Below are 108,261 nucleotides of genomic sequence, written 5' to 3' on the forward strand. Positions count from 1 at the left end.
TGTGCTGTCCATTTTTGAGTTTTTGTATCTAGTCCTGTTGCACAGTCTGTATCCCTTCAGCTTCAATTACCCATTGTCTTACCCTGTTTCTAACTCCTGCTGAACTCTGTTACCAATGACATATTTCAAGTTTATTCTCGAATGTCCGTTCACATCAGTGGGACCATACAGTATTTGTCCTTTAGTTTTTGGCTGGATTCACTCAGCATAATATTCTCTAGGTCCATCCATGTTATTACATGGTTCATAAGTTTATCTTGTCTTAAAGCTGCATAATATTCCATCGTATGTATATACCACAGTTTGTTTAGCCACTCTTCTGTTGATGGAGATTTTGGCTGTTTCCATCTCTTTGCAATTGTAAATAATGCTGCTATAAACATTGGTGTGCAAATGTCCGTTTGTGTCTTTGCCCTTAAGTCCTTTGAGTAGATACCTAGCAATGGTATTGCTGGGTCGTATGGCAATTCTATATTCAGCTTTTTGAGGAACCGCCAAACTGCCTTCCACAGTGGTTGCACCCTTTGACATTCCCACCAACAGTGGATAAGTGTGCCTCTTTCTCCGCATCCTCTCCAGCACTTGTCATTTTCTGTTTTGTTGATAATGGCCATTCTGGTGGGTGTGAGATGATATCTCATTGTGGTTTTGATTTGCATTTCTCTAATGGCCAGGGACATTGAGCATCTCTTCATGTGCCTCTTGGCCATCCGTATTTCCTCTTCTGAGAGGTGTCTGTTCAAGTCTTTTTCCCATTTTGTAATTGGGTTGGCTGTCTTTTTGTTGTTGAGATGAACAATCTCTTTATAAATTCTGGATACTAGACCTTTATCTGATATATCATTTCCAAATATTGTCTCCCATTGTGAAGGCTGTCTTTCTACTTTCTTGATGAAGTTCTTTGATGCACAAAAGTGTTTAATTTTGAGGAGTTCCCATTTATTTATTTCCTTCTTCAGTGCTCTTGCTTTAGGTTTAAGGTCCATAAAACCGCCTCCAGTTGTAAGATCCATAAGATATCTCCCAACATTTTCCTCTAACTGTTTTATGGTCCTAGACCTAATGTTTAGATCTTTGATCCATTTTGAGTTAACTTTTGTATAGGGTGTGAGAGATGGGTCTTCTTTCATTCTTTTGCATATGGATATCCAGTTCTCTAGGCACCATTTATTGAAGAGACTGCTCTGTCCCAGGTGAGTTGGCTTGACTGCCTTATCAAAGATCAAATGTCCATAGATGAGAGGGTCTATATCTGAGCACTCTATTCGATTCCATTGGTCGATATATCTATCTTTATGCCAATACCATGCTGTTTTGACCACTGTGGCTTCATAATATGCCTTAAAGTCAGGCAGCGCAAGACCTCCAGCTTCGTTTTTTTTCCTCAAGATGTTTTTAGTAATTCGGGGCACCCTGCCCTTCCAGATAAATTTGCTTATTGGTTTTTCTATTTCTGAAAAATAAGTTGTTGGGATTTTGATTGGTATTGCATTGAATCTGTAAATCAATTTAGGTAGGATTGACATCTTAACTATATTTAGTCTTCCAATCCATGAACACGGTATGCCCTTCCATCTATTTAGGTCTTCTGTGATTTCTTTTAGCAGTTTTTTGTAGTTTTCTTTATATAGGTTTTTTGTCTCTTTAGTTAAATTTATTCCTAGGTATTTTATTCTTTTAGTTGCAATTGTGAATGGGATTCGTTTCTTGATTTCCCCCTCAGCTTGTTCCTTACTAGTGTATAGAAATGCTACAGATTTTTGAATGTTGATCTTGTAACCTGCTACTTTGCTGTACTCATTTATTAGCTCTAGTAGTTTTGTTGTGGATTTTTCCGGGTTTTCGACGTATAGTATCATATCGTCTGCAAACAGTGATAGTTTTACTTCTTCCTTTCCAATTTTGATGCCTTGTATTTCTTTTTCTTGTCTAATTGCTCTGGCTAGAACCTCCAACACAATGTTGAATAATAGTGGTGATAGTGGACATCCTTGTCTTGTTCCTGATCTTAGGGGGAAAGTTTTCAATTTTTCCCCATTGAGGATGATATTAGCTGTGGGTTTTTCATATATTCCCTCTATCATTTTAAGGAAGTTCCCTTGTATTCCTATCTTTTGAAGTGTTTTCAACAGGAAAGGATGTTGAATCTTGTCGAACGCCTTCTCTGCATCAATTGAGATGATCATGTGATTTTTCTGCTTTGATTTGTTGATATGGTGTATTACATTAATTGATTTTCTTATGTTGAACCATCCTTGCATACCTGGGATGAATCCTACTTGGTCATGATGTATAATTCTTTTAATGTGTTGTTGGATACGATTTGCTAGAATTTTATTGAGGATTTTTGCATCTGTATTCATTAGAGAGATTGGTCTGTAGTTTTCTTTTTTTGTAATATCTTTGCCTGGTTTTGGTATGAGGGTGATGTTGGCTTCATAGAATGAATTAGGTAGTTTTCCCTCCACTTCGATTTTTTTGAAGAGTTTGAAGAGAATTGGTACTAATTCTTTCTGGAACGTTTGGTAGAATTCACATGTGAAGCCATCTGGTCCTGGACTTTTCTTTTTAGGAAGCTTTTGAATGACTAATTCAATTTCTTTACCTGTGATTGGTTTGTTGAGGTCATCTATGTCTTCTTGAGTCAAAGTTGGTTGTTCATGTCTTTCCAGGAACCCGTCCATTTCCTCTAAATTGTTGTATTTATTAGCGTAAAGTTGTTCATAGTATCCTGTTATTACCTCCTTTATTTCTGTGAGGTCAGTAGTTATGTCTCCTCTTCCATTTCTGATCTTATTTATTTGCATCCTCTCTCTTCTTCTTTTTGTCAATCTTGCTAAGGGCCCATCAATCTTATTGATTTTCTCATAGAACCAACTTCTGGCCTTATTGATTTTCTCTATTGTTTTCATGTTTTCAATTTCATTTATTTGTGCTCTGATCTTTGTTATTTCTTTCCTTTTGCTTGCTTTGGGGTTAGCTTGCTGTTCTTTCTCCAGTTCTTCCAAATGGATAGTTAATTCCTGAATTTTTGCCTTTTCTTCTTTTCTGATATAGGCATTTAGAGCAATAAATTTCCCTCTTAGCACTGCCTTTGCTGCGTCCCATAAGTTTTGATATGTTGTGTTTTCATTTTCATTCGCCTCGAGGTATTTGCTAATTTCTCTTGCAATTTCTTCTTTGACCCAGTCGTTGTTTAGGAGTGTGTTGTTGAGCCTCCACGTATTTGTGAATTTTCTGGCACTCTGCCTATTATTGATTTCCAACATCATTCCTTTATGGTCCGAGAAAGTGTTGTGTAAGATTTCAATCTTTTTAAATTTGTTAAGACTTGCTTTGTGACCCAGCATATGGTCTATCTTTGAGAATGATCCATGAGCACTTGAGAAAAAGGTGTATCCTGCTGTTGTGGGATGTAATGTCCTATAAATATCTATTAAGTCTAGTTCATTTATAGTAATATTCAGATTCTCTATTTCTTTGTTGATCCTCTGTCTAGATGTTCTGTCCCTTGATGAGAGTGGTGAGTTGAAGTCTCCAACTATTATGGTATATGAGTCTATTTCCCTTTTCAGTGTTTGCAGTATATTCCTCACGTATTTTGGGGCATTCTGATTCGGTGCGTAAATATTTATGATTGTTATGTCTTCTTGTTTTATTGTTCCTTTTATTAGTATATAGTGTCCTTCTTTGTCTCTTTTAACTGTTTTACATTTGAAGTCTAATTTGTTGGATATTAGTATAGCCACTCCTGCTCTTTTCTGGTTGTTATTTGCATGAAATATCTTTTCCCAACCTTTCACTTTCAACCTATGTTTATCTTTGGGTCTAAGATGTGTTTCCTGTAGACAGCATATCGAAGGATCCTGTTTTTTAATCCATTCTGCCAATCTATGTCTTTTGATTGGGGAATTCAGTCCATTGACATTTAGTGTTATTACTGTTTGGATAATATTTTCCTCTAACATTTTGCCTTTTGTATTATATATATCATATCTGATTTTCCTTCTTTCTACACTCTTTTCCATATCTCTCTCTTCTGTCTTTTTGTATCTGACTCTAGTGCTCCCTTTAGTATTTCTTGCAGAGCTGGTCTCTTGGTCACAAATTCTTTCAGTGACTTTTTGTCTGAGAATGTTTTAATTTCTCCCTCATTTTTGAAGGATAATTTTGCTGGATATAGGAGTCTTGGTTGGCAGTTTTTCTCTTTTAGTATTTTAAATATATCATCCCACTGTCTTCTAGCTTCCATGGTTTCTGCTGAGAAATCTACACAAAGTCTTATTGGGTTTCCCTTGTATGTGATGGATTGTTTTTCTCTTGCTGCTTTCAAGATCTTCTCTTTCTCTTTGACCTCTGACATTCTAACTAGTAAGTGTCTTGGAGAACGCCTATTTGGGTCTAATCTCTTTGGGGTGCGCTGCACTTCTTGGATCTGTAATTTTAGGTCTTTCATAAGAGTTTGGAAATTTTCAGTGAAAATTTCTTCCATTAGTTTTTCTCCTCCTTTTCCCTTCTCTTCTCCTTCTGGGACACCCACAACACGTATATTTGTGCGGTTCATATTGTCCTTGAGTTCCCTGATACCCTGTTCAAATTTTTCCATTCTTTTCCCGATAGTTTCTGTTTCTTTTTGGGATTCAGATGTTCCATCCTCCAAATCACTAATTCTATCTTCTGTCTCTTTAAATCTATCATTGTAGCTATCCATTATTTTTTCTATGTTTGCTACTTTATCCTTCACTTCCATAAGTTCTGCGATTTGTTTTTTCAGTTTTTCTATTTCTTCTTTATGTTCAGCCCATGTCCTCTTCATGTCCTCCCTCAATTTATCGATTTCATTTTTGAAGAGGTTTTCCATTTCTGTTCGTATATTCAGGATTAGTTGTCTCAGCTCTTGTGTCTCATTTGAGCTATTGGTTTGTTCCTTTGACTGGGCCATATTCTCAATCTTTTGAGCGTGGACAGTTATCTTCTGCTGCTGGCGTCTGGGCATTTATTCAGATTTCTCTTGGTGTTGGACCCAGCAAGGTTGTAATATTTTTCTGTGAAATCTCTGGGTTCTGTTTTTCTTATCCTGCCCAGTAGGTGGCGCTCGTGGCACACGTTTGTCTGCGGGTCCCACCAGTAAAAGGTGCTGTGGGACCTTAAACTTTGGAAAACTCTCGCCGTCCGGGGGGGGTTCGCTAGCCGAAACGGCTTGAGCCGGCCCGGGGTCCGAACGCAGGGAGGGTTGCTGGTCGCCGCAGCCAGGGAAAGAGCCCGTCCGAATTTCCTAGTCGGCCCTGGGCAACAAGCGTGGCGGGAGGGCGCCAGCGGCAGCGGCCCGCCCGAGAGAGTGCACGTTCCCCGGGAGTCACGGGTTTGGAAGGGGCCTCCCCCACCCGTCACCGTTCTCCGCGGCCTGGGGCTTTCCGATCCAATTCTCTCAGTTGGTCCGGGGGCTGCGCGTGGTGTGGGCGCCAGCCGTCTTTGTTTCAGGGGACCGCCTCTCCAATTCTCCCAGCCGGCCCGGGAAGGGGGAAGGGAGTAACTCCGGCCGCTTGCCACCCCGCCCGGTAAGGCCCGCGCGCCTCGGTGATCTCACCCGAGCTGCTTCTCTCAGCCAGCCAGCCGTTCCAGGATGGGGTACGCTGTCTTTTTTATCTCTGTTGTGGCTTTGGGCGCTTTCTGTATCGTTTCTACTCCCCTAGTAGGTGTCCTGGAGAAGAAACTAAGATCCGCGCGTCTTACTAAGCCGCCATCTTCCAGGAAGTGAGAGGTGCACATTTTAAAACTTGTACTGATGGTTGACTGGGATGGGAAACCTTGCAAGGGAAAGCACTGGCAAGGGCAATATTTCAGGCATTTGACAGATGTAGGGGAAATAGGATGCATAAAGACCAAGGAATTTAATGGTTGTGGCTGGGAACTATTTAAATATTGGAAAAAGACAATGAAAATCTGAGAGTGATTAATCAACACAGGGCTTTCTTGGCAGCACACAAAGAGACTGTTATCTCCTGCAGCCAGAGGGCAGAAGAAGTGGTTGATTAGGTCCTGGACTTATTTATAAAGGTAGCATAGCTCCAGAGTGGGTTGAATTCTTTATTTATTTTATTATTATTTTTTTTAAATACCAAAAAAACCAAATAAATGCATACATTCCTATTTTGATCATTCCGTTCTACATATGTAAACAGTAATTCACAACATCATCACATAGTTGCATATTCATCATCATGATCATTTCTTGGAACATTTGCATCTATTCAGAAAAAGCAATAAAATGAAAACAAAAAAAAAAATTATACATACCATACCCCTTACCCCTCTCTTTCATTGATCACTAGCATTTGAAACTAAATTTATTTTAACATTTGTTCCCCCTATTATTTATTTTTATTCCATATGTTCTACTTGTATGTTGACAAGGTAGATAAAAGGAGTGTCCGATACAAGGTTTTCACAATCACACAGTCACATTGCGAAAGCTGTATCATTATACAATCATCTTCAAGAAACGTGGCTACTGGATCACAGCTCCACATTTTCAGGCAGTTCCCTCCAGTCTCTCTATTACATCTTGGATAACAAGGTGATATCTATTTAATGCGTAAGAATAACCTCCAGGATAACCTCTCGACTCTGTTTGGAATCTCTCAGTCATTGACACTTTGTCTCATTTCTCTCTTCCCCGATTTGGTCGAGAGTGGGTTGAATTCTTAATCTCTGCAAGCGTGCTACATCGAGGTCAGACCCTGACTGTAAAGAAGGGGGACGCTGAGACTAGGGGCTTCTGAATCAGTGCATTTGAGAATATTTAATCACAAGATTCCCCTGAACCCTCTGGGCTTGCACACGTGGTCCGTTCCTCCCTGTTTAGTTTGTACTGTCTTTGCTTAAAGAAGACTCAGAGGTCTCTGCCTTGCAACACAGCACATAACATAGTCTGCAGGGACCTGGATCAACCAGCTATTCTTCGGAACATCCCATTGGCACGCTGTATCAATGACATCTTAATTGGACTGAATGAGTAATAAGTGGCAAGTCCTTGGAGACCTTGTTAAGATACCTGTGCTGCAGAAGGTGGAAAAGAATCCCTGCAAATATTCAGTGAAATTTTAAAGATCCCAGTAACCTGGGGCATGCTAAAGCATTCCCTCCCAAATAAAGGACAAATTGTAGTGTACCTACCTCACATGACTAAGAAGAAAGCAAAACCCCTGTTAGATGTTTTGGAGTATTGCTTTGACCAATTTAATGATTAATACGGAAGGTTTCCAGAACTGATTGGCGGCCAGAGAAGGGAAGGGATCTATAGTAGATTTGAGCCCTGCTGCCTGGGCAACATGATCAAGCAGACTGGAGTATTAAAGGTATCTGCAGTGGGAGAAGATATGATGTAGAATAAATAGTAAGCTCCAATAGAAAAATCACAGCATAGATCTTTATGGTTCTGGCTTAATGCCATATCCTTTGCAGCAGAGAACTGTTCACCATTCACAAATTAGCTCCTGTTGTGCTGCTAGGCCCTGGTAGGGCTGGAACATCTGGTGGCCTTGTGTCCAGAGGTGGGTTTTGTCAGAGCCACCAAATCATAATGTCAGGTAGGCCCAGCAGCTACCCATCTGTAAGATGGAAGTGGTACATCTGGGGTAGGCACAGGCGAGAAGGCACAGGGAAGCTGCAGGAGCGGGTGGCCAGACCTCAATGTCACATTCTGGTGTGCACCGGCCCCCCTTCCTCACAGTGCTGGTGAACAAAGCTGCTGCAGAGCCTGGCCTTCTGGCCTTTGGGTTGGATGCCTCCAAGAGGCCACCTGTCCCCATAAGATTGTGTTAGAGTTTAACTTCTTCCTCGGCCCAATCCTGCTTCCCTCATTCCTTTAGATCTGTTTCCCCTGAGATCACACCCCAGTAAATCTGTGCACAAATCCCCATCTCGGAGTATTTCCCAGAGAACCCCACCTAAGACGCTAGGCCACTCATTCTGTAGAATGTCCCCTGCTCTGGACTTGGCTGACCGCTTCCCTGAGAGTGGTTTCACCTGTCTTTCTATCTCCTTGTTTCCTGTGAAGTGGTAGTTACATCCAGAGACTCTATTAGATTTAAGTGGTTCTGTGTACTTTCCTAATTGCATCACACTCTAAGACACATAATGCTAAAATATAGCTCACTTCATAATGCTCACTTCTTAAAATATTTCATTTATTAAACAAACCAACATACAAACACTAACATTCTTACCATATGATCATTCCATTCTACATATATAATCGGTAATTCACAATATCATCACAGAGCTGTACATTCATCATCATGATAATTTCTTAGAACATTTGCATCAATTCAGAAAAAGAAATGAAAAGAAAACAGAAAAAAATTTATATACCATACCCCTTACCCTTCCCTTTCATTGATCACTAGCATTTCAATCTACTAAATTTATTTTAACATTTGTTCCCCTTATTATTTATTTTTAATCCATATGCTTTACTCATCTGTTGGTAAGGTAGATAAAAGGAGCATCAGACACAAGGTTTTCACAATCACACAGTCATATTGCAAAAGCTACATCATTATACAATCATCTTCAAGAGACATGGCTACTGGAACCCACATTTTCAGGCAGTTCCCTCCACCCTCTCCATTACCTCTTAACTAAAAAGGTGATATCTATATTATGCGTAAGAATAACCTCCAGGATAAACTCTCAACCATTGGAATCTCTCAGCCATTGACACTTTATTTTGTCTCATTTTGCTCTTCCCCTTTTTGGTCAAGAAGGTTTTCTCAATCCCTTGATGCTGAGTCTCAGCTCATTCTAAGATTTCTGTCCCACATTGCCAGGAAGGTCCACACCCCTGGGAGTCATGTCCCACGTAGACGGGGGAGGGCGGTGAGTTTGTTTGTCATGTTGGCTGAGAGAGAGAGGCCACAGCTGAGCAACAAAAGAGGTTCTTTTGGGGGTGTAGATGCCTCACTTTCTTTTTTCTTTTTTTTATTAATTAACGGAAAAAAAGAAAAAAAGAAATTAACCCAACATTTAGAAATCATACCATTCTACATATGCAATCAGTAATTCTTAACATCATCACATAGATGCATGATCATCGTTTCTTAGTACATTTGCATCGGTTTAGAAGAACTAGCAACACAACAGAAAAAGATATAGAATGTTAATATAGAGAAAAAAAATAAAAGTAATAACAATAGTAAAAAAAAAAAGACAAACAAACAACCAGACAGACAAAAACAAAAAAAACAAAAAAACAAAAACAAACAAACAAACAAACAAAAAACCCCAAAAACCTATAGCTCAGATGCAGCTTCATTCAGTGTTTTAACATGATTACTTTACAATTAGGTATTATTGTGCTGTCCATTTTTGAGTTTTTGTATCTAGTCCTGTTGCACAGTCTGTATCCCTTCAGCTCCAATTACCCATTATCTTACCCTGTTTCTAACTCCTGCTGCACTCTGTTACCAATGACATATTCCAAGTTTATTTTCAAATGTCCGTTCACATCAGTGGGACCATACAGTATTTGTCTTTTAGTTTTTGGCTGGACTCACTCAGCATAATATTCTCTAGGTCCATCCATGTTATTACATGCTTCATAAGTTTATCCTGTCTTAAAGTTGCATAATATTCCATCATATGTATATACCACAGTTTGTTTAGCCACTCGTCTGTTGATGGACATTTTGGCTGTTTCCATCTCTTTGCAATTGTAAATAACGCTGCTATAAACATTGGTGTGCAAATGTCCGTTTGTGTCTTTGCCCTTAAGTCCTTTGAGTAGATACCTAGCAATGGTATTGCTGGGTCGTATGACACCTCACTTTCAATGATGGTAAGATTAAGCAGGAGGTTCAGATGCTGTCAGCTTGATCCCTCCAATATGAATGTCTTTAGCAAATCCCTTCATTTTCTTTTCCTCCTTTTCTATTATTCCTTTTCTTTCATTTCTTTTTTCCTTTCATTTCTATTTTTCCCCTCCTCTAGTTTATATATCTCAGATCACCAATGGTACCCGTGGATGTTGCTGTGGGGGAACTCAGGGCCCTAGTAATTATGACAACAAACTGGACCTCTTGAGAAAGAGGAAGGGTAACTGGCCAGAGAAAAAGCAAAGGATAGTTTTCATGTTCTAGTCCTTTGTGCTGGTTTGAAAGGATGTATGGACCCTAGAAAAGCCATGTTTTAATCCTAATCCCATTTTGTAAAGTTACCATTTCTTCCAATCCTATTCAGTATTGTATGCTTGAAACTGTAATTAGATCATCTCCCTGGAGATGTGACTTAGGGAGTCACATCTTGATGTGATCATGATGTGATCTTGAGTGATCAAGAGTGGTTGTTAAAATGGATTAGTTGGAGACATGTCTCCACCCATTCAGGTGGGTCTTGATTAGTTTACTGGATTCCTATAAAAGAGGAAACATTTTGAAGAAAGAGAGATTTCTGAGAGAGCAGAGAATGACATAGCCACGAGAAGCAGAGAGTCTACCAGCCAGCGACCTTTGGAGATGAAGTAGGAAAACACCTCCCAGGGAGCTTCATGAACCAGGAAGCCAGGAGAGAAAGCTAGCAGATGATGCCGTATTCACCATGTGCCCTTCCAGCCAAGACAGAAGCCCTGACTGTGTTTGCCATGTGCCTTCTCACTTGAGGGAGAAACCCTGAACTTCATTGGCCTTCTTGAACCAAGTTGTCTTTCTCTGGATACCTTTGATTGGACATTTCTATAGACTTACTTTAATTGGAACGTTATCTCGGCCTTAGAACTGCAAACTAGCAATTTATTAAATTTCCTTTTTAAAAGCCATTCCGTTTCTGGTATATTGCATTCCGGCAGCTAGCAAACTAGAACATCCTTGAATACCTTTTCTTCAACTCCATGAAAATGAGTTTTAGTTTGGCCTAACATTGAATTAGAAGAGTGAGTTTGAACTGGATATGTTAAACAATTTCATACTCTACTCTTCCATCACAAAACATCCCTTCACCTTTGTTCTAGTTTGCTAGCTACTGGAATGCAATATATCAGAAATGGAATGGCTTTTAACAAGGGGAATTTAGTGAGTTGCTAGTTTACAGTTCTAAGGCCGAGAAAATGTCCCAATTAAAACAAGTCTAAAGAAATGTCCAATCAAAGGCATCCAGGGAAAGACACCTTGGTTCAAGAAGGCCGATGAAGTTCAGGGTTTCTCTCTCAAGTGAGAAGGCACATGGCAAACACAGTCAGGGCTTCTGTCTTGGCTGGGAGGGCACATGGCGAATACGGCATCATCTGCTAGCTTTCTCTCCTGGCTTCTGATTTCATGAAGCTCCCCGGGAGGCATTTTCCTTCTTCATCTCCAAAGGTCGCTGGCTGGTGGACTCTCTGCTGCGTGGTGCTGCAGCATTCTCTGCTCTCTCTGAATCTCTCATTCCCCAAAATATTTCCTATTTTATGGGACTCCCATAAACCAATCAAGACCCACCCAAATGGGTGGAGACATGTCGTCCCCTAATCCAGTTTAACAACCATTCTTGACTAAATCATATCATCCAGGGAGATGATCTCATTACGGTTTCAAACATACAGTATTGAATAGAGATTATTCTACCTTTATGAAATGGGATTTATACCAAAACATGGCTTTTCTTAGGGGGCATACTTCTTTTCAAACCAGCACAACCTTTCTACTACCTAACTCTTCAAGGAATAATTATTGGCATGGCTCCATCTCTCCTCTTTTACTGAAATTTGATGGCACTTTGCTATATTGATAAATTATTCTGTTATGTCAAATGAGAGAAGGCTAGAGGAAAGGTCTAGAGTTCTCCTTCTGGAGTCCCTCTTCCCCTGGATAGTAATATACAACTAGCATCTGAACATAATTCTTCCATCTCATCCCATTAGGGAAATAACTGCAGGGATGGAAATTCATAGTTAGAAAGAAGGAGAAGCATGTTGGCAAGCCAGGATGGCAGCTTTTTGGTAGGCAACCATCAATCAACTCTGTGGGCTGCAATTGTATTTCATTTACACATAGGCCTGGCCAGAAGGCTCAAGTCCAAGTGCATTAAGAAATTTTGTTCACCTGAATAGAAATAAATTGCTTGACAATGAAATCTGATCTTTCTTACACACTGGGTTATAGTCAGTTTGTTGTTATAGTGTTCATTAAAGTTTTTTTTGATTGCTCTAACAGAAATGAGCTGGTAATGGCTGAGCCAAAAAGGGAAGGCAAGAAGCAAAGTAGTGCAGGAAATCCAGGGATACCTTGAGCATGAAATTAGATCAGAAAAGAGAAGAGTCTGAAGTTAGAAAAGTGTCAGAAACCAGGCCACTATTCTCATTTGTAGTATCTCTTGACCCATGTTCATAAGAGAAACATCATGCATGGCTATCTTGAGTCAGGTGTCCACCTCCAGTCTAATCAGCTGTGGTCAAGGGGACACTAACGTTTACACGAACATTGAAAAGAGCCTAAAGGTCAGTAATTGGAAACTTCATGAAGGCCAAGGTCCTTGCTGTCTTGTCTACTTCCATATGACCAGAACCTAGAAGTCTGCCAGACTCATAGCAGCAACTTAGGGAATATTGGTTGAATTTAAGAATCTTCATAAACATGATAAGAATAAAGAAATACTATTATTAAAAATGGGACAATCAGCCCTGTGAGCTTGCTGATCAGACACAAATTGAAGTACACAATGCTACCTATAAAATATTCTTGGCAAAAATGTTGAACCTGAATCTAATTAAGGTTTTAGAACTAACTTCCAGTTTACAGGAAATAGAGGGAGAGAGGGACAAGTTAAATGATACCTTAAGGAAGCAAACATAAATCTATAGGACACTGTGTAGGACAATTGTCTTGTTTTTTGCAACATGGGGGGAGAAAAGAGAGAAATTTAAGAGACTTAAAAACTAAATGTAATGTGTGGACCTTAACTGGATTCTGATTCAAACATGCCAACCATAAAAAAAAAAAGATTTTTTTGAAACAATCATGGAAATTTGAGTTTAGACTGGATATTAGGTGATACTAAAGAACTACTGCTGATTTTGTTATATATGAAAATGGCTTTGTTACCTAAGAAATTATCCATATTTTGTAGGGATATATATTGAAGCATGTAAGGGTGAAATGACATGTCGTCTTAAATTTTATTTAAAATGCTTAGGAGAAGAAAGCAAAATGGAAAAATATAAATGATATAAATGTGGCAAAATGTGGATAATTCTTGCGTGTGGGTGATGTGTGTACAGATGCTTATTGCCTATTCTGTTTTGGGGGTTTGAAATTTTTCATAATAAATAAACAAACAAAAAAGAATTTTAATAGAGCATATTTTCTGCTTTTTCTAAAATGCTGTCTTAAGTATGTTCAAGATTTGTCATTTAGGGTCCATATTTACTCGGAGATACCATTCTCTTGGGACAAGGTGAAATGGTGAAAGCGCATCGCCTTAGAAGCCAGACAAAGGTGCTGTGAATCCAGGCTACACTCTGAGGTGAGAGGAGGGAGGCACCTGACTGGAAGCAGACGGCAAAGGCAGAGCTGAGGCTGGTTTCTAATGTCTGGCAGGAGGAGGGTTTGCATTTGAGGCAGGTCCTGTCAAGTTTGAAGCCAGCACATGCTTTCTCCGTCTCATGGTCTAGTTCCCGTGTTATTCCAATGTTACTTCATCACACTCGTTATGACTGTCTCGCCAACAAATTAAAAAGAAAAGTGTTGAAAACATGGTGATTTGGAGATGACACTCTGGGAGTGTGTCTACTGTCACTCCCCTCCCCCCAGCGAGCAGGAGTAGGATGGAAACAGAATCTGCAAAGGGAGGCAGGGGCCAGACCATGCGCGACCCTGGAGGCTACTCTAAAGAGTTTTGTTCTGATCTCAAGAGCAAAGGGACGTCATCTAAGGGTTTGCAGAAGGATATCTGTGTAACATGGATTAGTTTTGCATTCTGAAACGATGACTCTGGCTAAAGGGTGGAAAACAGATCGGAAGCGTGAACATACTTAGTTTTGTCCGGAGGCCAATGCCTTGGTCAAATGAGAGAAGTGGGCTAGGATGGTAGTGGGGCTGGAGAGTCGATGATTTGAGAGACATGGAGGGGGTCAAAAGGACAAGACTTGGTGAGATGTTGAACATGGTATAGTGAGAAGGAGGTGTCAAACGTGACTGACGTTTCTAATTTGTAGAACTGGCTAGATGGTGGATCGATTCACTCAGGGATCCCTGGAAGAGGACCAAGTGTTGAGGAGTGAAACAAATGATGATTTTGGTTTGGGGCCAGTGAAGTTTGAAGTGTCTTTGAGATATACAGGGAATGACATCAAGAATGCAGTTCAGGGGCCGCGAGGGGAGTTCAGTGGTAGAATTCTCCCTGGCCACGCAGGAAACCTGGGTTGGATTTCTAGCCCATACGCTTCCCAAACACACAAAGAAACCAAGAAAAACAAACAAACAAACAAACAAATTCAACAAAAGGTGCTGCAATAATGAGATATGCACATGGAAAAAGAATGAAATGTGACCCCGCCATACAGCATACAAAAAAAAAAAAAAGAATTCAGTTCAATATAAAAATCTGAGGTTCGGAGAGGGGAACAGTGTAGGTCTATCAGTTTGATAGAAAAGGAAAATTATCCTTTGGGTTTTTCTGTGTAATTGCGTTACTGCTACAGCATATGCAAATATTTTGCAGCTAAAATAACTGAGAATCAAGGATTCATGGAAGCTTGATTTTATTTCTTTCATAGATGAGCAGGTTCATTTTTATAAGAAAGTAGTCCCCTTTTTCTGCTTTTTGTATTTTATTTTGCAAATGTGGAGGGATTGTGACAATAGCTGAGACTTATTTTTTCCTGCCAAATTTCCCTTCATTTCCTCTTATCGTTAGTTTCTTTTTTTTCATGATGTGTATTTGCCGGTTACCAGTTAGATCAAATTTGCATTGAAGGAAATTGCTCTGGAATTGCAATCTAGCAACTTCTAAGCAGGAACGTCCCTCTCTACCCCATTAGAGACAGCCACTAGAGAACTGTTAAAGCTATCTTAAGAGTGAGATTCCATGCACGTTCTCAGTACAGAACAGACTGAAGTAGCTAGGATGGCATGGTGGAGGCAGGGGATGTTATTATAAAGGCATACAATGTTGCTCGTATAAGTGATTTGGTTTCTTAAAGGGCGCTTTCAGAGCCTTTGGGAAATGATACATCCCATGATTATTTGTCCAATTTCGGTGTAATTTTACCCAACCTGCTGGAGAACCAAAATAATGTTATATTATGAAGTGGGAAAGAAAGACAAATTAATGAACTAGTTGCTCATTTGATGGTACTTTGAGAGTTTATCATCCTTTCTTTGCTGCACCTATTTATTAACTTCTAGGTTTTCCTAAATGTTTCTTAATTTTATAGACCAGTCTATTGTTCAGTCAGTAGATGAAAACTTTTGAGATAATGCCTTTGCTTTACCTAATTTCTATCCCCTGCAGCCCTCTGCATGATTTCCTATGTTTGATTTCACTGGAATTTATACAATATTTCTGTCAGTGAGTTAAGAAGGGGCAGGGGTTATTATTCCCACATTCTGACAGGCTAAAAAGAGGCTCACAGAGTTAGTGAATATCAGAACCTGGCCAGACCACAGGCATTTTGGTTTTTATCCTAACAAGATGAAAGAAAGATGGAGGATAAAAGAGGGGATATGAGAAAGGGCAGCAAAGAGAAAACAAAATGGGTTTGTTCATTTATTACCTCAAAAAGTGTTTTTTAAAGCACTTTCAATGTTCCCATCCTTGAGACTGCAAAGATAAATGATGCATGATTACATGCCAGGAGCTAAAACTCCAGTGGGAGAGATAAAACCATAAATATTACAATCCAATAGAAGAATTAAATTTGCATTACAGAAGAAATTTCCGAAAAATAAATTATAACGCAATGTGATTTTTGTCAATGGTCTCAGTTTCTCAATTCCAAATAGCTAATACTTTCTCATTTCTTTGTCTTGAAGTAAACACAATGTACTATCTGGCATTCTTTTTCATTCAGGCACTTTAGTATCTCAATACTATTCTACCCACATTTTGGCATAAGATTCCTTGATTTTTTTCAAATGTATATTCTCAAAAGCAGTGAGGACAACTGTTCTAGTTTGCTAGCTGCTGGAATGCAATATACCAGGAGCAGAATGACTTTTTAAAAGGGGAATTTAATAAGTTGCTAGTTTACAGTTATAAGGCTGAGAAACTGTCCCAATTAAAATAAGTCTATAGAAATGTCCAATCTAAGGCATCCAGGGAAAGATAACTTGGTTCAAGAAGGCCGAGAAAGCTCAGGGTTTCTCTCTCAAGTGAGAAGGCACATGGCGAACATGGAGTCATCTGCTAGCTTTCTCTCCTGGCTTCCTGTTTCATGAAGCTCCCCAGGAGGCATTTTCCTTCTTCATCTCCAAAGATTGCTGGCTGATGAACTCTCTGCTTCGTGGTGCTGCAGCATTTTCTGCTCTCTCTGAATCTCCTGGTTTTCTCTCTTTTTATTCTCTTTTATAAGATTCTAGTTAACTAATCAAACTCACCTGAATGGGTGGAGACATGCCTCCACCTAATCTGGTTTAACGACCACTCTTGATTGAGTCACACCTCCAGGGAGATGATCTAATTACATTTCAAGCATACAGGACTGAATAGGGATTAGAAGAAACAGCTGCCTTTACAAAATGGGATTAGGATTAAAACATGACTTTTCTAGGGTACAATCATCCTTTCAGACTGGCACAGTCTCCAAATATGTTCCATTTTCTCCATTACATCCTAGTCAGTCAAGTGATAACCAGACACCACCCACCCTGCTTACCTATCGCAGGTTTTTTTTTTTAAACATTATTTCAGAAGCCCTTGTTATTGGGTTAAAAAATAGAACTGGTTGGGTTTGAGTGAGGATAAGGTACAGTAATTAATGTGACTTCTTCACTAAAATGTAATTAATGAACCCTTTTCATCTTTTGTGTCACTTTACTTTGTGTGGATTATCAAGAAAGAAATCACTTCTACTTCTTTACACTTGAGATGTAGTATCTGATCTATCCTTTTTTTAATGGAATTTTATTGGTATATATTATATATTCCCAGGTAATATAGTCATCCAAAGTGTGCAATCAATGGCTCACAACGTCATCATATAACTGTGCATTCATCATCACAATAAGTCTTTGAACATTTTCATTACTCCAAAAAAAAAGGAATAAAAATTAAAGTTAAAAAACAACAACACCCGGAACCTTCCATACTCCCCACCCCCCATTATTTATTCATTTGTTGTCTGTATGTTCTTACTCATCTGTCCATACAGTGGATAAAGGGAGTGTTAGTCACAAGGTTTTCACAATCATATGGCCACACCTTAAAAGCTATGTAGTTATACAATCATCCTTACGATTCAGGTTTTTTTTTTTTTTTAATCTGTTCTTGTGGCCAATTTTGAATAGGGAAGTTTGCGTACATATATACTCATTCAACAAACATTTATTGAGTACTGTTTTAGTTTCTCAGCTGTTGAAACACATACTATGTACATAGTAATAAGTTGGCTTAACAATTGGAATGTTTTGGTTCACACTTTCAGAGGCTAGAAGACTTGCTTCCTTCTGGGGTCAGTGTCTTCTGGCTGGCCAGCAATCTTTGAGATTCCTTGACTTTTCCACCACACGGCAATGCACTAGGTGATGTCTTCTCTTTTCTCTTTAAGTTTCCATTAACATTTCCAGCTTACATTTGTTCCCCATGGCTTCTCCTTCCATGTCCAATTTCTTTTGGTTTTAAGGAGTTTATCCATATTGGATTAAGACCCACACTCGTTCAGTTTGGGCACACCTCAACGAATATAATCTTCAAGGTCTTATTTGCAATTGGATTCACATCCACAGGACCAGGGGTTGGGACTTAAACATGCCTTGTGTGGGGGACATGGTCCAATCCCCAACAAGTACTTGATATATACAAGATACCATTAGGTACATGGGAGATAGAGAGAAGCTGGGGTCTCAGGGCGGTGGTGAGATTCAAATGAATTAATAAGGTAATTTGTTTATGTGAAAAGTGCTTTATAAATTACGATGTCCTAGGCTGTATTGCGTTTTTGGCACAGACGTGAAATCACACCAGCAGCCTTCTGCATCTTTGCAAGCCCTGAGTGTACAAAACAGTGGTAAGTCTGCTTTAGATTTGGTTCACACTCTTAGCTCTCAATAGCTGTGGGGACGATGATTGTGATAAAGCACTCATCTTGCCCTCTGTAAACCCAAAGACGTGCAATCTTCACTCCAATTTGGGGATCAAAGGAAGCTGAGATTAGTTTTCTGTCTGAATCATGCAAACATTGTAAGTCAGACACTGAGGGATGTGGATTTCCGTCCTCATTGATTTCTTTTGCAAAATGCCCTGGCGTGTCCGGTGTGGGCAGAGAAACCACGGCTGGGCTCCCTTCTCTTGCAAAGCAAAGTTGTGTTTTACTGTAACTAACAAATGTGAGTTTTCATAAATGCCCAGGTGCATAAACAAATGTCCTGGGACTGTCTGGGTCTTGCTCAACACAGTAATTTGCATGTTTTCTATGTTTGAAGTATTTTGTCTTTTTCCCTAAATTCTTTTATCTGACCTACCTGGAAAGATGATTACTCTCAAAATATAGAAAAAAGAAAAAATAAGGCTCCACATATGGAAATGAGTAACAACTTACCCGATTGAACTGTGTTTACAATATGGGAATTGTGTATTTTTTTTTATTAATTAGGAAAAATTACAAGAAACAAACACAAAATTCTTAACATATGCTCATTCCATTCCACATGTATGATCAATAATTCACAATGTCATCACATAGTTACATATTCATCATCATGATCATCTCTTAGAACATTTGCATCAATTCAGAAAAAGACAAACAGAAAAATAAAACAAAAACAGAAAAAAAATTATACATACCATACCCCTTACACCTTCCTTTCATTGATCACTAGGATTTCAAACTAAATTTATTTTAACATTTGTTCCCCCTATTATTTATTTTTATTCCATATGTTCTACTCGTCTCTTGACAAGGTAGATAAAAGGGGCATCAGACACAAGGTTTTCACAATCACATAGTCACATTGTGAAAGCTATATCATTATACAATTATCATCAAGAAACATGGCTACTGGAACACAGCTCTACGTTTTCAGGCAGTTCCCTCCAGCCTCTCCATTACATCTTGGATAACAAGGCGCTATCTATTTGATGCATAAGAACTTCCTCCAGGATAACCTCTCGACTCTGTTTGGAATCTCTCAGCCATAGACACTTTGTCTCATTTCACTCTTCCCCATTTTGGTCGAGAAGGTTTTCTCAGTCCTTTGATGCTGAGTCTCAGCTCATTCTAGGATTTCTGTCCCACGTTGCCAGGAAGATCCACACCCCTGGGAGTCACGTCCCATGTAGCAGGGAGAGGGAAGTGAGTTTGCTCATTATGTTGGCTGGGGAATTGCGTATCTTCGTTACGGTCTATTAGCTGCTCTGAAATCTGTATTTGACAGTGAAAACAGCAGAAAGTAACACACATTTTATTCAGTGGAGGAGTTCCAGCTGGTGCTGAAATGCAGCGACCTGACTTTTAAACAGTGTTCATTGCAAGGGTCGCCTTACATCACTGCCCAACTGTTCAAGGTTAATTGCCAATTTGCTTTTAAATATTATGCAAGAGCATTGGCTTAGTTGTAGGAAACTTAGTTTGGAGAATCTGAGTCTTTTAGGGATGAATAATTATATCCTGTGAAGTCACATGTGTGAAACAGAATTCTAAAGTTCACCATGTCCATTCTTAATACTTTTCCTAAATGTAACTTATTTTCAAAAATTTCTGGGAAACCACTCTGTGTTAAAAAATAAACAAAAATTTACAAGTGAACATCTGAGAAAGTATTTTCAGCAAATTATGCTAGATAAAAGATTGTTTCTTTTGCTATGTAAAGAACTTTATATAAATTGATAAGAAAGTCATTTAAAATATTTTAGGTAAATGAAGAAGAGGCATTATTAATTGTACAAAGGGAGTCCAATTAATAAACTTGATAAATTGGTCAGTTTTATAAATGATGCAAGCATATGAAAACATATATATTTATATATTTACTGATCAAATTAACACAGACTTGAAAAGATTATGATACTGATGAAAGTCGGATGAAATTGACACTATCTTACATTATTTGTTGTTGCATAAATTGATAAGATTCTTTTGCGAAGCAAATTGGAAAAACATACCAAGAATCTTCAAAATAATCATGCAGTTTGTTTTCAGTAATTCCACTTTTAGAACTCTATTCTAAGGGTTTAATGTTACATAAAAAGTACAGTGCATAAATGTGCTAATCTAATGGCAGAAAATTGGAACCACTACTAACATGTTCAACAATGGAAAATGAGTAAATAAATTACGGTTATTTAATACCGTACCATTATTAAATATTATAATGTTGTCATTCTTTGTAATAGCACTAAGAATTCTTGTTATGTGATTTTAGTTTTAAAAAGTAGTATATTGTGAAAAAAAAGACAAAAAAAAGTAGTATATCCTGGTGTGCACGGGTGGTTCAGTGGTAGAATGCTTGCTTGCCGTACAGGAGACCCAGATTCAATTCCCAGCCCATGCATGCCCCCCCAAAATAAAGAGTAGGTTACACAATGTTATATAATGTGTAATGATGAGAAAATGCATTAACTCTTTCAAAGGAAAAAATAGTAGGAGTAAAAAAATTTATTCTAAAATAGTAATAGTAATTTTTATTAGCAAATGGGTCTATGGGCAAGCTCTGCCTTTTCCAATTTCTCTATGTTTTCTAAGTGCTCTCTAAAAAGCATGTGTTGAATTAACTATGGGTGCATAAATTTGTAATTTTAAAAATAAATGATTAACCAGGACCATTCCAGCCAATCCTAAAGAACACCTAGGGCCGTATATAAGATTCCACAAGGGTTCCATGTACTAGAGTAGCTTTCCAGAAACCTACAACCTCCAGATGGGTCCCTGGTCCAGATAAGTCCTGAAACCTAGCCCAGCCTCTCCAGAACATCAGATAGTTCCATCTCCCTACCCCAAATTAGTGACAGACCCTTCCAATATCAAAAATTTAGAATTGCCATAGCCCAAACAGTCTTAAAGAGAGGGATGGAAAGATCAAAGGTGATGGTGGAGTTATACAGAGAAGAAAGGATTTAACAAATGAATATGAATGCTGAACCATTAAATTTATATCTCTTTTAGTCTCCAGTATTTTAGAGCAGCTAGAAGTAAAAATTTAAAATTGTGAAATTGTAACCCATGTCAAACTCTGAAATCTGTTCTACAACTAATTGTGGTGCTGTACTTTGAAATTTATAGCTTTTTTTGTATAAATGTTATTTTTCACAAAAAAAGAAGGAAAAAAGTAGAATGTGGTGATAAAAAAATTATTCAAGCCCTCTAGCCTCCTGTATTCTGGAGCAGCTAGAAGGAAAAATCTGAGAGGATCATATGGTAGCCCATGACAAACTCTGGGATCTGTCCTGTAACTACTTGTTGAGTAGTGCTTTGAAAATTATTGCTTTTTTATTCCTTTGTTTTGTATACATGTTATACTATACAGTAAAAAAAGTTAAAAAAAAAATGAATGAGAGTTCCAGTTGAAGATGGCTATGTGAGCACCTGCATTTTACATCTGCTCCCTCCTGTCACTCCCATAAAACAAATAATTCAGGGTTTAATAAAAGGCACAAACTCTTCTAGGCAAAGAGAACAGGAGAGCAACAAAAGCAGGTGGACAACGGAGACTGACCTGAGCAAACCTGGGGAAGCTGAATCCTGAATCAGCAATGAAAAAAGGCAAGAAATGCCCCTAAAAGGCTTAGGGATGCCATGAAGTAGTTATCTCTGGAGAAGGGCGTAAAGATGAGGCTTGAATACGGGAAGGTTGGTTGAAAATTTATTTAAGAAGCAGTTCCCAGTTTTAGCCGTAGGGAAATAATCTGACAAATCCAGATTAAGGGACATTCTGGAAACAATAGGTTTGGACTCTTTAAAAAAAGTCACCGTCATTTTAGAGCAATTAGAAATAAAAACCTAAAATCATGGAACTGTAACCCATGCCAAACTCTGTAATATGTTCTACAACATATTGTGCTGCTGTACTTTGAAATGTATTGCTTTTTGTGTATATGTTATTTTTCACAAATAAGAAAAAAAATTGATGGTGATCATAAATATTTATCCCTTCTAGCTCCCAAAGTTCTGGAGCAGCTAGAAGGAAAGAACTGAAAGGATGGTATGGTAGCCCATGACAAACTCTGGGATCTGTCCTGTAACTACTTGTTGAAGAGTGCTTTGAAAACTATTGCTTTTTTTCTTTCTTTGCTTTGTATATTTATTAGACAATAAAAAAAAATTTTTTTAAGTCGCTGTTATATGAATATAGAAGGTAGGGTAACAGTCTAGACTAAGAGGGATTTGACTAACAAGACCTGGTAACCAAATGCAATGCATGACCCTTGATTGCATCTGGGATTTAAAAAGAAATGGCTGTAAAGCACACTAGATGGACAATTGGGGAAATTTGAATATGGACTGTATATTAGATAATAGTTTGATATTTTACATTATGGTTATGTAGGAGGATGTCTTTGTTTCAGGAGATACTTGCTGAAATATTTAGAGGAGAAATTACAAAACACATTCTCAAATGGTTCAGCAAAACAAAAAATGTAACAGAATATAAAATAAGTATATATATATTTATAATAAATGAATAAATAAATGTATATATATCCCATGAAATATACATGTATTTCCTCCCAAGAATCCTTTCTCATAAATTAACTATAGGTTGTCCTAAAAAAACACAGTAAAGTAAAAAAGAGAAACACATGGAATCTGGGAAATGGAATCCAACACAGGAAAGAGGGAAGAGAATCCCAGGAATGTGGTGAAGGGTGCTCCAGAAGTGACAGACATACAACAGGTCTAGAAAGCAATCAACCCAAGTGAGAAGAATCTCAGGGAGATTTCTTCCAAAAGAAAAAATTGATAAGAAAGATGACATATTTGAATATATTGAGAGATTATTTACACAGTAAGGGGAGAGTTTCAGATTACATTAGTGATAAGTACCTAAAAACTCAAGGAAACAAAAAGCAAGACACATTAACAAAACAAAAAGTTGTGTGATAAAGGAAAAGCAACAGTGTATCATAGGACTTGGAATTTAATAGTCTTTCCACAGTTCTACTTATAAAATTATGGAATACTTTCCTATCCAAGTTAGAATGTAAGTTTATTAGGAAGTTTATTAGGAAGAGGGAGGAAGAAGAAATATGTGTGTCTGTGTGTGTGTGTGCTGAGGATGGGACCATCGAAAGGAAAGCTACTACATTACATTTACAAAATAAAAGAGAGAAAGCAATATAAGCATGATATATAGAGATATTGAGGTAAAGTTCATAAAAATCAGCAAAAAGAGTTGTAAGAAGCTGCCTGTGGCAAGTGGGAAATGGGAGAATGACAGTGGGTTTCTCTTTGTTGAATCAAATCTTGTAGAACTATTTGACTCATTAAACCATGTGCATATGTAACACTGAGAAAAACGAAATGAATTGAAAACCAAGGAGAATGCATTATGAAGTGAAACAGTCATCTAGAAACAGATGATTTGATGTATAATCTTGCTTCTACCAAAGCCTGATAGCCTGTGAACAAGTCCTTTGCATTTTCTGGAAGTATATGTCTTTATTTTATAAGGTGAATTTAATAATGTTTAAGATCTTTGCCAAGTAAAATCATTACCCTCCCCACTCCATGGGGCATAACATCCAGGGCTCAGAGTCTCCCTGGCAACATGGGACATGACTCCCAGGGATGAGCCTGGCCTTGGCATCGTGGGATCAACAATGCCTTCCTGACTAAAACGGGGAAAATGAATGTAACAAAATAAGGGATCAGTGGTGAAGAATAAGAGTCAAAAGGCTACTCTTACATGAGCTTCAGCTAGATATTGCTAATTACCATAGTTTGCCAAACCCCATCCAAAATCATTCCTGTTAACCCAAAGAACATCTAGGGCTCTATTTGAGATTCCCCCAAAATTTCATGTACAAAGATTACTTTCCAGAATCCTACAACCTCCAGATTGTTCCTAGGCCAGATAAGCCCTGAAACCCAGAGGTGCCAGTCTCTCCAAGAATATCAACTGGTTCCATCCTTCTAGTTCATATTATTGACACCTCTTTTCAACATGAAAAAAGTTAGAATGGGCATAACCCCAATATCTCTAAAGCTTGGGAGAAGGATCAAAGAAGAAGTTAGAAAGTTAGGATTTAACAAGAGAGTACGGCTACTGAATCATTATATTGGTATTTCTTTTTAGCCTTCAGTATCTTGGAGCAGCTAGAAGGAAAAACTTAAAATTGTGGAACTGTAACCCATACCAAACTTTGGAAACTGTTCTATAACTAGTTGCTAAATTGTACTTAGAAATGTATGGCTTTTTTGTACATATATTGTATTTAACAATAAAAATGCTTAAAAAGATCCTTGCTAGCTCCAAATCAGATAATTTATTAAATATATAAATACATATAGATATTTTAAGCAAAAAATTAAATAGTTTATATTAAGCTTTTTTTGATGCGTTATGTATTTTTAAAGTATGTTTGCATTATGTTTAATATATTATATTTTGAAAATTGTTCTTTTATTTTTTGGCATGAGCAGGCACCGGAAATCGAACCTGGATCTTGGGCATGGTAGGTGAAAATTCTGCCACTAAGCCACTGTCACACCACACTAAAATAGTTTTTATTGAGATTTATTTTAATGAATACAATTATCTTCTAATAAAATGGAGTTTTAATTTTGATTTTCCTCAAAATATTGGGTGCCAGGTCCAATAAGATCTCTAATATAACCTAATATACTCTAACAAAAAAGTCAATATTAAGAAATATTAATTTAAAAATTGACTATATAATTCTAAAGAACTTTTTTTTTTTACTTTTGCTGTCACTAGTTTATTGGGTAAATACAAAATAGAGGCTTTTGTATTTTTAAAAAGCAAAACCAAAGAGATTAGAAAGGAAGCACATGCGGCGGGCCGCGGTGGCTCAGCGGGCAAAGCGCTTGCCGGCTATGCCGGAGGACCTCGGTTCGATTCCCTGCCCCAGCCCATGTAACAAAAAACGGAAAAACAAAATACAATAAAACAAGAAAATGTTTAAAGATGTTTCCCTTTCTTCCTTCCTTCCTTCCTTCCTTCTCTCTGTCTTTCCTTTAAAAAAAAAAAAAAAGGAAGCACATGTCTTCGCTAGAATATAAACATAAATTAGATTTCACTAACAATTAGGCACTTAAAATGTAAATGTAAAACGTTGAAATTTTAGAAGTATAAACTATAAGTAATACTGCTAAATTTCTCCTGGAATAAATTTACAAACACAAGCTTGGAAAAATATATTTCTAAACAAAGATAATTTCCTCTTTTTTTTAAAAAAAAAGCTGGAATTCAAATACCATATGATTGATCAATGATTAAGTTACTGGCAGCTGGGAGAAAAGACGTTCTGAAGTAAATGTATTTGATTAAAAGGTAAGCATTTAATAAATCTATTATAGTAGCATACAGTATATCATAAAGTATGTGCCAGAAATTAATGAATTCCGGACTTAAAAATTTACTTTACAAGAAGACACTTCACACTGAAATAGTACAGGACTAAAAAAGATTTTTGAAATCCATGTCTCAGAGTTAATTTTTAAATTGTAACATTCTTAAAACGTAAGAAACTATTTAAATACTTTGTGTAAATATTCTTCTTGAATGGAGAATTTTACCCGTAAGTGGAAAAATAAATTAATTGATTTTAGCATTGTCTCATTTTTAAGTTAAAATTTAAATTCTAATGCATGGATTTTTTTGTTGAGAATAATAAATCACACTGAAACAATTTTAACATTAAAATGTCTCCTACTCAAAAAGAATTAAAAGGAAATAATAAATGTAAAACAGTTAATAGACACAAAGAAGGACACTATGTATTTTTTATTAATTAAAAAATTAACAACAAAACATTAAGATATCATTCTATTCTGCAAATACAATCAGCAATTCTTAATATCATCACATAGTTGCACATTCATCATTTCTTAGAGCATTTGTATTGATTTAGAAAAAGAAATAAAAAGACAACAGAAAAAGAAGTAAAATGATAACAGAGAAAAAAAAGATTATACATACCATACCCCTTACACCTTCCTTTCATTGATCACTAGGATTTCAAACTAAATTTATTTTAACATTTGTTCCCCCTATTATTTATTTTTATTCCATATGTTCTACTCGTCTTTTGAGAAGGTAGATAAAAGGAGCATCAGACATAAGGTTTTCACATTCACAGAGTCTCATTGTGAAAGCTATATCATTGTTCAATCATCATCAAGAAACATGGCTACTGGAACACAGCACTACATTTTCAGGCAATTCCCTCCAGCCTCTCCATTACATCTTGAACAACAAGGTGATATCTACTTAATGCGTAAGAATAACCTCCAGGATAACCTCTCAACTCTGTTTGGAATCTCTCAGCCATTGACACTTAGTCTCATTTCACTCTTCCCCCTTTTGGTCGAGAAGGTTCTCTCAATCCCTTGATGTTAATTCTCAGCTTATTCTAGGGTTTTTCTCAGTCCCTTGATGCTGAGTCTCAGCTCATTCCAGGATCTCAGTCCCACGTTGCCAGGAAGGTCCACACTCCTGGGAGTCATGTCCTACGTGGAGAGGGGGAGGGTAGTGAGACTGCTCGTCATGTTGGCTGGGGAAAGAGGCCACATCTGAGCAACAAAAGAAGCTCTCTTGGGGGTGACTCTTGGGCCTAAATTTTAAGTAGACTTGACCTATCCTTTGTGGGATTAAGTTTCATATGACCAAACCCCAAGACTGGGGGCTGAGCCTATAGCTTTGGTTGTCCACACTGCTTGTGAGAATATCAAGAATTCAACTTGGGGCAGTTGAATTTCTCCCCGTTCTCACCATTCCCCGAAGGGGGCTTTGCAGATACTTTTTCATTCACTGATCAAATCACTCTGGGATTCATCGGGGCATCACTCTGGACAAACCAACAAAATCTCATGTCCTACCTGAGATTCCAAGTACTTATGACGTTCAATCAAACTATCTACATAAGCTATATTAGGAAATACTATAGTCAAAATATAAATTTTGTAACAAATAAACTTTTTTTGCTTTAGTCACACGTAAGGTGACATTTCAAAATATTAATTACCATCTATTTTCGGCACCCTGCAATAATGACATTCCTTTGTTCTACCTCATGCAAAAACATTTTTAAAATTTGTACATTGTACATTTCACTATTATTACACACTCTAAGCATTCCTAGATTATACCATCTCGATCTTTAACATCTATCTTTCTTTCTGATTTCATTTATGTCCCCAACCCTCCTCCCTCTATCATTCTCACATGCAGCCTCATTCAGTGTTTTAACATAATTATACTACAGTTAGGTAGTATTGTGCTGTCCATTTCTGAGTTTTTGTATCCAGTCCTGTTGCATAGTCTGTATCCCTTCAGCTCAAATTATCCAATATCTTACCCTATTTCCATCTCCTGATGGTCTCTGTTACCAACGACATATTCCAAGTTTATTCACTAATGTCAGTTCATATCAGTGAGACCATACAGTATTTGTCCTTTAGTTTTTGGCTAGTCTCACTCAGCATAATGTTCTCAAGGTTCATCCATGTTGTTACATACTTTATAAGTTTATTCTGTCTTAAAGATGCATAATATTCCATTGTATTTATGTATCACAGTTTGTTTAGCCACTCGTCTGTTGATGGACATTTGGTTGTTTCCATCTCTTGGCAATTGTAAATAATGTTGCTATAAACATTGGTGTGCAAATGTCCATTTGTGTCTTTGCCCTTAAGTCCTCTGAGTAGATACCTAGCAGTGGTATTGCTGGGTCATATGGCAATTCTATATTCAGCTTTTTGAGGAACTGCCAAACTGCCTTCCACAGTGGTTGCACCATTGGACATTCCCACCAACAGTGAATAAGTGTGCCTCTTTTTCCACATACTCTCCAGCACTTGTCATTTTCTGTTTTGTTGATAATGGCCATTCTGATTGGTGTGAGAGGATATCTCATTGTGGTTTTTTTGATTTTCATTCCTCTAATGGCCAGGGACGTTGAGCATCTCTTCATGTGCCTTTTGGCCATTTGTATTTCCTCTTCTGAGAGGTGTCTGTTCAAGTCTTTTTCCCATTTTGTAATTGGATTGGCTGTCTTTTTGTTATTGAGTTGAACAATCTCTTTATAAATTCTGGATACTAGACCTTTATCTGATATGTCATTTCCAAAAATTGTCTCCCATTGCATAGGCTGTCTTTTTACTTTCTTGATGAAGTTCTTTGATGCACAAAATTGTTTAATTTTGAGGAGTTCCCATTTCTTTCTTTCTTTCTTTCTTCTGTGCTCTTGCTTTAGGTGTAAGGTCTATAAAACCACCTCTAATTATAAGATTTATAAGATATGTCCCTACATTTTCCTCTAACTGTTTTATGGTCTTAGACTTGATGTTTAGATCTTTGATCCATTTTGAGTTAACTTTTGTATAGGGTGTGAGATACGGGTCCTCTTTCATTCTTTTGCATATGGATATCCAGTTCTCTAGGCACCATTTATTGAAGAGACTGTTCTGTCCCAGGTGAGTTGGCTTGACTGCCTTATCAAAGATCAAATGTCCATAGATGAGAGGGTCTATATCTGAACACTCTATTTGATTCCATTGGTCAATATATCTATCTTTATGCCAATACCATGCTGTTTTGACCACTGTGGCTTCATAATATGCCTTAAAGTCCGGCAGCGCGAGATCTCCAGCTTTGTTTTTTTTCCTCAAGATACTTTTAGCAATTTGGGGCACCCTGCCCTTCCAGATAAATTTGCTTATTGGTTTTTCTACTTCTGAAAAGTAAGTTGTTGGGATTTTGATTGGTATTGAGTTGAATCTGTAAATCAATTTAGGTAGAATTAACATCTTAACTATATTTAGTCTTCCAATCCATGAACATGGTATGCCCTTCCATCTATTTAGGTCTTCTGTGATTTCTTGTACAGTTTCTTGTAGTTTTCTTTGTAAAGGTCTTTTGTTTCTTTAATTAAATTTATTCCTAAGTATTTTATTGTTTTAGTTGCAATTGTAAATGGAATTTGTTTCTTGATTTCCCCCTCATATTGTTCATTACTAGTGTATAGAAACACTACAGATTTTTGAATGTTGATCTTGTACCCTGAACTTTGCTGTACTTGTTTGTTAGCTCTAGTAGTTTTGCTGTGGATTTTTCAGGGTTTTTGACATATAGTATCATATCATCTGTGAACAGTGATAGTTTTACTTCTTCCTTTCCAATTTTGATGCCTTGTATTTCTTTTTCTTGTCTAATTGCTCTGGCTAGAACTTCCAACACAATATTGAATAACAGTGGTGATAGTGGACATCCTTGTCTTGTTCCTGATCTTAGGGGGAAAGTTTTCAGTTTTTCCCCATTGAGGACGATATTAGCTGTGGGTTTTTCATATATTCCCTCTATCATTTTAAGGAAGTTCCCTTGTATTCCTATCCTTTGAAATGTTTTCAACAGGAAAGGATGTTGAGTCTTGTCAAATGCCTTCTCTGCATCAATTGAGATGACCATGTGATTTTTCTGCTTTGATTTGTTGATATGGTGTATTACATCAATTGATTTTCTTATGTTGAACCATCCTTGCATACCTGGGATGAATCCTACTTGGTCATGATGTATAATTCTTTTAATATGTTGCTGGATTCGATTTGCTAGAATTTGGTTGAGGATTTTTGCATCTAGATTCATTAGAGAGATTGGTCTGTAGTTTTCTTTTTTTGTAATATCTTTTCCTGGTTTTGGTATGAGGGTGATGTTGGCTTCATAGAATGAATTAGGTAGCTTTCCCTCCACTTCAATTTTTTTGAAGAGTTTGAGCAGGATTGGTACTAATTCTTTCTGTAATGTTTGGTAGAATTCACATGTGAAGCCGTCTGGTCCTGGACTTTTGTTTTTGGGAAGCTTTTTAATGACTGATTCAATTTCTTTACTTGTGATTGGTTTGTTGAGGTCATCTATTTCTTCTTGAGTCAAAGTTGGTTGTTCATGCCCTTCTAGAAAGTTGTGCATTTCATCTACATTGTTGAATTTATTAGCATAAAGTTGTTCATAATATCCTGTAATTACCTCCTTTATTTCTGTGGGGTCAGTGGTTATGTCTCCTCTTCCATTTCTGATCTTATTTATATGCATCCTCTCTCTTCTTCTTTTTGTCAATCTTGCTAAGGGCCCATCAATCTTATTGATTTTCTCATAGAACCAACTTCTGGTTTTATTGATTTTCTCAATTGTTTTCATCTTCTCAATTTCATTTATTTCTTCTCTAATCTTTGTTATTTCTTTCCTTTTGCTTGCTTTGGGGTTAGTTTGCTGTTTTTCCTCCAGTTCTTCCAAGTGGACAGTTAATTCCTGTATTTTTGCCCTTTCTTCTTTTTTGATATAGGCATTTGGGGCAATAAATTTCCCTCTTAGCACTGCCTTTGCTGCATCCCATAAGTTTTGATATGTTGTGTTTTCATTTTCATTTGCCTCGAGATATTTACTGATTTCTCTTGTAATTTCTTCCTTGACCCACTCATTGTTTAAGAGTGTGTTGTTGAGCCTCCACATATTTTTGTATGTTCTGGCGCTTTGCCTATTATTGATTTCCAACTTCATTCCTTTATGATCCGAGAAAGTGTTGTGTATGATTTCAATCTTTTAAAATTTGTTGAGACTTGCTTTGTGACCCAGCATATGGTCTGCCTTTGAGAATGATCCATGACCACTTGAGAAAAATGTGTATCCTGCTGTTGTGGGGTGTAATGTCCTATAAATGTCTGTTAGGTCTAGCTCATTTATTGTAATATTCAAATTCTCTGTGTGTTTATTGATCCTCTGTCTAGATGTTCTGTCCGTTGATGAGAGTGGGGAATTGAAGTCTCCAACTATTATGGTAGATGTGTCTATTTCTCTTTTCAGTGTTTGCAGTGTTTGCCTCACGTATTTTCGGGCATTCTGGTTCAGTGTATAAATATTTATGACTGTTATGTATTCAGGTTGAATTGTTCCTTTTATTAGTGCATAGTATCCTTCTTTGTCTCTTTTAACTGTTTTACATTTGAAGTCTAATTTGTTGAATATTAGTATAGCTACTCCTGCTCTTTTCTGGTTGTTATTTGCATGAAATATCTTTTCCCAACCTTTCACTTTCAACTTATGTTTATCTTTGGGTCTAAGATGTGTTTCCTGTAGACAGCATATAGAAGGATCCTGTTTTTCAATCCATTCTGCCAGTCTATGTCTTTTGATTGGGGAGTTCAATCCATTAACATTTAGTGTTATTACTGTTTGGGTAGTACTTTCCTCTACCATTTTGCCTTTTGTATTTTGTTTGTCATATCTAATTTTCCTTCTTTCTACACTCTTCTCCACACCTCTCTCTTCTGTCTTTTTGTATCTGTCTCTAGTGCTTCCTTTAGTATTACTTGCAGAGCTGGTCTCTTGGTCACAAATTCTCTCAGTGATTTTTTTTTGTCTGAAAATGTTTTAATTTCTCCCTCATTTTTGAAGGACAATTTTGCTGGGTATAGAATTATTGGTTGGCAGTTTTTCTCTTTTAGTAATTTAAATATATCATCCCACTGTCTTCTCGCCTCCATGGTTTCTGCTGAGAAATCTACACATAGTCTTATTGGGTTTCCCTTGTATGTGATGGATTGCTTTTCTCTTGCTGCTTTCAAGATCCTCTCTTTCTCTTTGACCTCTGACATTCTGACTAGTATGTGTCTTGGAGAACATCTATTTGGATCTATTCTCTTTGAGGTATGCTGCACTTCTTGGATCTGTAATTTTAGGTCTTTCATAGGAGTTGGGAAATTTTCAGTGATAATTTCTTCCAGTAGTTTTTCTCCTCCTTTTCCCTTCTCTTCTCCTTCTGGGACACCCACAACATGCATATTTGTGCACTTCATATTATCATTCAGTTCCCTGAGTCCCTGCTCATATTTTTCCATTTTTTCCCTATAGTTTCTGCATCTTGTTGGATTTCAGATGTTCCATCCTCCAGTTCACTAATCCTAACCTCTGTCTCTTGAAATCTACCATTGTAGGTTTCCATTGTTTTTTTTTCATCTCTTCTACTGTACCTTTCATCCCCATAAGTTCCGTGATTTGTTTTTTCAGACTTTCCATTTCTTCTTTTTGTTCATTCCTTGCCTTCTTCATATCCTCCTTCAATTCATTGATTTGGTTTTTGATGAGGTTTTCCATGTCTGTTCGTATATTCTGAATTAGTTGTTTCAGCTCTTGTATCTCATTTGAACTATTGGTTTGTTCCTTTGACTGGGCCATATCTTCAATTTTCCTGGTGTGATTTGTTATTTTTTGCTGGTGTCTAGACATTTAATTACCTTAATTAGTTTATTCTGGAGATTGCTTTCACTTCTCTTACCTAGGGTTTTCTTGCTAGATGAATTTGTTGTCTATCTGTTCTTTGACCTTCAGTTCAGCTTTTTCTGGACCTCTAGCTTGGGTTTTGTTTAACAGAGGATAATTTTTCAGTTCTTATTTTCTTGTTTCTTGCCCTGCTTTATGGTGCCTTTTCCCTCCCCAGCCTTAGGAGGGTCTATGTAGGTATTATAGACTTCAGCTGAGTTTTCCTGGACTAAACTGGCCTCCTATTGTGGGGAAGGAGTCGTCTGCATCAGTTTTCCCTGAGGGTGAGACCCAGCAGGTTAAAAGACTTTCCTGTGAAGTCTCTGTGCTCTGTTTTTCTTATCCTGCCCAGTATGTGGCATGTCTGCCTGCAGGTCACACCAGCAAAAGATGTTGCGGCACTTTTAACTTTGGAAGACTCTCCCTGCTGGGGGCATGGTGGAGACAGGGGAGAGGTTGTAGGCTGGTTTTAATGGCTTCAAATTGCCAAGTCCTGGGGTCTGAGTTCCTTGAGGGAGGGATTCCACCTGAGTTGGGCTTTACCCCTCCCCTGGGGAAGGCACAGTTGGGAGACAGCCCTCAAAGCAGCCCATTTCTGCCTATGCCTGGGGCTGTTGCAGCCTGAGAAGTCCCACCACTAGATCCAGAGGCTGCCAAGTCTCCGTAGAAACACAGCTACTAAAACCTCTGTTTCCTCCCCTTTCCTCTTTTTCCATGAGCCCAATGAGCGACCTCCGCTTTGACCAGGTTTAGAGTCTCTTTCCCTTCCCTCTGGGGAGCCGCCTGTGGGGGAGGGGCACTGGGCACCGGCCGCCAAGTTTTGGGGATCTCAAAGTTTTGGGGAAGCTCACAGCTGGTCCAGGTGGTCCAGACTGGGGTACGCTGTGTGTCCGTCCGGTCACTGATGTGGCTCCGGGAGGTGTTCTGTACTGTTTCTGGTTATTTAATAGTTGTTCGGGAGGATGGACTAAAATGCACAGGTTGCTAAGCCTCCATCTTGACCCCTCCCCCTGACCCTATGTATTTTTAATAAAAGGAACAATTCAACAAGAAGAATAACAATCATAAATATTTTGTACTGAGCCAGAATGCTCCAAAATACATAAGGCAAACACTGAAAACACTGAAAAGAGAAATAAACACATCTACCATAATAGTTGGAGACTTCAATTCCTCATTTTCATCAATGTACAGAACATCTAGACAGAGGATCAATAAAGAAACAGAGAATTTGAATAATACAATAAATGAGCTAGACTTGGGCCGCGGTGGCTCAGCGGGCAAGAGTGCTTGCCTGCCGTGCCGGAGGACCCCGGTTCGATTCCCGGCCCCAGCCCATGTAAAAAACAAACAAACAAACAAAATATAATAAAACAAGAAAATGTTTAAAAATGTTTCCCTTTCTTCCTCCCTTCCTTCCTTCCATCCTTCCTTCCTTCTCTGTCTTTCCTTCCTTTCCTCCCTCTCTCTTTAAAAAAAAAAAAAAAAAAAAAAAAAAAAAATGAGCTAGACTTAACAGGCATATATAGAATGTTACACCCCACAACAGCAGGATACACCTTTTTCTCAAGTGCTCATGGATCATTCTCAAGGATACACCATGTGCTGGGTCACAAAGCAAGTCTCAATACATTTAAAAAGATTGAAATCATACAAAACACTTTCTTAGATCATAAAGGAATGAAATTGGAAATCAATAGTAGGCAGAGTGCCAGAAAATTCACAACTATATGGAGGCTCAGTAACACACTCTAAAACAATCAGTGGGTCAAGGAAGAAATTGCAAGAGAAATCAGTAAATATCTCAAGGCAAATGAAAATGAAAACACAACATATCAAAATTTATAGGATGCAGCAAAGGCAGTGCTTAGAGGGAAATTTATTACCCTAGATGCCTTTATCAAAAAATAAGAAGAGCAAAAATCAAGGAATTAACTGTCAACTTGGAAGAACTAGAGAAACAACAGCAAACTAACCTCAAAGCAAGCAAAAGAAAAGAAATAATGAAGATTAGAGCAGAAATAAATGAAATCAAGAGCATGAACACTATCAAGAAAATAAAAATAACCAGAAGTTGGTTCTATGAGAAAATCAATAAGATTGATGTACCCTTAGTGAGGTTGGCAAAAAGGAGAAAAGAGAGGATGCAAATAAAATCAGAAATAGAAGAGAAGACTTAACCACTGACCCTGAAGAAATAAACGAGTTAATGAGAAGATATTATGAACAACTTTATGCTAATAAACTACACAATGTAGATGAAATGGACAACTTCTTAGAAAGGCATGAACAACCAACATTGACTCGAGAAGAAATAGATGACCTCAACAAACCAATCACAAGTAAAGAAATCGAATTAGTCATTAAGAAGTTCCCCAAAAAGATAAGCCCAGGACCAGATGGCTTTACATGTGAATTCTAACAACATTCAAGAAAAATAAGTACCAATTCTGCTCAAACTCTTCAAAAAAATTGAAGAGGATGGAAGGCTACCTAACAAATTCTATGAAGCCAACATCACCCTCATACAAAAGCCAGACAAAGATATTACAAAAAAAGAAATCTACAGACCAATCTCTCTAATGAATATAGATGGAAAAATCCTCAATAAAATCCTTGCAAATCGAATCCAGCAGCACATTAAAAGAATTAAACACCCTGACCAAGTTGGATTCATCCCAGGTATGCAAGGATGGTTCAACATAAGAAAATCAATTAATGTAATGCACCATATCAACAAATCAAAGCAGAAAAACCATATGATGATCTCAATTGATGCAGAAAAGGCATTTGACAAAATTCAATATCCTTTCTTGTTGAAAACACTTCAAGGGATAGGAATAGAAAGGAACTTCCTCGACATGATAAAGAGAATATATGAAAAACCCACAGCTAACATCATCCTCGATGGGGAAAAACTGAAAACTTTCCCCCTAAGATCAGGAATAAGACAAGAATGTCCACTATCACCATTGTTATTCAACACTGTGTTGGAAGTTCTAGCCAGAGCAATTAGACAAGAAAAAGAAATACAAGGCATCAAAATTGGAAAGGAAGAAGTAAAACTCTCACTGTTTGAAGATGATATGATACTCTATGTTGAAAACCCAGAAAAATCCACAGCAAAACTACTAGAGCTAATACATGAGTACTGCAAAGTGGCAGGTTACAAGATCAACACTCAAAAATCTGTGGTGTTTCTATACACTGGTAATGAACAATTAAAATCCCCAAAACTTACTTTTCACAAATAGAAAAACCAATAATCAAATTTATCTGGAAGGGCAGGGTGCCCTGAATAGCTAAAAATATTCTGAGAAAGAAAAATGAAGTCAGAGGTCTCACACTACCTGACTTTAAGGCATATTATGAAGCTATAGTGGTCAAAACAGCATGGTACTGGAATAAAGATAGATATACTGACAAATGGAATCAAATACAGTGTTCAGAAATAGACCCTCTCATCTATGGACAATTGATTTTTGACAGGCAGTCAAGCCAACTCACCTGGGACAGAACAGTCTCTTCAATAAATGGTGCCTAGAGAACTGGATAACCACATACAAAAGAATGAAAGAGGATCCTTATCTCACACCCTATACAAAAGTTAACTCAAAGTGGATCAAAGACCTAAACATTAGATCTAAGACCATAAAACTGTGAGAAGAAAATATAGGGAAATATTTTATAAATCTTATACTTGGAGGCAGTTTTCTAGACCTTACACCCAAAGCATGAGCATTGAAGAAATAAATAAATGAATGGCAACCCCTCAAAATTAAGCACTTTTGTGCATCAGAGAACTTCGTCGAGAAAGTAAAAAGAGCCTACAAATTGGAGACAATGTTTGGAAACAATATATCAGATAAGGGCCTAGCATCCAGAATATATAAAGAGATTGTTCAACTCAACAACAAAAGGACAGACAACCCAATTACAAAGAGGGTAAAAGACATGAACAGACACTTCTCAGAGAGTAAATACAAATGGCCAAAAGGCACATGAAAAGATGCTCAACTTCCCTGGCTCTTAAGGTGTTCTAGTTTGCTAGCTGCCAGAATGCAATATACCAGAAATGGAATGGCTTTTCAAAAGGGGAATTTAATAAGTTGCTCGTTTACAGTTCTAAGGCTGAGAAAATGTCCCAATTAAAACAAGTCTATAGAAATGTCCAATCAAAGGCATCCAGGGAAAGATACCTTGGTTCAAGAAGGCCGATGAAGTTCAGGGTTTCTCTCTCAAGTGAGAAGGCACATGGCAAACACAGTCAGGGCTTCTCTCTCGGCTGGACAGGCACATGGCGAATACGGTGTCATCTGCTAGCTTGGTCTCCTGGCTTCCTGTTTCATGAAGCTCCTCGGGAGGCGTTTTCCTTCTTCATCTCCAAAGGTCGCTGACTGGTGGACTCTCTGCTTCATGGTGCTGCAGCATTCTCTGCTCTCTCTGAGTCTCTCTGAATCTCCAAAATGTTTCCTCTTTTATAGGACTTCAGAAACTAATCAAGACCCACTCAAATGGGTGGAGACATGTCATCCCCTAATCCAATTTAACAACCATTCTTAACTAAATCACATCAACCAGGGAGATGATCTCATTACAGTTTCAAATATACAGTATTGAATAGGGATTATTCTACCTTTAAGAAATGAGATTTATATTAAAACATGGCTTTTCTTAGGGGGCATACTTCCTTTCAAACTAGCACATAGGGAAATGCAAATAAGAACCAAAATGAGATATCATCTCACACCCACCAGAATGACCATTATCAATAAAACAGAAAATGGCAAGTGCTGGAGAGGATGTGGAGAAAGAAGCACACTTATCCACTGTTGGCGGGAATGTAAAATGATACAACTGCTGTGGAAGGCAGTTTGGCAGTTACTCAGGAAGCTAAGTATAGAATTGTCATATGACCCAGCAATACCATTGCTAGGTATCTACTAAGAGAACATAAGGACAAGGACACAAATGGACATTTGCACACCAATGTTTATAGCAGCATTATTTACAATTGCCAAGAGATGGAAACAGCCAAATGTCCATCAACAGACGAGTGGCTAAACAAGCTGTGGTGCGTAAATACAATGGAATATTATGCATCTTTAAGACAGAATAAAGTTATGAAATATGTAACAACATGGATGGACCTTAAGGACATTATGCTAAGTGAGATTAGCCAGAAACAAAAGGATAAATACTGTATGGTCTCACTGATATGAACTGCCTTTAGTGAATGAACTTGAGAATTTCAGTTGGGAACTGAGACTATCAGGAGATAGAAATAGGGTAGATATTGGGTAATTGGAGCTGAAGGAATACAGATCTTGCAGCAGGACTGATTGTAAAAATTCAAAAGTGGATAGCACAATGCTACCTAACTGTAATACAATAATGTTAGAACACTGAATGAAGCTGAATGTGAGAATGATAGAGGGAGGGGAGCTGGGGGTGTAAATGAAATCAGAAGGAAAGATAGATGATAAAGACTGAGATGGTATAATCTAGGAATGCCTAGCGTGTATAATGATAGTGACTAAATGTACAAATTAAAAACTGTTTTTGCATGAGGAAGAATAAAGGAATGTCATTACTGCAGGGTGCTGAAAATAGATGGTAATTAATATTTTGAAGCTTTAACTTATGTGTGAGACTAAAGCAAAAAAGGTTTATTTGATACAAAATTTATATTTTGACTAGTGCATTTCCTACTAAATTATGTGGACAGCTTAATTGAACACCGTAAGTACATGGAACTTTGAGTAGAGCATGAGATTTTGTAAGTTTGTCCAGAGTGATGCCCCGATAAATCCCAGAATGATCTGAACAGTGAATAAAAAAGTATTTGCAAAGTCCCCTTCAGGGAATGGTGAGAAGGGGAAAATTCAACTTCCCCAAGTGGAGAATTCCTAATATTTTCCGAAGCAGTGTGGACAACCAAAGCAATAGGCCAAACCCTCAATCTTGGGGTTTGTGCATATGAAACTTAACCCCACAAAGGATACGCTAAGCTTACTTATAATTAGGCCTAAGAGTCACCCCCAAGAGAACCTCTTTTGTTGCTCAGATGTGGCCTCTCTCTCCAGCCAACACAACAAGCAAACTCACCACCCTTCCCCTGTCTATGTGGGACATGACTCCCAGGGGTGTGGACCTTCCTGGCAATGTGGGACAGAAATCCTAAAATGAGCTGAGACTCAGCATCAAGGGATTGAGAAAACCTTCCTGACCAAAAAGGGGAAGAGAGAAATGAGACAAAATAAAGTGTCAGTGACTTAGAGATTCCAAACAGAGTTGAGAGGTTAACCTGGAGGTTATTCTTATGCATTAAATAGTTACCACCTTTTTAGTTAAGGTGTAGTGGAGTGGCTGGAGGGAATTACCTGAAAATATAGAACTGTGTTCCAGTAGCCATGTTTCTTGAAGATGATTGTATAATGATATAGCTTTCACAATGTGAAACACAATGTGTGATTGTGAAACTTTGTGTTTGATACTCTTTTATTTACCTTATTGACAGATGAGTAAAACATATGGATTAAAATTAAGTAAATAATAGGGAGGACAAATGTTAAAGCAAATTTAGTAAATTGAAATGCTGGGAATCAGTGAGGGGAAGTGGTAGGGGGCATGTTATGTACAAATTTTTTTCTTTTTTCTTTTTATTTCATTTTCTGGATTTATGCAAATGTTCTGAGAAGTGATCGTGGTGATGAATATACAACTATGTGATGATACTGTGAGTTATTGTTTATACACCAAGAATGGAATGATCATATGGTAAAAATGTTTGTGTTTGTATGTAGATATGTTTAAAAAAATTTAAAAATGAAGAAAAGGAAATACTAAGAAAGAGGCATCTAGGGATTATCTTTGGTAAATCATTCTTTGATTGAAATAAGGTTTACTCTTCTTAAAAGTTACAGATCAATGTCTATTAAACAATAGAACTTCCTTAATTATTGAACAGAACCTTTGAAGAATTTTTTAAAGTAATTTTGTGAAGTAAAATAATTATAAATTACTTTCTAATTTTTTAATACAAAAATATATTTTTTATTAATTTTTTAATTTAAAAAATATAACAACAAACAAATGCAAACATTCTTAACTTATGATCATTCCATTCTACATATATAATCAGTAACTCACAATATCATTACATAGTTGTGTATTCATCATCATGATCATTTCTTAGAACATTTTCATCAATTCAGAAAAAGAAATAAAAAGACAACAGAAAAATATCCATACATACCATACCTCTTACCCCTCCCTTTCATTGATCACTAGCATTTCAATCTAAATTTATTTTAACATTTGTTCCCCCTATTATTTGTATTTATTTCTTATGTTTTACTCATCTGTTGATAAGGTAGATAAAAGGAGCATCAGACACAAGGTTTTCACAATCACACACTCATTGTGAAAGCTATATCATTATACAATCATCTTCAAGAAACATGGGTGCTGGAACACAACTCCACATTTTCAGGCAGTTCCCTCCAGCCTCTCCCTTACATCTTGACTAACAAGGTGATATCTATTTAATGCATAAGAATAACCTCCAGGATAACCTCTTGACTCTGTTCGGAATCTCTCAGCCATTGACACTTTATTTTGTCTCATTTTGCTCTTCCCCCATTTGGTTGAGAAGGTTTTCTCAATCCCTTGATGCTGAGTCTCAGCTCATTCTAGGATTTCTGTCCCACGTTGCCAGGAAGGTCCACACCCCTGGGAGTCATGTCCCACAAAGACAGGAGGAGGGTGGTGAGTTTGCTTTTCATGTTGGCTGGAGAGAGAGAGGCCACATCTGAACAACAAAAGAGGTTCTCTTGGGGGTGACTCTTAGGCCTTACTTTAAGTAGGCTTAGCCTATCCTTTGCGGGGTTAAGTTTCATATGAACAAACCCTAAGATTGGAGACTCGGCCTATTGCTTTGGCTGCTCCTACTGCCTGTAAGAATATCAAGAATTCTCCACTTGGGGAAGTTGAATTTTCCCCCTTTCTCACCATTCCCCCAAGGGGACTCTGCAAATACTTTCCTATTCACTGTTCAAATCACTGTGGAATTTATCAGGGCCTCACTCTGGACAAACCTAGAAAATCTTATGCCCTACTCAATCCACATGAGTTTTGATTAGTTTACTGAAATCCTTTAAAAGAAGAAACATTTTGGAGAGAGTCTCTTTTTAGGATGATGAGCGCCCGAGCCCATGCAACCAAAGACCTTGGAAATGCAGAAAGAATACGCTCCCAAGGGAGTGTCTTGAAGCAAGACGCCTGGAGAGAAAGCTAGCGGACATTGTCTTGTTCACCATGCACCGTTCCAATTGAGAGAGAAGTCCTGAACTTCATTGGCCTTTCCTGAGTGAAGGTTACCTCTTGTTGATGCCTTAATTTGAACATCTTTTAGACTTGCTTTAATTGGGGTATTTTCTTGGCCTTAGAACTGTAAACTAGAACTTATTAAATTCCCTTTTTTAGAAAAGCCATTCCATTTCTGGTATGTTGCATTCCAGCAGCTAGCAGACTAGGACACCATGAGCTGTCAAACACGCTAAAACCTGGAGCAACCAAGGGAGCCAAGGGAGAAAGCCAGCCCCGGAAAGGCAAAGTGAGGAACCCACCAGAACAGGGGTTGAAAGCAACAGAGCCCAGGAACAAGGGACCAGCAGATGCATCCACGTGCCTTTCCAGCTGGCAGAGGGGTTCAGACCCATTGGCCTTTCTTGGATTAAGGAGATTCCTTAGATGCCTTAGTTTAGACATTTTCATTCTTAGAACTATAAACTTGTAACTTATTAAATTCCTCTTTTAAAAGCTGTTTCAGAGGTGCATGGGTGGTTCAGTGGTAGAATGCTCGCCTTTCGTGCGGTAGACCCAGGTTCAATTCCCGGACCATGCACCCCCTTCCCCCCAAAAAGCTGTTCCATTTCTGGTATACTGCACTCCTGCAGCTTAACAAACTAATACAGGCTTAAACTTTTTTTTTTTTACATATCAAAGCATAATATATACAGAGGATCAGAGAAATAATAAGGGTACATCTTGTTGAATTTTTACAAAGTGAAAGATATAAAGATCAAGTCACAATGTGACTGTGTGATTGTGTAAACCTTGTGTCTGCTTTCACTACTATCTAGATCAAGATATAAAACACTGCACGCGGTCCGGCGTTGACACTTCCGGGTGGGACCGAAGTGAGGCGAAGAGGTAGGGGCTGGCAGCTCCGCGGTAACCATGGCGTATTACGGCCTTACGGTGCCTCTCATCGTGATGAGCGTATTCTGGGGCTTCGTCGGCCTCTGTGTGCCTTGGTTCATCCCTAAGGGGCCTAACCGGGGAGTTATCATCACCATGTTGGTAACTTGTTCAGTTTGCTGCTACCTCTTTTGGCTGATTGCAATTTTGGCCCAACTCAACCCTCTCTTTGGACCACAATTGAAAAATGAAGCCATCTGGTATCTCAAGCATCACTGGCCTTGAGGAAGAAGACATCTGCAGTGCTCAAGACATTGAGGTCATGAAGAGAATTCCTCTAAATGCAAAATCACCTCCAACCCCAGACCATCTTCTCTGACTTGCCATTTGGGCATCAACTGCATTAAACATTCACATCACATTTGAGTATCTTATCTAAAATGCAGTATTCTTTTCCTGTCATCCTTTTTTAAATTTTGATGAATGATGTGCCTACTTAACCTAAACTGTGCTGACTCTGCAAACTGTGTATGTGGTCTTCTGATATGAAAGGTGCTATTCTTCTGAGAAATACGGTACTCTTTTTGAAATCTGTGGATTTGAAGATGGCTCCTCTCTGCTCACACCTTGAGAATCAGCGAAGTGTTTAAGACCAGCCCAGAAACTGCTGCAAGACAACTAAGACTCCAGTGGGCAACCAATACAACAGCATGTTCAGAGGGACTATCTCTCCCAACATGATAGAATTACATCAAACTATATTTTCAGGATGAATTTCTTATTTCTGCCGTCTTTTGGAATAAATTATTTTTCTGCTTTCTATGGAAAAAAAAAAGATATAAAACACTGAGTGGCTAAACAAACTGTGGTATATACCTACGATGGAATACTATGCAGCTGTAAGACAGAATAAAGTTATGAAGTATGTAACAACATGGATGGACCTTGAGGACATTATGCTGAGTAAGATTAGCCAGAAACAAAAGGAAAAACACTGTATGGTCTCACTGATATGAACTGACATTAGTGAATAAACTTGGAATATTTCATTGGTAACAGAGACCATCAGGAGATAGAAATAGGGTAAGATTTTGGGTAATTGGAGCTGAAGGGATACAGATTGTGCAACTGGACTGAATATAAAAACTCAGAAATGGACAGCACGATACTACCTAACTGTAATACAATTATGTTAAAACACTGAATGAAGCTGCATATGAGAATGATAGAGGGAGGAGGGCTGGGGGCATAAATGAAATCAGAAAGAAAGATAGATGATGGCTCCAGAGTCAGAATGCCTAGGTTCAATTCTCATCTCTGTCACCAACCACCTGCATAACCTTTGGACAAGCTACTTAATCTTTCTGATTCTGTTTCCAGTGGTAGATAATAATAGTACTGCTACTTAGGATTGCTTATGATGATAAATTGAGATAGTATATATAAAAAGTGTAACTCAGTGCTTGATACATAATAAATGTTGAATTGGGTGGTATCATCGTACAAAAATTTTTTTAAATGCACTAGAATCCTGATTCTGGAAAACCAGCTGGTTGTCTATGGGCGATTTGGCATTTAAAATCCAATTGTGCTTATATAATCCCATTTACTGATTATCTTAAAGTATTTAATTATCTCAGAACTGAAGTGGTGGTTGGAGGATAAGATTGGGGTCACACAATTGGCTGCATCTTTTATTTAAGTCTCTATGGTTGTAAATATTATACCTTATATCTGAACCCATGTATACAAGAGTTTACTACAGACATATAAAATTAATTTCACTCAGCCCCCTTGACTAAAAAAAAGATAATAAATACTGTCTTTCAAAACATTAAAAAAAAAAAAAAGAAAGATAGATGATAAAGATTGAGATGGTATAATCTAGGAATGCCTAGAATGTATAATAATAGTGACTAAATGTACAATTTTTTTTCTATTAAAGGAATTTATTTCTTTATTGAACACTTCCCACCAAAATAGTTTCCCACAAAATGGCCTCATTTATAAATTCTATCAAACATTTAAGGAAGAAATAACACCGAAGTTATACAAACTTTTTTAGAAAAATAGATGAGCAGGGAACTTTCCCAACTCATTTTATAAGACTGCCATAACCCTAATATGAAAACCTGACAGATATTACAAGAAAATAAAATTGAGATCGGTATTCTTCATGAATATAGACAAGAATTTCTAACACAGTATCAGCAAATCACATCCAGCAATATAAAAAACAATTCATAATGACTAAGAGTTCATATTGGAAATTCAAGATTGATTTAACAATTGAAAATCAGTATAATTCACACATTAACAGAATTAAGGGACAAACCCATATTATCATCTCAAAGCATTTAACAAAATTAAACAACCGGTCGCATATAAAGTCTTAGCAAATTTGAACTAGAAGGGGAATTCCTTCTCTGATAAACCCATCTGAGAAAAACTTACAGCTGATAAAAATTTATGCAATTCCCCTAAGATTGGGAGCAAGGTAAAGATTTCTGCTTTTACCACTTGTCATCAACTTATATTGGAGGTAACAGCCAGTGCCAATAAAATAAAACATAGAAATAAAGGCATAAAGATTGTCTTGATTTACAGGCAACATGTAGAAAAATCTGAAGGGATCTATAAATTGTCTACTAGAACATCCTTGTGATATAAAATGATGTATGTAATTAATTAAATGTACAAATTTTAAAAATGTTTTTGCATGAGGAAGAACAAAGGAATGTCATTACTGCAGGGTGCTGAAAATAGATGGTAATTAATATTTTAAAATTTCACCTTATGTGTGAGACTAAAGCAAAAAATGTTTATTTGATACAAAATTGATATTTTGACTAGTGCATCTCCTAATATAGCTTATGTAGATAGCTTGATTGAACACCATAAGTACTTGGAACCTTGGGTAGGACATGAGATTTTGTCGGTTTGTTCAGAGTGATGCCCCAATGAATCCCAGAATGATTCAATCAGTGAGTGGAAAAGTATTTGCAAAGCCCCCTTCGGGGAATGGTGAGAACGGGAAGAAATGCAACTTCCTCAAGTTGAATTCTTGATATTCTCACAAGCAGTGTGGACAACCAAAGCTATAGGCTGAGCCCCCAGTCTTGGGATTTGTTCACATGAAACTTAACCCCACAAAGGATAGGTCAAGTCTACTTAAAATTTAGGCCTAAGAGTCACCCCCAAGAGAGCCTCTTTTGTTGCTCAGATGTGGCCTCTCTCTCCAGCCAACATGACAAGCAAACTCACCACCCTCCCCCTGTCTACATGGGACATGACTCCCAGGGGTGTGGACCTTTCTGGCAACGTGGGACAGAAATCCTAGAATGAGCTGAGACTCAGCATCAAGGGATTGAGAAAATCTTCTCGGCCAAAAGGGGGAAGAGTGAAATGAGACAAAGTGTCAATGGCTGAGAGATTCCAAACAGAGTCTAGAGGTTTTCTTGGAGGTTATTCTTATGCATTGAGTAGATATCACCTTGTTATTCAAGATGTAATGGAGAGGCTGGAGGAAACTGCCTGAAAATGTAGAGCTGGGTTCCAGTAGCCATGTTTCTTGAGGATGATTGAACAATGATATAGCTTTCACAATGTGACTGTGTGATTGTGAAAACCTTGTGTCTGATGCTCCTTTTATCTATCATGTCAACAGACGAGTAGAACATATGGAATAAAAATAAATAATAGGGGGAACAAATGTTAAAATAAATTTAGTTTGAAAGGCTAAAAAAAAAAAAGGATATAAAACACTACCAGCACTCCAGAAGCCTCCCTGATGTCCCCTTTCAGTCATTACCCACCCCTATCAATTAGCCATGGTTTCTAGTTCCATCACCATAGATTAATTTTTGATGTTTTTCTTTATATAAATACAAGCACACAGTGATGACTCTATTTTATCAATCCTTATGTCTGCAAAAGTCATCCACATCTTTTGTCGTGCATAGTTGTAGTTTGTTGTCTTTGTTTACTATACATTATTTTATATTTTACATTCAATATACCACAATTTATTCATCTGTTTTACTGCTGATGAATATTTGGGCTGTTTCCTGTTTGGGGCCATTACAAATAAGGTTGTCTATGTATTTTGGTGCAATACATGTGCACTGCAAGACTTGAATGGGTGGATGATAGGTATATGAAAGTTCTTGTTGTTACGCATCTCCAACACTTGATACCGTCAGTTTTTTAAAATTCAGCCTTTCTGGTGAGTGTCCCGTGGTATCTCTTAGGAGTTTATTCTTCATTTTCCTAATGACCAATGATGTTCAGCACCTTTTTTAGGCTTATTGGCCATTTTATGAAGTGGCTTTCTTTGTCTTCTTCTTATTTATAAGAGTAGACATGAGTCTTTTTTCAGATATATGTATTGCAAACATATTCTCCCACTTTGTGGCTTGCCTTTTTACTCTTTTAATGGTTCTTTTGATAAACAGAAGCTTTAAATTTTTAATTAAATCTAATTCGTTGATATTTTCCTTTATGGTTAATGCTTTTTGGGTCCAATTTAAGACTCTCTTTATCTTCTAGATCTAAAATTCCTATTGTTAGGATTTCTGGTGTCAGCTTCAGCAGGTAAAACATTCGGAAGCTACCTCTGCCCTCCTTACAATAAGAACAAAGCTGAGCAAACCGAAAAGCAACGATTTTTCTTGGAACCGTCAAAGAATTGAGGTCCCAGGACAAATAACCACCCTAAAATCTGGAGAGATGGAGAATACAGAGACTCACAGTTGAGATCAGCTTTCCAGGAGCAGATGCCACTGGATCCATAAACTGGTAAGAACACTTAAATGATAACTTTGATGACTCGCTGTCAGCTGAGAATGGACTGCTTGAGAGTGAGAAACTCTTGAGAGCTGCAAACTTAGGAAGCCCCCATGTTTTCATGAGTTTTACTTTAAGAACCCCACCAAATTCTCACAGTGAAGGTACAAGAAAAATCCTCATACTTGTGGCAGGGGCAAGAGAAAAGTAACCATTTCAAAATACTCCAGAGCACTCTCCATAAGGAAGGCCACTCAGCGATGGAAAAGACTTGACCAGAGCCTTGTCTGATGTGGGGAAAAAGAAACTATCTATCTCCAGTGCCCTCAAGTCTTCTTGTCTCACCTAAAGGGGGCAGGGGGGAAACTGAGAAAACCTTGTGAAAGATCACAGCCCAGGCACACAGTCCACTCTAAGATTGAGACTTAATCACAGGGTTTATAGGATACTTCTCTCCCCAGTGTCTTACCACCGCATCAATAGGACTCCAATACAGCTGAAAGAGCTGTATTTGACAAATTTAAAGATGTCTTTTTTTTTTAAGGAAATGTAGAGACCCAGGACTCAGGCTCCCCTTCCATTTATATGCATTAAAAAAAAATCAGTTCTTGTTCTAGTTTGCTAGCTGCTGGAATGTGATATACCAGAAACAGAATGGTTTTTAAAAATGGGAATTTATTAAGTTGCAAGTTTATAGCTCTAAGGCCATGAAAATCCCTAAATTAGAGCAAGGTTATGAAAATGTTCAAATCAAGGTACCAACAAGAGGTTACCTTCACTCAAGAAAGACTGATGAGATTCGGAGTTTCTCTCAGTCGGAAGGGCACATGGTGAAGTCTGCTAGCTTTTTCTTCTGGCTCCTTATTTCATGAAGGTCTCCCGAGGGTCTTTCCTTTCAAAGGTCTCGGGCTGCATGGACTCTAAAACTTACTCCAAAATGGTTCCTTCTCAAAGGGTTCCAGTGAGCAACTCCACTTTGAATGGGTAGAGACGCATCTCCGTGGAAACCATCTAATCAAAAGTTACCACCCACAATTGGGTGGGTCACATCTCCATGAAAATAATCAGACAGGTCCCACCCAGCAATACTGAATGAGGATTAAAGGACATGGCTTTCTGGGGTACACAAGATTCAAACTGGCACAGTCCATAGCAGTTTTAAATGCAACTTTATTGATATATGTTATATATTCACATCTAATGTGTTCAGCCAGTGGTTCACAGTATCATCATATTGCTGTGCATTCATCATCAAATCAATTTTTTTAAACTTTTTCATTGTATAGTATAACATATATACAAAGTAAAGAAATAAAAAAAGCAATGGTTTTCAAAGCACTCTTCAACAAGTGGTTACAGGACGTATTCCAGAGTTTGTCTTGGGCTACCAAATGATCCGCTTAGATTTGTTCTTCTACTGCTCCAGAATATAGAAGGCTAAAATATTTTTTTATCATCACAAACTTTTTCCTTCTTTTCTTGTGAAAAATAACGTATGTACAAAAAAAGTTAGAAATTTCAAAGCACAGCCCCACAATTACTCGTAGAACATATTTCAGACTTTGATATGGGTTACAATTCCACAATTTTAGGTTTTTACTTCTACCTGCTCTAAAATATTGGAAACTAAAAGAGTTATCAGTTCAATGATTCAGCAGTCATATTCATTTGTTAAATCCTATCTTCTACATACAACTCCACTGTGGTAGTTAGATTCAGTTGCCAACTTGGCCAGGTGAAGGCACCTAGTTCTATTGCTATGGACATGAGCCAATGGTACGTGAACCTCATCTGTTGCTAATTACATCTGTAGTTGGCTATGAGGCGTGCCTGCTGCAATGAATGATGTTTGACTTAATTGGCTGGTGCTTAAATGAGAGAGTGCAACGTAGCACAGCACAAGCACCTCTGCATTCCTCATCTCAGCACTCGCAGTTCAGCCCAGGCCTTTGGAGATGCAGAAAGAAGTCACCCCGGGGAAAGTTGTTGGAACCCAGGGGCCTGTAGAGAAGGCCAGCAGAGACCATCCTGTGCCTTTCCACATAAGAAAGAACCTCAGTGAAAAGTTGGCTGCCTTTCCTCTGAAGAACAAAGAAAATAAATCCCCTTTAATTAAAAGCCGATCTGTCTCTGGGGTGTTACATTCTGGCAGCTAGCAAACTAGAACATCCACCATCATCTTTGATCTTTCCATCCTCACTTTAGGGGTGTTTGGGCTAAGGCCAGTCTAGATTTTTCATACTGGAAGGGTCTGTCACTAATATGAGGTAGGGAGATGGAACTATCTGATGTTCTGGGAAGGTTGAGCTAGGTTTCAGGACTTACCAGGGACCCATCTGGAGGTTGTAGGTTTCTGGAAAGTTACCCTAGTGCCTGGAACACTTCTGGAATCTTATATATTGCCCTAGGTGTTCTTTAGGATTGGCTGGAATGGTCATGGTTGAGGCTGGCAGGTTATGATAGGTAGCAAGGTCTAACTGAAGCTTGTGTAAGAGCAATTCTCAGAGTAGCCTCTCGACGATTTGAATTCTCTCTGCCATTGATACTTTATTAATTACACTTCTTTTCCCCCTTTTGGTCAGGATAGAATGGTTGATCCCATGGTGCCAGGTCTGGATTCATCCCTGGGAGTCCTCTCTCACGTTGCCAGGGAAACTTTCACCCCTGGATGACATGTCCTATGTAGGGGGGAGGGCAATGATTTCACTTGCAGAGTTGGGCTTAGAAAGTGTGAGGCCACATCTGAGCAACAACAGAGGTCCTCCAGAAGTAACTCTTAGGCATGCCTATAGGTAGTCTAAGCTTCTCCAGCACCTACATAAGCTTCACAAGAGTAAGCCTCATGATTGAGGGTATGACCTATTGATTTGGGTGTCCCTAAAGTTTGACACAGTATTAGGGGATTCCCTGATGGTAAGGTTTAATAGTTCCATAGTCTTTCTCCCATTCCTCAGGGACTTTGCCAATACTTTTTTTTTTTCACGTGGGCAGGCACTGGGAATTGAACCTGGCTCTCTGGCATGACAGGCAAGAATTCTGCCACTGAGCCACCATGGCCCACCCTGCCAATACTTTTTAATTATCTGCTTAATATACTGTAGGATGTTTCCAGGAATTACAATAATCTATACAGGATTAAAGGATCTCTTTCTTATACTGTGCTTCCTGTGTTTAAATTGTTCAAATGAGCTATACAGATAGATTGAATTAGATTATGCACTACAGAAAATTTTAGTTCCAGATCAAATGAATCTTTCTTCCATTGGTCTCAAAGAGTATGTGTGCTTCTAAAATATAGGCACTGTCTCCGTACCCCTATGTTCTGAATTACTTTAACTCTAACCTTGTTTGGCTTCATTCTTATCTCTAAATATCAGGAGATATATATATATATATATATATATATATATATAAAACAGCCTCTCAAAATCCAGAAATAATAATCACCACTCTGGACTTAATGTGACTGCCCTAGAAACTTACAATCTAGGCCCCTGTTTTCTTATAAGCATTTTCTAAAGGTGACCAGACCATTGTAGTTCTTTTGTTTCTGGCTTATTTTGTCTCACGAAATGTCCCACATGTTCATTCATGTCATTGCATGCCTCATGACTTAGTTCCTTTTTGTAACAGCACAACCTTCATTCATAAGTGTACGCCGTCATTTGCCAATCTACTTCTCTGTCAGTGCATCCTTCAGCCATGTGCATTCATCGGGCATCATGTAGAGGGCCCAAAGTCCACAGTCCATCAACATTCTCAATTATCAAATCAACTTTTGAACACTTGCATAACACCAAAAAAAAACATATAAAAATAAAAGTAAAAAAGGATACCCAAAACATCTCCTTAGCCCCCTATTATTTATTTATTTATTGTCTTTTTTTTCTTACTCATCTGTCCATACATTGGATAAAGGAAGTGCCACTCACAAGGTTTTCACAATCATACAGTCACATCTTAAAAGCTATATAATTATACAATCATCTTCAAGAATCAAGGCTATACTTAAAATTAGGCCTAAGAGTCACCCCCAAGAGAACCTCTTTTGTTGCTCAGATGAGGCCTCTCTCTCTCCAGTCAACACAACAAGTAAACTCACTGCCCTCCCCCTGTCTACATGGAACATGACTCCCAGGGGTGTGGACCTTCCTGGCAATGTGGGACACAAATCCTAGAATGAGCTGAGACTCAGCATCAAGGGATTGAGAAAACCTTCTCGACCAAAAGGGGGAAGAATGAAATGAGACAAAATAAAGTGTCAATGACTGAGAGATTCCAAACAGAGTCAAAAGGTTATCCTGGAGGTTATTCTTATGCATTAGATAGATATCACCTTGTTAGTCAAGATGTATTGGAGAGGGCAGGCCATGGTGGCTCAGTGGCAGAGTTCTCACCTGCCATGCCAGAGACCTGGGTTTGATTCCCAGTGCCTGCCCATGCAAAAAAAATAGGTGTAATGGAGAGGCGGAGGGAACTGCCTGAAAATAAAGAGCTGTGTTCCAGTAGCCATGTTTCTTGAAGATGATTGTATAAAGCTTTCATAGTGTGACTGCATGATTGTGAAAACCTTGTGTCTGATGCTCCTTCTATCTACCTTATCAACAGATGAGTAAAACATATGGAATAAAAATAAATAATGGGGGGAACAAATGTTAAAATAAATTTAGATTGAAATGCTAGTGATCAATGAAAGGGAGGGGTAAGGGGTATGGTATGTATGAATTTTTTCTGTTGTCTTTTATTTCTTTTTCTGAATCAATGCAAATGCTCTAAGAAATGATCATGATGATGAATATGCAACTGTGTGATGATATTGTGAATTACTGATTATATATGTAGAATGGAATGATCATAAGTTAAGAATGTTTGCATTTGTTTGTTATATTTCTTTAAAAAATTAAAAAAAAAAGAATTAAGGCTATTGGATTACAATTCAACAGTGTCAGGTGTTTTCCTCTGGCTACTCCAATACACCAAACTGAAAAGGGATATCTATATAGTCCATAAGAATAACCTCCAGAATGACCTCAACTCTGAAATCTTTCAGCCACAGAAAACGTATTTTGTTTCATTTCTCTCCCCTTTTTTGGTCAAGAAGTCTTTGGTAGTTAGGTTCAGGTGTCAACTTGGCCAGGTGAAGGTGTATAGATCTATGGCTGTGGACATGAGCCAATGGTACGTGAACCTCATCTGTTGCTGATTACATCTGCAGTCGGCTAGGAGGTGTGCCTGCTGTAATGAATGATGTTCGATTTAATTGGCTGGTGCTTAAATGAGAGACTCAATGTAGCACAGCCCAGGCAGCTCAGCATACCTCATCTCAGCACTCACAGCTCAGCCCAGGCCTTTGGAGATGCAGAAAGGAATCACCCCAGGGAAAGTTATTGGAATCCAGAAGCCTGGAGAGAAGGCCAGTTAGAGATCGCTCTGTGCCTTCCTGCATAAGAAAGAACCTCAGTTGAAAGTTAGCTAGCTGCCTTTCCTCTGAAGAACTAACAAAATAAATCCCCTTTTATTGAAATCCAATCCATCTCTGGAGTGTTGCATCCTGGCAGCTAGCAAACTAGAACAGAGTCTTTCTCAATCCCACGATGCCAGGGCCAGGTTCATTCCTGGAAGCTATGTCCCATGTAGGGGGAGGGTAGTGAGTTACCTTTGGAGTTGGTTTAGAAAGAGAGGCCACATTTGAACAACAAAAAAAATTCTCTGGAGGTAAGTCTTAGGCATAATCATAGCTAGGCTTAGGTTTTCCTAAGGAATAAGTTTCATAAGGGCAAGCCCCAAGATCAAGGGTCTGGACCATCAAATTGGCAGTCCCCAATGCTTGTGAGAGTATCTGTTCTTCTCCAGGTGGAGCTTTTCCCTCAGTCTCTCAAGGGACTTTGCAAATACTTTTTTATTCTCTGCCCATATTACTCTGGGGTGTAGTGGGATATCACACTAACCTGTTCAAACCAACAAGATCTCACTCCCTATTTAAGGTGTCATATAATTATGGTGTTTGAATAGGCTGACCACGCAGGTTAAATTAGATAGTGTGCTACTGAAAATATAAAGTTTGTACCAAATAGTCATCTCTTCTTTTGGTATCAAACAGAAGTCGACATTTTAAAATACAGTCAATACCATTCTTTACTGTTTACTCTGATTTACATTAATCCTAACTAGACCAGCTTCATTCATATCTCTAATTTAAGTCTCATCACTGTTTCAATGTTTTGAACAGTTGCTTTATGGGTAATGCTGACTTTCATAGATGCAGGACTCAAAATCTGAGTCTCAGGTGTCACAGATACCAGAAGTTCCAGGGAATGACCAGGTTATGCACAAAGAGCTCTGCATCTCAGAATTTAGAAATAATAGTTACCACTCCTAATAGATGTGACTGCTGTAAGAGCTTGCAATCTAGGAACCTTACAAGAGGCCATCCCCTGATAATCTATGCTCTCAGATTCAATTCTCAGAGTTTGCACATTATAGTTAGTCCATATTAGTGAAGTGTTAGAGTATTTGTCTTTTCATTTCTGGCTTATTTCACTCAACATACTGTCCTCAAGATTCATTTACCTAGTTGCATGCCTCATAACTTCATTGCTTCTTACAGCTGCTCAATATATTATGTATACACCACAGTTCTTCCTTCCTCAATCAATGTACCCTTAGGCCACCTCTGTCCATTGTAAATCTTGAACACTGCCACCATAAACACAGTGTGGCAATGTCCATTGTGTTCCTGCTTTCAGTTCCTCCAAGTAAAAATGAAGATATGACCCAGTCAAAGGAACAAACTAGCATTTCCAATGAGATCCAGGAGTTGAAACAACTAATTAATGTTCGAAAAACCATGCTAAATTGGTTTAAAAAAACAAATCAATGAGTTGAGGGAAGATATGGCAAAAGAGAGGAAGGACATAAAGAAGACATTGAGTGACCATAAAGAAGAACTCAAAATCTTGAAGAAAAAAAACAATGGCAGAATTTATGGGAATGAAGTTACAACAGAAGGGATGAAAAGCACAATGGAGACTTAAAATAGCAGATTTGAAGAGAGAGAAGAAAGGATTAGTTAACTAGAGGACAAGACATCTGAAATCCTACACATGAAAGCACAGATAGGGAAAAAATAGAAAAACGTGAGCAGGGTTTCAGGGAATTATATGACAACATGAAGTGCACAAATATGTATGTTGAGGGTGTCCCAGAAGGGGAAAAGAGAAGAAAGAATAATGAAGGAAATATTCACTGAAAGTTTCCCATCTCTTATGAAAGACATTACATGACAGATCCAAGAAGTACAGCATACCCCAAACAGAATAGATCCATACAGACCTACTACAAGACACTTACTCATCAGATTTTCAAATGTCAAAGACAAAGAGAGAATTCTGAAAGCAGTGAGAAAAATAATTCATTACATACAAAGGAAGCTTGTTAAAACTATGTGGATTTCTCAGCAGAAACCATGGAGGTGAGAAGGCAGTGATGTGATATATTTAAGATACTGAAAGACAATCTAAGGAGAAAAGCCAGGAAAAAAATCCATTTACAATAGAAACCAACAGAATCAAATACTTAGGAATAAATTTAACCAATGCCAAAAAAGACCTGTACACAGAAAACCATAATAAATTGATAAAAGAAATCAAAGAAAACCTAAATAAATGTAAGGACCTCCTGTGTTCATGGATTGGAAGACCAAATATGGTTAATTAGAGTTTGACTGAGCTGCCCTCCCTTGCTCCCAGCAGAGACCGCTTCTTTTTTCCCACAAGGAAGTGTCTCCAACTGATCCTGTCATGCCAGTGGAGAGTAGTGCCAGTCTCTGGAGTTTGGGGGCTTTACTTGACAATTCTGTGCCATGATCTCAGCCTTCCACCCCTTCAGACTGGTGTACAATGTGTGTCTGGTTACAAACGTCCCCCCAAACAGTTGTTCCATACAGTTCTTGGCTATTTACTAGCTGCTGTCGAGACCAACAACTCCACACCTCCTTACACTGCTATCGTGCTGCACCCTCCCCTCTCTGTAATGAAAGTGAGTTACTGCACATAGCCACCTGCATGACTAGGGTAGAAGTTAAAACTCAACAGACCTCCTCAAGGAGGAAAAAATGTACAGATGGTATCATCAACCACTTACCTTGTAAAGCATTAAAACTTTTCTCCCCACCTCAGTGTTGATAACAAATCTCCAAATCCTTCTGTTATGAGATCCTGCTGAAACTATATCCTCATACCCTGTGGAATGTCCTTGTCTTAAACCCTTAAAAGCTGTCCCTTGCACCCCCCCCCTCCCATTGTGGAATGCTGACTTCCATTTTCTGGACAGTCATCACCAGGAAAAAATCTTCTCCCGTTCATAAGTCTTAATACAATTCATGTCTCACCCTGTATCACATGTGCTCTTTCATCTTAGGGCTACACAGACATGAGCCTTTCAAGTTCTAGATTGGAACAGGAAAACCCAAAGAACACAGGGGAAAGAAGGACAAGGAAACTAGAGGAATCAAAGGTTCCAATACGTAACAGCTAGAGCAAACATTAAACATAGCCCAACTGGACAGTTCTCACACTAAAGGCCTATCTATCTCAGTTCTTATTACCTAATATATCATGTCTGACTTTCAACAAAAAACGACAAGGCATGCTAAAAGACAAGAAAAAACAGTCTGAAGAGACAAAGCAAACATCAGAATAAGACTCAGATATAACACAGGTTTGGGAATTATCAGCTAGGGAATTAAAATAATTATGATTAATATGTTAAGGGGTCTAATGAAAAAGCAGACAATACACAGAAACAAATGGATAATGTAAACAGAGAGACGGAAACACTAAGAATCAAAACAAAATACTAGAAGTAAAAAACACTGAAACAAATGAAGAATGCCTTTGATGGGCTCATCAGTAGACTGTATATTGCCAAGGAAAGAATTAGTGAGCTTGAATATAGGCCAAAAGAAACTTTTCAAACTGAAATGCACAGAGAAAAAAGAATGAAAAAAAAAAAACCTGAATATCAATGAACTGTGAAACAGTCTGAAAAGATACAGATTACACATTAATGGAATACTACAAGGAAAAGACAGAGTAACAAAGAAGGATAAATATTTGATGTAATAATGCCTGAGTATTTTCCAAAATTAATGACAGGCAAACCACAAATCCAGGAAGCTCAGAAAATACCAAAGAGGATATAAAAAAACAACAAACAAACCTAAAACACACACACACACAAATAAAAAAAAAATACCTAGGCATATTATTCAAACTGAAAAAAAACAAAGAGAAAATCTTGAAAGCAGTCACAGGAAAAAAAACCGTCTTATCTATAGAGGAACAAAAATAAAAATTACATTGGCTTTCTTGACAGAATCATGCAAAAAATATATATAACGTACCGAAAGACTAAAACAGCAACTTAGAATTCCATATCCGGTAAAATTATCCTTCAAAAGTGAAGGAAGCCGCTGCCCGCACTCCGGCTGTCCCCACCTGGGTCTCCGCAGCCCGCGGCGGAGTCTCGGGGTTCAGCGGTGGCGCAGAGGACCCGGCGGTGCGCTGTGCGGGCCGCGAGGGGAGGCCGAGCGTCTGCAGGTGGTTTCTGCACCCGCAAGATAAGGTCCTATGACTCCTGTATTTCAGCTTCCCCTTCTCTGCTTTCACAGTTGCTACCTTTTCCCTAGAGCAGCAGGAATGAATAAACTCCAGGGAAATTCTGAGTTTTGCCACAAAGGCCGCTTTGCAGCACCTGGAGCAAGGCAGAGCTAATGCAGGGAGGGAATCCAGGCACAGCCTGGCAACTGTGAATGGACCGAAGGAGGATTTGCAGAGGGGACCACAGAGCGGCAAGCGCAGGAGAAATTCCCACGTAACAAAACAAATCCCGTGAAGGAAGAGGGAAGGAACCACTGAAACAGAATCTCACCAGGAAGAGAAACTGTGGCATCTGCACTCTGCAGAGTTTCACATCAGAGACCCAGCCCCAGAAAGGAGTAGATCCTGGAGCTGCAGGGCCAAGCAATTCTTTATCCCCTGGGCAGTGGGTCTCCTCTTGACAAAGCTGCAAACACAGCCTGCAGACCAAGCAGGAGGCTGGCGCGGATCGCAGCCTGGGTGAACTTCTGCAGGATTAGGTGGCAGCTGCGGGGAAATGTGGATATGCTGTGAGCAGACCGTGGTGTCCGCAGCGGCACCCTCCGCAGACCACGGGTCAGCCTGGGAGGAATCAAGGGTGGCGCCTTCTCCTCCGACCCCCGGGAAACGAGGGCCTTCTGGAGCGAGCCAGGGTCCTTGTTTCACACTGGAATCCAGGCAATAGGGATGTGCGCAGCCCCGCCCACGCCCACCCAATGAGTCCTTTTCACTTTGATTTTCCTGCAGATTTTGACTGATTCATTTTAATCTCTTTTACTTTTAATCAGATATTTTATTTCTATTTTAATTTCTGGCTTATCTTTCCATTTTACTTTTCTGATCGTGCCTTTCATACTGGATATTGAACTTTTGTTGCCTGTTATTCTATTCTTTAGATTGATTTTTTTTTTTAACATTTTATCTTATTCCTCTGCATTTTCTCAGTATTTGTCCGCCCCCCCAATTTTGCCCTAAATTGATTTGACTGCTTGCATACTGTACTTGATTGCTTATACTGTGGGTTTTATATGTTATTTTGATTTTTCTCTTTTGCTTGCAACTTCTTCAACTCACCAATATCGTTCTTGATGCACACATTTTTGTATTCAAATTTCCTGTCTTCCTTACACAATATAAGACTTCCTCTAAAAATAGTATGATTTTACAGGGTAATGTGCATACAAAATGATTCTTTAAAAGAATGCCATCCTGGAATATGAAAAAAAAAAAAAAAAGTGAAGGAGAGGGCCCTGCGACAAAGGCTCAGTGGCAGAGTTCTCGCCTGTCATGCCAGGGACCCGGGTTCGATTCCCAGCGCCTGCCCACGCAAACAAACAAAAAAAGGTGAAGAAGACACCTGACTTATATCGTGCGTGGCAGTCTGAGTGCCCCCAGAAAATTGTGCAAAAGAGTTTGGGAAACAAATACGCAATAAAAGAAAATATACATACACATCAGCAAAACAGAAAATTTCAGGTAACTATTCTGGATTGCAAACAAGGATAAATTTAATGTTCAAACAGTCTGATAAAATAACCATTTGGAAACTGAAAAAAGAAAAAGTGAAGGAGAGAGAAAGATTTTAAAAAAAGAAAAAAGAAGCGAAGGAAAGCCTGCGCCGAGGGCGGGGCTGTAGCTCCTTCCGCGGCAGTTCCAACTGGGCGCAATCAGAGTTCGCTGGTTCTCCTCATTGTGTGTCTGCTGCTTCCAGCCTGTAGCCAGGAGAGCGTCCGAGACTTCTGAGCACAGGCTAGGGTGTGGCTTGGAGTGCCGAACCAACTGCGATTTTGGCATCCTATAGGGAACTAGAGATGATGTTGAAAAGATAAAACAGAATGCGGAACTGGTCCATTGACTTTTGTTTGGGAGAATCTTCTCAACTCAATAAGGAGAAACAAATTTATGGAAACAAAAGGGAAAAGGATAGAACAGTTTGTTGATTAAGATTATAGAACATCTCATATAATTTCCTGCTACAGTTTCTTTTTTTCTTTCTTTTTTTTTTTTAAGCATGACAGCATACAAACATGAACATTTTTACACTATGATCATTCCATTCTTGGTACATAATCAGTAACTCACAATATCATCACATAGTTGTATATTCATCACCATGATCATTTCTTAGAACATTTGCATCGATTCAGAAAAAGAAATAAAAAGAAAAAAACTCATGCATACCATACCCCTTACCCCTCCCTCTCACTGACTGCTAGTATTTCCATCTACCCAATTTATTTTAACCTTTGTTTCCCCTATTCTTTTTCTATACCCCTTACCACTCCCTTTCATTGATCACTAACATGTCAATCTACGGAATTTATTTTAACATTTGTTCCCCCATGATTTATTTATTTTGATTCTCTATGTTTCACTCATCTGTCCATATCATAGATAAAAGGACCTGCCACAGTTTCCTCAAATAAGAAATGGAATCTAGTTCATCATACTATAATAAAGACAATGAAAAAGAAAGTTTGCTTGCAAAGGTTGTTTCTTCAAGACGTGAACTGATGATGATAGAATGGAGTTTGAGAATTTAGGGGAAGATTTATTTAGTATTAGTACAAGTGAAAATTCTGATTATGCCTCTAACTCAAGGTTTGAAAGGCTTATTTTGGAAGATCTTGCTCAGCCTACCTCTCTGGACTTTTGAATCATTCACCTTATAAAAAAGTCTGTAAGTTGTCCTGTAACAGTGCTGATTTTCAAAACAAAAACCAACATAAGTTTTCTTTTCCATTTTGCACTCCTGTGGATCAGGAAATCAAAAGCCTTCAAGGGAAACGTTATAAACTTAGGCAACAGAATGCTGGTTTGGTACCACAGAATCATTCTTTAATGACCAAAATAGAATCTATCCACTTTGAGTTAACACAGTCAAGAGCAAAAATTTCTATACTTGAATCTGCTCAACAACAGGCAGCCAATGTTCCAATTTTAGAAGAATAGATTATAAATTTAGAAGCAGAAGTTTCAGGCCAAGATAAAGTTTTGAGAAAAGCAGAAGATAAATCAGAGCAGAGCCAGAAAATGGTGAAATGATGATTGAAAAGGAATACAGTTTGCAGAAGTCCCAAGAGGAATGAGTAAAGTTGAAGGTATACCATCAGGGAATCCGCAGATACTGTGTCAAAGTTTAGGGACACCCAAATCAATGGGCCCTGCCCTGGATCCTGAGACTTACTCTTGTGAAGCTGATGTAGGTGCTGGAGAAGCTTAGACTACCTATAGGCATGCCTGAGAGTTGCTTCTGGAGGACCTCTGTTGTTGCTCAGATGTGGCCTCGGTCTCTAAGACCAACTCTGCAGGTGAAATCATTGCCCTCCCCCTTAGGTGGGACATGACTTCCAGGGGTGAAAGTCTCCCTGGCGACGTGGGAGATGACTCCCAGGGATGAATCCAGACCTGGGACCATGGGACCAACAAGTCCATCCTGAACAAAAGGGGGAAAAGAAGTGTAATTAATAAAGTGTCAGTGGCAGAGAGAGTTCAAATGGAATTGAGAGGTTACTCTGGTGGTTGCTCTTATGCAAGCTTCAGGTAGACCTTGCTACCTCATAACCTGCCAACCCCCAACCAGGACCATTCCAGCCAATCCTAAAGAACACCTAGGGCAATATATAAGATTCCACAAGGGTTCCATGCACTAGAGTATCTTTCTAGAAACCTACAACCTCAAAATGGGTCCCTGGTCCAGATAAGTCCTGAAACCTAGCCCAGCCTCTCCAGAACATCAGATAGTTCCATTTCCCTACCCCGTATTAGTGACAGACCCTCCAGTATGAAAAATTTAGAATCGCCATAGCCCAAACATCCCTAAAGAGAGGTATGGAAAGATCAAAGGTGATGGTGGAGTTATACAGAGAAGATAGGATTTAACAAATGAATATGAATGCTGAATTATTAAATTGATAACTCTTTTAATATCCAGTATTTTAGAGCAGCTAGAAGTAAAAACCTAAAATTGTAGAATTGTAACCCATGTCAAAGTCTGAAATATGCTCTACAAGTAATTGTGATGCTGGGCTTTGAAATTTATAACTTTTTTTGTATGTATGTTATTTTTCACAAGAAAAGAAGGAAAATATAGATTTGTGATGATAAAAAAATATTTAAGCCTTCTAGCCTCCTCTATTCTGGAGCAGCTAGAGGGAAAAATCTGAGAGGATTGTATTGTAGCCCATGACAAACTCTGGGATGTATCCTGTAACTGCTTGTTGAAGAGTGCTTTGAAGAAGTCTCAAGAGAAATTAAAAGCTCTATTGTTTTACCTTTTACATTTAGGTCCACAATCCATGAGAAATTGGTTTGATGTACGGTTTGAGGCAGGGATCAAGCTTTACTTTTTTTCCATATGGATATTTGTCAAGCACATGTTGTCAAGCACATATCAACAAAGCAAGCATATTTTGGCATGAGAAAGCCACGGTCTGTGTGCCAGCTTGAAAGTATTATGTACCCCAGAAAAACCATGGTTTAATCCTGGTTCACTCTTGTGGAGGCAGCCATTTTTTAAAATCCTAATTCAATAGGATATATCGGAAACTTTTGATCAGATTATCTACAGGGCGATGTGACATGCCCATTGTGGGTGTGTCTTTTGATTAGATGCAGATGTGACTCCACCTGTTCCATGTGGGTCTTGACTAGTTTACTAGAATCCTTTAAAAGAGGGAACATTTTGGAGAGAGACCAAAATGACAGAAGCCTCATAGCTGACAGAAACATCTCAACAGAACTGACACATATGCAGACATGTGGAGAACAGAGGCATCGAGGTTTGGAGATGCTTGGAGCCCAGCAGACATCACCATGAGATGTTAAGCAAGCCAGAAGCTTGAAGAGAGCCAAGGGAAGCCAAGAGATGAAGGCCAGCTTCAGAGAAGCAAAGTGAGAAACCCCCACAGATACAGAGGCTGAAAGTGACAGAACCTAGGAGCAAGGGGCCAGCAGATGCCAGCCATGTGACTGCCCAGCTGACAGAGGTGTTCCTGACCCATCGGCCCTTCTTGGGTGCAGGTAACCTCCTGTTGGTGCCCTAATTTGGGCACTTTAACTTCCTTAGAGAACTGTAAGCTTGTAACTTATTAAATTCCCCTTTATAAAACCCATTCCAGTTCTGGTACATCATGCTCAGGCAGCCAGCAAACTAACAGTCTGTGAGGTTGATAAAGATACATGAACCACTTCTAGATTCAGACAAATTATTACTTAAATCGACAGTGAAAGGACATGTAGCCAAAGGTCCCTTATTTTTGTCCCGCACACTAGAAAAGGACAACACCAAAACAAAGGGGCTATCAATAAATCCCAGAAGGATTTGAACAGTGAATTAAAAGTCTTTGCAAAGCCCCCTTGGGGGAATGGTGAGAAAGGGGGAAAACTCAACTTCCCCAAGTGGAGAATTCTTGATATTCTCACAAGCAGTGTGGACAACCAAAGCTATAGGCTGAGCCCCCAATCTTGGGGTTTGTTCATATGAAACTTAACCCCACAAAGGATGGGCTAAGCCTACATAAAATTAGGCCTGAGTCATCCCCAGAGAACCTCTTTTGCTGCTCAGATGTGGCCTCTCTCTCCAGCCGACACAGCAAGCAATGTCACCACCCTCCCCTGTCCATGTGGGACATGACTCCCAGGGGTGTAGCCCTTCCTGGCAACGTGGGACAGAAATCCTAGAATGAGCTGAGACTCAGCATCAAGGGATTGAGAAAACCTTCTTGACTGAAAAGGGGAAGAGAGAAATGAGATAAAATAAAGTGTCAGTGACTGAGGGATTTCAAACAGTTGAGAGGTTATCCTGGAGGTTATTCTTATGCATTATATGGATACCCCCTTCGTAGTTTAAGGTGTATTAGAGAGGCTAGAAAGAAGTGCCTGAAACTGTAGAGCTATGTTCCAGTAGCCATGTTTCTTGAAGATGATTGTATAATGATAACTTTTGCAATGTGTGATTGTGAAAACCTTGTTCTGATGCTCCTTTTATCTATGGTATGGACAGATGGGTAAAAAATATAGATTAATAATAAATTAATAACAAGGGGAACAAATGTTAAAGTAAATTTAGTAGGTTGAAATGCTAGTGATCAATGAAAGGGAGGGGTAAGGGGTATGGTATATATGATTTTTTTCTGTTGTCTTTATTTCTTTTTCTGAATTGATTCAAATGTTCTAAGAAATGATCATGATGATGAATATGCAACTATGTGATGATATTGTGAGTTACTGATTATATATGTAAAATGAAATGATTATATGTTAAGAATGTTTGAGTTTGTTGTTACATTTTTTAAAAAATTTAAAAATTTATAAAAATAAATAAATAAATAATAGGGGAACAAACGTTAAAATAAATTTAGTATATTGAAATGCTAGTGATCAATGAAAGGGAGGGGTAAGAGGTATGGTATGTATGAATTTTTTTCTGTTTTCTGTTTATTTCTTTTTCTGAGTTGATGCAAGTGTTCTAAGAAATGATCATGATGATGGATATACAACTATGTGATGAAAAAAGTATGTTAAAAATATGGATAATAAATAAATAAATGATAGGAGGAACAGAGGTTAAAATACATTGAGTAGACTGAAATACTAGTGGTCAGTGAAAAGGAGTGGCAAAGGTATGGCATGTATTAGTTTTTTCTTTTTTCTATCTTTTGCTGGAGAGATGAAAATGTTCAAAAAGTGGTCGTGGTGATGAATACATAGCTATGTAATGATGCTGTGAGCCTTGGTTGTAATCATGTCAAGAATGTATGTTTGTTTGCTCATTGTTTATAATAAAAATATTTTTTACAAAAACTGAGAAATTTTACCTTCAATAGATCCTTACTGAGGTACTTCTAAAAGGATGCACTTCAGAGAAGGAAAATGTTCTTAAAAGGAAGGTGTGAGATAAGGAATTGTGAGCAAAGAAAATAAATTAGAATAAAAATACCAAATGAGAATAACATGTAGAATGGGAGAAGTGTGGCCATAATTTGTGTCCCAGGTTAATTAAAGCTTCGCACTTGAGAGCACAGAATATGCAACCAGACTGCCTGAATTTGGAATCTGAATCTTATGATTTATTATCTGTGTAATGTTGGGCAAAGTACTTAAACTGTTCAAGCCTAAAATGAGTTATCATATATAAAGTTGCTTAGAACAGAGCCTGTGGTAGTAGATTCACTTGTCACCTTGGCCAGGTGAAGGTGCCTAGTTCTGTTGCTGTGGACATGAGCCAATGGTACATGAACCTCATCTGTTGCTCATTACATCTGCACTCGGCTAGGAGGCGTGCCTGCTGCAATGAATGACGGTTGACTTAATTGACTGGTGCATAAATGAGAGAGCACAACCTAAGCAGCTCAGCATACCTCATCTCAGCACTCAGCTCAGCCCAGGCCTTTGGAGATGCAGAAAGAAATCACCTGGGGGAAAGTTGTTGGAAGAACAACTGGAGAGAAGGCCAGCAGAGATTACCCTGTGCCTTCCCACATAAGCAAGAACCTCAGTGAAAAGTTAGCTGCCTTCCCTTTTTTCTGAAGAGTTAATGAAATAAATTCCCTTTTATTAAAAGTCAATCCATCTCTGGTGTGTTGCATTCCAGCAGCTAGCAAACTAGAACAGATTTTGGTATCAGAGAGTGGGGTGCTGCTGCAGTTTGCAAATACCAGGTATGTTGGAACAGTTTTTTTGAATGGCTAAGGGGAAGATTTTGGACAAACTGTGAAGAGAATGATGCAGAAGTCTTGGAGTACTTGAAGAGACTGTTGGTATAAATGGAACCACTGCCAATCTGGACAAAGTGGGACACAAAAGGGACAAATTGGAGTTTTGCAGAGTGAGAACCATGGAAGTTGGGATCTGAAGCCAAGAAACCTCAGCCAGGAGAGTGGACCCACCCATGTACATGGAGATGGTGAGTTTACCCTGAGAGCAGAGGATGAGTCTCCCATCTCGTTGCAGTGGAAGAGTTGTGCCTCCTCAGGCCTTGGAAAAGGTATAGCATGCTCCTTGGGGACTGAGTAGAGCCTGGCTGCCACCACATGGTCAGGTTCATGTGTCAACTTGGCCAAGTGGTGGGATGTGTTTGTCTGGTTGGGCAAGTGCTGGCCTGTCTGTTGCGATGAGGACATTTCATAGAATTAAATCATGAGCATGTCAGCTACATCCACAGCTGATTCCACTTGTAATCAGCCAAAGGGGAGTGTCTTCTGCAATGAGTAATGCTTAATCTGATCACTGGAAGCCTTTTAAGGAGGATTCAGAAGAAATAGGCTCTTTTCCTGCTTCAGCCAGAGAGTCTCTCCTGTGGAGTTCATCCAGACCCTCCATCGGAATCGTCGGCTTCACAGCCTGCCTGCAGATTTTGGACTCTGCATTCCTGCAATCACATGAGATGCTTTTATAAATTTTATATTTGTGAGTGTTCCCTGTTGATTCTTTTTCTCCAGAGAACCCTAACTAATACATCTTGGTACCAGGAGTGGTTCTTAAGAAACAGAATCTTAAAAATGGGTTTTCCCGAATGGTTTTCTACCCTGACTGGATTCAAAGGCACTAAGGACTCTGACTCCCATAATCAGAATGACATTCCCATTTCATGGAGTGAGTTGGCAAAAGAGATAGTCAAAATATCATCATTCGATCCTCCTAATGCTTTGCTTGTACGAAGCCAGGCTCTGGGGGATAATGTTTTTGACACCTTTACAGAGTTTTGTAGAAATAAGAGGTATAGAGGTGTTGATTGGTTGTTGTTAGATACACTGGCCACATTAAGGAGTGAAAGGGATGGGCTTAAGGCTTCAAATGAGAACCTTAAGCGCTGTCTGACAGATGTAGACGTTTCTATGAATGTCCTGAAGGAAAATCTTATTTCCTGTAGCCGTAGACTTGAGATCTCTGAAAATCAGACTCAGAATCTTATTGTTAGAGTAGCAACTTTACAACATAAACTGAAATGTCAATCTTGCATGGTGTCTGTCATTAAAGTGAGGGCACTGATTGGAAAGGAGTGGGACCCTGAAAAGAAAAATGGGATGGTGACACATGGATTGATAATGATATCGGGGGTGAGGTCAAAACCCTAGATCATGCTGAGTCTTCTCTAGATAACCCTGTAATAGTTTGCCCGGAGGACACAACTGCCCCACCTCCAGCCTGCCTTGAGGAGTTGGCCACCCAACCTCCTCCTAAACGGATTAGTCCTAGAGTGATTAATCCTGATTTGACAGATGAAATTGCAAATGAGTGTCCTGATGCAAATGGCTTGGAAGATATTTCTAATTCTTTTCATGACCCACCCCCACCACCCCTCATTTCTTCCAGACCTATAACTAGACTAAAGTCCCAACAGGCCCCTAAAGGTGAGGTACAAAGTATCACACATGAGGAGGTACACTATACTCCAGAAGAACTGTGTGAGTTTTACCAATTTATATAGACAGAAATCAGGGGAATATGAGTGGCAGTGGATTTTAAGGGTGTGGGATAATGATGGAAGGAATATAAGGCTGGATCAGACTGAATTTATTGATATGGCCACTAAGCAGAGATTCTGCATTCAATGTTATAGCTCGAGGGGTTAGAAAATGTATTAACAGTTTGTTTGGATGGTTGGTTGAAACATGGATCAAAAGGTGGCTGACATTACCTGAGGTTGAAATGCCAGAACTGCCCTGGTATAATGTAGATGAGGGGATCCAGAGGCTTAGAGAGATTGGAATGTTAGAATGGGTTTACCATGCAAAGCCTGCTCTTACGCCCCAGGAATGTCTGGAGGATGCACCTTTTACCAGAACAGTGAGAAATAAATTTGTGAGACTAGAACCATCATCCCTGAAGAGCTCTGTGGTTGCACTTCTCTGTAGGTCAGATATTACTGTAGGAACTGCTGTCACTGAGCTGGAATCCTTAAACACAATGGGGATGACAGGATCCCGAGTTGGCAGAAGCCAGATGGCAGCACTTAATCGCCAAAGACAGGGTAGACATGGCTATTACAATAGAGAGCAAACTCAAAGCAGGCATCAGAATTATATAACTTGCAGAGATTTGTGGCATTGGCTAGTAAGTCATGGGGTACCTAGAAATACAATAGATGGGCAGTCTACTAAATTCTTGTTTGAGCTGTATAGACAAAAGAGTTCTTGGTCAAGTGAACGGAAGTCTAACCTGAATTACAAAAACACAAAATCACGGCCCCTTAATCAATTCCCAGACTTGAGACAGTTTACAGACCCAGATACCCTTGAATGAAGGGGAGGCCAGGTCCCTTTGGGGAAGAACCCTGTCACACTGCCACAAATTTATACTGTTAATCTTCCTCCAAACCTTCCCCAAGGAGACTGACGGCCTTTTACTGGGGTAACTGTGCATTGGGGAAAAGGAAATGATCAGATATTTAGGGGATTATTAGACACTGGTTCAGAAGTGACATTAATTCCAGGGGACCCAAAACATCACTCTGGTCCACCAGTCAGAGTGGGGGCTAATGGAGGCCAAGTGATCAATGGAGTTTTAGCTCAGGTCCGTCTCACAGTGGGTCCAGTGGGCCCCTGGACCAATTCTGCAGTTATTTCCCCAGTTCCAGAATGTATAATTGGTATGTATAGACATACTGAGCAACTGGTAGAATCCCCACATTGGCTCTCTAACTCACGCAGTGAGGGCTATTATGGTGGGAAAAGCCAATGGAAGCCACTAGAACCTCCCCTACTGAGCAAAATAGTGAATCAGAAGCAATACCGGATTCCTGGAGGGATTGCAGAGATTACTGCCACTCTTAAGGACTTGAAGGATGCAGGGGTGGTGATTCCCACCACATCTCCATCCAACTCTCCTATTTGGCCTGTGCAGAAAACAAATGGGTCTTGGAGGATGACAGTGGATTATCATAAGCTCAACCAGGTGGTAACTCCATTGCAGTTGCTGTTTCAGATGTGGTATCATTGCTTGAGCAAATCAATACATCTCCTGGTACCTGGTATGCAGCTATTGATCTGACAAATGCTTTTTTCTCAGTAGCTGTTAGTAAGGACCAGTAGAAACAGTTGGCTTTCAGCTGGCAAGGTCAGCAATATACTTTCACTGTCCTACCTCAGGGGTATATCAGCTCTCCGGCCTTATGTCATAATCTTGTCTGCAGGGAACTTAATCGTTTCTCCCTCCCACAAGACATCACACTGGTCCACTATATTGATGATATCATGTTGATTGGACCTAATGAGCAAGAAGTAGCAACTACTCTAGACTTACTAGTAAGGCATTTGCATGTCAGAGGATGGGAGATAAATTCAACAAAAATACAGGGGCCTTCCACCTCAGTGAAATTTCTGGGTGTCCAGTGGTGTGGGGCATGTTGAGATAGCCCTTCTAAGGTGAAAGATAAGTTGCTGCATCTGGCCCCTTCTGTGGCCAAAAGAGAGGCACAACGTCTAGTTGGTCTTTTTGGATTTCAGCAACATTTATCGAGTGACCAGAAAAGCTGCTAATTTCGAGTGGGGACCTGAACAAGAGGAGGATCTGTGACAGGTCCAGGCTGCTGTACAGGCTGCTCTGCCACTTGGGCCGTATGATCCAGCAGATCCAATGGTGCTGGAAGTGTCAGTGGCAAATAGAGATGCTGTGTGGAGCCTTTTGCAGGACCCTATAAGAGAATAACAATGCAGACCCTTAGGATTTTGGAGCAAAGCCTTACCATCTGCTGCAGATAACTACTCTGCTTTTGAGAAACAGCTTTTGGCCTGCTACTGGGCCTTAGTAGAGACTGAACGCTTAACCATGGGCCATCAAGTTACCATGAGACCTCAGTTGCCTATCATAGTTGGGTGTTGTCTGACACACCAAGCCATAAAGTTGGGCATCCACAGCAGCACTGTATTGTAAAATGTAAATGGTATATATGAGATAGGGCCAGAGCAGGTCTTGGGTATAAGTAAGTTACATGAAGAAGTGGCCCAAATGCCCATGGTTTCCACTCCTGCCACATTGCCTTCTCTTTCCCAGACCAGAACTGTGGCCTCTTGGGAAATTCCTTACAGTGAATTGACTGAGGAAGAGAAATCTCTCGGGCCTGGTTTACAGATGGTTCAGCACGACATGCAGGTACCACCCGAAAGTGGACAGCTGCAGCATTACAACCCCTTTCTGGGTGTCCTTGAAAGACAGTGGTGAGGGGAAATCCTCCCAGTGGGCAGAACTTCGAGCAGTGCACCTAGTTGTTCATTTTGCTTGGAAGGAGAACTGGCCAGAGGTGCGTTTGTATACTGACTCATGGGCTGTTGCTAATGGTTTGGCTGGATGGTCAGGGACTTGGAAAGACCATAATTGGAAAATTGGTGACAAAGAGGTCTAGGGAAGAAGTATGTGGACAGATCTTTCTGAGTGGGCTAAAAACATGAACATATTTGTGTCCCATGTGAATGCACACCAGAGGGTGACTTCAGCAGAGGAAGGTTTTAATAATCAAGTGGATAAGATGACCCGTTCTGTGGATACTATCAGCCTCTTTCCCCAGCAACTCCTGTCATTGCCCAATGGGCTCATGAACAAAGTGGTCATGGTGGTAGGGATGGAGGTTGTGCATGGGCTCAGCAACATGGACTTCCACTCACCAAAGCTGACTTGGCTACAGCCACTGCTGAGTGTGCAATCTTCCAGCAGCAGAGACCCACACTCAGCTCCCAATATGGCACCATTCCCCGAGGTGACCAACCAGCTACATAGCGGCAGGTTAATTACATTGGACCACTCCCTTCATGGAAGGGGCAGCAATTTGTTCTAACTGGAATAGACACATACTGTGGATATGGATTTGCTTTCTCCTGCATGCAATGTTTCTGCCAAAACTACTATCCGTGGGCTTACAGAATGCCTTATCCATCGTCATGGTATTCCACATAGCATTGCTTCTGATCAAGGGACACACTTTACAGCAAATGAAGTGTGGGAATTGGCACATGCTCATGGAATTCTCTGGTTTTACCATGTTCCCCATCATCCAGAAGCAGCTGGATTGATAGAACGGTGGAATGGCCTTTTGAAAACTCAATTACAGTGCCAACTAGGTGGCAAAAACTTGAAAAGCTGGGGTAATGTTCCCCAGGAAGCTGTGTATGCTCTGAATCAGCATCTACTGTATGGTGCTGTTTCTCCCATAGCCAGGATCCATGGGTCCAGGAACCAAGGGGTGGAAATGAGAGTGGCACCACTCACTATTACCCCTAGTGATCCACTAGGAATATTTTTGCTTCTTATCCCTATGACCCTGAGCTCTGCTGGTCTACAGGTTTTAGTTCCAAAACAGGGAGTGCTTCCACCAGGGGAAACAACAATGATTCCATTGAACTGGAATCTAAGACTGACACCTGGTCACTCTGGGCTACTTATGCCACTGGATCAACAAGCCAAGAAGGGGATTACGTTATTGTCTGGGGTGATTGACCCTGACTATCAGGGGGAAATAGGACTGCAACTACATAATGGAGGTAAAGAAGAGTTTTCTTGGAATATAGGAGATCCCTTAGGTCGTCTTTTAGTACTACCATGCCCTGTGATTAAAATCAATGGGAAACTGCAACAACCCAATCCAGGAAGGACTACCAATGGCTCTGAAACTTCAGGAATGAAGGTTTGGGTCACCCCATCAGGTAAAGAACCACGGCCAGCTGAAGTACTTGTTGAAGGTGAAGGGAACATGGAATGGGTAGTGGAGGAAGGTAGTGAAATATTAACTACGACCACATGATCAGTTATAGAAATGGGAACTGTAATACTGTTTTGTTCGTGTTATACAATAAGTTGTAAGATATCAAGTTTAAGAATGAATATTATCCAAGGACTTTCATCTTATTCTGGAGAGGTTTAATGTGTTTCTGGTTATATGCAGGACAGTTGAGTATTGTTAGGTGAAAGAAAAACTGTGTGTTTCATTGTTTTTTATTTAGAAATTAGGTATGGTTTAAGGTGGTATGTATAGCTGCCAATTTGACAAGGGTTGGATTGTCATGGTCAAGTTCATGTGTCAACTTGGCCAAGTGGTGGTACCTGTTTGCCTGGCTGGGCAAGTGCTGGCCTGTCTGTTGTGATGAGGACATTTCATATAATTAAATCATGATCATGTCAGCTACATCCACAGCTGATCACATTTGTAATCTGCCAAAGGGGAGTGTCTTCTGCAATGAGTAATGCTTAATCTGATCACTGGAAGCCTTTTAAGGAGAATTCAGAAGAGACAGCCCTTCCTGTTTCAGCTGGAGAGCCTCTCCTATGGAGTTATACAGCTCAAACAAGAATTTAGTAGACTGCTCAGCTATTGTATTTCCAAGTACCCCTTGATCTATTAGCCAGTGCCACAAATCTCTGCAAGTTATATAATTCTGATGCCTGCTTTGAGTTTGCTCTCTATTGTAATAGCCATGTCTACCCTGTCTTTGGCGATTAAGTGCTGCCACCTGGCTTCTGCCAACTCAGGATCCAGTCATCCCCACTGTGTTTAAGGATTCCGGCTCAGTGACAGCAGTTCCCACAGTAATGTTTGACCTACAGAGAAGTGCAACCACAGAGCTCTTCAGGGATGATGGTTCTAGTCTCACAAATTTATTTCTCACTGTTCTGGTAAAAGGTGCATCCTCCAGACATTCCTGGGGTGTAAGAGCAGGCTTTGCATGATAAATCCACTCTAACATTCCAATCTCCCTAAGCCTCTGGATCCCCTCATCTACATTATACCAGGGCAGTTCTGGCATTTCAACCTCAGTTAATGTTGGCTGCCTTTTGATCCATGTTTCAACCAACCATCCAAACAAACTGTTAATACCTTTTCTAACCTCTTGAGCTATAAAATTGAATGCAGAATCTCTGCTCAGTGGGCCCATATCAATAAACTCAGCCTGATCCAACCTTATATTTCTTCCATCATTATCCCACACCCTTAAAATCCACTGCCACTCATATTCCCCTGATTTCTGTCTATATAAATTGGAAAACTCACACAGTTCTTTTGGAGTATAATGTACCTCCTCATGTGTGATACTTTGTACTTCACCTTTAGGGGTCTGTTGGGACTTTAGTCTAGTTATAGGTCTAGAAGAAATGAGGGGTGGTGGGGGTGGGTCATGAAAAGAATTAGAAATATCTTCCAAGCCATTTGCGTCAGGACACTCATTTGCAATTTCATCTGTTAAATCAGGATTAATCACTCTAGGACTAATCCGTTTAGGAGGAGGTTGGGTGGCCAACTCCTCAAGGCAGGCTGGAGGTGGGGCAGTTGTGTCCTCTGGGCAAACTATTACAGGGTTATCTAGAGAAGACTCAGCATGATCTAGGGTTTTGACCTCACCCCCGATATCATTATCAATCCATATGTCACCATCCCATTTTTCTTTTCAGGGTCCCACTCCTTTCCAATCAGTGCCCTCACTTTAATGGCAGACACCATGCAAGATTGACATTTCAGTTTATGTTGTAAAGTTGCTACTCTAACAATAAGATTCTGAGTCTGATTTTCAGAGATCTCAAGTCTACGGCTACAGGAAATAAGATTTTCCTTCAGGACATTCATAGAAACGTCTACATCTGTCAGACGGCACTTAAGCTTCTTGTTTGAAGCCTTAAGCCCATCCCTTTCACTCATTAATGTATCCAGTATATCTAGCAACAACCAGCCAATATCTATATACCTCCAGAAAACTGCTTAAAGGTGTCAAAAAATTATCCCCCCAGAGCCTGACTTCGTACAAGTGAAGCATGAGAAGAATCAAGTGGTGATATTTTGACTATCTCTTTTGCCAACTCACTCCATGGACTGGGAGTGTCATTCTGATTATGGGAATCAGAGTCCTTAGTGCCTTTGAATCCAGTCAGGGTAGAAAACCATTTGGAAAAACCTATTTTTAAGATTCTGTTTCTTAAGAACCACTCCTGGTCCCAAGTTGTATTAGTTAGGGTTCTTTAGAGAAACAGGATCAACTGGAAATACATAAATATAAAATACATAGAAGTGTCTCATGCAGCCATGGGAATGTAGAGTCCAAAACTGTAGGGCAGGCTGTGAAGCTACTGATTCTGATGGAGGATCTGGATGAATTCCACAAGAGAGGTTCACTGGCTGAAGCAGGAAGAGACCCTGTCTCTTCTGAATCCTCCTTAAACAGCTTCCAGTGATTAGATTAAGCATCACTCATTGCAGAAGACACATCCCTTGGCTGATTACAAATGGAATCAGCTGTGGATGCAGCCAACATGATCATGATTTAATTCTATGAAATGTCCTCATCGCAACAGACAGCCAGCACTTGCCCAACCAGACAAACAGGTACCACCACCTGGCCAAGTTGACACAGGAACCTGACCATGATACAAACTATGGACTATAGTTAAAGTGTATATTTCTCTGGAGGGCACCCTTATGTAAACTTCAGTTAGACAGTGCTACCTAGCATAACTTGCCAACTTCCAACAAAAACCATTCCAGCCAATCCTAAAGAGTACCTAGAATCTATAAGAGTCTACAAAGTTTCCATGCACTAGGGTAACTTACCAGAAACTTACAACCTCCAGATGGTTCCCTGGACTAGATAAGACCTGAAACCTAGAGGGGCCAGCCCCTCTAGAACTTCAGCTAGTTCTAGCTCCCTACCTCTTATTACTGACAGCCCTTACAACATGAAAATGTTAGAATGGGCATGGCCCAAATATGATTAAAGAGTGGGAAGAAAGATCAAAATCAATGGTAGAATTATACAGAGAAGGTAGTGTTTAACAAATGGGTATGATTACTGAATTATTAAGTTGATATTCTTTTAGTCTCCAGTATCTTAGAGCGGCTAGAAGTGAAAACATAAAATTGTGGAACTGTAACCCATACCAAACTCTGAAATCTATTCTACAACTAATTGTTGGGCTATGCAATGAAATTTATTGCTTTTTTGTATATATGTTATTTTTTACAAAAAAGAATCAAAGTGATTTCTGGGTCAAGATGGCGGCTTAACAATGTGCACATTTTAGTTCATCTTCCATAACAACTACTAAATAACCAGAAACAGTACAGAACAGCTCCTGGGGTCACGTCAGTGACCGGACACACAGCGTACCCCAGTCTGGACCAGCTGGACCAGCTGCGAGCCCCCACAGAACCGTGAGTTCCCAAAGCTGCAGCAGCCAGCGCCCCTCCCCCATAGGCTGCTTCCCAGAGGGGAAAGGAAAGGAAATTTACCAGCAGCAGGGGCTGAGCACAATTAAACACCAATTGTGGAATTAATTAACAAATTCTAACTATTAAAAACAGGCACCCAGCTTAGGTGAACCTGTTCAAAGTGGAGGTTGCTGATTTTTGCCCTGGCGCCAAGGGGACAGGGCTGACGGAAAAAGGGGGAAAAAAAAGAAGGAAACAGAGGTTTTTGTGGCTGTGTTTCTACAAAGGCTTGACTGCTTTTGGATATAGCAGCAGGACTTCTCAGGCTGCAACTGCCCAGGCATAGGCAAAAGTGAGCTCTTTTGGGGGGTTGTCTGGAGCCTGTGCCTTCCCCAGGGGAGGGGTGAAGCCCAACTCAGGTGGAATCCTTCTTTCAAGGAATTCAGACACCAGGGCTTGGTAATTTGAAGCCATTAAAACCAGCCTACAACCTCTCCTCTGTCTCCACCACGCCCCCAGCAGGGAGAGTCTGCCAAAGATAAAGGTACCACATCATCTTATGCTGGTGGGATCTGCAGGCAGACAAGCACCACATACTGGGCAGGTTAAGAAAAATAGATCCCAGAGACTTCACAGGAAAGTCTTTCAACCTGCTGGGTCTCACTCTCAGGGAAAACCGATGCAGGTGACTCTTTCCTCCTGATAGGAGGCCATTTTGGTCTGGGAAAATCTGGCTGGGGTCTATAATATCTAAGTAGACCCTCCTAAGGGTGGGGTGGGGGGGAAAGGCACCACACAAGCAGGGCAAGAAACAAGAAAACAAGAACTGAAAAATTCTCCTCTGTTAAACAAAAGCTAAGCTAGAGGTCCAGATAAAGCTGAACTGAATGTCAAAGAACAGATAGACAACAAATTCATCCAGCAAGAAAACCCTAGATAAAAGAAGTGAAAGCAATCTCCAGAATAAACTAATTAATGTAATTAAATGCCTAGACACCAGCAAAAAATAACAAATCACACTAGGAAAATTGAAGATATGGCCCAGTCAAAGGAATAAAGCAACAATTCAAATGACATACAGGAGCTGAAACAATTAATTCAGATATACGAACAAACATGGAAAACCTCATCAGGAAACAGATCAATGAATTGAGGGAGGATATAAAGAAGGCAAGGAATGAACAAAAAGAAGAAATTGAAAGTCTGAGAAAACAAATCACAGAACTTATGGGAATGAAAGGCACGGTAGAAGAGATGAAAAAAACAATAGAAACCTACAATGGTAGATTTCAAGAGACAGAACATAGGATTAGTAAACTGGAGGACAGAACATCTGAAATCCAGCAAGAAAAAGAAAATATAGGGGAAAAAATGGAAAAATATGAGCAGGAACTCGGGGAATTGAATGACAATATGAAGCGCATGAATATACATGTTGTGGTGTCCCAGAAGGAGAAGAGAAGGGAAAAGGAAGAGAAAAACTAATGGAGGAAATTATCACGGAAAATTTCTCAACTCTTATGAAAGACTTAAAATTACAGATCCAAGAAGTGCAGCATACCCCAAAGAGAATAAATAGACGTAATTCAAGACATTTACTAATCAGAATGTCAGAGGTCAAAGAGAAAGAGAGGATCTTGAAAGCAGCAAGAAAAAAGCAATCCATCATATACAAGGGAAGCCTAATAAGACAATGCGCAGATCTCTCAGCAGAAACCATGGAGGCAAGAAGACAGTGGGATGATATATTTAAACTATTAAAAGAGAAAAACTGCCAACCAAGAATACTATATCAAGCAAAACTGTCCTTCAAAAATGAGGGAGAAATTAAAACATTTTCAGACAAAAAATCACTGAGAGAATTTGTGACCAAGAGACCAGCTCTGCAAGAAATACTAAAAGAAGCACTAGAGACAGATATGAAGACAGAAGAGAGCGATGTGGAGAAGAGTGTAGAAAGGAAGACTATGAGTAAAGGTAAAAAAAGGAAAATTAGATATGACATATAAAATCCAGAAGGCAAAATAGTAGAAGAAAGTACTACCCATGCAGTAATAACACTGAATGTTAATGGATTAAACTCTCCAATCAAAAGACATAGTCTGGCAGAATGGATTAAAAAACAGGACCCATCTATATGCTGTCTCTACTCAAAGGACATGAGGGCAAGGACACAAATGGACATTTGCACACCAATGTTTATAGCAGCATTATTTACAATTACCAAGAGATGGAAGCAGGCAAAATGCCCATCAACAGACAGTTGGCTAAACAAACTGTGGCATTTACATAAGATAGAATATTACGCAGCTGTAAGACAGAATAAAGTTATGAAGTATGTTAACAACATGAATGGACTTTAAGGACATTATGCTGAGTCTGATTAGCCAGAAACAAAAGGAAAAACACTGTATGGTCTCACTGATATGAACTGACATTAGTGAATAAACTTGGAATATTTCATTGGTAACAGAGACCATCAGGAGTTAGAAATAGTGTAAGATATTGGGTAATTGGAGCTGAAGGGATACAGATTGTGCAACAGGACTGAATATAAAAACTCAGAAATGGACAGCACAATACTACCTAACTGTAATACAATTATGTTAAAACACTGAATGAAGCTGCATATGAGAATGATAGAGGGAGGAGGGCTGGGGCATAAAAGAAATCACAAAGAAAGATAGACGATAAAGATTGAGATGGTATAATCTAGGAATGCCTAGACTGTATAATGATAGTGACTAAATGTACAAATTAAAAAAATGTTTTTGCATGAGGAAGAACAAAAGAATGTCATTACTGCAGTGTGCTGAAAATAGATGGTAATTAATATTTTAAAATTTCAACTTATGTGTGAGACTAGAGCAAAAAAAACATTTTTTTTTTGGTAAAAATTCATACTTTGACTAGTGCATCTCTTAATATAACTTATGTAGATAGTTGGTTGAACACCTAAAGTACATGGAACTTTGTATAGGGCATGAGATTTTGTTGGTTTGTCCAGGTGATGCCCTGATGAATCCCAGAGTGATTTGATCAGTGAGTGGAAAAGTATTTGCAAAGTCCCCTTTGAGGAATGGTGAGAACGGGTTAAAACTCAGCTTCCCCAAGTTGAATTCTTGATATTCTCACAAGCAGTGTGGACAACCAGAGCTATAGGCTGAGCCCCCAGTCTTGGGGTTTGTTCATATGAAACTTAACCCCACAGGGGATAGGTCAAGCCTACTTAAAATTAGGCCTAAGAGTCACCCCCAGGAGAACCTCTTTTGTTGCTCAGATGTGGCCTCTCTCTCCAGCCAACACAGCAAGCAAACTCACCACCCTCCCCCTGTCTACATGGGACATGACTCCCAGGGATGTGGATCTTCCTGGCAACGTGGGACAGAAATCCCAGAATGAGCTGAGATTCAGCATCAAGGGATTGAGAAAACCTTCTCGACCAAAAGGGGGAAGAGTAAAATGAGACAAAATGTCAATGGCTGAGAGATTCCAAACAAAGTTGAGAGGTTATCCTGGAGGGTATTCTTACGTATTAAGTAGATATCACCTTGTTAACCAAGATGTAATGGAGAGGCTGGAGGGAACTGCCTGAAAATGTAGAGCTGTGTTCCAGTGGCCATGTTTCTTGATGATGATTGTATAATGATACAGCTTTCACAATGTGACTGTGTGGTTGTGAAAACCTTGTGTCTGATGCTCCTTTAATCTACCTTATCAACAGAGGTGGATAAGGTTTGAGTAGAACATATGGAATAAAAATAAATAATAGGGGGAACAAATGTTAAAATAAATTTAGTTTGAAATGCTAGTGATAAATGAAAGCGAGGGGTAAGGGATATGGTATGTATAATGTTTTTTTTCCCTCTGTTATCATTATATTTCTTTTTCTGTTGTCTTTTTATTTCTTTCCTGAACTGATGCAAATGTTTTAAGAAATGATGAATATCCAACTATGTGATGATATTGAGAATTACTGATTGTATATGTAGAATGGAATGATATGTTAATGTTTTTGTTTCTTCTTAATTTTTTAAATTAATAAATAAATAAATTTAAAAGTAAAAAAATTTTAAAAAAGAATCAAAGTGATGATAATATATATATGTATATTTATTCTTTCTAGCCTCCAATGTTCTGGAGCAGTTAGAAGGAAAAATCTGAGATGATGGTATGTGTACTGGTTTGAAAGGATTTATGTACCCTAGAAAAACTACGTTTTAATCTAATCCAATTTTGTGGAGGTAGCCTTTTCTCTTAATCCCTATTCAATAATGTAGATTGTAAACTTAATTAGGTTATCTCCATGGAGATGTGACTCAGCCAATTGTGGGTATGAACTTTTAAATAGCAGGAGATGTGACTCCACCATTCCAGAAGGGTCTTGATTACTTTACTCAAATCGTTTTAAAGGGGAAGCATTTTGGAAAATTTTTGAGATTCTGAGAGAGCAGAGAATGATGACAGAATGACGAGATCCAGAAGCAGAGAGGTCACAACACCAGAAATCTTTGGAGGTAAAGAAGGAATATGTCCCTGGGGAAGCTTTATGAAACAAGAGGCCCGGACAGGAAGCTAGCATAACCTGTTTGTCATGTGCCTTTTCAGTTGAGAGAGAAACCCTGAACATCATCAGCCTTTCTTGAGTGAAGGTAGCCTCTTGTTGGTACCTTAAATTGGACATTTTTATAGACTTGCTTTAACTTGGACATTTTCTTGGCCTTAGAACTATAAATTAGCAACTTATTAAATTCCCCTTATTAAAAGCCGTTCCATTTCAGGTATATTGCATTCTGCCAGCTAGCAAACTAGCATGGTAACCCATGACAAACTCTGGGATCTGTTCCGTAACTATTTGTTGAAGTGTGCTTTGAAAACTATTGCTTTCTATATGTGCTATAGTATACAATAAAACGTTTTAAAAAGTATATGTATATGTATATATATATATATTTTTTGGTTGAGCTAATTTATTTAAAAAAATAAATTCCTTAGATTTACACAATATTACTTGTTGGGTTTTCTTTAGGTCTGACTGCTGTTCCCTTAGTTTCCCAGGCGTTTCATGTGTTGTCCTTGTGCTATTAATCTTCCTGTGGTTTTGTTGGTCAAATCCACCGAGGCAAAGGCAAGTGTTTTACCTTTCTTCAGAACATGTACTGTAATCACTACATCTTCTCCGACTTGAGCAGGTGACGCACACCCCAGGTGCTCCTCGTTCTGTGCATGGCAGCATCATTGTGGGTATGGTGACCCCTAGGGTGGCTGTCAACCCTCCATGAAGAGGACCCAATTTATTGGTATGTTGTTCTTCGACTCACATTTCACACAATCACGTTCTCAGGAGCAACAGAGAAAAGAGTCACCTTTTCCAAAACTACCAAAGCTGCAAACATTGGACATGACCTTCATAAATTCCCACAGATTCTGTGTCAGGTAGCTCATCATGAGTGATTTGCCAGCTTCTGGACCCTGGGCAATAATCTAAAAGTAATATTTTGATGTTCTTTCATCAGTTGTAACAAAGGTACCACACCAATGCTAAGGGTCAATAGTAGAGAGGTATAAGGGGTTTGCAATTTTCCATTTTGGAGCAGTGAAAATGTTCTAAAATTGATTGTGGTGGTGAATGCACAACCCTGTGATTATACTAAAAGCCATTGATTATACACTTTGGCTGGAATGTATGGTTGTGAATAAAATTGCTTAAAAACAAAAACAAAAATAAGATATATAAAAAAAGATGATTGCCTGAGTTGTTCATGACGACTATAACTTTTTTTATATTAAACCTTGAGAATGCAAAAAACAAAACAACAGAACAAGGAAAGGATAGAAACTATCGCAGTCCAGAGGAACTAAGAAGATGTGATGATTAAATGTAACGTGGTGCCTTGGTGGGAACCTAGTACAGAAAAAGGATATTAGGTCAAAATGAAGGAAATCTGAATAAAGTATGGATTTCAGTTATCAACAGCAACAACGAAAACCACATGCAAAGAACATGCCATGCTTTCTCAGGGGTTGTGAGGGGCAGTTAGCTCAAGGGCTGCATTTGTTTTTTCTCCAACTACAATGGAATGAAGCTAGAAATCAATAGCAGAGGGATAAAGGGAAAATTAACAAATACGTGGAAACTAAACAACATGGTCTTAAACCACCAATGAGTTGAAGAGGAAATTAGAAGCCAAATAGGAAATATTTTGAAGAGAATGAAATGAAAACACAGCCTACCAAAACCTATGGGTTGCCGTGAAGACAGAGCTGAGAGGGACATTTAAAGGGCTAAGTGCTTACATTAAAAAAGAAGAAAGACTTCAGATCACAGACCTACCCTGAACACTAAAAGAACTAGAAAAAGAAGAGAAAACTAAACCCAAAGCAAGCAGAAGGAAAGAAATAGCAAACATTAGAATAGAAATTTAAAATCAACAAAACCAAAAGTTGGTTCTTTGAAAAGGTCAACAAAATCAACAAATCTTTAGCTAGACTGACAGAGAGAGAAAGAGAGAGAAAGAGGATACAAATAATAAAAATTGGAAATGAAAAGGGCATTATTACTACCAACTCCACTGACAGAAAAAGGACTATAAGTGAATATTACCGATGATTATAAGACAGTAAATTAGATAGCCTAGATGCAATGAACAAATTCTTATAAACACACAAACTACCTACATTAAGTCAAGAAGAAATAGATCTCAACAAACGGATTGAATCAATCAGCAAAAACCTCCCAACAAAGAAAAGCCCAGGAGCAGATGGCTTCACTACAGAATTCTATAAAACATTCCAAGAAGACTTAACTCCAATTATCCTCTAACTCTTCCAAAATGTTTAATTACGGAGGGAACACCTTCTAATTCATTCTACAGTGCCAACATTACCCTCATACCAAAGCCAGGTAAAGATGCACAGAAAACTACAGAACAATATCTCTTATGAATATAGATACAAAATTTCTCAACAACATAATATGAAACAGAACGCAACAGCATATTAGAATAATTATACACCATGATTGCTCTAATTTGCTTGCTGCCAGAATGCAATATACCAGAAACGGAATGGCTTTTTAAAAGGGGAATTTAATAAATTGCTAGTTTACAGTTCTAAGGCCAAGAAAATACCCCAGTTACAAGTCTGTAGAAATGTCTAATCTAAGGCATCCAGGGAAAGATAAAATCCAGCACTGATTCATAGTAAAAACACTTAAGAAAACTTCCTCAAGATGATTAAGGTCACAAACGAAATGCCCACAAGTGACATCCTTGGTGGTAAAACACAGAAAAGTTTCCCTCTAAAGATCAACAACAGAATAAAGGCGTCCATTGTTACATCACTATTACTCATCTTTGGTTCCTACCAGAACAATTAAGCTAAAAACAAAGCAAAGCAAAGAACATGTAACCAACCACAGTACAAAAATCCAAAAGATTTTAAGTTCCCTGTACACACAAGTGATACAACTACAAAAAACTTTCAGAACTTTTCTTTAACAACTTTGTTAGCTCTGCTAAAGCAAAGCCTCAAAAAATTTGCTTAAAACTCAGATTTAGTTTCTCTCCACGGAAATCTTTAGTAAAAGGCGAAAGATTTATACGATTTGAAGAGAAATCAGAGTAGACCATGGGAGGTCAGTAACTCACACCTCAGGAAACTACAAGTCCTACTGCACTGATGGTGTCTAGTTAATACAAGTTTCAGTGCATGAAACAAAACTTGCTGTGCATTATATAAACAATCATCAAATTCTCAGAAAGTCTGAGCAGATGGAAATACAAAATTTTGACATTTTTAAACTTGTGCCTGTGCAGTGCTCTGTGGGTATGCAAATAAGTCTGAGTCACCGCTCTTTAGATTCCTGAGATGTGTCAATATTCATGTAGTACCTCTGGCCCACCATTAGAGGGTGAAGTGGAAGCTTTTTTATTTTCCTTTTTTTTTTATTAATTAAAAAAAATTAACAACAAACAAACAAAACAATAAGATATCATTCCATTCTACATATATAATCAGTAATTCTTAATATCATCACATAGTTGTATCTTCATCATTTGAAGTGGAAGCTTTTGCCAACTGATTTTTTTTTTTGCATGGGCAGGCACCTTGCCAACTAATTTTTGACAAGGTGTCAAAAAAAAAACTCAATTGGGAAAGAATACTCTCTTTAAAAAACGACACTGGGAAAACTGGATCTCCATTCACCAAAAAAAAAAAAAAGGCAGACCCTACCTCACACCATATACAAAAATCAACTCAAAATGAATCAGGGTCATTTTCTGGTGCCTGTCCTTACAAAAAAAGAAGAATCAGGGACCTTAATATTTTGGGTAGTGCATTATCTAATTTAACTTGTATGGTCAGTTTACTTGAACACCATAGATACATGGAACCTTGAGTAGGGAATGAGATCTTATTCATTTGTACAAGTTAGTGTGATGCCTTGATAAATCCCAGAGTCATTTGGGCAGAGAATGAACAAGTATTTGCAAAATCCCCTTAGGGTGCTGGGAGGAAAGGAGGAAATATTCAACTATGGCACCTGAGAAATTCCTGCTATTCTTGCAAGCAGTGAGGACAATCAATTTAATTGGCCAAGCCCTCAATCTTGGGGCTCCGCCCACCATGAAACTTATTCCTGCAAAGGAGAAGCTACACCTAGTTATAATTGTGGCTAAGGGTCACCCCCAGAGAGCCTCTCTCTCTAAGCCAACTTGGCAGTTGAATTCACTGCCCTTCCCCTTATGTGGGACAAGACTCCCAGGGGTGTGAATCTCCCTAGCAATGTGGGACAGGACTCTGGCAATGAGTGGGGCCAGCATCATGGGGTTGAGAACGCCTTCTTGACCAAAAGAGGGAATAAGGAAATGAGAAAAAATAAAGTTTCAATATGATTGCCTATATAGATAACTCAAGAAAATCTTCAGAAAATGATTTTAAATTTCAGTAAGACCGCTGGTATCAGAAATATGAGATTAATATACAAAAATCAGTTACATTTCTATGCCCCTAAAAGAGGACAGACAATGTAATTTTTAAAAAGATACCATATTTGCTTCAGAAGCACATATACTAAAACTGGAACACTGCAGAGGAGATCAGCATGGCCCTGGTCAAGGATGGCATGCAAATTCGTGAATCTTTCCATAGTTTTAAGAAGGGCCTGCTGAAGAGAGCTGCTGAAGAGGATGAAGCAGATTCCAAGTGGCAGAAGACAGAAAACAGAGCGTTGGCATGAGCCCCCTGCCAACGCGCTGGGTGTGGGAGACCTCTCAGGGCCTGGAGGTGGGGTGGGGCTGACCAGCCCAGCAGCTCTTTACCTGGCTCCCTGGTCTGGGCTCTGCTCCTGAGCGGGCATCCTCTTTTATCCCCCCAGCCTTTCATTTCCACCCCATTCAACCTCACAAGCCATTGTCCCATCTCCTGACCTGCTCATCTGAGCTCCCCAGCTGGTCCCCGGTTGCTCCTCTTACCTTCATTTATCTCTTTCTCCCTCCCCCCAGCAAATTCCACCCCTTCTCCAGTAGCCTCTCCTCCCACCTCTGCACCCCCCACCCCCACTCACTGCCCCATCCCTCTCCTGCCTGGTCTCTGGGTGTCCCTCAGATCCCCTCCTCTCAGACAGCCCCAGGCCTGGTTGGGGGTGGGGCTGGGGTTGGGGCCGAGCCCCAGACTGCCTCCTCCCCTCCCCTTTTTGTATAATTTAATAAAAAAAACTGTCCGCTTCTGTTAAAAAAAAAAAGATGCCATTTACAATAGTAAAGCTGTTGCATATTCAACAAAAGCAATACATAACTTTTAGGAAGAAAACTATGAACTATCTAAAGAAAAAAAACCTGGACAGTGTTCTTACAGGGAACAGTCATAAAACTGATAATTATCCACCTTTTAATGTGAAAACTCAATGCAATTTCCATTAAAATCTTTACAGGGGGGACTTCCAGGAAGACGGCAGAGTGGAGTGGAGTGAGTTCACCCCTGCTCAATGAAACAAGACAGGAGATGGGGAGAAAATGCCCAGGACTGCTGGTCCCGGGGTGTGAGTAAACTGTGAGGGATTTGGGCAGTTTTGGGGAGGGGAGCATTGGCGGATCAGGGGAGAGTGGGTGGGTTGTGTGACCAGTATCCCCATTGGGTGGGGGGCAGTGCACCAGGGAGATGTGATAGGAGGGAAGTGACCCTTCTTGGCTCCAGCCTGCACAGCTGCTGGCTGGGGAAACCTCCTCACATGGTTGCAGTGGACAGCGCCCACGGGGAACCCAGAAGTGGGCCGAGTGTCCACTGTGGGGCAGGCCTGGGGTGGAGGGGGGGGGTGGGAGTGATCACGTGGTGAGGTGTGGCACTAGCTGGCCCACAGTCACAGTGTCTGGCAGGCCCACCAGCACTGCAGATCAGCTAATCAGCTGATCCCCCACATGCTGGTCAGCTCCTCAGTCCCCCTGGCAGAGTGAGCTGACCCTAGTGGAGCAAGACCCCTGCTGAGCACACTGACCTTGGTTCATTTCAGCCAGGAGGGGCGGGGCTGAAGGAGGAGGAGACTCGAGCTCACCATCTGCTGGCCAGACGCAGTAAATGCAGGTCGGCTGCATCCATAGGGAGAGGAGAACTTGAGGAGGAGCCTCATCGTCACCACCTGCTGGGCAGAAGGGATAACTGCAAGCAAACTAACTCCCTGTCTGCCTAGGTCTTCACTTTTTAAATTTTTCTTTAATATTCTTTTTTCTTTTGCCCTCTTTTAAGACATATTTTTTCTATACATTTTATTAATAATATAAATTTTCTTTTCATTATTTAAAAAGTTGTATAGATATTTTATGTTATATTTTTATTCTTTATTTTCTATTTTATTTCACATATTTTTTATTATTCCATTTAATTTACTTTTATTATTACTATTATCATTTTTCTCTTAAATTTTCTCTCTCTTTTGTAGGCACCAGCCTGACTTCACTCCCAGTATGTCCTGGCTTGTCTCCTTTTGATTCTGGAGCCTACTACTGTCGAGGTGTATTTAGTTGTCGTTCTTGTGTTTGTGTTTCATATTTTATTACTTTACTTTATTATTATTATCTCTTTTTTGGGTGTGTGCATAGGCTGGGAGTCGAGTCTGGGTCTCCCGTGTGGTGGGCAGCCTTTCTGCCACTGGAGTACCTGTGCACCCCAGCCTCGTTTCTAATGGACTCTTCAGTTAAACTGTATCCCCTACACGAGATCCAGACCTTGATTTGGTGGAGAATAACCGACAAATAAAGTGCAAAAGGAAATATTCAGCAAAAACCAAGTAAACACAAAGCTTTAAAAGAGTGAAGGAAACCAACTGGCAAGATAATCATATCAAGATAATCAATGCCCCAAACACAACAGAAAATGATAACCCACATGAAGATCCAAGCAGAGATGGCCCAGCCAAACAACCATATCAAAGTTTCAGAGGGGATACAGGAATGGAACAATTACTCAAGGATATTTATAAAGAAATAAAGGATATCAGGAAGACATTAGGAGGACGTAAAGAATAATTTGGGAGGTTAAATAGAAAAATCACAGATCTCACAGAAATGAAAGATAGTAGAACAAATTAAAAATATACTGGATAGGTTTGATCCCATCACTGCCCATGCAAAAAAAAAAAAATATATATATATATATATATATATATACATATATATATACACACATACTGGAGACACACTTCGAAGAAGCAGAAGGAAGAATAAGTGAGTTAGAAGATAGAACAATGGAACTTGAGCACACAAAAGAACAAGTGGCAAGAAAGATGGAAAAAATGCAACTGGATCTTAGGGAAATAATGGACAACAAGAGGCACACACATATAAGAATCACTGTGTCTCAGAAGGAAAAGAGAAGATTAAAGGGTTGGGAGAGTTAGTTGAAGATATAATCAGAGAAAACTTCCCAACCCTTATAGAAGCATGAATATGCAAATCAAAGAGGCCCAGTGAACTCCAAATAGAATAAATCTAAACAAGTTTACTCCAAGACACACAATAATCAGACTCTCAGGTGTTGAAGAGAAACAGAAAGTCCTGAAAGCAGCACAAGAAAAGCAAACTACTATCTACAAAGGAAAACACATAAGACTGACTTCAGACTATTCAACAGGCACCATGGAAGGAAGAAAGCAATGGTATGATATTTTTTTAATTAATTTTTTTATTTTTTTTAAAAATATATAACACCAAACAAACGCAAACATTCTTAACTTCTGATAATTCTGTTCTACATATATAATCAGTAATTCACAATATCATCACATAGTTGCATATTCATCATCATGATAATTTCTTGGAATATTTGCATCTACTCAGAAAAAGAAATAAAAAGAAAACAAAAAAATTCATACCTACCATACCCCTTACCCCTCCCTTTCATTGATTACTAGCATTTCAATCTAAATTTATTTTAACATTTGTTCCCCCTATTATTTATTTTTATTCCATATGTTTTACTCATCTGTTGATAAGGTACATGAAAGGAGCATCAGACACAAGGTTTTCAGAATCATGCAGTCACATTGTGAAAGCTATGGGTATGACATTTTTTTTCTAACTCAAGCAGTATTTATTAAGTTTTTATCCAGTAAAAGACAGATATTATGCATCATGGAATGTGACCTTCATCCTACAGTATCTGCAATTCTTAAGGGATCTCTTCTGCCCATCTTTTCCTCTGCCTGTCTTCCCCTCTTCTCCCTTTGAAAAAAAGAAACTTAACTAACAGACTTTAATTTCCAGTTCTTTTATATGTTTCCTTCTCCATTATGAAATTACTAATAATCTATAAATGGCCAAAAGTTTACCAGAAGATATCAATGAAAGCTGTACAGATAGATAAAAAATATGAAAAATTCACAAACCAGGTAATCACAAGTGGATAATTATAGGTATGACATTTTTAAGATCCTGAATGAGAAAGACTTTCAACCAAGAATTCTTTATCCAGCCAAGCTATCCTTCAAAACTGAGGAAGAGATTAAAATCTTCAAAGACAAAGAAAGATTGAGAGAATTAATTTATAGGAGAACTGCCCTACGAGAAATACCAAAGTAAGCCCTGTCAGCTGATATAAAAAGACAGGTAAGGGAGGTCTGGAGGAGGGCACAGAATTGAAGAATATAAGCAAAGAAATGAAAAGAGAGAAGGAAAATAATATATAGATCTGACTAATAAAAACTACAGGACAAAATGGTGGAGTTAAGAACTGAAGAACTGCTTTTACAGTACTTTGAACATTAATGGACTAAACTCACCAATTAAAAGATACAGACTAACAGAATAGATTTAAAAACATAATCCATCTATACGCTGCTCACAAGAGATGCACTTGACTCAAGCTCACAGTTAGATTGAAAGTGAAAGGATGGAAAAGGATCATATATGCAAGCTGTAAGCAAAAGAAAGCAGGAAAGAAAGTATATTAGCTATACTAATATCAGACAAAATAGACTTTAAATGTAAAGACATCATAAGTCACAAAGAAGGACACTACACATTAATAAACAGGACAACTCACTAGGAAGAAATAACAATCATAAATGTATATGCTCCCAATCAAGGTGCTCCAAAGTACATGAGTCGCACACTGGAAAAGCTGAAGGGAGCTATAGACAGCATAGTAGGAGACTTCAGTACACCACTCTCTGCTGTAAACAGAACAACCACAGAGAGGATCAACAAGGAAATAGAGAACCTAAACAATAGGATAAATGAATTAGATCTAATAGACTTATATAGATCATTACATCCTAACACATCAAGATATACATTCTTCTCTAGTGCACATGGAACATTCCCAGAATAGATCATATACTGGGACACAAACTGAATCTCTCTAAATTTAATAAGATTGAAATTATCCAAAGCACTTCCTCCGATCATAACAGAATAAAGTTGGAAATTAATAATCACCAAAGAACCAGAGTTTTCACAAATATATGAAGATTAAACAATACACCCTTAGATAATCAGCAGGTCAAGGAAGAAATTGCTAAAGAAATCAGTAAATATCTGGAGATGAATAATAATGAGAATAAAACATATCAAAACTGGGATGTGGCAAAGGCAGTGCTGAGAGGGAAATTTATTGCCCTAAATGTTTATTTAAAAAAAAAACAAAGAATGAACAAAACTTGAGGATTTAACTACTCATCTGGAGAATTTAGAGAAAGAATGGCAAACTGATCCCAAAGCAAATAAAAGAAAAGAAATAATAAAAACTAAAGTAGACATAAATAAACTGGAGAACAATAAAACAACAGAAAGAATCAACAAAACTAAAAGTTGGTTGAGAAAATAAAAAAAATTGATGGTTCCTTAGCTAGACTAACAAAATAAAAAAGAGAGAGGACACAAATAAACAAAATCAGAAATGAGAGGGGGGTTGTTACCATAGATAATGGAGAAATAAAAAAATCATAAGAGAACATTATGAACAACTATATGTCAACAAGCTAGTCAACTTAGATGAAATTGAAAAATTCCTAGAGACACATGAATTACCTATACTGATTGGAGAAGAAATAAAAGATCTCAACAAACCAATTACAAGTAAATAGATCTAAACCAGTCATCAAAAATATTCCTACAAAAAAAAAACCCCAGGATCAGATGACTTCACAGGAAAATTTTAGCAAACATTTCAGAAAGACCTAATGCCAATCCTGCTCAAACTCTTCCAAAAAATTGAAGAAAAAGGAGCACTACTTAACTCATTTTATGAAGCTAATATTACCCTAATACCAAAATCGGATAAAGTCAATACAAGAAAAGAAAACTACAATCTTCCTAATGAATATAAATATGAAAATTCTTAACAAAATACTAGCAAATTGTATCCAATGCCACATTAAAAAAATTAGACATCATGATCAAGTGGGATTCATACCAGGAATGCAAGAGTTGTTCAACATAAGACAACCAACCAGCATAATACAGCGTATTAACAAATTGAACGGGAAAAATCACATGATCATATCGATTGATGCTGAGAAAACATTTGACAAAATTCAGCATCCTTTCCTGATAAAAACAGGAATTCAAAAATTAGGAATTGAAGGAAACTTTCTCAATATCATAAAGGGCATATATGAAAAACTCAAAGCCAGCATCATACTTAGTGAGAAACTAAACGCATTCCCCTTGAGATCAGGGACAAGGCAAGGATGCCCATTGTCACCACCATTCAACATTGTATTAGAAGTACTAGCTGGAGCAGTTAGATAGGAGAAAGAAATAAAAGGCATCCAAATAAGGAAGGAAGAAGTAAAATTTTCATTATTTGCAGATGACATGATCCTATTCTTAGAAAACCCTGAGAAATCTACAGTAAAGCTACTTGAACTAATAAACAAATTCAGCAAGGTGGCAGGATACAAGATTGGTGCACAAAACCCAGTAATGTTTCCATACACAAGCAATGACCTATCTAAGGTGACAACTAAGGAAAAAATCCGTTCAGAATAGTGACTAGAAGAATTAGGTATCTAGGAATAAACCTAACCAGGGATGTCAAGGACTTATACCTGGAAAATTACAAAAAAAAAAAAAAAATTGCTAAAAGAAATTTAAATTCCCCAAATAGATGGAAAGATATTCCATGCTCATGGATAGAAAGGTTGAATATCATCAAGATGTCAATTCTACAAACTGATTTACATGTTGTTTTAGTTTCCTAGCTTCCAGAATGCAATATACCAGAAATGGAATGGGTTTTTAAAAGGGGGAATTTAATAAATTGCAAGTTAATAGTTTTTAGGCCATGGAAATGTCCAGTTAAAGCGAGTTCGTAGAAATGTCCCATCTAAGGCATCCAGTGACAGATACTTTGATTCAAGAAGGCCGCTGAAGTTCAGGGTTTCTCTCTCAAGTGGAAAGGCACATAGCAAACACAGCATCATCTGCTAGCTTCCTCTCCAGCTCCCTGGGTGGTATTTTCCTTCTTCATCACCAAAAGTCACTGGCCGGTGAACTCTCTGCTTCGCGGTTCTTCAGGGTTCCCTATTGCAGCTTTCTCGTGGCCCTGTCGTTCTTCTCTGCTCCCTCTGAATCTCCTGCTTTCTCCAAAGTGTTTCCTTTTTTATAGGATTCCATTAAACTAACCAAGACCCACCTGGAGTGGGTGCAGACATGTCTCCACCTAATCCAGTTTAACAACCACTCTTGATGGAGTTCCATCTCCAAGGAGATAATCTAATTAAAATTTCAAACATACAGTACTGAATAGGGATTAGAAGAAACAGCTGCCTTTACAAAATGGGACTAGGATAAAAAAAACATGGCTTTTCTAGGGTACATTCATCTTTTCAAACCAGCACATAGATTCAAAGCAATACCAATAGAAACCCCAACAACCTACTTGGAAGACTTGGAAAAGCTGATTATCAAATTTATGTGGAAGGGAAAGAGACCTCAGATAGCTAATGATATCCTAAAAAAGAAGAGCGAATGGGAAGTCTATCACTTCCTGACTTTAAAGCTTACTATGAAGCCCCAGTGGTCAAAGCAGCATGGAAATGGCACAAAGACAGAAGGATTGACCAGGGGAATTGGATCAAGAGTGCAGAGATTGAAGACCAAATTTATGGACATTTGATCTTTGATAAGGCACCCAAATCCACTGAATTGGGACAGAATAGTTTTTTCAATAAATGGGCATGGGAGAAGTGGATTTCAATAGCCAAAAGAATGAAAGAGGACTCCTACCTTACACCCGATGCAAAAATAAATTCAGATTTTGTAGGTTTGTCCGGAGTGATGCCCTGATAAATCCAAGAGTGATTTGAAAAGGTAATAAAAAAGTATTTGGAAAGTCCCCTTGGGGGAATGATAAGAAAGGGGGAAAATTCAACTTCCTCAAGTGGAGAATTCCTGATATTCTCACAAGCAGTGTGGACAACCAAAGCTATACACTGAGTCCACAGTCTTGGGGTTTGTTCATATGAAACTTAACCCCACAAAGGATAGGTCAAGTCTACTTAAAATTTAGGCCTAAGAATCACCCCCAAGAGAGCCTCTTTTGTTATTCAGATGTGGCCTCTCTCTCCAGCCAACACAACAAGCAAACTCACCACCCTCCCCCTGTCTACATGGGACGTGACTTCCAGGGGTCTGGACCTTCCTGGCAATGTGGGACAGAAATCCTAGAATGAGCTGAGACTTAGCATCAAAGGATTGAGAAAACCTTCTCGATCAAAAGGGGGAAGAGTGAAATGAGACAATGTGGCAATGACTGAGAGATTCCAAACAGAGTCGAGAGGTTATCCTGGAGGTTATTCTTACGCATTAAGTAGATATCACCTTGTTATTCACGATGTAATGGAGAGGCTGGAGGGAACTGCTTGAAAATATAGAGCTGTGTCCTAGTAGCCATGTTTCTTGAAGATGATTGTATAATGATATAGCTTTCACAATGTGACTGTGTGGTTGTGAAAACCTTGTGTCTGATGCTTCTTTTATCTACCTTGTCAACAGACGAGTAGAACATATAGAATAAAAATAAATAATAGGGGGAAAAATGTTAAAATAAATTTAGTTTGAAATGCTAGTGATCAATGAAAGCAAGGGGTAAGGAGTATGGTATGTATAATCTTTTTTTTCTGTTTTCATTTTATTTCTTTTTCTGTTGTCTTTTTCTTTCTTTTTCTGAATTGATGCAAATGTTCTAAGAAATGATGAATATGCAACTATGTGATGATATTGTGAATTACTGATTATATATGTAGAACGGAATGATCATATGTTAATGTTTTGTTTGTTTATTGTTAAATTTTTTAAATTAATAAACAAAAAACAAAAAAACAGCATGATACTGGCATAAAGATAGATGTACTGACAAAAGGAATAAAATAGAGTGTTCAGATGTAGACCTTCTCATCTATGGACATTTGATCTTTGATAAGGCAGTCAAGCCAACTCACCTGGGACAGAACAGTCTCTTCAATAAATGGTGCCTAGAGAACTGGATATCCACATGCAAAAGAATGAAAGAGGACCCGTATCTCACACCTTATACAAAAATTAACTCCAAAGGAAGCGAAGACCTAAACATTAGATCCAAGACCATAAAATTTTTAGAAGAAAATGTAGGGGAGTATCTTATAAATCTTATACTAGGAGGTGGTTTCCAAGACCTTCTTGAAGGAAGAAATTAATAAATGGGAAATCCTCAAAATTAAACACTTTTGTGTATCATGTGATGCTGCAAGAGATATATGTGGTAAAATGATCAGCTACTTTGGTGAAGTTTGTTGCTGTCTTTAAAATATAGCTAAGACCTAAATAAAAAGAAACTCTACCCAAACATAGCAATGTTTGGGGGTTGGGAATAGGGGAATGAAGGGTAAGGGATATGAAAGTATACTTAAGTTTCTTGTTTTGTAAGGTGAAGTGGATATTTTAATTTTTTAAAAAGGCTAAAAACGAAAATTAAAAGGTAGGACAATCTAAAATAAATTCAGGTCATGAGAATAGGTCAACTATATTAATAATGACCATAAATATGCACTATAAGCTTATAATTAAGGGACAAAGATAGTTCGTATTTCAAAAAAAAATCCAGACATTACTGTTTGTAAGGGGCACATCTAAAGCATAAAGGCATACAAAGTTTGAAAGCAAAAGGATGGAAATATATGCATCGGGGGAAAGTAAAAAAATAACTAGTGTTGTCCATCTAGATAAACAGTGTGGCTATTTTACTATCAGATAAAATGGAATTAAAGTTGTATTGGAGATGAGAGGATCCTTGTATAATGGATATATAATGATTTTATTCATGCATACACTGAATAAAATAATCTCAAAATATCTGATGCAATTGTATAGAAATAAATGGATACAGAAGTCCATCATTATTGTGGGAAATTTCAAGCAGTTAATCTTAATATCGGCTAGATCAAGCAAAGCAGCAAAGATACAGAAGAAGTGGACAACACAATTAATAAGCCTAATCACGTATGAATGCAGAGTTCTGTATCCAACAAATAGAGATTACATATTTTTTTCAAGCACTTTTGGAATATTTTAAAAAATTATTCATGCACTAGGACATTAAGGAAGCCTCAATAAATTTCAAAGACTTATACACACCATAATTTCTGACCATAAAGATAGAATTATAAATTAATTACAAAAAGATAAAATTTTAAATACCTTCATATTTCCAAATTTAAAAAACAGTTTGCTGATTAACTCATGTTCTTTCAAAAGGTGGAAACTTAAAAAATGCCTGGAGGTTAATAATAATGATTACATAGAAAAATCTGTGGGCTGCAAGAAAAATTGTGCTTTTAGGAAATTTAGCAAAGACTTGAAAATTAATGAGTAAATGCCTATGTAAGATACTAGTCAAAGAATTACAGAATATATACAAAGAAAACCAAAATAAAAAGTAAAACCTAAAATAAAATAAACACAAAATGTATACAAAAAATAGAAGGCAAAATGGATATAATAAAAAAGAAAGAAAACAAAGATTTAGTAGAGAATAACAAATCCAAAAGCTGATTTTTCAAAACAACTAGCAATTTAAGCAAACCACTGAAAAGATTAATAGGAGAGGGCGGGCCGCGGTGGCTCAGCGGGCAAAGTGCTTGCCTGCTATGCCGGAGGACCTCGGTTCGATTCCCGGCCCCACCCCATGTAACAAAAACGGAGAAACAGAATACAATAAAACAAGAAAATGTTTAAAAATGTTTCCCTTTCCTCCTTCTATCCTTCCTTCCTTCTCTCTGTCTTTCCTTTAAAAAAAAAAAAAAAAAAAAAAAAAAAAAAAAAAGATTAATAGGAGAGGGAAGAAAATAAAAACAATTCTATGAATGAAAAGGGACCATAACTAAGATAAAGTAGAGATTTACAAAATGCAAGAATATTATCAACGACTATATGCCAACAATTGTGAAAACTTAGGTGAGAAGGATGAAATCCTAGAAAATAATATAGTTTGCCAGAGGAAATAAAAGGATTGAGTAGTCTTACATTATCATAGTAATTGAAACAATGGTTGAAAATCTTCCCACTGAAAAGTTTTTAATAGAAAAAGTCTATGTAAATTTTAAAGCTCAGATAATCAAAATACTAATTATTTCAGATAATAGAAAAAGAGAGAATACTACCCAATTTGTTCTACAAAGCCAGTATAACCTTCAAGACAAAACCAGAAACACTTTTTAAGAAAGGATTACTACAGATCCATTTCACTTATTAATATAAATGCAATAATCCTAAACAAAATATTAGCTCATTGAATTCAACAGAATATAAAAAAGAACAGTAAACTTCAATCAGGTTGAGTTTATCCCTGATATGCAAGTTTATATATGGTTTAATATTAGAAAAGTCCATAAACATTGAAAACTTAAAAGAGAACAATCCATATGATAATCTCAGAAGTTGCAGAAAAAATATTAATCATTAAAAATAAGCAGTAGGGGAGTGCAAGGGTGGTTCAGTGGTAGAATTCTTGACTGCCATGCGGAAGGCCCAGGTTCAATTCCTGGCACATGCAGTTCCCCCACCCCGCACACCCCCCAAAAAACAAACAAGCAAACAAACAAAACCAAACAAACAAAAATTCAACAAGTGGTGCTGCAATAAGGGATGCTCACATGGAAAAGGAATGAAATGTGACCCCTACCAAACAGATAGCAAAAAAAAAAAAAAAAACAGTAAATTGAAATGGATGGGAATTAGTTTATCTGGCCAAAAATATGCATCAACTACATAGTGCAAACACCATCCTAAATAGGGAAACACTCTGATTACAGCCTGTGAGACCCTGAGCAGAGGACCCAGCCAATCTACGCCTTGTGAGATAATAATGGTATTGCTTGAGGCCACTACATTTGTGGTAATTTGTTATGGAGCAATAGAAAACTAACACAGATTGGAAAATCTGAGTTGATATTGATGGACCATTACTTATGTGTCCAGGAAAGAAGAACATTCTTCAGTGGTAGAATGCTCGTCTTCCATGCAGGAGACCTGGGTTCCATTCCCAGACAATACACCACTACCCCCTGCCCCTAATAATAAAGAAGAGTATTCCTAAGTCAATAAAAAAGGTTGTAAACACCAGGCATCACTTCAGTCACAGAATACAGCTGATGGTCATCAGTGTCTCCTGATTTTGATACTGGATTGAAGAAGATAGTGAAAATGAATGCAGACTCATTGCAATAGGTTAAAACTATGGATTGAGAAAAAAAATTTTTTTAATTGTGAAATATAACATATATACAAAAAAGCAATAAATTTGCAAGTACATTTTAACAAGTAGTTACAGAGCAGATCCTAAAGTCTGGTGTGGGTTATAGTTCCACAATTTTTCACTTTTTTTTCTAGCTGCTCCAAGACACTGGAGACCAACAGAAATATCAATATAATGATTCAGCCGCCATACTCATTAGTTAAATCCTATCTTCTCTGTTATACTCCTCCTTCTCTTTAAATAATATAGGTGCATGAGAGCAATAAACTCAAAGTACATCGCAACAATTAGTTATATCCAGATTTCAGTTTGGTATGGATTACAATTCCACAATTTTAGGTTTTTATTTTTAGCTGCTCTAAGGTTCTAGTGACTAAAAGAACTCACATTCATTTGTTAAACCTGACCTTCTTCCTAGGCTTTTCTTATGGCCAGTGAGACTTAAGTGGGTTGGGTGGGACTTTGGGGAAAACAATAATTTCCAATATAAAGGGCCAGGCTCAGCTGGGGAGTCTTGTTGCCCTTTCCTTTCTTCCTGGTTGGACAGATGCAGTGACCTCCAGGCAGTAGCCATCTTGTAACCAACAAGGTGAATGGCAAAGCAGGAGAATAAACATTGCCCACGTTTTCCAGTCTACTATGACTAATACCATAAAATGGGTTGCCTTAAACCAGAGGAATTTATTGGTTCATGGTTTTGAGACCAAAAATCTAAAATCAAGATATCGGCAAGACTTACTTTCTCCTGGAGTCTGTACGATCTGGTGCTGGCTGCTGGCAATCCTTGGGGTCCCTTGGCTTGTATCTGTCTCCTCTCACACGGAGAGATCCTCTCCTTTCCTGCTTCTGTGACTCTCAGGTTCTCTTTACAAAGCCTCCAGTAATCTGGATTAAGGTTTACCCTGCTTCAGTTGGTTACTAATTAAAAAAATAACATCTTTAGGGGATGCAAGGGTAGTTGAGTGGTGGAATTATCACCTGCCATGTGGGAGACCTGGGTTCAATTCCCGACCCATGCACTTTCCAAATGGGCAAAGAAAGAAAGAAAAAACAAACCAACAAAAAAAAAAATTCAACAAATGGTGCTGCAATAGTGGGAGACTCACATGGAAAGAAGAATGAAATGTGACCCCGCCATGCAGCACACACACACACACACTCTTTAATAGGTCCTGATTACAATGGGTTCAAGCTCACAGGGCTGCAGATTTAGTTGAAGAACATGCTTGTTGAGTTAGGATCCAATCTATGACGGAGGACTGCCTTCATCCTTTTTTGAGCTACCCTACCTTCCTTGATTGTCTAGCTCTGGATTTCTTATATGGGAAAGGACAAAATACCTTATTTGGGCAAGCCACTATTAGGTTTCTTTCACGGGGCTGAATGTAACCCTGGCTGATTACAGCACTCTTTCTGAAAGGAGTTCTGGTGAATAGTTTATTCTCCTTCCTACTTACTTGTACTTTTGTTTTTACTTTGGGACTGGTTTCGAGCAACTTAAATAAAATTGGACCTTTTTGCTCCCACCTAAGGACTCCTTCAGCCTGATGATTCATCTCAAAGAAACACAAATCTGTCTCTAGAAAAACCCATTCATTGGAGTCTCCTGGGCACAGGGAGAATGACCACAGGCAGCTCATAGCAAAACTTCTCCCAATCCTTTTCATTCAGCTGTCTTCTAAAGTCACCCACTAAAATACATTTCACCCCATTTGTTTTTGCTAACACTTCCTGAAAACTGTCCACCTCTCTTTCATTTTCTTCCATGTCCCTTTGAGTTGAGTCTTCTCTGTGAAAGAAACTTCATGCAATCATTTTAGTAAGTCAATCTGCCCCCTTCTCTATTCTTTAATTTTACAACTTTACCTATTAGCCCTGGCAGTTCATCAAAGGACCCATGCCCAGTCAGAGAATTTTCCTGAGAAGGCAACTGAGGGAGAGAGCTGTGAATACAGATGCTCAAATAGTTTTCCCCATCATATTTTTCTCCGAATCTCAACTCTACACAATTTGGGCCAACTTTCTAGACTCATATCTTCTCACTTCTTTTCTTTGCTTCCTCCCCTTTCACACCAGGCTATTTGTTCCCAAGATCTAAAATACTTCTTCCTACCCACATTTCACCCCTTCAAATTCCTTTAAGACACTTGAAATGTCGCTTCCTCTATAAAATGTTCCTCCATTCCCTCAGTTAGATATGATTTCTCTCTCCTTTCTGCCTCCCCAATACTTTGTGTGACTCTCACTCATGTGCTTATCACAGATACCTTGTATTCTATTCAATTGTGTAACGTCTGTGTCTTTTAAGTGTTCCACAAAAACTGAGGGTGTGGAACAAAATGATAGCAATAATTATAACTTGGCACAGGAGCAACTATTTTCACTCTATTAAGAAAGGCACTTTGTCCTCTTCAGGGAATGGTGAGAATGGGGGAAAATTCAAACCCCCTCACCAAGTTGAATTCTTGATATTCTCACAAGCAGTGTGGACAACCAAAGCTATGGACTGAGCCCCCAGTCTTGGGGTTTGTTCATATGAAACTTAACCCCACAAAGGATAGGTGAAGCCTACTTAAAATTAGGCCTAAGAGTAACCCCAAGAGAACCTCTTTTGTTATTCAGATGTGGCCTCTCTCTCCAGCCAACACAACAAGCAAACTCACCACCCTCCCTGTCTGCGTGGGACATGACTCCCAGGGGTGTGGACATTCCTGGCAACGTGGGACAGAAATCCTAGAATGAGCTGAGACTCAGCATCAAGGGATTGAGAAAAACCCTAGAATGAGCTGAGACTCAACATCAAGGGATTGAGAGAACCTTCTCGACCAAAAGGGGGAAGAATGAAATGAGATAAAGTGTCAATGGCTGAGAGATTCCAAACAAAGTTATCCTGGAGGTTATTCTTACGCATTAAGTAGATATCACCTTGTTAGTCAAGATGTAATGGAGAGGCTGGAGGGAACTGCCTGAAAATGTAGAGCTGTGTTCCAGTAGCCATGTTTCTTGAAGATGATTGTATAATGATATAGCTTTCACAATGTGACTGTGTGATTGTGAAAACCTTGTGTCTGATGCTCCTTTTATCTACCTTATCAACAGACGAGTAGAACATATGGAATAAAAATAAATAATAGAGGGAATAAAGGTTAAAACAAATTTAGTTTGAAATGCTAATGATCAATGAAAGGAAGGGGTAAGGGATATAGTATGTTATAATCTTTTTTTCTGTCTTCGTTTTCTTTCTTTTTCTGTTGTCTTTTTATTTCTTTTTCTGAATTGATGCAAATGTTCTAAGAAATGATCGTGATGATGAATATGCAACTATGTGATGATATTGTGAATTACTGATTATATGTATAGAATAGAATGATCATATGTTAAGAATGTTTGTGTTTCTTTCTTGTCATATATTTTTTTAATTAAAAATTAATAAAAAATTAAAAAAACAAAAGAAACGTACTGTAGTTGGAAGCAAGTTTTTAATTGGAAATGTTGATGATAATAGTAAGACTTAAAAAGCCTTTATTGTGAGCTGGGCAATACTCTAAATTTTACATAATCATCTTTTTCAATCTTCCCATCAAAGCTATGAGGTAAATACTAATAACCTCATTTTACAAATGAGAAAACGGCAGCAGAGGACAGTAAAGTACCTTAGCAGGGTCACAAAGCTAGAAAATGTGGAAATGGGGTTTGAAACCAGGAGAAATGTGTAATAACCATACAGTTATCAGGGAAAGGCCGAGGTCTGTGAATTGCTCAAAAGGGGAGCTGAAGAAGGAACAAAAGGTCGCTTGTGATGATAGAAAAGTATCTAAGCCCTCTAACCTCCTACGTTCTGGAGCAGCTAGAAGGAAAAATCTGAGAGGATCGTATGGTAGCCCATGACACACTCTGGGATCTGTCCTGTAACTACTTTTTGAGGAGTGCTTTGAAAACCATTGCTTTTTTATTTCTTTGCTCTGTATATGTGTTATACTATACAATTAAAAAAGTTTTTTTAAAAAAAGCAGGGGCAGCTGCACGCCTATGTGTTACATTATACAAATTCTTGGTCTCGCCTTCACTGCCACATCTAATAGCTCCCCTTGCATTCTTGCCCAATAGCGAAGGTATTTCTTTACTCCCTTTCTCCTCTGTTTTCTCTTTAAAAAATGTTATTAATTCTAACAATAAAAACCCTTTGGAAAAGCAACCGCAGACGTTGCATGCACTGCGAGCCTGGTTTCTGTTACCAGATTAGCTCTCCACATGCGATTCGCGCCATGAGCGTGAAGTTATGGCTTCCCTCTTGTGGCACGCTGGAGTTGGCTCTGCTTTGTGGTTGGTGCTGCCAACCTCTGGATTAAATAACAAAAAGCCAATTGTACATTTCAGGGCTATTAGAGCATTTAGTCAGGATTTAAGAACTGTAAAGTAATGGAATATGTAAACGCATTTATAATAAATGCTATTTCATTTCACTGAAGTAAAAATACATAAATGCGGATTATCAGAGAAGGAATATTCTTATTTTTCTTCTTTAGAAACGAGCAATTTTCTATTCAGTGCCCCCTCCCCCCAAGCCAAAGAAATCATTATAATTTTCTGGTGAAAAAAATTGGGTTGGTCAAGTCCAATACATTTCTTATGTTAAAATGAAATAACTGAAAAATAAGATATTGACTCCATTACCATATATAAATATACCTAGTGCCTTTATTTAAGTTCCATACAATGCAAAATCAATGGTACTGAAATGAGGTAAATATTCTTAAATCCGCTTACCTTCTCAGGAATTTTCTTTCAGGAATCTTGTAAAATGTGTTCTTCTAGGGACAGATTTATCTTGAAGGAAAATGAATCATCAGTGCCAAAGTAGCCATTTTCAATAAATCATGGTGTTTTCAGAGCAAAATCAGTTCTTTCACAAAATTTTTTGATAAGCAAATGAGATAAAAGAATAAAATTTTCACAAAGCTCTTTTTGATGGAAAAGTATATAAATCAGACTTTAAATGTAAAAATGTAGAGGTCTTCAAGAAAATTCCTTGGTACCAGCCCTGTCCATAAGCTGAACATGCAAAGACTTTTGATTTGAGGAAAGGGCATGGGCTTTTGTGACAAGCTGCCTATTATGAAACAGCTTGGAGAAGGCTTCCAGAGAAAATGTAAGAAATCTGTATGCATTTAGAAATGCTCTTTCCCAGACATGGAAGGGACATTACTTGTAAACCTAAAATGTTTTGGAAGGGAAGTCATCAGCCCATATTCACTTAATTAGTACAGTTCAGGGGTCCTTCCTCTGGCTGGCATAGAGAATAGCTTCTATTTCAGAAAAGTCTGACATTCCAGCCAGAAAAAGAAAAAAAATCCCTTCTGCCTCTTAAACTCTTTTTGGTGACTTGATTCTTCAATTCAGACTAATGTGAGGGAGAAGAGTTAGAGCTAGAGAATTGGAATTAATGTTTCTGGGCAAAATTCAGATTGACCTTGGACAGGTCTTTTAGCCTGTTTTGGATCTGGGTTTTTTTTTTCCCCTGCTGCATTTAAACAAGTTGGAATGGATCCCAGATTTGCTGCTAAGGTAGAAGAGGAAAATATGCCGACATCTATAGATGCAGGAAGTGATGTGGTAATTTAATGTGTTTTATTTTTAGCCATTAAAGACTTGGTTTCTTTACCAGAAGCTTAGCAGAGTGGTACATATTGGTCAAGAATTTGATTGATGGATGAGATCACTGATAGACATGGAAACTAATGCTTCTATGTGGGTTTCATCTCCCAAGTATCATAGGGACAAATCTGCCTCTAATTATACGTCACTGAGACATGGTACTTTTTTATTAGAGGATGTCAGAGTGTTTCGCTAACATTAATTAAGGCTTGCATCTTCCCTGTGATGTGAATCTGATTGTCTTCTTAGCATGCAAAGCAGCAAACTAAGACATGGAACATTTTAGGAGCTGCCCAAGATTACCCAGTTCAACAGGGTATTGAGAACCAGAGGGGTTGGGCTCAGTGGCAGAGTTCTCGCCTGCTGTGCTGGAGAACCAAGTTTGATTCCCGGAGCCTGCCCATGCAAAAACAAACAAACAAACAGCAACAACAACAACAAAAAAAACAAACAGAGAAGTTGTATGTAAGTTACTTGCTTTAAAACCATATACCAAGATATACTTACCTGCTGGAGGCCAACTAGTTAAGAAACTTTTAAAAGAGGGTCAGCCAGCCTTGAAGGTCCGGGCTAAAGGTCTCCAACTTGTTGGAATCCACGTCTTCCATGCAGAAGTGGGAACAGCCCTATGTAAGCAGGGAGGGAAATTGACCCAAACACTTACTGGTTCTGTCTCCTCTTCAGCAGTTGCGGCTTCATTCCCACCTGGTATGTTGGGGAGTTTCACCGATGACTCTCCCAATGTGGTTTTAGTGGAGTTTGCAACGTCGGGGTTTCCGAGGAATGGGGGCGCTCCCCAGGGTATTACAGGGTGGGCTGCGGCGGTGGGCGGGGGTGAGGGCAGGGAGGAGGTACAACCTGTGGTTTTAGGGCTTAGGCAGAGCAGGCTAAGGATACATAAATGGTTCCTCTACTGCCTAGTCTCACTTTTCACAAAAGCACCAAAAACCTGAATCACTCCAGAGATCACCGGAATGATACCCGAATGCCTGTTTTTACAGGTTCTTAATGTGGGAAGATTTTTGGTCTTTTGAATGTTGACTTGGTGGCCGTGCGGAGACGTGGCTGACGAACAAAATTACCTCCTGCCGTGGGAATAATTTCGTCCTTCCTCTTCTCTCACTGTCTTGGACCGCTGTAGCAAATTGCTACATGGTGAGTTGTGGAAACACAGGCTTAGGCACAACAGAAACTTTTAGCAAGTGACCACTTCATACTTCAACCTTATTATGGCCTGAAATTTCCAAGCAACCTGGAATGCCGTTCCCCGATCTGTCAGCCCAGGCAACTTTTACATCACTTTCCACATTCAATTTAAACATCCATTTAGGGGTGCAAGGGTGGTTCAGTGGTAGAATTCTCACCTGCCATGTGGGAGACCCAGGTTGGATTCCCGGACCCATGCACTTCCTAAAACAAGCAAACAAGCAAAGAAAGAAAGAAAAACAAACAACAAAGAAAAATCCAAGAAATGGTGCTGCAATAACGGGATACTCACATGGAAAAATAATGAAATGTGACTCTCGCCATGCAGCATACAAAAAAAAAAAAAAACCCATCAATTTAAACAGTTCTTTAATTCTGACCTCCCCTTTTTCTCATGTAGAATGAAGCACTACCTTCTTTGGGTTGTCATGGACCTATGTATTCTGCAGTCAGAGATTATAAACATATCAAAATCCCAGAGTCTAGTACAGAGCTCGATACATTGTGGAAACCTTTGAATGTTTATCAAAGCAAAGACTGAAGGGGTAGAAGGCAACAGAGGAAAGCTTGCCTCCCTTCTTGTGTGGGTCCTTACAATGGGGAGGCTGTAAGAATAACACATTATTCTTACAGTGAAAAAGGGATGGAACACGCTTTCTTCACTTTCTCTAGGTTTAGGTTGGTTGTTTCGTTTGTTTGTTTGTTTTTCTATTTTCTCTCCATAATTCTTTCAGAGAGCTGTTTTTGTTTTAAGTCTTCATACAGCTCTTGTTTTGATTCAATATTCATTCCGTAAGTTTTGAAGGATGCTGAATTTGCAGAAATGTGTAGTTGAGTTAATAGTTAAGGAATGAAGTGAGGTAGTGAGCGGTTGTGAGATGGTGTGGGAAACTGGCAGACAAAAGGAACAATAAGTTTTCTCTTGGGCTCATGCTTTTTAAACAGCCTTCCCCTTTCGGAACGAGATTTGAATACGAAGTGTACAATACTTTTTTTTTCTTTTTCTTTTTCAAGGAAACCCAGAAGGCTAAGTGCTAAAGCCAAAGCAGCGTCACCCTTTGCACTAGAAAGCTGTGGGCACTGTGGGGAAAAAACAAAACAAGAAGAAAGTGTAAGAGGTGCTAGAGAAAGAGGAATAGAAATCCGTGGTGGAAAAAGTTGGCGACCGTCGAGTGGTAAAGGGCAGATGAGGGCAGCATACGCGATAGAAGGAAATCCGGATTGCCTTGACCTCATGGTTAGTTTCTGCGGCCGCAGAAAGCAGCACATGAGACATATAAATCAGAGGGAGGCGGGGGCAAAGCTGACTGTGATTCTGAAGATAAGGGGAGGAGGGTAAACCAAAGAAGAAAGAAGAGTCAGAAAAACCACGAGGCTTTGCCGGGGGTTTGGAGCTGCAGCGGATTATTGGCGCTGCAGACTCAAGTGGGGAACTCAGGTTCCTGATGAAATGAAAACCCTTGGAGGAGGCTAAGCTGGTCCCTGTCAAGAAAATCAATGTCAAGTGCCTACGGGTGGTCACATCCTTTTACGGGGAAAGGCTGACGTGGCATTCCTATCCCTCAGAGGATGATGACGAAAAAGATGACAAGCATTGACTCAACTGAGTGTCGCCCCTGTCCCTTCTGACTGTGCATTTAAAGTGGGGGAGGAAGGTGCTCTACTTGTCTTGACACCATTGGAGAGGCTCGAGAAGATGTCTTTTGAAGAACCAGTATAGTTTCTATGCCCTGCAGCGACTCAAGTGCTTTTTATTTATTTTTTTTTAAACTTTTTTTATGGTATAGTATAACATATATACAAAACAAAAAAATAAAAAAGCAATAGTTTTCAAGGTGGACCATGGTGGCTCAGCAGGCAGAGTTCTCACCTGCCATGCCTGAGACCCTGGTTCGATTATCGGTGCCTGCCCATGCAAACAAAACAAAACAAATCAGTAATTTTCAAAGCACTCTTCAGCAAGTGGTTACAGGTCAGATCCCAGAGTTTGTCATGGGCTACTATACGATCCTCCCATATTTTAGCCCAAGTGCTTTTTAAAGCCTTTCCATGCTGTATAATTCGCACACCCATCCCAGTGCAGGGGAAGAGAGGGAATAAGTGTTTCAAGGCAACCCATTCTGCAGTTTGCCGAGAAAAGCCAAGGGTTCCATGAAGGGCAGAACTTGCAGAGTGATGTGGGAGAGCAAAAAGATTCGATAGATCTCCAAAGAGCAACTCCGCACCCCACAGCCCCTTCTCAATAGTGTTAATGGCATTTTTACAGCATAGCATGTGCATAGTTTTGGCTGTTACTGGTGTATTATTTGGAGGGGATGTGGGGACGAAGGGAGAAGGGTAGAATCATTTTCATTGAAATTTGGGGCCTGATTGGGGAAATGGTGAAGCAGTGAATAAAAGTTACTAATGAGTCGGTTCTTTGCCCAGAATATTTTACTCTTTCTGAAATGTCATTGGCAACATATATGAGGATGGTGAGACACTGTGTCAAATCTGTGAATGCCTAAACCTATAAGCCAATGTGTTCCCTGCCTGAGCGTAAATGCTGTCTTCCACAAAGGACTAAGCCAGTTAGTAATTTACCAAAGCTGTCATTTGGAGATGGGAGCCGACTGCAGAGGGAAAGTCTTTTATTGGAGCGCATACACAGGCAAATCATTCTGTCTTTGAGGTGCTAATTCTTGAAATTGACGAGAAGATCCTTTCTTTTCCAAATAAATTATGAATATCAACTTGTCCATCCAAGCCACTGGCTGAGGATTTGGGGGAGGGGGGGTGGAATAGGAGATGGGAGAATAGGGAGACGAGGACACATGTTCTAAGGGTGGAAAATTCTTAGAGGCTCTCTGCTTTTTGAACTTTGAACTCTGAAACCATTGGTGGCAGGGTCAGTCACAAGTTTCATTGAACGATTCAAGAACTGAATGACTTCAGCAGCCTTGGTCTCAGGAGAAATTAAACTTTCACACTGGGGCAATGATTCACTTCAAACAAACAAACAACAGCAACAACAAAAAAACATTAAAAAAAACAAACCTAAGAATTAACTGATATTTAAAATGCTTTGTCTTGAATCATGAAATCCATCTGTTCTTGACACCATCTAGTGTAAACTCTTTTTAGCCATGTGTTAGATTACTGTGAAAACTTTGTTTAAATGTAAACTTCATACCACACTGTCAGTTTCTGTCTTGATAAAACTATGGAATTTTTTTAAAAAAAGATCGAATGAACAAATTCCCATAAAAATGTATTATAGACATGTATGATGATATCCACATAATCTTTTATCTACCTATCTTTTCCCTCCTTGATTTTTTTTAACATTTTTTATTGTGAAATATATAATTTGAAATATATAACAAAAAAAGCTATAGATTTCAAAGAACAGTTTAACAAGTAGTGATGGAACAGATTTCAAAGTTTGGTATGGGTTACAGTTCCATAATTTCAGGTCTTTTTCTTTCTAACTGCTCTAAGACACTAGAGACTAAAAAGAAATATCAAGGTAATAATTCATTAATCACACTCATTTGTTAAATCCTAACTTCTCTACTATAACTCCCTTCTCCTTTGATCCTTCTCCCAATCTTTAGGGATTTGGGTTATGCCCATTCTAACTTTTTTCTTCTTGAAAATGGGTGTCAACAATATGGGATATTTGGATGGAACTGGTTGATGTTCTTGGAGAGACTGGCCCCTCTGGGTTTCAGGACTTATCTGGTCTAGGAACCATCTGAAGGATTTAGGTTTCTGAAAATTAAACTTAGTGCATGCAATTTTTGTAGGATCTCAGATAGAGTCTTGGGTTTCTTTAGATCCCAGAGTTGGTCATGGGCTACCATATATACAACAGAAATGATGTTGTTTGGAGTTTGGCCATTAGCAATATCTAGCTGAAATTTGCATAAGAGTAGCCTCCAGAATACCCTCCTGACTCTATTCGAACTCTTTCAACCACTGATGCCTTATTACGTCACATTTTTCCCCCATTTGGGTCAGGAAGGCATTGTCAATCACACAGTGCCAGACCCAGTCTCATCTCTGGGAGTCATGTTCCATGTTGGCAAGGAGACTCACTCCTAGGTGTCATGTCTCACTTACAGGAGACCACTGAGGTTATTTTAGATAAAGTAATGTGTTCTAGTTTGCTAGCTGCCGGAATGCAATACACCAGAAACAGAATGGCTTTTAAAAAGGGGAATTTAATAAGTTGTTAGTTTACAGTTCTAAGGTCGAGAAAGTGTCTCAATTAAAACAAGTCTATAGAAATGTCCAATCAAAGGCATCCATCCAGGGAAAGATACCTTGGTTCAAAAGAAGGCCGATGAATTTCAGGGCTTCTCTCTCAAATGGAAGGGTACATGGTGAACACAGTGTCATCTGCTAGCTTTCTCTCCTGGTTTCTGGTTTCATGAAGCTCCCCAGAAGGCATTTTCCTTCTTCATCTCTAAAGGTTGCTGGCTCATGGACTCTCTGCTTCGTGGTACTGCAGCATTCCCTGCTTTCTCTGAATCTCCCATTCTCCAAAACGTTCCCTCTTTTAGAGGACTCCAATAAACCAATCAAGACCCACCCAAATGGGTGGAGACATGTCATCCCCTAATCCAGCTTAACAACCACTCAACTAAATCACATCAACCAGGGAGATGATCTGATTACAGTGTCAAACAAACGGTATTGAATAGAGATTATTCTACCTTTACAAAATGATATTTTGATTAAAACATGGCTTTTCTAGGGGGCATATGTCTTTTTAAACCAGCACATAATGCAATCTATATAATGTCTTCTACTATCTTATAATTATATGCTGATTTACAGTTAGCAATGGACTAACTTGAGTTTACCTTTACTTGGCAACTGATAGCCTCTTTGAGTTCACTCTTACTAGCTTCTAATTGCATTCCCACCAAGCTTTTTCCTCACTGAAGTTGCAATTTTACCATCACCTTATGACTCTTACTAGTAATTTCACCTTTTATAAAGAAAATCAAGACCACTCAATTCTAACTTTCCTCATCTCTACCTCAACCTTTCTCTTTCTATATCATCACAAATTCTTTCTTCTTTTCTGTTTCTCAAGAAGAAGTGGTCTTCCTTCTTTTGATCATGGCATATTCCCCGCCCCTTCTAGAAAATTTTTTTAACTTTTAAAATTGTATAGTATAACATATATACAAAGCAAAGAAATAAAAAAGCAATAGTTTTCAAAGCACTCTTCAACAAGTGGTTACAGGACAGATCCCAGAGTTTGTCATAGGCTACCACACCATCCTCTCAGATTTTTCCTTCTAACTGCTCCAGGATATAGGTGGCTAGAGGGCTTAAATACTTTTTTTTTTAATGATTTTTTTAAAGTTTTTTAATTGTATAGTATAACATATATATAAAGCAAAGACATAAAAAATCAATAGTTTTCAGAGCACTCTTCAAAAAGTGATTACAGGACAGATCCCAGAGTTGGTCATGGCTACCATATGATCCTCTCAGATTTTTCTTTCTAGGAGATTAGAGGGTTTAAATACTTTTTTATCATCACAATCGACATTTTTCCCCTTCTTTTTTTGTGAACAATAACATATATACAAAAAAGTATTAATTTCAAAGCACAGTGCCACAATAAGTTGTAGAAAATATTTCAGAATTTAACATGGGTTACAATTTCACATTTTAGGTTTTTACTTCTAGCTGCTCTAAAATACTGGAGACTAAAAGAGATATCAAGTCAATGATTCAGCATTCATATTCATTTGTTAAGCCCTATCTTCTATGTATAATTTCACCATCACTTTTGATCTTTCCATCTCTCACTTTAGGGGTGTTTGGGCTAAGGCCATTCTAAATTTTTCATATTGGAAGGGTCTGTCACTAATATGGGGTAGGGAGATGGAACTATCTGATGTTCTGGAGAGGCTGGACTAGGTTTCAGGACTTATCTGGACCAGGGACCCATCCGGAGGTTGTAGGTTTCTGGAATGTTACTCTAGTGCCTGGAACCCTTATGGAATCTCATATATTGCCCTAAGTGTTTTTTAGGATTGGCTGGAATGGTCCTGGTTGGGGGTTGGCAGGTTATGACAGGTAGCAAGGTGTACCTGAAGCTTGCATAAGAGCAACCTCCAGAGTAGCCTCTCAATTCTATTTGAACTCTCTCTGTCACAGATACTTTATTAATTATACTTCTTTCCCCCCTTTTGGTCAGGATGAAATTGTTGATCCCAGAGTGCCAGGTCTGGATTCATCCCTGGAAATCCTCTCCCATGTCATCAGGGAGACTTTCACCCCTGGATGTCATGTCCCATGTAGTGGGGAGGGCAATGATTTCACTTGCAGAGTTGGGCTTAGAGAGACTGAGGCCACATCTGAGCAACAACAGAGGTCCTCCAGAAGTAACTCTTAGGCATGCCTATAGGGAGTCTAAGCTTCTCTGCCACCTACATAAGCTTCACAAGAGTAAGCCTCATGATCGAGGGCATGGACTATTAATTTGGGTGTCTCTAAGTTTGGCACAGTATCAGGGGATTCCCTGATGGTAAGGTTTAATAGTTCTATATTCCTTCTCCCATCCCTCAGGGGACTTTGTCAATAGTTTTTGATTCTCTTCTTAATATACTGTAGGATGTTTCCAGGCATTACAGTAATCTATACATGATTAGGACCTCTTTCTTATTCTAGACTCCCTGTGTTTCAATTGTTCAAATGAGCTATACAAATAGGTTGGATTAGATTATGCGCTACAGAAAATTTCAGTTCCAGATCAAATAAACCTTCCTTCCATTGGTCTCAAAGAGTATGTGTGGTT

General features: G+C 38.7%; 2 non-coding genes and 2 pseudogenes across 2 annotated transcripts; 2 read left to right on the forward strand and 2 right to left on the reverse strand.

Moving 5' to 3' along the window:
• The first annotated feature begins 41,786 nt into the window (after positions 1–41,786).
• Positions 41,787–42,648, forward strand: LOC143651187 (V-type proton ATPase subunit e 1 pseudogene; annotated as a pseudogene).
• Positions 42,649–78,413: 35,765 nt separating this feature from the next.
• LOC143651188 (acyl-coenzyme A thioesterase 13 pseudogene) lies at positions 78,414–78,812 on the reverse strand (annotated as a pseudogene).
• Positions 78,813–80,876: 2,064 nt separating this feature from the next.
• Positions 80,877–80,993, reverse strand: LOC143652887 (U5 spliceosomal RNA). Its single transcript, XR_013160934.1, has one exon. It is a non-coding gene; the product is annotated as a U5 spliceosomal RNA (small nuclear RNA).
• A 1,429-nt stretch (positions 80,994–82,422) lies between these two features.
• LOC143652774 (U6 spliceosomal RNA) lies at positions 82,423–82,524 on the forward strand. Its single transcript, XR_013160836.1, has one exon. It is a non-coding gene; the product is annotated as a U6 spliceosomal RNA (small nuclear RNA).
• Positions 82,525–108,261: the final 25,737 nt, after the last annotated feature.

Source organism: Tamandua tetradactyla, chromosome 12 (genome assembly GCF_023851605.1).
Source record: "Tamandua tetradactyla isolate mTamTet1 chromosome 12, mTamTet1.pri, whole genome shotgun sequence".
Lineage (NCBI taxonomy): Eukaryota > Metazoa > Chordata > Mammalia > Pilosa > Myrmecophagidae > Tamandua > Tamandua tetradactyla.